The sequence below is a fragment of the Thunnus thynnus genome, chromosome 7, assembly GCF_963924715.1.
Source record: "Thunnus thynnus chromosome 7, fThuThy2.1, whole genome shotgun sequence".
Lineage (NCBI taxonomy): Eukaryota > Metazoa > Chordata > Actinopteri > Scombriformes > Scombridae > Thunnus > Thunnus thynnus.
The window spans coordinates 17,062,689-17,206,867 of NC_089523.1; the positions used below are offsets into that span (position 1 = coordinate 17,062,689).

The 144,179-nt window shown below is 39.3% G+C and overlaps 3 protein-coding genes and 1 long non-coding RNA gene across 6 annotated transcripts; 3 read left to right on the forward strand and 1 right to left on the reverse strand.

Moving 5' to 3' along the window:
- Positions 1 to 4,580: 4,580 nt before the first annotated feature.
- On the reverse strand, positions 4,581 to 66,650 carry LOC137186018 (cGMP-inhibited 3',5'-cyclic phosphodiesterase 3A-like). 3 transcript variants are annotated; one of them, XM_067594620.1, is made up of 16 exons: positions 63,158 to 66,650; positions 35,985 to 36,035; positions 27,845 to 28,090; positions 23,972 to 24,117; positions 23,781 to 23,896; positions 23,419 to 23,662; positions 23,239 to 23,315; positions 22,727 to 22,923; positions 21,593 to 21,730; positions 21,068 to 21,179; positions 19,926 to 20,033; positions 19,286 to 19,485; positions 17,926 to 18,129; positions 17,556 to 17,717; positions 13,405 to 13,666; positions 4,581 to 11,924 (listed from the first exon to the last, which is right to left on the reverse strand). In XM_067594620.1, exons 1-16 carry the CDS (start codon positions 64,061 to 64,063, stop codon positions 11,608 to 11,610), a joined length of 3,486 nt encoding a protein of 1,161 aa, XP_067450721.1. In that variant the 5' UTR covers positions 64,064 to 66,650; the 3' UTR covers positions 4,581 to 11,607. The 3 variants fall into 3 exon arrangements, with proteins under 3 accessions (XP_067450721.1, XP_067450722.1, XP_067450723.1); XM_067594621.1 differs by lacking the exon at positions 35,985 to 36,035; XM_067594622.1 differs by lacking the exons at positions 35,985 to 36,035; positions 63,158 to 66,650 and adding an exon at positions 33,788 to 34,134.
- A 9,573-nt stretch (positions 66,651 to 76,223) lies between these two features.
- On the forward strand, positions 76,224 to 86,626 carry LOC137186021 (uncharacterized). The gene is made up of 2 exons (XR_010928950.1): positions 76,224 to 78,556; positions 83,908 to 86,626. It is a non-coding gene; the product is annotated as an uncharacterized lncRNA (long non-coding RNA).
- LOC137186020 (paraneoplastic antigen Ma2 homolog) lies at positions 78,550 to 86,626 on the forward strand. The gene has a single exon (XM_067594623.1). It carries the CDS (start codon positions 79,578 to 79,580, stop codon positions 80,544 to 80,546), a length of 969 nt encoding a protein of 322 aa, XP_067450724.1. The 5' UTR covers positions 78,550 to 79,577; the 3' UTR covers positions 80,547 to 86,626.
- Positions 86,627 to 117,655: 31,029 nt separating this feature from the next.
- Positions 117,656 to 130,397, forward strand: abhd15a (abhydrolase domain containing 15a). The gene is made up of 3 exons (XM_067594625.1): positions 117,656 to 118,631; positions 126,940 to 127,292; positions 128,599 to 130,397. The coding sequence occupies exons 1-3, from the start codon at positions 118,122 to 118,124 to the stop codon at positions 129,203 to 129,205; spliced, it is 1,470 nt and encodes a 489-aa protein (XP_067450726.1). The 5' UTR covers positions 117,656 to 118,121; the 3' UTR covers positions 129,206 to 130,397.
- The last annotated feature ends 13,782 nt before the right edge of the window (positions 130,398 to 144,179 follow it).

Consider the following 144,179-nt stretch of genomic DNA (forward strand, 5'->3'; position numbering starts at 1 on the left):
GTGTGTGTGTGTGTGTAGTGTGTTTTATGGTTTGATAATATGCATGTTGGCATGAATGTTTTGAGTTCCTTATCATTCTTGAGGACATTTGTATACTTTCCCATCTATCTTTCAGGTTAACTACTTGATTTACCCTCCTTGTCAACAATGAACTTAGTACAAAATGCTTGAAATAGCTTCTCCCACTTCACAACTTCATTTTTTTCTGCTTCCACACTGAAATCCTGAGACAATAAAAAAACATTTCAGTATCTTCTTCTGGTTGGTTTCTGGTTGCTCACATGACACATTTCTTCAGAAAATGACCCAGTCCACACCACAAAGTCAGATTGGTAATTCATCCACACTGCAAGCATCTTTTGAAAAGCTCATTATTTTTGTGGTCTAACTAATGCCTGCTCATTTAAGACATAATAAGGCATATTTTCAGATTCAGCCAAGCCAGTGTAGACACGGTCTTAGTGCAACAGGTCAAAAGACTGCAGAGAGAATGTGAATGGTCTGCACCTGTCTTGTTGATCATAGAACAGATGTGACTGGTGGTGAATGGTGATCCTACCTCTTGTCCCACAAGGCTTGATTCCCATGCATGCTCATTACCCACAGAGGCCTCAAGGTTACATCTAATAAGGGTACGGATTATAAGGAAAGGGGACTGGATGAAGGGGAGGTGAAGAACTGAGATAGTCGTGGAGACAGAATGAGAGAGGAAGAGAGGGAGGGATCATGACAGAGAGCACAGTAACGTCACAGTAATGAGCAGTACCGTCAGCAAGGATAAGGAGATGGTCAGGAGAAAGGCAAGTCTCCCTACAGTGTGAGTGTGTGTATACATGTGGTCCTTGTAGAAGAATAAATGACATTCACAGATGAGAGCTTAAGTCTGCCCTCTCACCCACTTACTGTAGTTTATCTATCATCATTCATATCACTGAAGCTTATACATAATGAAGATCAAGGGCAAAATGTTGATACCAAAGTACGAATAAAGCAGTAACTTATCTTGTATTCTTTGTTCACACAGTGGTTGGAGGAAGAAGGCATCTCTTGATATTTAAAACACCCGATGGTAAATTCCAAGGTCTGAGAGAAATATTGATCAGACAAAGAGCGCTTCAGAGAGAAGGCAGCTTCAATGAAAACAAGATTGCCAAAGGGATTACTTTCAATCTATACAAGGCAAAACAGGTAGTCAATTCATCAGATCCTCTACACCCAAATTACTCACATCAAAGTACTTAAAAAAACAAACAACAAACAAACAACAAAGTTATAGTTTGATGATAATCTCATAAGTTTTGAAATATTATCAATAAAAACAAAGTGTAAAAAGAAACACTCAAATTTAAAAATCATAATTAGCTGAGAATGAAAAGCATCAAGACACAGAAAACAGTCACTACAACAATTTAAGTGCATCTTCACATCCTGTATCCTTCTGTCTGTCTTCCCTATACACAGCAGTAACTTAAAATACTTGAATAGCTACATGTACTATGCAGTACAGAATGAACAAGGAACTAAAAGAGACGTCTGCACAGGAAGGATCTCTGCACTAAACTGAACTGGACCCAGTGACTTGACAGACTGGGTTAAATATTTCATGCATTTTCAATCTAAAAAAATCCTTGAAAGTAGGCTTGGATGTCTGCTGTGTGGGCGTTGATTGACAGCTGTGATTGACAGTTTGATCGCCTGCTGCTCTCCCCAGCCCTGAGAGGCACCTGGCTGCAGCAAGATGGCGGACAATAATCACAATGGTCAACCATGGTGATCAGCTGGACACAGGAAGTCATGTAACAATGGTCAACCATATACAGGAAGTCATGTGATGATATGAGCAGAAGTAGTTCTTCTCCACGGTATTTACTAAGAACAAGAAGACAAAATGGCAGTACCAATTAACTGAATATAGTTGTTTTTTTTTATAACTGTCATTTATCTATGATAAGACATAATGTTACCAGCCAAGCCTTTCCCCTTTAGGAAGATGGCTTGTCGGTAAACTGTGTGTGTGATGTAGTCTAGTGGGCTTGTTGTGGGAAGTGAGTCTCTCTGGTGTGTGGGAGTAGTACCAGCATTTAGCCGCAGCCACGGTGAAGTTCATGCCGTTAAAGGTGGTTAAGTTACCATAGTCATCAATAAAGTGTCTATAAGCGCAGCGTTCATTATTTAGAGGCTAGTTACCAGTGAGCCAGGCTAAAGTGAAGGAAATTGACCTGGAACTTAACTAAGATTTAGATCTGCAGATCTGGAAAGGTAACGTTAATCAAAGTTCATGTTCTCATAACCTTGTAACATAAGTTAATGTAGAATGTGTCTAAACTCAATACAATACAATAATGATTTGTAACCCAATAATACATGAAAAAATGTGCAATTCAATTCTTTGTGTTTTCCAGATGACAATCAGAGTCCCGGAGGGCTGCAAAGGCTTCAGCAGGTTCTCTGCAGAAAAAGCTATGCAGTTAGGCATTAGGCTGTATTGAAATCCGTAATTAAAAAAGACTTGTTGAAATGATATCTGTGACTTTTTAAAAATGTTTGGAATGAAATGGAACACCAATTGTGAGCTGGGCTGGGCGTATCGCCCAACATCATTGGGAGCAAATCCCTGCTGCCAGGCTCCAAAATCTGATGGGGAGACTTAAACCAGAGGAGTGGAGGCTGTTATAGCAGCAGATAAATATCCATGGTACCACAATCATTTATCACTATCACATGTAGAGAAAATGTTCAGTTGTCCACATGCTTTTGGTCAGGCAGGGTATTTAGAGCTTCTGCCTGATAAACAGGAATAAAATGGAGAAGCAATACATTTTTTTAGTAGTTATACTGTAGGCCTATGTATAACAAGTTTACTTTAGGTGGTACTGTAATAAATCATCCTATTGCTTCTTTTTCCCAATAACCTGGGACAGGTAAATAGAGGATTGTCTTGGATTTATAATATTTATAAAATTCAAGACATTTCAGACTTTTTAAGACCTGCAGACACCCTGAAATCAGAGGTAATACTTAAAAACTGCAGGTCAAGGAACTTAAAGGAACAGTTTACCCAAAATACCAAAAATGACATTTTGCCACACACCCCTAGTTCAATGTGTGTGACTGGGTGAGGTTTCCAGTCTGTCTCCCTTCACCTCAACCATGGTGAAGCTGGATGGGGATTCTTTTGTGGAGCTCAAGCTGTCAAAATTTTTGCTAATGAACTGTATCTATCCACCCCAGAAGGACTGTGTGAAAGCTGTGGAAGATGCCGGGTATCCGTGTCTTTGTGTTTGAACAGAATTGTTGCTGAGTTTTCCGCATTTAATTTTTTGGTGATTGGAGCTCCACAAAGAAATACCCATCCAGTCCCATTGTATTGAGATGAAGGGAGACAGACTGGAAACATCACCAAATCACACAAAAACAATCTTGATGGACAGATTAAACTAGGGGTAAGTGGGAAAAAAAATCTTGTTGTGTATTTTTAAAAATGAAATAATTGACAGTCCATCTATAGAACACTTAAGCTACTCACTTCTGGACACAACATATTAATGACAAACTCAATCCTATCTCAAACAGGGTAATATGTAAGAGTGGTGTCCATGATAGAGGACAAGTACATCCACAATGCCTTGAAATGCTCTCCGTCCTTGAAATAAACAGGCTCTTTGAATTTGGAGTCACTTCTCTTCAACCATTTGGATGGCTCTTCACCAGTGAGGACAGCCTGTGCACAGAAAACAATGTGAGTGCACATAAATGCATTTCAAAGCATTTTGTCCTTGTAACTGTCAATTGAATAATAGTAGCGGAAACATGAGCCTTACACCTAAAATATGAATAATAATCATTATTGTTATTTCTGCTTCTTTGTTAAATGACATTTAATTGACTGAATGTAGGCCAAAGACAAAAATGTCAAAATATGTAATTAAAAAATTTGATTATAGACCATCAACATTTGCGGGGGCGGGGGATCACTGGCTCTGCAGGTTGATTTTCTCGCTTTGCCAAGAGAACCGACTTCTTGCAGTTGTAACGTGAGTAATTTATTTAAATGAAGTTTGTAGGGGCAGATCGTAGGCTTTGCCCGTGTGTGTTCATTTGACTGATGGCCTGTCTGTTTTAGCCTTTGACAGACCACAGTCTTTTGCCCTGTGCATGCTGGATCACGCCGACCCCCTTGTGACCCAGAATCTGAATAAGACAATGAATGGTCTGGTTTCTAAACAGTATGAATGAAATCTGAAAGAAAAGCCCTGCCACTGAAACTGTACTGCACTTCCATTACAGATGTGAGAAGGTTAACACATGTGGTGAGAAGGCTGATTAAAAAAATATGAGATTCAGCCAGAATCAGAAAATGCATAAACATCTAACAGCATTATTTATTACAAAGTCATACACCCAGAGCCACAGTTACTCTAAATAGGCTAAAGGTATAGATCAGTGCTTTATGTTAGAAAGTGCTTGGCTATATGTCAAGTTACCAACTTATGGCTAACAGGACTAGAAAAGATACTATAATGAAGCAAGAATCACAGTGATGTTGGAGAAATAGCTAAAGAACAAGACAGACACATACGCAGCATTTATAAATCTTATTATTCAACAATATTCACATTACAACATCAACACTGCTCTGCTAGTGACAGGTTCTAATAATCCCAATATATTGTATAGTTACTTTGTAATACATTATCAAGAGGCACTTCCAGTATGTCTGGCAATAGAGGAGCTACAGTATTGTGTCTAAATTACAAAACAGTAAAAATAAATATTTTTCTAAAAGTTTTTTGTTATAATATACTTTTGAATCTGTACAGTATATATTTTTTATACAAAGTCAAACGATATCAAGAAATAAAATGTCATATTCCACTTAAACAAATACTGGTGAATCACACAATTTCCCCATCCTGTAGGTATTGCTACATGTGTTAAGTGCAAGATACTGGAGAGAAGAAAAAGAATTGAGTCTGTGAAGCGCCTGCTATAGTTGATAAAAACTTATCAGTCTTGTTTGTCTTGCTTTAAAGGTGATGAAAAAAAAACTTTGTTTTGGTTTCCTTTGTGACAAATGAGGAAAGCTGATAAATGTAGCATTCAAACAATGTATACACACATACATACATACATACATACATACATGTGAAAATGGTATGGCACAGGAGCATAGCCCCCTTTTAAAATGGCTGAAACAACAAACAATACAAAAAGGAATGTTTTTGGTTCAAACCATCAAAAGAAACTACAAGGGCTTCGGTCTGAGAACAGGACACTCGGTCACTTCCATTGTAGTGCTACTGCTGCCTATTGACACGGCAGTGAAAAAAACAACAGGCATGCGGACCGTGAACTCAGGTCTGTTAGATGAAGGTTAACATGGTTCTTATGTTGCTTTATTCTGTCCCATCTTCACATAAGAACTGTTATATGCATATCCAGACAATATCCTCACCAGTTTCTGGATAACACTGACAGAAAAGAAGATGCAGGAGACATGCACCTTTTAGGGCTCATTTTGTGCAAATCACAAAAAACCACAGAGTTCAAAAAGTTTCTTTGGTTTGCACAAGTTCATCCAGTGTGCAGCAATCCCCTTCTTCTTGTTATTTAAAAGACACCACTGATACTGGCTTTGATAAACCAACATAGTTGTACCGACATAGTAGCTATACACCCTGCACTTTTATTGTTTTCTGGACGGAAGTCTGTATGGAAGTTTTTATATGATGATATTGTACAACAAGAGATTTATGACAAACCACTGGCCCATGTAGCCATGATGACCAAGACCAAAAATAAACAGAATAAATGAGCTCTACCTAATATATTCAGAATGAGAATAAATAATTTTGACACAAACATTTCTGTCTGTCTTTGAGAGCCAGCAGATAGTCAATACTACCACGAAACCAAAAAGAGACAAAGATAAATAAACTTTAAGAATAATTTAACACCCCCCTGAAAATCCTGTTCTTGCTGCAGTGATGCACAAGTGTACTCCAGGGTGTGTCAGTACACCATGACATCATTGTTAGGTGTGGTTTACCGGAGCAACAAAGCCAACCACACCCTTCAGTGATGGATTGGGTTTGGTCAAACACTTGGTGAAACACCTCTTTTCAGGCTGGTGTTAAGTTACTCTTTAAGGGACCAAATTAGTGGTTTCACATATTTCAACTACAAATAACTTCATATCACAAATAACCATTTGACAAAAAGTGCTGCTGTGTTTTACACATTTGGATGTATTTTGTCTACTGTTCCAGGCATCCACTGGTTTTTACACAGCATAAAAACTCTTGAAACTTGCTACAGTTATGTAATCCAGCTATCAGATACGCATAAATTATATCAGTTACTTAATTGTTGTGTTCAAGCAAAATAGACTTTTATAATCAATCTACAGTTAAATGCCCATGAAATGATGATGTAACATTGACAAATTGTAAAGTAGAATTTCACAACTCAAGAAAGTTTCAAGAGTGTGTTCATAGATTTTCATATTGAGAGAAATGAATGGAGACCAATGGCTGCCCAAAACTGTAGGAAATACAAGAAAAACAAAACAAGCTTAAAAAAAGAATATCTATGTATAGTCTATATGATTTGTAGTCAAGGAGCTAAAACTTGCAAACACACAGGTATGGTCCCTCAATGTGACTGTAACTTTGGGCGTTTTCAGACCTGCACTTTTTGGTCTGGTTGAATCAGACTCTGGTTTGTTTTCCCCCTTGGTGCTATTTGTTTGGGCAGGTCTGAACACAACAATTGTACTTGGGTGCAGACCAAGACTACCGATACCCTTTAGAGGATGTGGTTTCGATCCAGTCCCATACAAACTCTGAAGTGGCTCATTGGTGGCGGGAGTGTGATCTGACCTTGATCCAACCCAACTACTCGGCATACTCTTATGAGTTGGAGCTAAACATCTCCTGCAGCCAGGTGTGCTTTGCATACTGGGAGGCGGATGAGTGAATTTAACAGTTGCTAGCAACTAGCCGGAGAATGAATCAAGGTCAGACCTGGACGCAATGAAGTACATTACATTTTTTATATCTGGGCAGATAGGATCTTCTTCACAACCCTCTTCCTGTTTACGTTTTTGCTCCTGTCCCAGACACATCAGACCAGTGAGCGGAGTGAACGGTCTCATGTGGCTTGTAGTGATGCATTTTGGTTAGCTTGGATTTTTCTCTGCGTGAAAAGAAACCAAAGCAAGTGGAAAACACATCAAGTTTACCATCAACTGATGGTTACTCATCAACTGATTCAAACCAGAGCAGGTTTGAAAACGCCTTTAAACTGCAACCTGAATTGGGCAAACCGGACCAGTTGACTCATCCCACATGGCTCGCTCAAAACCATAACATGGCGAAACATGCTCAAATGTTTTGTATTGTTTATGACAAAAATAGCGACCCCGAATTCTATCACAGCTTTGATTAAGTCTCTTTGATTGCTGCACTATCGTGTACACAGTTTGTGAGGCAGGGCTGAGCAGGAACATCAGAGGAGGGAAACGTCTATTTTGACTAACTCAATCCCTGGTGACCTTTGAATTTTCTGATCACACAAAATTAAAGCAAAGTGAAGGGACTGTGAGAAAGTCTTTACACAATCCAAAACTTAGAGGTGGGGCATGGGATGATACAGGTGAGAGATGCAAGAAAAGATCCATTGGAATATTATGCGCATTAGATTGCAAGTGAGGCATCAGTATACTGTACGGTGAGTAGGATATTTACAGTGCACAGAGCTCTAGCTCATCCATGTGTGCTCAGATTCCTGTTGTTTACAGGAGGCAGCAGGCTTGCACAGCTTTACACAGTCTTGGTTATTTTTAGAACAACAGAAGTTTGAAAGCTATGTTGCTGTATAGAGCTTCAGAAATGCTCTTTTAAAAAGACCCCAGTCGATGCCTTACGTGACCCACAGCTGTGTAGATCAGTTGTGTATTAGCTGGTGTGTTTGTAGATCATTTTTACAGCTACAGATGGATTTCTCATGACAAGCCGATGTGAGGAGACGCTACTGGAAGACGTTTGGTCCAGGGGAGGGGACTACCTCTCGCTGCATATGCTAGAAATACACTGCTGCCATTCGTGTTGGCACGTAAGACGCACATTGTTTCAGGGGCCAGATGCCACTTTGCCTTTCCCTTTTTTCTGTTGCCAAGCAACGTTTTCTGTTTCTTTTTTTAAAGTTTTACACTTTTTTGTCCAGGGCCTCCTGTCACTGAAAGTAATTTCACTTATAATTGATGTATCATTCTAGATTCCAGTTGGTAAAACAAAACCTGGTTTAGTTTTTCAAAATGTTTTTCCTATGAATGTCTGCAATAACTACTGCATATCAAAAAAAAATCAGTCTTTCAACACCTATTAAGAGCTCTCAACTTGAACTGAAACGTGAATAATGAGCTCAGGCTTTGGTCAGCACAGACGTTCTTTTTCGTAGAAGCAAAAACAAGCTCAACCACTGCGCAGGGAATAAGCAGTCAAGGGCATTGTATTTAGCCCTCCTTTGCACAATGGGCATTTTGATAAAAGTGCAATGGATACAGCTGAGGATTTAGACAGTATTAGCATTCGCAAAACTCTAATTGAGTTAAGAAATTAGGTCACAGTAGGGCAAGTTCAGCCACTAAAAACTAAGACAGTGTCTGCAAACAAGCCTGTTTAATAGATTGGTTAGTCTGTTTTTATCCAGCATACAGTATGTGTATAATGTGTTAAGTGTGCTGGGCTGGTTGCATAAAGGAATTCAATCCTCAGAGGTTGGTTGTATTTCTGTCACATGGTCTTCTGTTGTTTTCATAGTATTGGTATTTCAATTTTAAAACTCTCCCTGGTAGTGTTTCTTTTTTATGTCATCACCTTACTGATCAGAGTGATTGGCCCTCACCCAGGAGCTCACCAAGAAGCAGTAATGACAAACAGGGCATGCAGTGAAAGTTTAAGGTTCCATGTTATGACAGGGATTTTTGCACATGCATTGTTTTAGCAAAGAGGAATTAGGAAAACCTAGTGAAAGCTGTCTGTCTACATGCTACAGAGCTAAAGTGATACCACAGATCAATGTTACTTAAATGCTCTCAACTAGGGCCACTGCCCATAAAACAACACCCCCCACTCTGCTTTACCCTGGAGTGAACATTTTCCAAGCACCTCTCCATCTTGCCTCTGGAGCCAGCTTAAGTCTTGGGCAGCTCCTCCAAAAAATGCTGTCAAAATGCAGTATTGACTTTCAATTAACTTTAAATGTGCTCTGTTTCAATTTGCACTTTTGTCACAAAACACCTGCCACAGATCAGAAAGTGAAGACACAAAGCCTCCTTAAATTTCTCCAAAGTTCCTGTTGCTTCTCCAGTGTCAGACTAAATACACCATTAAATCCGTGTATCACAGTCCGCAGACTTCGAAATGTAGATCATCACATGATTTTGAATCCAAATGAACTGGCTGATCTTCAAAGAGTCACTAGAGGAATCTGCTGAAATGTGGAAAAAAAAAAAGATCTGACACCCCTCTGACCCTTCCTAAGCAGCTACAAGTCAAGCCTAAAGGCCTCTCCCTTTCCTCTTTCCCCTTTCATTACGAAGCCTCATTACCAAGGCTGTTCTCCTTGTTCGCACTTTCCTCTATCACCATCGATCTGAATCTCTCAGGACATCAAAGGAGAGATCCGACACAACCCGTTAGGCCACACGCCACAGTATGTCATCAGTAAGGACTACAAATGAGGAAAAAAAGCCAGAGGTGTGGTAAGTCTGCTCTCTAATCATACTCTATTGCACATTTTGCCAAAATGTGTGACTTTAAAACAACCAATGAAGCATGCTGACATTGTTTTTTTTCTCTTCTTAGCACACTCTTAGCATATTGTCCTCCATATCTGTGTTGGAGAAGCAACATTTGAGACTCTGGGGTTTCACTAATGTGTTAACAATTAACCTCATTAACATTATATAATATCATATCAATTCTGACTATTTTTTTAAAGTACGAAATGTGTTGTTTTACACATTATTCTTTTTGCCTCTATAGTTGTGCAACAAAATAATGAAAGACTTTTGTGTGACTGAGTGTCCATATAGTCTTTTTTGTGGGTACACAGCACCTCCTGGATGGAAATAGGCTCCACAGAGCAGTTTTTTTTCTCACTGAAATAAATCCTCTTGGGTGATTTGGAGCTGTGAGTCAGCTCTGGCTTGGGCCACTATGGCTTACTGGATTACTTCACTTTCTGACACATTTGGCCTACATACCAGGCTATAAATTATATTGCACAGAAGAGAGAATTCTTGTCGTTAGTAAGGGCATTACTGTTATGTTTGAGCAACTAAGTTAGGAAGTGACATAAAATGTGAAAATAAATATCATTAGCTTAGAAAAACACATTACTGTATTACCTAGTTTTTTGTTTTGTAAGTTACTTTAAATGTAATAAACCCTGTGATCTGTTTTGGTGTAGTACAGGAGCCAATGGGACACACTGTGAGAGCAGGCAAAATGAAAGAGAATTGTGATATAAGCTGTAATGTAATCAATAATCTTGTTTCCCTTGCAGTTCCTTTGTGATGCACAAACTGGAACCACGTGTCTAGGGTTATCATTAAATCACTAGCATCTCAAACAGCACAGAAAGAAAATCTTGAAGCAGTGGCCAGTATAAGGACAAGGACACTACAAGTCTCTTTCTCTGCAGGTTTCTGCCTTCCTGAGTTGTGTGATCTGGAAATGTGTAGGTGTGCTGGACTGATTTTGAGAAACAAAAGACAGGGAGAAAACATGCAACTAAAGACAAACACCGTTTGACATGAACAGAACATTGTTTTGTATGTTTTTCCTTGAGCAAGAATAAAGCTTTTAGAGCAACAGGGTTCTTTGTTAAACTTCCTATTCGGTTCTGAGTATGGAATGTGCTCCTACTGTAGCATTGTGTGTGTGTGTGTGTGTGGTGTGTGTGAAGCTTGTGTGAGTGGATGTCTGTATACACAATGTACTACAACTGGCTTTTTTTTTCTGTCTTTCTCTGAAATCCACACGGCTGAGCCTCAGTGGACACAGCTTTTTCCCTGGCTTTCATCCCATTGTCTTCAAGGAGAAGGGGCTTGTTGCACATCCTCAACCAGCCGGGTGGCTCCACATGCTGACAGCATGGGAGCAACAAGATGGATGGGAGGGCTTGTGACAGTGTATTACTCACTGGTGGAGTGAATCTGTGAATCAGCGTGGTTGGCCCATACAGAAAAATGGGCAGCCTGGGTGAGGGCAGGGCACCAGATCCAGACTAAAACACTACAAGAAAAACAAATACAGTCCACGTTCATTCTCTTTTTCTCTTTCAGATTCTTCTTGTTCTACTCCTCAGTCACCTCCTTTGCTCATCTTACCTGTCTCCCCTTGTTAGATGCCCTGGGCATGCATCATCCCTGTCCTTAAACCCTGTTTTTGTTAGGCACATATTACCCAAAACATCTTCTACAGTGTTGTGTCAAAGTGATGTGCTGGCTACCATATCAAGAGTTTAGTTAGGAAAGAAACAAACATTTTTAGACAACGTTCAGATTCCTGGTTTCAGAGGAGGTCAAAGTTCATAATATCACTCTGGTTCCTCCTCTTTTTCCCCTGAAGTCTCTGATTGCGGAAGGATTTCTTCTTCCTCTATAGCCGGCACCTCTTCCCTTTCATCAAGGCTGTCGCCCGACTCCTCCTCTTTGCTTGCTTGCTCCTCCTCTTCCTCGTGGATGGCTGTGATTGGATCAGTGGGGCTGCTGATGCAGTTTGGGTCTTCTTTCTGGGCCTCCTCCTGGACTTCTGCAGCAATGACTCTTTTCCACATTTCATGGTTCTCCAGGAGATGCTGCGTGATCTGGCAGAACACTTTCCCCCTGCTTTCCTTCTTTGTCTCTTGCCTCTCTGTAAGACACCAAGAAAGAACAAAGACATAATGAACTCAACAGTTAGACAAGCCCCAATACATCTCTGACATGAGCTGGACAATCCAACAATTCAACAAGTATATTCTGTAGCTGCATTATACAACACTCTAATGGTTGCACAGTTAGCTTTAGCGGGAGAGAACTCTCAAAGAACCTGAGCAGCAATGAGGATTCTGCTGGGAGAGAAAATCCCTGTAAACAAACACATACATTAACATTAAACCAAAAACTCCACTCAAAAATATGTTTTTCTTCTTGTTCCTACAGTTGGATGTTTGACCTTCACTCTGCAGAATGATGTATATGCAGTTTGACACTGGGAGGCTGTTTTCACATTCATCCCCCTTTAAGGGGGGGCAGGCCTGTAAGCACGATTTGTGACATCACAACTAGTTTGGAAGCCAATCATGGTCCAGTATGCAACTTACACAAGGATTTTAATGGGCTAATTATACTTTTTGTGAAAAATACATATTGGACACACGTTCTTGTTCTAAGCAGAGTATTTTTATATGCCTTAATACATGTCTGGAGGAGATCTTTAAAATACCAAAAACTCCGGGGTGGTGGAGGGGGCATTGTTACAAGGGTATCAACAGAGTAACAGTTGAAGTGTCAGGTTATATTGACTGCACTGAACACTTGAATGAATATGACTGGACATTACTAAGTCAGCCGGTAGCCAAGCGGCTGATGAATGAGGCACTGATGTTGAACCACAAATGAAGAAATTGATGCTAATCAGCTAATGAAAGCATTACTTCAGTGCTCTGCCTGAACTGATCCACAGTTCCACTTGAAGCAGGTGTCTCCAGTGGTACAAATAACCTTTAAACAATACTTCTTAAATGATTAGCAACAACAATTAGTAAGTGAAATGCAGTTTATGCAATGGGAATTCTAAAATCTACCACTCACCTTCAAACTCATTTTCACTGCATTTGTGGCTTTTAAATCTGACTTGTGGATGTCAGTGATGTCTTGAACACCCCAAAGTACGTCTTCATATTAAATAATAACTCTACCCAATTAGGATAAGAATAAGACCTTATAAATATATTTTGTGGCAATCAGTGATGTCAAACAGGACACTAAAACCCCAGACAGAGATTTGTTGGTATGATTTCACATTGGCTCAATAACTTAAGCCTGTTCCACTCCAAATCAACCAAAACTCTTCAGACTAAGCTTGCTGATTAATTTTCTTTAGTGAATCCCAACCTTAAAAAAACAGCGCTGGTTTTGAATCTTAATCAGATCACTTTAGGTTCCACTAATCTACAGGACATAAATCTCACTGCTTGATTAAAGATTAGAGAATGTGTGCCGTTCTTTCCACATTATTTGGTCTCTATGTATACTCACTCAGGCAGATATCATTTTAGGTCACACATAACTCAAAATAATCAGAGATTTTTTGGGGGGGGATAATGAATGAATAATTATGGTTTACATACGGGAGTTGTCAGAGCTTGTAGATACATCCTCTTCCGCCATTTCTTCCTCTTCTGTATCTTGTCCCTCCTTTGCCTCTTCTGGCTCTACCTCTCCCTCGGGTGGGTCAACCCAACGTCCTGGCATAAGAGCAGCAGAGTCGTAGGAGGAGCACAGAGGTCCCACTATGTGAGTGATGAATGACTCCTGTAGTTTAGCGAGTTGCGGAGCTGACCGGTCCATGAATGGGCTGATGGGAAGGCCCAGGCTTGCTTCTTCGTCACCCTAGGAAGGTGCAATCATAGCAGATATGTTAAGTGCAAAAAAAAGACAAAATGTAAATATACTGGAAAATGGAACATTTATATTATATAATGATAAGATTTCAAAGAGGAACAATTTTCTCATCTGTGGCATCTTTCCACAGCTCCATGACATCAAGCTTGAAATGAATCCTTGAGTCAATTCAGTCCACTGAACATTACTTTTTCTTTGAATTCAAACTTTTCAAAATGTCTTAAAACTAGTAGAGAGTAAAGGAGAGATTATGAGGCCTCTTTTTCTGTCAAGTTCAGTCATTATCATCAACCAGACGTTTAGTTTTACCATACATGAGTTCTATGTAATTATGTTGTCTTTATTTTTACTACATATTTTTAAAAAATCTTTTCTGATGTCAAAAGCTTTTCACTCTATGGGTGGCAGAGAATCAGACTTTTTTGTTTCTTTTGTTGTCAGATTACATATTCAAACCATTTACAAAATTTCTCACTGTCAAAAAGTATAAAACAGGCTGAATCATAAATCATAAATTAGACTACTTTGCCTATTGAGTTCAACAACACAAAACTTCTTGAATATAAGAAATAATGTTTTCATGTTGTGAATGTTTTTTGCGTGTATTTCCCTTCACCTTAATTGTTCCATGTACTTTATTATTTTATATGAAGCAAATTATAACTTTATGAAGAAAATTATAGTATTATATGAATTCATACCAGTATTGTTATATCAGTACAAAAGCAAGAATGCAACATATTAAGATTTACCCAGGCTTGCACATGTAAGTAAACTCTATATGACTATATGACACACTCAGACATACTGTATGTCCTCTGTACAGCTCTACTGGAAAGCACAGAGAGTTCCAGATACAGCGCCTCTGGTTACAGTCTCCAGTAAGTAGGTCAACAAGACTACAAATAGAAAAACATCCTATTGCTGATTTGTAGGTATCAATCATACAAATAAGACTGCTGGCAGAGACTTGCCTCAGTGATGGTGACTATAATCTATGTATTTGTTGCCCGCAAGGTCATCACTGATAAAAATAGTCTGAGAAATTAGACATGGCCATGAAATATACACTTCCCACACCATATCAGATGTACTGTATGTAATCATATTTGTTGAAGGAGCCATTTGTGTGACAGCCATCTGAATGGAGGCCAGCTGAAGACAAGCCAAAGTGGAGCCATGCTGTTCCCTCCTCGGCCTTGGGATGCTTCTCAATCACACCTTTTCTATTTCTCTGTTCTCATATCTTTCTGTTCTCTATCCACAAAGACAGAGCTATGATGGAAGCATACTGTATCAGTGAGCTAAGACGGCTGAAATCTCATATTTGGATTTGTTTTTTCTGATTTTATTCCTGCTGACACTGTTCATCTTCACACAAACTGAGGATTTAAGTACTGTAATTGTCAAAATACACCTCTAGAGTAGCAATTCCAGCTAAAGACATTGTTCCCAACAGAATCAATAATGGAATAATATGAAATTATTTCTCAGCAGAAAACAAATACATATATCTCAAAAACAAACAGAGGAATCTTCTATTTTGGGATATCTATCCATCATTTTTCACCATTTCTTGATAAGTAAGGTGACTCAAAGTGGGCTTTTTTTGTTTCTCATAGTGACTGATGTGACATATGTGTATGATGCTTTCATATATTGTGACAATTATGTATTGTGTGTTTGTTTTCTGATGTCAGGGCTTTCAAAGCGATTCACTAGGAGGACAGAGGAGCAAAGGCTCCCATCACTATGGCAACCTGAAACCTGGATGGCGTCAGTGCACTGTACTAGTGGTTCATGTAGGAGGTGTGTGTATCTATACAGTATGTATAGTAAGTAATGCAGAGAGAGCGTGAGTGGAGAGAGAGAGAGTTGTTTCTCATTACTAGAAATTTCTACTGGTGCAATGCATAATATAATGTAAATGCAAGGGTGTCTATGTGTGTGTGTGTGTGTGTGTGTGTGTGTGTGCACATCTGTACTGACTCTGTTGCTAACTGAGAGCCTCAGTTCCATCCCTGTGATCTTCCTTTGTGTGACTGTGAATGAGCACTGTCAAGGATGACACATTCAGGTCATCTGTCTCCCCTCTGAAGAGAAAAACATACGCACACCCCTCTGTCTCTCAAAGGACATACATAATTCTCAAAGCTATTATGAGAAATGAACAGAAGGTTTGAGTAAAATAGCAGAATGTTAAGCATCAGACACAGATCAGAGGGAGGACATTTCCCTCGGCAATCAGCACAGCCCAGATTAGAGGTTTCTTGCTGCTACATAATGTTCTGAATGATATCCTTGGTACACAAGTCATCTTCATTAAAAAAAAACAAACTAAATAAACACAGTATATGCTGATAATAAGCTTACTGAGTGTTAAATGAACATTGTGCAACAAACTTCTTTTACAGCTTGTACATCAGTGAACAAATGGCAAGATATTTTGTTTTGAGAAGAACGAATATCATGGATACCACTGATACCATTATGCCTCTTCATTAATGCACTCCATAAAATAGCTTCAATTATGGCTTAAGAGTCTCAAATTAGTGGTATTCCACTAACAACACGTCATTGTCAGGCAAGTAATCATAGCTCTCAGGCTAATCAGATTTTATCTTTATCATTTGCTTGGTGCTACCTCAACTGACCAATCAGAGGCATTGTTGATTAAGAGCGGGATTTGTTGCCAAGGTGTCCTGCTACATTATTCTCTAATAAATTCATGAGCTAGTAGGTGTGCTTTTTTTGTCTATTCTATTTCTGTTCAAGGGGAGCATGAAACTGCACACATAAAACCTTCCTGAAGGGTCCTTGTGCAAGACACTACATTCCAATCTTCTGCAGATGTGCTGTTATGCAGTTGATTGATTTGATTGTTGCTTATTAAGTCATGAATATTTCTTGTTACAGAGAATATATACTCCTGCTGAACTGATTTTTTGGCCACTTGGGGGCAGCAGAAACAAGTTGTGAACACAACACTTATGTATATATCACCTTTAAGGTTGATTTGGTGAACTTGTTAGCAAGCAGTTGCTTATTTACACGTTCCAGCAGCTATGGAGCAACATTATCATTCTTTTGGAGTTGTGTTTCTGTCCACATGGTGAATGTTAAGTCCAACATTCACTCTCCTTTAGCTCAGTTTTTTAGCTCTACTGACTCCTGAGGGAAATATCTGTCTCTTTAGCTGTTAAATACTCCACTATGTTCACCAGCTAGCCACAACCAAGTGTGTCTGTTTGCTGGTGCTGAGCAGCAGTACCGCAGATTTTTAGAGCTTTGTCTCTGAAAACAGCTGCCTGCTGCAGCTGAAAACGACACTATGAGATCTGTGAGAGTGAACCAAAACAAAAGAAATTGAGTGGGGTGATGATTCTCTGTTAGTTTATCACTATGAGTGACACCTTAACCATTACACATTGCCATTTGATACATTGTTATTATTAAAAATATCAATTATATCTACTTTAAGACTCAAAGCTGAGGTTCAGGGGGTTTTAAATGTACATATTGTGTAAAATTTGTAATAGTAAAGTCTTCTGTTTGCAAGCTTAAGTTTATTTCCCATTGTTTTATAAAAATTTCAGGTAAATTCAGTTCAGAGAAAATTCTATTTTTCTGTACCCTTCATTTTTGCTTAGGTTTTTTTTTTACACTTATTTATTTATTTTTCACTCCTGTTAACAACAGCTTTTGAAAGTTTTTGTCACTGGGTATCATTAAGTGCTGACTGTACTCCATACAGTAAGCTCTCAGCAATATGCATGAGGTGATATCTGTTTAATTACTTTTTGAGAAATTATTGTTTTTTAAATACTGAGGCCAGATCTCAAAAAAAAAGTAGGACTGCAGAGGTTTATGACCGTACTTGTTCGTAGAACTCGTTGACGATCCCTTCAGTCCACTGCAGATGCAACTCCTTACACTTCAGCGGTCCATTGACATCAGCCATTTTGATGCACATCTGGCACACCAGCAATCGGTCGTTTTCATTAGTCCAATCAATACCGGACACTCCTTCATCACCCACCTGGGGAAATGTGCACAGGAAGGTTTGTGTGAAAAACAGAAACCCTGTTATGGATTGTGAAGAACCCCTACTGATTCATTGTCAACATATATTTAGGACAACCTGGGAGAAAATACTGCTTTTATCATAGGAACAAAAAAAAAATCAACAAGAGCTGAGAAGATATAAAAGAGACACAACATGGATGTCTTAGATAGTTTTTGTTTACCTTTGCATTAAACTCTGCTAGGAAGTCAAAGTGCTTTTTGAGGTCAGTGGCCAGGATGGCTTCAATGACTAGGAAGCGGAAGCGCTTGAACTCCACATGTTCAAGGTTAACCAGGAAGTTATACTCAGGTCGAGACATGAAGAGGTTCCACGCTGAAGCTGCATGGTGGTTTTCCAAGACCGAGCGGTCATTGTATAGAAGAGCCTACAGCAGAAGAGAGAGCAGAGAGAGAATGAGATATTAACACGTAATCTTGGCTTTCAAGGTGACAAGCATAGAAGCTTATATGGTCCATTTTCTCACCTCATAGCTTTGTTTAGATGCAGGTTAAAAAATCTAATCTAAAAAGTAATATTAATAGTGACATTTAAGGCCTAAATCAAAGTGTCTATGACCTGAATACATGCTGCTCTCCTGCAGATCTGATTGTATCATGGTTTCTGTTGGCAGCCTTTTTTCTGCTCTTAGTTATTATGCTGCCCTCTACTGTATGTGCAGTATTTTGCTTATTTCTCAATTGTCTATTGGTTGGCATGTGCATTATCATAATTTCAAGCTCTGATGAAATATAAATCATCATGTTTGAGCATTATGAATATTCACATTCACATCATTTCTTTTCTTGTTACATGACCTTTACAACTAGGATAAGCAGTCACATTTTCCATACACATTATACTTATTCAGCTGTGCATCACAAAAATATTTAAGCTCAAAACAACGGTTTTATATGAGACCTTCCTTCTCTATTCTTCATATTATAATTGCATATTATTTGCTGAGCTCCTATTTTATGTTTTTTTCTGCTGCTAGATGAGGTCGCACTCATTTCTAATCTTAAACTCATATTAATGTACTGATGGTCATCTGCTGCTGTTATCAATGCTACATAACATTTCATAAAAAGAAAACATCTCCAAGCCATGAATGTTTTTGAGAATAACGTGATCAAATTAATAATTGTCTGCTGCATTGCTGATATCTACCTTCTTAGCTTGCCAGTGCATATCAGATAAAGTGCTGGTTTTAGATTGATCCGTCTTAGTTCACTAGATAACATCTGCAGCTGTTGGAGGTGCTGTGTGTGAAATGGTCACAGCTGGTTTCCCATAACACACAGAGAAATTGAAATAGTAGCTGGTTTGGGGCTCTGTGTGCAGTTTTGGGTATTGCTATTCTCCTCCCATTTATAAGCTTGGTGTTGGCTTGTGGGAGCAACTCTACACATATTCTGTATTCACTTACATGGGTTACTTCAGTATACTGAAGTTTGATTGAACTGATAACAAGAAATTTCAATGGAAGCCACCCTTGTTTCTCTCCTCTCCAGGGCCACTGAAACAGACCTACATTTATTTACCTGTGGTGCACTGGTTGCTACTAGAAAGGCGTTGGTTCTTCCAGGGTGGTCATAGTCATGCATGGCAGCGGCTACAAACAAGGCCATGAGCTCCAGACTGGGGATAAGGCCAGACAAGGAGCCATAACCTTCCTCTGGCACAGAGTTCATCTTGGACACCAAGAAGCCTGTAGCACCAGGAGTAATGCCATTCTCTGAGTCTACAGGCAGAGAGAGAACAAAGCTCAAACCCCAGTCACTGATGGTGCTCTTAGACTGTTTTATCCTGGAAGGAAGTTTCAGCATTTTGACTCAATTCACCTGTTAGAATGAGTCATAAGTGATAAAACAATATCAAGCAACAACAGGAGAGAAAATAAATACAGAAATAAAATGTGAAGGTGAAAGTGAAATTACAAGAGCTATGTTTGCTATGACACTGAACTTTTGACATCGTACTTTATACATAAAAAAAGTAAATATAGATGGATGAAGTTGTTGAGTTCTGGTGCTGGGTCAGCAGATTAAATTCAACCTTTTATTATATACCAGCAAATACCAGAAAAATAAAACAAACAAAAAAAAAAATTAAATTCTGTCTAATTTAATGAAGAGGTGATGGGTTAAAAGTTTGGTCTTGAGTATAAAAAAAACTCCTCACCAGTGTGTATCCCGTTCTCAGTCAGCAGGGTGGGCAGGCCTGGCACAGACTGCGTGGTGAGGTACCAAACAGCATGCAGCACGTCAGTGGCATGGATCCGGTTGTGATCTGAGGAGAGTAAAATAAACTGCTGACTCACCCCCAGTGGAGGGCAGTAAGACCACTAAGATGAAATCTCAAACATGCTGCTGCTCAGCTGGAGAAGAAGCAGTTTGATGCTATTAAACTGGCAAAAAAAACAAACAGCAAAGCCCCTTCTGTAACATTGGTGAAGTAACAGTTTTTTGCCTTTTATACATTGGTCAATGTTATGGGTGGTAAGTTTCATGTTGACCCTGTTCAAACATGACAGAATGGATGGAGACAAGGCTCCTGTGTTGTTGGGTATATGACACAAGACTTCTCTATATTTGGCTTGTTTAGCTTTTTTTGTTTGTTTTATGAATCAATGTGATTATCAATTGTTATTTGTTTTATTGTTGCTCACAGTGTCTGGACCCCAGTTAGACTAGTGGCCACTATTTGCAAAATAATGGGGATCCAAATAAAGAATACATGAGATATGCTGCAAAAATAACACACTGACCAGGGCATAATTTTCCTGTTTTCAAAGGAAGTGAACATGGTGGGCTATGAAAACCTATAAAAATTATTTGCACAATGAATAAATATAATTTTACACCAGAAAACAGTGTTTATTTATAATACACAGTTACACCAGTTTAATTTCATTTAAATTTCATTTAAAAAGTAAAAACCATGTAATAAAGTACTAATAAAAAAAAGTATGTGGTCTCACTTTGGTCATTACTTACTGTCTTACATTATTTACTGTCATTTAAATTTCTTTCAAAAACACAAGACTTTCCATGCCGTCAAATGTTCTGACAACTAATGCTACCTGTCAGCGCACAGTGTCTATGCATCTTCATTCTCAACATGAATCAATTTGATATTTAGCACTAAAATATAACAAACTGGACATTATTAACTAACATTATTAACATGCCACAAACTGCTGATGCAGAGAGCAGCCCTGTTAGAGAGGCTTTATTTCACTGACAAAGCAATACATCCACCTTGTGGTAGATGAAGGTAATGTTGGACATCATTTTATTCACATAAACAATTTGTCAACTCACAAGGGATGTCTCTGTATCCATTCTCCAAAGCATGGAAGTAGTTCATAAACTCTTGTACAGGAATCCTGAAGGTCTCAAACAGACCTGTGTCCTCAAAGAGCCTGTAGGAAACCTAGGACACAACATGAGGAAAACATCATCACTACTGTGAATCAGCTCTGTGGAGGTTTAGATGTAAAGTCATGTCTGATAAGAGCAATTCAGCACATTCTTGACTGATATTAACACTGAACTTGTGGGTTTATACTGACAAATCTGCTCATAATCCTAATTAACCCTGCTCTACTGAGTTTTGCTTTAATTCAATTTAGTGTTGTTGTTGTTGCAAGCTGAAGATGCAAATTTACTCTTCCCACTGCTTAAATTGACAGCTAATGGCACTATGATGGTTTATAAAGCTGCTAATGACATACATGTGGACATTTCTGTCAATATGAGTTGCATTTAATTGAGTCACTATTGATGTGTTTTTATAAAAACAAATGTCATATGGGTTCTAACATTTCATTGCTCATTAGTGCTCACCTGGCTGAGGATACAGCCTGTCTTGCCATGTGTCTTCTCCATTAGAGTGAAAATGGGAAAGTTCCAGCTGTCAAGTTGACTCATCAGAGGCTCCAGCCCTGGCTTCACCAGAGGCTCCAGGGCCAAGACTGGCTTGTCCTGTGAGTTAAAGGCAAAGGTACAGAGGAGGTACGAAGATAAAGATGGTTTATACCTTATTTTGTAAAATCACTTTCATAATTTCAACTTTTCAGTCACCACAGTCATCAAGAGGCAAATTTAGGTCGTAAGTCACGATTCTCTCTCTCTCTCTAGATATACACTCATACTGCATCAGAGATTGGTTTCTAGCATTTGAGAAACCAGTAAATAAAGGTTAAATTGTTGTGAAAATTCAACCTAAGTATCACTTTTATCCACTCATATTGTGACAGGGTTTCTGAAGTGTTCACCAAGACTTTTTAAGGCCTTTATAATAGCACATAGAATGCAATTTAATACATTTTTCACAGTCATACTGCTCAAAGACAAAAACAGTAAAGACGACAAGGTCTACAATTATTTATTATGTACATGAATTCAGTAACATTTATATCAAAAAATTTTGTCAGTGGTACATAACAATAATTCCTATTAGAATTAATCAATTAATGTGACCTGTTCCTAGATAAGTGTCAGAAAACTGATGTCTGGAAAAATAATGAATTATTTTAAGTTAATTCAAGTATTATCTAAAACTGACACTTGCCCATTATAAGCCAATGAACTTCCTAGCTACTGTAGCTAGCAGTTGCAACAGTGTTTACTACAAGTCTGATGGTGTGATACTCTACAAAAAAGGATTAGCTTCCTGCATGCACAATCCACTGTCGCACCAGTCTCACACGTAATTCAGATGTATAACATCTCTGGACAGCCTGCAACCACACTGAAAAAAAAGTTATAACTAATATTACTGTGACCTTTGTCAATTAAACATTTAATGCCTTTTAAGGCCTTTTTTGACTGAATTCAATGCTATTAACACATTTTCAAGATATGAAAATACCTTGTTAGAAACCACTGCTCCACCTTTTTTATCTCTTACTGTCTTTGAGGGAATTTGCAACACATCTGTAGTCATTACCAAAGGGAAGCCTTTCTGTTTCTGTCTACCTCTGGTGATGGCAAGAGTGGGTGAAGAACGATGCCCTCTGCCGGATAATCCCCGCAACCTTCCCTCACTTCAGGCTGCTTCCTGCCTCCCTCTCCCTCCTCTTCATTCTGTGCAAAGTCACTGCTATCACTGTGGTTGGTCTCATAGGTGCTGTCGTAGGTGCTGTCGTAGTCTGAAGACGCTACTACACGCTCATCTGAGGGGGAAAAAAAAAAATGTTAGAAATGTGCAATTTTCTGTAACCAAATTGGTGGTTATGAAAAGTTACAATAGGGAGAAGGTCAGTATGAGTGAATCAAATAATCAGTCCAGAAAATAAGCTAAAAATGAGAGAAGACAATACTAATCAAACAGGTTACAGTAAACTCTTGAAGTTTTGGAATACCAGTGCGCTGGTGGAAATACCGTACATGACCAAATTTCTCCCAACACTTTATTTCTCTTCTCTAGCTGATGGATGGATGTGTTTAATATCGAACAGAAGCTGAGATGCTTGCAGTGCTGAGTTTACCTGGATGGGGTATTCTGTCTCCTTTGTCAACAGATTCTACCCCGTGGTTCAGTCGATTGTTGAACGGCCTGCCACAGCTGAAAGAAAGAGAGCAGAGAAACATTTCCATACAAATGGACGCATTTAGACATAGATGCTTTCAAAGCCTTATTCCACTATTTGTGAATTCCAGTATATTACCTGCTACAGAGCGATGGAGGCCGCCAGTGAGGGGTGGTGGAGCTGGGGGCGCTCTGGCTGTGAGTTAAGGCTCTGTGGTGGCTCTTGGGGGCCACAGAGCCAGGGGTTCGCTCTGTCAGGGGCCCAGCCGGCTCAGGAAGCTGCACTGAACATGTCTTGATGGTAGGGCTGGAGACAGGAGTGCCCTGGACAGGAGGTGATGGGCATGGAGAGCCCAGAGGTGATATGTTGGAGGGGGGGAAACCTGAAAAAGAAACAGACACTGTTTCTGCACTGATATGACTCTGATGATTCAGTCTTCAAAGTACTGTGTGGAACTACTCCTTCTTTCCCTTTATGCTGATTTTTACACACACCCTCACCTGGTCTTCCCAGTGGTTTGCTGTAGAGGTGGTTGGAGGTGACAGTGGCAGCACAGGAGGCGGACATGGAGCGGCTCTTTGAGATGGTCATCATCACTGAGTTGTTCCATGATTCACTGGTTTAATGTAAGGAAACAGTCAGATAAATGAATTATTGTAAGCCTAAATTGTATGTGAGTAAATTACATTACCTGTCTGTGGTGTGTTTGATGCTGGCTGAACGGTCTCTGCGTACAGGGCCTGGCTCGATGGTAGGCAGACCTGTGGCCGAGGTGGTCGTGGTCCAGGTTGATGAGATTCTCCTCAGCAATCCCGGGGGAAGGCTTCGCCTTAGACGCTGTAACGCAGATACATAAACACATGATTACACACTCACAAAACACTTTTTTCTAGACTTTAAACTAACAATGCACATACTCATTGCCTATGGAGCTATGTCAATTTGAGCAGAAACAGAGCAAATCTAAGTGCAAGCAGAGGCTATTTGAGTGCGAGGGCAGGGTTTTGAGGGACCAATTACAAAATTTGAACGTGAAATCAATAAATTATGCTCTCAAATTGATATATCATGCTCTTAAATAAAGATAGGGAAATAGCTCCATAATTGCCTGTCTACACGACTACACACCTCTATAACTATGTGAGGCCAACTGGAGCCTACGATATGAATAAAATCAGCATATTTTGCATAAACAGTTTTGGTGCTGGAAAGTCTTACTTCCTCCATGTAAGTGAACATTTCTCTCCACAAATGCCACAATGCCATGTCTCAAGATGGTTTTTGCAACATGTGTTTAATCCGTAAAGTTTCATGTAGATATGAGGCCTGATTAAGCAGCGGAGTATCTGCTCTTTGCTTGGGCAAGGGTATGCTTCAAAGATGGTTTAAAGGTAAATTAGGTCAGAGAACTGTGTGGAAAAGTTTCTAATAAAACTAGTGGTTATTTGCAAGACTTGTGGAGCGAGATAAGAAGAGTGAGATGAAACTGCCAGTCAAGCCAGTAAGGCCAGCCAATGTAGGTCAGCCTAAGCAGATACAATGTAGATATAAGACCGGATCAAGCAGCCAAGTATCTACTCCTCGGTTGGGTGACAGTAGGATTCAAAGGAAGTTTAAAGATATGTAAAGATAGGTCAGGGTTAGAAAATGGTGTCACTTGTTAGAGGGCCCAATAGATTCAACACAGTACATCATTAATAGTGCTGTTTCATAGGAAGGCTCACCCAACTTTTGGTAGATTTAACTCTGTGTATTGTTAACTATAAGAAGTGTTGTAAAGTAAAGTTTGTCAATGTGCCGACATTCTGATTTTTGTGTTTAATGTATACTACCTATTATTTACTGCTAGAATGGTCCAATTTCCCAACATTGTTTCAAAGAGTCCAGTCTCACCCCATCTTCTCATTATGTCATGCCACAGTAACTCTTACACTGTTTGGATCACACTTTACTCTATGGACATAAAAGAGTAAAAAGATACAAAGTCTGTGCTGAGACAGCTAGAGATGTAACATGGATGGATGATAAAGAGGAAAAAAACAGGTGCCTCACTTGTTCTGTGGAAATATATAGCTCTTGTCATTAGTTAAAACATGACGTATGGCATCAGGCCTATATTCTGACTAATAAATATAGCTTGTTGTGTCTCCTTTTTGCCCCCATCAAAAAAGTAAAGACATTAAACTAGAAGGATGCCATATTGGTTCTTTCAGCCTATTCCTGTTTTTTGAAAAGCATATGGGGGACAGGATGGTAAGTAGATAGGAGACATGCTTGTTCCCCCTGTGGTGTCAATCTATCCGGTTTTGTAAATGTTGTTGTAAAGCCATGAGCTAAACTCAGTTATTTGTCAGTTTGTATTTTTGGTTGTCTAAAAGGGTCTCTCTCACACACACACGCACACACACGCGCGCACACACACACACACACACACACACGCACACACACTCACAAACACACACACACACACACACACACACACACACACTCACAACCAAATCACAGAGTGAGACTGGGATATAGAGGGCAGCAGAGGTTTAAATTTCACATACTACTGAAGTAAGTCATGTCCATCCTTCTTTCTCTGTTTACTTCCACACACAAGCATCATCACTGCCATCCAAACACACAGACTCATACATTGCTCAATTGGTATATTTCTCTTCCAGAGAGAAGGAAATCTAATCAAAAGATCTCTAATAGTGTGTGAAAGAATGAGAGAAGAGGAGTGATTGAGTAATACAGAGACAGAGGGTGAGTAAGAGAGAAAGAGATATTTGGTGGTAATCAATCATCACTGCTGCTTTCAGTGTTGAGAAAGTATAAATTGTGTGGATAAGCAGTTTTAAGTGCAGATCTGAAAAGTTGGCACATATGCAACAATAATGGATCTGACAAAAACTAAAGTAGACATGATGTTCAATTGTGATGGATTGCTGTTATCCTAAAGTTTAAGTCTGTAGTGAAATGGATATAAACAAATGACCTCAAAACTCTTACTGCACCTTGGAAAATTGGCAGTATTAATGTAAAGTCTATGTGACCCGCCAGAAATTCATATAATGTAAAACATCTAAAACCACCATCACAGTCCTTTTAAAGAAGACATAGCTTCAATGGATGTAAGCAATAACCAGAACTGCTAGTGTTGAATCATGGGGAAAAAAAGAAAAAAGTGAAAGCCAAATGATGAGCGTGTTGCCAACAGCAGCAACAAGCAAAAGTCAAAAGTTGTACAAAGTGCTTTGCTGTCCAGTTAATCTGGTCAGAACCTGAGTGAGCGAGCAAATGCACCTCAGTCACCAACATTTTTGATTACCTTTATGTAACAGCTATTTCTGTCCTCAGTTCAGAGCCATACAGCAGGGCAGCACCGGTGCTGAATCACAAACTTTACCCATCACCACATGCAGACTCACAAATCCCCAATGAGCTAAAATGAGGCAACATCTCATTGAGTTCCACTGCATGGGTCAAGCATTTGAGTGCACTCAGACAGCGTTAAAGCTGCTAGTCAGTTTCCTGGTAGGCTATCCTGCATTGCATCACACACTTTATTTAGTTTCCTTGCCGCCTTAAGTGCCTGCATACATTTTGAAGCACTGGCCTTGTAAAACATTAAAAAGCCCTGTGGAAGTCTGTGCGTCATTGTTAGCTACATTAGAGCCCCACGCTACGCCAGCAGTGAGGGAGGGAGGAAATGGGGAGGATGTTTGCAGGGTGAGGTACACCTGGGCATATGTTTGTGTGTGTGTGTGTGTGTGTGTGTGTGTGTGTGTGTATTAACACACGCTGCAACATACAATGAAATTAAAACTGACTTTCCTGATTAACTAAGTCTTCTTCTACTGATTATGATGTTTGCTTCCTAATAATAAACATTCTTTAAAGGATAGGTTCACACATTTTCAAGTCTCAGTCACAGGCCTCCTTCAATGCAAAATTGTTTTCAAAAGTGTATTTGACGCTCATATGAGGCTTCAGCCATCTGAGTTAGCCAAATCATATCTTTCAAATTTACTCTCTTTTTAGGGACAAAATACCTCTTTTTATTACGATCCTTCCATTGCAGCTGAACAGGAAAACACTGGTCGTTGAGACACAAACAGAGGATTTTTTACTAAAATTACTTTAAGTGTGGAAGATATCCACTTTATTTTGACTAACTCAGACAGCTGAAGCCTCATATTATCTTCAGATAAACTTTTAAATACAATATTTGCTCAAAACAAGGACTGTCCTCCATCACTGACATTGTAAGCGCATTTGAAGGGGATCTTGCAAAACCTGTTTCATTGTTCATTTGGGCACCTGACAGAATTGAAAAATTGTGAACTTATCCCTTAAGTTGTCTTGGGAGAGAATCAAATCCTTATGAGAAAAGTGACTGACTGTTGTAAATGATGATTTTCCTAGTTCCTAATCAGCACAGTTTGAGCACAATACACTTATGATGGATCTTGGGGCTTCTGAATCATTGTGGTTGGTTTGTTGTTTGGATACTATCCCAAATGTCTGACGAAGAGCACAAGGATTAACAGAAATGAGAGAAAAACGCTCTCACCTTTGGAATGGCCAGCCTCTCTATTTTTTCGGGCCCATCCTCGGAGTCAGAGCACGTGTGTGTGTCTGCTGGGATGCGAGGCCGGTGGAGTGGCTGCAGGCAAATCTGGGTGCTGAGGAGGCTGCTGACGGCCTTCAGAGAGCTGCAGGTGTTAGGGGGCAGCGATGGGTCTGCCAGCAGGTCTGAGATCAAACCATGGGCCTCACCCATCACCGTGATGTCCACTACCACACTGGTGCCCGAAGACTAAAGATAAGACAGGAGAGAAAGATACAGAATGAGATAGTCAGTCTATGTTCATTTTTCACTGCTTCTTTATCTCTTTACCTGCAAAAAGAAAGGTGTTATGTATGTCTGCGGGCTGAAGACAGCACATGTATTGTGTGTGTTTGCATCTGTCTTTATACTAAATTAAATTGTAAACAGTGTACTGTATGGTGTATCAATATGTAATGTAAAAGTCTAAAAATGTGACTGAAAATAAAGCTAGTATGTTGGGACAACTGCTTGGGTTGAACATGTAAAGGTTAGTATGGATTGTGAAACATATCACAGCAATGAAAACACCATTACCAGACACACGATAGTATCCATATAAAGAATAGCTCTACTCCCATCTCACCTCCTCTCCCCTAAATTTAGCAGTCACTGATTCAAAATATTGACTGATAAGCCCAAAGGCTCATCTATGTCAAAGGTCAACCATGTGTGGCTTCAGTAATGAATTCCACCGTTAATGTCAACATGTGCTAATCAGCTCTTTAGCTTATAATCAATTTCCTCACACTCTGCAACACATGTGCCAATATACACACTCACACACATATACATACATATGTTTATCGTATATTTAAGTGCATCTGCGCAAGACTTTTCATTTTTAACTCGATATGTCAATCCATACAATAGAATCTGAGAGCTAAAGACAGAATTAATACATGAGGAATAAGGAGTTGATAGTGTGAATTTGTATGTAATTCACAAATCTGAGGTAACTTATATGCATAATGCACTTAATTACAGCACAAAATATGACCTGGAAAGATTGCTTAAACCTGCCAATTTCGATTTTATAAGTAAGGAATCTGTTCAAAATCAGAAGTTATGAAAGCATAGTGTTTCCAAAGGAATATGCTATTAATTAATTAATTATTTTAGTTAAAGTATTATCATTTAAAAAGACATAACATGTTTGTGTGCTGCTTATGTGCCACGTTTATTAGTAATACGTAAATTGTAAAACTTCTTAATATGCATTATGGGTCATTGACTTATCAGAAGTAGTACCTGGTTAACAAGCTATAAGATATGATTGGGAATAGATGTGAAAATGGAAACTTACAAAGACTAAACATCCTACATGTAACAACTTTATCAGCATGTATTAATTTTCTCTTGATGGTCACAAACAAGCCCAATTCATACAACTGAGTAAAGTTGGACACACTGGAAAACACTCTCAGTGACTGGTAAAGTACAATTAGATGTTTGTTGATAGTTAAACCCCACAAATCCTGTAAGAACACAAATTGTGATGTGTCAATAAACAATTTGATTTGCACATGCTGGACCTTCTGTATCAACCTAAAGATATTGATAAAAATTCTGTAAAATTGTTGATGCAGACAACAGGGACTACACTCTGTAGAGAGAGCTGAGGTGAGTGAACTTAGTAAGAATGAAATGAACTTCAGCTGAGCTGTGGCTCTCTGCTAAAACCTGGATGAACTCATGGCACACTGCTCTGTTCTTCTGTTTGCTAACCGTTTTCAGACCTTTTTTTCAAACTCTCTCTATCTCAATCTCTCTTTTTTCTCACTCTTGTGATGTCGACGTCCCCTATTCCAATTGTACATGTCAGACATGTTTAAAACATTCTAAAAAATAAAGGGAATAACTGGCAACAGGAATAGAAAGCAAACATTTGAATTCTTAAACATAACTAAAAACACCAAATAGATTTGACATAACTCAGTCTGATTTGTCTTGATGTTAAAATCAAACTATAATCAGCTTAACAATAGCACTGGTCATTGCTTGCAACTTGTCAACACTAGTGCCAAAACAATACCCGAGTTTCACTACAGATACTGCAACAATACTTTTTAGATACCTCCAAGAAATATAAACACGCAAACTACCTTATTTTATTATTAACAAAGCAGGGAAAAACTTCTCAGATGTTACATGTCATCTAAACACCAGCAGGTATCCAAGAACTTATTTGATGCTACTGCAACAGTTTTGGTTGGTACCAATAAAAAATCGAGGTTTGATACGCAGCTGTAACTAAAAATTTTGTGTTTTCTTAAGTTTCAGATGAACTTTTTTGGAGAACCATTTCTAGATTTGTTTTTTTTTAGGGGAAAGGATTATTAAATTTGGTAATCAATGAAATATGAGAAAGCTATGTGAGGCTATATTACAGTTAAACAATTAAACTGCTATTCCTAACAGCCTGTGCACCATTGTCTAGTCACAGGTCTATCAGCATTTAACGTAATGGAATCTGGGGAAATCATTGTTGCTACATGACGTACTTTATCTATTTATTTAGCATACTGGCTGTCACTACAGTATGCGGTTGCCTGTGTTGAGGCAAAATCAGCTGATAATATTGATTTTTGGTTAGGCAACGCTACCAAAACATAATGCTGTGAATATAAAACAAAACAGAATAATCATAAGAAATTCTCATCATCCATTAGTACTGAAATGGAAATAATAAGAGAGCTTATGGAATTATGGATGATTGCTAGAGTAGGTAAATCAAGACGTTCAATCTGCCCCAGATGTTTTCTACTCTTCCACTCCTGCTCTCCTCCTGCAACCTTCTCTCCCCCGTTGTACCGACACACGAAGCAAAGGAGCTCACATGATCACTCCATAAGCCTTCGCTCTCCCATCTGCCTTCCCCCCGAGGCCACTATGCTTGACGACTGGCAGAAACCTTTGCCTTTGCCACTCAGCTTGTATCTGTGCCTAACTTTTTCACTTCAGTGTTTTTTGTTTTTTTTGATATCTTGAGCCTATAAAATGTCTGTTATAGTTGTATGCTTTTTTTCTAATATTATTCTAGGGAAGCTATCACCTTTTCTCTAACTTATGTTCATATATTTGTCCGGGGTAGAGCTTCATCTTAGGTAGAAAAAGAGAAAGATGAGTGGGTGGAGTGAAGGGGGGACATAAAAGGTAACAACAGCAGAACCACCCCTCTGTATTCAAACAAACTGACAGATGATTCTCATAATTTGCTTCCTTAAACAGATTGTATTAGCTCTTCAAACATGTCAGAGCTCAGGGCTGTGATGTGATGAGTAAATGCATCGAGCACACAGGAAGACAGTTTCCTGGAAGAGCGCGTGTCTGCATGTGTGCATGTGGGAGTGTGCATGTGTCACCTCAACCTGAACAAAACCCATTAGACCACTCCAGAGCTTTATGACATCCTGCTATTGTGACATTCACCCATTACCTGGCAGTAATGGACTCTGTTCGGCTAATGTCAGGGAGAGAGTGAGATAGAGGGAGATTGAATGTGTGTGTGTGTGTGTGTGTGTGTGTGTGTGTGTGTGTATGTGTGGTGTTGGTGGGGGGGTGGGGGGTGGGGGGGGGGTGCAGCTGTTTTCATGTCCAGTAGTGGCACTTTTCTCTGTTAGAATTCTGATATTTAACTTTTGCATTCTGCCTTATAGTTAAAACTATTTATAAAACAACCTACTATATGTGAATGCATTTGCAATTGCATGCAGCGTGACATGCATGAGCATTTGAGCAGATCAAGCGCCACAGATCACTGTGCTGGTATAGAGACACAGTGGTGAGGCGAGGCGAGGGAGAAGGTTATTGATTCCTCCCAGCATAAAGGCCCACAGGAGACAGCAAGGGGAGCGACGGTCAATGAGTAAATCAACAGTGGAGACACACACACACACACACACACACACACACAGATGAGTGTATATACACACATACATAGGCGTGCATGTACCACAACTGCCCCTTGGGATCTGTCAGTACATGCCGCACACAGAAAGATGGGTCATAATCCCTCAACAAATGCAGCACACTGTAACAGAAGACAATATTAAACACTGGCCTGCGATGATGTATGCTGATAAGTAAAATAAGATCTGTGTACATTAAGCTCCTAAAAATAGAAGCACTGATTTGGATCACTAGTAAGGCTGCATAACATTGTCAACTTTAAATGGTAAAGCACTATCCGTTTAGGGTTTGGCATTCAAGCTGATACACACAGAAATACTTTTCACAAAAATTATACTTTTAATTAAATGAGAGCTGCAACGATTAGTCGATTAGTCAGTTAACAAAAAATTATCTGTAACTGTTTTGATAATCTATTAATCAATCATTTGTGAGGATTTGCTAGTTTTCTTAGTCTTAAGTGATAAATTTTTTTTTTTCACTATTTTCAGATGTTTTATAGACCAAATTATTAGTTGTTTTTTTTGGCTACCCGTGGGGACCTAGAAATGAGCTCAATCCATCACCACAGGAAACCCCCTTAATCATTACTTTTCTGTTTTAAATTACTTTGAACTTTGGTCATTTGAAAAGCAGCCTATTGAAAAAAAACTCAACAGAGGAAGTCCACACATGGACAAAAAACATTGTATGTAACCTGATTTGAAAATTATTTGAGGATAACCCTAGCATTTTTTTTTTTTTTTAAAAGGAGCTACATTATAATGTCACTCATAATGCCTGAATCACACAGACACTATGATCCCTCTGAGCACAGATGTATGCATATGTTATAATCATGTGGATGTACATCATTATCAAAATTAAGGTCAGCGCTCATTCCACAGAAATCAGGATGATACAGATACCAAAACATTGATGATTTTTCTTTCTTTCTCTCCCTTTTCCTCCCATATCTGCCATTTCCAACTATTTCAGTTTTCCCTCTCTTCGCCCATCCCCCAGCCATCTCTTGAGAGACAGTTAAGAGATATGTAGGCAGATCAGGCATAAAGGCAGATGGTGAGAGCAGAGAGGGAAATAAAGAGAAAGAGAGAGAAAGAGAGTAATAGACAGGCACAGAGAAAGAGAGGAGCTGAGTCCACAGGCAGGCCATGGCCAGTCAAGTGAAAAAGAGAACAGCTCACTCTAGCAGGCCAGCTGAGCTCCTCCACAGTCTAATCTACAACTGTACATACAACACTACGTTGGTGAGATGCCCATTGTTTCTATTCTACTGTAGCACAGAAGAGTGTATAATATGACTTTAAGAATGAATGCTGAAGCAGTAGTAGCAAACAATGCATACCAGAGACCAAGTTCATGTTCTGGATACAGGAGAATGAATGCAGTATATGCAAACAGTTGCAGGATTGCAGAACAGGAACCTCACAGTTGCAAGACTATTGATCCTTAACAAATGTATCTATTGATTTGTCAATAACGACTAGAGAAGTAAAAGCTAGCTGAGATGTGTTACGTTTTGCATTTTGCAATAAATCTACTTTTTCCTCATATGCATTGTGTCTAAAAGTGATGCTTACACAAAAATCAATAGATATTGATATTATTCTAAGTTTCAGTTGAAGATAATGAAACTATGCAAACCATTGTGTTGCCTTGTGAACACACAGATATAAGCAGAAAAACCATTCCTATAAGATATGCTGCTCAACAAATAGCACCCATTTAAAAACAATAGTGACGCTGAATCTTTCAGCAGTGGCTTCACTTATGAAGACCAGTCTCTCACATGCATAACTGACCTAAAAACTAGGCTGTATCAAGACGCTTAATTTAGACATTTCTTCAAGTTGTCCTACTTAAACCATTTCATCATTGCTGATTAAATGTCTTTCCTTTTTTCTGTGCGCACACACACAAAGCACAGGTACATGCACATGCACATACTGTCCAGATGACAGAGTACACACTCCACTAAAACCAATACTGAACCTGTTTAGGGGGACGCGCGTTGTCCTGATGGTGTCCCATGATGATACTTGCTGAGTGTCTCCTCTCCATGATTCGTGTTGGGTCTCAACACAGCCAGTCAAACCTGGTCTTAGCTATCACAATTCTTATGGATACAACAGCCTTCTGCTCTGTTTCCCTCTTTTAACTGTAGTTCAAATGCCACACAAGTAAGAGTCTCAATCCAAAGCAACTGACATTTCAATAATGTAGCCCACAAACACTTCCTCGCCCTCTCTTCTCCTCTGCTCTCCTCTCCTCTGCTGCTTCATGAACCTCCCTCTGTCCTCTCACCGCCCCTGCTTCTGCATCTGCCAATTGCAAGTGTTCACTGGTGGTTCAGGGATGAGAAGACCTACACAGCACACAGAAATCAGTTGTATTGAAAATACCTGGTTGCTAAGATACATCAGGACAAAGATCAAAGTGACTCGTCTATGGACCATAAAATTGTTGTTCGGGGCTCAGTTGGCCACAGTTATACTACGCCCACTACTTGTCAAGTGTTTCCTGTGATAGCAGGTGATGCATGACAACCGAGCAGCGAGTAATGTGTATTATCAGAACAGGGCTTTCTACATCAGGAGACTGAGGCACATATTGATCACTAAATGTCTATTAAGATGGAGGTTTGGTTGTTGGCTAAAGCTGGAGCTGCATGTCCGGTATAAAAAAATTATGGATGACTTAAAAATCAGATGAGAGGTTAAGTATAAAATAAAGGCAGTCTTCAAAAGTTCAGAATTCTTCTTGTAAAAGACAACACTGACTTCTAAACTCTGGGAGGTTTGGTCAAACCTGGGATATCTATAAGAGTGATTACTTTTGTTCCCTAAATTTACATGACTGTACTTGAAATGTCATGGTTTTTTAATCAAAATACCTTTCTTATTTAATGATCTGTATTTATTTTGCATTGCATGCTTAAGACTACTGATAAATGTTAGCAATAATAAGTAGCATCTTGCATCTTAATGCGGTATGTGTCCCTGCAACTAACAATACCTGTTAAAATTAGGGGCAAACCACAATCCCAATAAAAATAAAGCATAAGAACCACCTGGCAGCAAAAATGTTAAGAAAAAACATGAAACATGGCAGGCCCACCACCATTTTTCTCAATGTCCTATAAACCATTTTAATTAACCATAACCAATACTAGTAACAAACTGAGCCAAGTTGAATGTTATTTAATTAGAAAAGCATTACTGTACTGTTTAGCAAATGAAAAATGCTAATTAAACTTTGTCCAAACAGCTGCTGTCTTTAGACACAAAAGACACACTCCATAAGCTGCCATATTGACATTGAACATTTTTTTGATAATGGTTTTTATTGACCATTATGTACTTTAAATGTTGGTTGCTAGCATAAAGCACTCCTGTTTTTTCACACACCCATATGTCCCATTCCACATTTTCCCCCTTTTCACACAGACTTCAACCAGTAAGCATTAAGACTATTCCTAAAGGATGTCAATGATTCTGCTAGATATGAACTGTAGGTAGATTGTTGTTAGCTAACATATAACAGCTAAATGCTTATTGTTTGTTGTTGAGTTTAATACAAAGTTTTCATGAAAGTTCCATGATGAACTATAAACAGTGTTCATTTATGACCATCAATGTAATAACTAAGTGGGTGCAATTATATGCACATCACATAGGTGAAGAGCTATTAAAAAACAGTACCAATGGAAAAAGAGTAACGTACACTTAGCCGCAATTTTAATTCAAATTGACAACGTGACGATCCAAGTCAGATCTTCCTCAGGTCAAAATGCTTTTGAGCAATTTTAAAATGTAATTTGCTGTGGTTACATTGTTTAAAGTCAAAAAAGGTCTGAAATTTAAAAAAAAATAGGAGGTGAGTTGAGTTGACTTGAAGCAGAAAAATGCTTTTGGAATTGAGCGGATTTTTAAAATCCTCTATACATTCAAGATTGACATAACAGCCAACCAAATTATAAGATTTCAATCTGAACACATCAGTGGACTCACAAACTAAATAAAATCAAACTAAATAAAAATTGTTGTTTAAAAATGTTCCACATTAACAAGTCAAGTGCAGTTGTTACATCCACTGCAATAAAAGAAATCTGTAAGCTGAAAAAAACCCCAAAACAATTCCAAAAACAAGCACACATCTTTCCTTCTCTTTCCCTCTCTGCTGCACTGACCTGGGATCTGCTCAGAGCCCTCTTGTAGTCCCATTCTGGCTGGCACATAATCTGGAGATAGAAGGACACAAACAGAAGCTACTGTCAGAGACCTGTCCACTCTGTGACACTATACAGCACTAACTGAGCGCAGAAGCACTTTTCTCTTCTTCTGCTGTCCCTCCTTCCTCCTCCCTCCATCCGTCTCTCCGTCAACCTATCTAAAAATAAAAGAAGAGCAGGCGCTGCTGATGAAGAAAAGGACACATCACACTTAATGCTGGAGGGCTGATCTACATACAGCTCCCCTTCACCACCACCACCTCCTCCCTACTCTTCCCCGCCTGTCTCTCCCCCCACTGCAATGATTTTCCATTTGAAACTGTAATTCAATTTCACAGTCAGACGACAATATTCGAAGTAGCTTTCACTAAATAAGACAGCTTTGAAGTTTTTGGAGGGTACCTTTGACAGAACTAGCCATTTCCTGCTGCTTCTGGTCTTTGTGCTGAGCTGGAATAAACACAAAACATCCCAGACTTATCGCTGTACTGCAAAGCTGAAATTGATATTGATCTCCTCAACTGATAAGTCTAGCAACAAGGGCATTTCCAAAAATGTGGGAGTGTTGTTTAAAGGTGCAGTAGACAAGTGGTGGCCCCAAATGGCAGCACAAATCATGCAATGTTGCATCAATAAAGCGTGCACTCCTTTGACCTACATTGCATGTTGGTAACAGCTGGTGTAGTGGAGTTGAAGAAGAGGTTAAGCCAAAAATGGTCCAACACTCAATGAATGAAGGACTAAAAATTGCTGTGTTGGAGCAAGTGTAGCATTTTGCACTTCAGTTTTGATTCATTATTTCCTGCACAGTACATAGAGAGGGCTTCCCACTAGTAATCATATCTGACAGCAGAGGTTAATTTGGGAGCTGTGGCATCTAAGTTGAGGTCAACAGGATGTTCGTCTCTGTTGCAGCCCCACAGTTTGATTTGGGTGGGAAAAAAGGGCTTTGCATTTAAAAAAATCCAACTCGTTGCATATTCAAACCAGACTGCATAATATATATTTTTTCTTTGCTTTACAGGATGATATGAAATATATGTGAAGGTATGCTTAACACAACATTTGGCTTTAAGGTTTAATTGAGGCTTTGGATTTACTGTATCTTCCATTTAATGTTCAAAAAAAAGAAATGCAATTTTAAGTATAGATATTGTTTAATTATCAATCTGTGGGTGTGTGTTGTGTCTGTGGACTGCCCTAGCTGTCATAGTTCATAGGCTGATGTCATAAAATGAGATGACCTGACAGAGCGACTGTCATCCACTGGAGATGACTTTGCATCTTGAATGGCAGATGAGATAATCTGCCTAATACAGCGGACTCATGTTTTATACAAGCCCCTCAGGATGGGATGGTTGTTTAGAGAAAAAGAAAAAAAAACAGGAATGCTGAATCACACTTAACTCCCTGGTAATGTAAATATGTATAATTTGTTTTTTTGAATGCTATATGTCTACCTTTCTTTGCTTGTTAATGATCTTTGTTTGGGAGTCAAGCTGGGAAAAGTGGTGCAATGTTTATGTGCAGTTATAGTACAGTGTTGTATAGCAGAACTTGAGTAAACCAAATAAATCCTTTTTCTATCACAAACAACACACTCTCATCCTTCATCCGGGCCCTTAAATCCTCCTCTGTGCTCTGCTGTCTCTTGACGACCTCCATTACAGCTCAAATACACTTCTCATGTCAATGTCTGTAAGAGGCTGGGAAATCGCAGGGGCCTAATGGACTTCAGAGCCACAATATCTTTGACAGCTCCATCAATCAGTCTTAAGTAGACTGCTACTAATGCTAATATCAGCTTCATACCAATAGATACATGTGCTACAGTAAGAAACTGTCAACATCATGTGCCAGGGATCTTCTCTGACACACAGATACTCACCTGAGTGTTTTATTGCTGCTAAGACCATCACATGCACAAACACACTGCAAACTGCAGGGGGAGCTCTTTTTGTTTACATGAACATTGAGAGTGTCAGGAGTGTTTGTGGTATGCAGAACCTAAATCTAACCCTAATTTTGAAGTTATTTCTTAATATTTGCAAGAATATCATACATAACCTGAATGAATGAATAATAGATAGTAAAAGCTGACAAGATCTTTTTATATCTTCACCATATTTATAAACCCTTCCGGCTGTATCCTATCCCAGCATACACTGGGAAGACAGCAGAGAGACACTCTTCACAGTCCATCACGGTACTAACACAGACATATTCATAAATTTGGAGGATGTAATCTCAGGTTTGACTAACTTTCATGTGTTTAGAATTTTTTAAAAATGCAAGGAAGATATACAGTAGGGCTGCATCTAATAATTATTTCCATTATCAATTAATCTGTAGATTATTGTCTTGATTAATCGATAAGTCGATGGTCTTTAAAAAGGCAGAACGTGTTGAAAAATATCAGTGACTGTTTCCCAAAGCCCAAGATGCAACCTAAAATTTCATGTTTTGTCCCAACCAACAGACTATAACCCAAAGGTATTCAGTTTGGTATCATAGAGGCTAAAGAAACCAGAAAACATTCACATTTAAGAAGCTGGAACCAGAGAATTTTACACTATTTGTATTATTTTTTAAAACTGATTCAAAATGATGAAACTAATTTTCTGTCAAACAACTTATTGATTAATTGACTAATCATTGCAGCTCTAGTATAGAAACTCTCTCCAGAGAGTACAAGGGGTCCAAGCACACGAACCATTGTCTTCAGTTACAAATTAGAGCTTTGTCCTGGACTGACATTACTGAGCAGACTCACCCAATGAAACTACTGTACATGGAACACTGCAGTCTGTTATCTATATTATAGATGAGTTATGTTATAGTAATAATTGATAATACTCTTACATGAAGTCTGCTGCATGTCCTACATTAATCTCATTATCATAACAAGATATATTCCAAACCATGATAGAGCAGTTTTTCACATACTGTGACCCACTTCTTGTAAATTACCAGCTGCCTCAAAACTAAAAATAAAAAGAATGAGATTTCTTCAGTGGCCCAACAAGTTTCAAACACCCTTGTTTTGCCTCGTAAAAATTACTACTTTGATTCACCACAGGGACAACATATGGTGTAGCTGTGTGTAGAGATACATGTCAGCAACCCTCTTTTTACTACACTACATCATGGCAGGAATGATTTTTCTTTTACATACTTTACTATAAATTAAATCCACTGTGACAATATGAATCCACTAGGATTGTTGAGAGAAGTTGTAGATCGTGTTCTGAAACACAATGTGAGACTGTCCTACTGTCCTTAACCTTATTCTTTAAACGCACTGCAGTGTGTGTGCGTGTGTGCGTGTGTGTGTGCATGCGTGTGTGTGTGTGCGCATGTGTGTGCGTGTGTGTGTGTGTGTGTGTGTGTGTGTGTGTGTGTGTGTGTGTGTGTATAAGTGTGCTTGTTATGAGGTGCTGTGACAAAACCATGTAAGGTCTAAAGGGACATCTGCCTGGGTGAATGTCTGTAAGCCTATCTTTACACACATACCCACCCACACACTTACACACAGAGGCACTAGCACACACAAGCGCGTACACATGCACCAACACTCACATACACACACACACACATTCTCTGTTTGTCACGACTCAGACACTCCAGTCCTGAAGAACCCAGCAAGCCGGACCCAAACCCCTACTGGCCAGCAACTGTTCTCGCGAGATCCCAGCTGAGGCAGAAAAAGAGAGAACATGGAGAGACACAACACACACAGAGAAAGAAAGAGCCTGAGAGTGATAATCACAGATTGAGATTTAGAGAAGAACAGGAATGTACAGTAGTCGATTACAGAAATAATTCCCTCTTATATTATATTGCCTTACACAAAAGGAGGATCATGTATCTGAGCAAACATATCATCACCTCAGCTTGCCTTATCTCACCTCATTTCGTCTGGTGATATATTGGTATTTGTAGAAGTAAAAGCTAATGTGGGTTGTTGTTAAAGTGACCAGATGTCCCAAAAAAATTGGGACAGTCCCAAATTACAAGCAGTTGTCCTGAATCCCAAATCCTGTCCTGTTTGTCCTGAAAATTAGACTAAAAAAAATTAGAGTTTTGATTAGTTATAGCCTAATAAAACATCAAATACTGATCGTTGTCAAACATTCTTTTGGTGATGCCCACAGACAGGCACTGTCATTGTGCTTCTTTTTCCTACTATCAGACAGCTGACTTCATGAACAAAAATAATAAATTTCAGCATTGAGTTTTGACTTTCATGTGTTTTATTGTTCATTGACACTGAATGTAATGTCCTGGAGGCTATGCCCACCGTGGCCACCCCCAACTCCCCTGTCCCGAATTTCACCCATTCTCATCTGGTCAGCCTAGTTGTTGTTCAGAGTATGTGGCTCTTGTGTTGTGTAGCCTGCTGCTATCAGGCTCAGTGTGACCGTCTGCTCTGCCTATGATCAAACACCACCTTATCACTCTATTCAAGATTGGATTTTCCGTATCAAAATAAGGGCTCCAGCTGCATACCGCATGGCAGAATAGCATTTTATTTATTATTTTATTTTTAAAACCAGGGGCACAATCATGAAAACAAAGACTTTAAAATAGAATTTCCTCTTTTTGGTTTCTTTCTTCTCTAAAAGGAGTGATTTACAGAGCAGATATGTATGATGTAGCAGACAAAAAGGCAATTTCATTTCAGTTGGACTTTAATATGTATGTCATGATTTGGCAAATGTGTACAAAATTGCATATAAAATAATCATATAAAGGTTCCATACAATAGACTGTGGTCCACTATTATGCATTACATTAGACAAAAACTGCTTTACTGTTTTTTCACATGTAAAGCAAAAGGATTCTATTGAAATTTGCTTTGAATCATAACTTTTGGACAACAGAATTGCCATAACACGATATGATCAAATTATACTGAAAGCCAATAATAATACAATATTGAATTACTGCCCAGCCATACTTTGATAAGATATGGTCAGGTACATCTGAGGGAACATATATGGATATATCAGCTCCCTGTTGTGGCACCTGACATACTTTGTCAAGGTTTTAAAAATGGTTTATCATTGACACTAATTTGCACTGCAGTGTTTCTGCTCAATAGCCTCATTCTGTTGTACTCCTCATAGTGCAGAAGCAGATTGTTTCATTGATGGTACAGAACGTAATGTTTTCTATACAAACTGGTTCATAGTGAAGCCAAGAATCACCGTTTACCCACTCAACACAGTTAGCTTGCCAAATGGATTTGGCAAAGCTGCCTGTGTATGCATGATTTGCCAGTGTGTGTTCATGTGAGTGTGTGAGAGAGATGGGACGCCTGGGCTGGATGATGATGACTCACCCACCCCCACACTCATACACGTGAATTCAGACATGCACTCATGACCGTCATCACTCAAAACCACGTTAGCGCTGCTCACTGATGCTAATTGTTCCCAATCAGCATATCAGGGGGCCTGTCAATGCACTGTGAAACCAGACCACACCAGCGATTGCTTATTGATCTCATTACCTGCTCACGTCACTCCATCAAGCAAATGTGTGTGTATGTGTGTGAGGTGGCAACTGACACGTCCATCAGAGCTCCACACCTGAGTCCAACACTAGCCCTATCTAAAGCTAATGTCTTTATGAATTGAAAAATAAAAATGTACCTTAAGTGTATTTTTTAAAACCAATTTGCTGTAAATAGTTTTTTATTGCTCAACACATTGCATTGTTTTTAATATATTTGAGAATATCTGCCTCACAACTAGGTTTGAATATGATTCAAGACTCTTTATACTGTAGATGGTAGTTAGAATTAACAAGATGCACTCAAGCCAAGTGACAACGCAGAAATACCTTCAAGTGCAACGACACCGTTGGTTGCTAGATGCTGACACCAAAAAATCCCTGGCTCCAGTTGACTCCCATTCAAAAAGCGTCAACTTCTCTCCAGAAATACTAAAGTAAATACATTTTTTCAATTAGTCATTATGGTCCCAATCACTAAATTTGGGCCCTCTTATGATAACAGTAAATTATTGCTCCATTAATAAGATTTGTAGACTTCTAGTAGGCTTTCATGTCCACCATGTGGGCATGGATTGAGAGTTCAGATTAGCGCTGTCTCGGACTTTCGAAGCTTCTGTTTAAAGAATATACAATGATTTTTCTCCAGACCAGCAGTTCTACTGTTTGTAGTTAAGGAGTTACACTAACACGACCCCCACCAGATGCTGTCACACAATATTTTGGTAAGTTTAATGTTGATTATGATAACTGCCCTGTTAGCATGGCTCCAATGCAAACCAATGGGTGATGTCACACCACCCTATGTCCATCTTTATATACAGTCTATGCAATAAGCCTAACCACAATTTTACATCTCTACCTCTTTACCTCTGTCTCCTCATCTTTTGTGTTTTATTCTCTGATTATGCAACACAGGTCAGATGAGTAACACTTAGCACCCAGTGGATGTTACAGTTGAGATTACACAACTGTGATAGAATAAAATACAATAAGGTTAAATATTATATTATATTTAAGAATATTTAAGATTTTCATGACAAAAAAGCTGTTGTTTATCATGAATGACCAGTGCAAGATTCCCTGAATTAAAGTCAATTAAATCAAAACTAGGGAAAGACAGTTTTATAAAGCCTCTCTCAAAATATGTAGTTCATACTGTATATACATGTTCTTCTTATTATTATTATAGATTAAAAATTGAATTAAAACTGTGAATATACAGATATAATATTAGGTTTGAATTCTGGAATAGTAATAACATTATTTTCATGGTTTCATTTTTATCTCAACCCTTTTTTGCCCCCTGTGAATGGATTGTGCTGATGGCAGCCACTAACATGGCCTCAGGCAAGTATGTGTGTGCGCATGTCTGTGTGTGCGTGTCTCACAGTGGAGTTGCATGACTAAGCCTTTGCATGTACTGTCAAGTAAATGCATGCATGCATCTGTCAGCAAATTTAGATGTGTACATCTCATCTTGGCATTCTCCTTCTCATGTGGGACACATGACTTGCTGTGTGTGGTCCTGTACAGTGGTTGTATGTTATAATGTGTCCTGTAGCATAACGCCTTGTATCCACTGATGTGTTTGTTGCTTGATATAACTGTACCCTAAATAATTAGACAACATGCTGCCAAAGCACGACAATGTAAATTAATCGCACCACATCAAAAATGACGTGAAGAAATGTAAACTGGAAATGGTATGCAAGTCTTGAAGTGGTTTTGTTGAGTGTCTCCTTGAATGTATTTTCTTAAGAAGGCAATATCTGCCATCCATTAGAGATCAATAGTAGTAAAAATAATATGAGGTTCTTGTTTGACAAAAAAAGTCTAATGTTCATGACCCTTAAGTTTCAATTTTTGCTGATAAACTTCTTTTATGATAATATCACTAATACTATCTTGAATAATTGTCTTAAGATGCATTTTTTTCTTATGTGCCCTTCATTTCCAGATGTTGCATACCACAATGTAGGTCACTGTGGTAATATCAAATTACATCACGGTAATATATTTTAACCATTTCACCCAACCTTCCTGTTAAATACAAAAGAAACTCTAAAATGTCTTTATTTTTATTTGTGTTTGAGCAATAAAAGGTGATATTTCGACTTGGGTGTATTTAGTAGAATTTGGCATTACTAATGAAAATTAGTGGGAAATAACAGTTTATTGATAAACTGACTAATAAAATCAGCTGTTCAAATGACATGTCTGTATTGCAGTGAATAACTGAGTAAGTGTATGAATGAATTAGCGATAATTCATGCCAACACAACACCGGAGAGTAATAATAATACCAGCAAAACATAAAAATTTAAATCTACACCATTAAAGACAGTTTGGATAATAACAGTGTGCATCCCTGTTCTTGCAACATACTTGTCATCTTTACTTCATTGAGGAAGACACATCACACGCTAACGGGTCCTCACACATGCACAAAACTCATCTGAAATACACACACACACACACACACACACACACACACACACACACACATACACACACACACACACACTATTTCATCTTAGTCTTCCTCCTCCCTCCCCTTCTTCCCTCCAAGGCTCCATGGCTAAGTGGAGTGCTTTTCCCCTGCGTTGTTGTATCCATGTTAGGCTAATGACGCCAGCTTGTCATTCTCTACTCCTATTACTGTGAGAGAGGAGTGCGTCACAACTCCCACAACCCACTTCTCTCTGTCAGCTTTCTGCTCTTGCTGATTGACAGTGACGTTGCTGGGCGTTAGCATTTCAGGCTGAGTCTCATGGGAACAACGTGAGCTTCCAGACACTGGGCTTCCATTTGGAGCTGCGTGCATAATGACTTATATCCCATTCTGTGTCTGCGCGTCTTGAAGTTTTTGCTCTTTCATGTTTCCCTTCTAAAATCTTCCTGATGATACTTTTTAAGGAAAATAACTGATAACAGACATTTCTGCTGAAGCAACACTTTAGATTTAGACTTTAGATTTGTGGTGCAAAGATTTCAGCTTGAGATAAATAAATATGTTAATAAATATATGCAACAAGCAAATGTTTGCATCTTTGCTTAGTAAATGACTAAACTAATGACAGCTAATCGATTAATCAACTAATTGTTGCAGCTCTACTCAGAATTATGAGACATACAAAATGATCTGGAATTAGGACCCAGCAGGACTGATTATTCAAGATAAGTCAGGTCTGTGTAGAATGGATCACTGATGAATTGCTCAGTACAATGTATGAAATTATATTTTTGTATGTTTTTTAAACCATTTTACTGTGGTATCATAGTGACACGGGCTGGAATGATCTCACAGGATCAAGGTGATGACAGCATTTTTCAGAGACAGGTGACCTACTGCACAAGCTCAATGCATGGTAGGAAAGGACTGGCTTTACCTTGAGCTACATAAGTGATCTCTGTCTCATCTATCTGATCAGATATATTAGATTTTAAATGCATTGTTTAATTTTGTCAATAAATAGATTCTGACTTAAAATTTTATTTTACTTACTGTAATTTTACTGTAGGATTTGTTTGTAGAAACCTGTGACACTGCACAGCTGATTGAGCCAGAACATTTAAAATGAGGCATTTGCTTCCTTTCTGTGAACACATGTTCATTTCCATTAGAGGTGTTTGATATAAATTACCATAATAATAAGTGCCATTTATAGTCTAAAAGTACCAATATTTCTTGTTTTTTTGTGTGGATTGAATAGTAATTATGAAATTTATGAAAGATTTCATATTTTTTGCCTCTTTTTGAGCCCTCAGCACGTATTTAAACCAACATTCTTTGCAACAAAAGGCCAAATTATTTATAGTTTTTGGGCCAGCTGTGATGTGCAAAACCCACAGGAAACAACCATTTCATGGCTGTTTATCTGAAACATTTCTCCTGGGAGCCATTACCCCAGACCCCCTGGAAGAGGCTTGCAATTAGTAAGTATCCACTGTAAAAATAACATGAAGATTGTGTTGATATGTCTCATCCAGTCATGCATACACTGACCAACAAGAAAAAGAAAGAAACCGAGTAGGAGACTTGAAGGAGAACAAATCCATAGAAAGAAAGCGGCTCTTCTGAGTAGCCTTGTCTTCAGGCTAAACTAAAGACACTCATCATGTTTCACACCAGAACAGCTTCATCCAATAAAGACTTAGTCATTGAATTCCTTGTTGAATGAGATTGGACAGAGGGACGTAGAAAAGGAAGAAAGAAAGATGTTGGAGGAAATAAGCTGAATGAAAGAAGGGAACACGTTGACATTAGCACACGCTGTATCGAGCCTAAGGAACCAAACAGGCCACACATATATGTATGTGTGCGTATGTGTATATACTGTGTTTGTGTGAGTGAGTGATAGAGACAGAGAAAGAGACAGAGAGGGAAAGAGACAGAGAAAGAGGGGGAGAGAGAGAGAGAGAGAGAGTGTGTGTGTGTGTGTGTGTGTGTGTGTGTGTGTGTATACCATGCTGCACACACATCACAGCCCAAGGCCAACTCCTTCGTCTGCTCTTCAGATGAGAACCAAGCACTCACTTCGTGATGCTTTACCACAGCTCAGAGAAAGCAGGGTGCCATTTATAGAATGAATCCAATTATTTCTGAATATTGAAACGTGACCTGAAATAAACTCTCTGCTCCCTACCTGGTTAAACATACCCTGAAAGATGTTTGAGACATGATGGACGGTCGTGATGAATGAATTACAGTGTTCCATAAAGCACACGGCACTGGGAAAATGACAGATATGGTCTAAGATCTGCTAGTTTTTAATGTCTCTGGTTCAAAGTGACATATTTTTATTCAGTCAGGTAATATTAAGATCCAGTTAAAAGTCCATATTCATATCCATATTCCCTTTTCAATGTTCCCAGTCTGAACAAAGTCGTTTCACCCTCAACACTGTCATGTCAACATGTATGCAAATTTCACATTACAAAGAGTGAAATGAAGGAAAACAGAACAAGCAATTTTATGGCTTGAAAGAAAATGAAAAGTAGTGAAGTTTATTTATTTCACAACTAATCTAAAACACAGTGTAGTCAGTCAGATGCATGATTTAATTTAGCCTGATTCAATTACATTTTGGTTACTGGTTTTGCACACACGCCCACAGCAAATGAGCAATCACAATCATTCTCAGAGTGGACTACAGGTAAAAAAACAAGTATTTGTCCTTTTTTTCTTTTAATTCTTTCCATCGTGATGGCTGGAAGCCTCAGTCTTTTAAGCTACTCTTTGTCACTGTAACTGCCTCAATCTCCAGCGACCACCAATATTAAACGGCTTGCACCCTCTCTGGGTGCAAACTTCATTCACTCTTGCACCCCTCCGATAAAATATATGCAGTCTATCGATGTCTGATTTTAAAAGTTTTTGCTTTCCTTAAGCAGTACAAATTCACATTAAAGCAGCCACAAAGTTGTCCGTTTTAATAAACTATTCTGCATAGTCTAGTTTTTGAAAAGTAAGTCATAAACATCAAATTACAATATTATAGTTGCAATACATGTTGAACAAGCATCTTAAGAATCAAATTAGTATTGTACTGTGAGCTCCCTGTTGATTCATAAACAGTACTAGTCATTATATAATGTAATTTTGTTCTAGTTCTAGCTCTAGCAGTGATAACATTTATGTCGTAAATTTTCATTCATCCTTAGAGGGCAAGGCTGGTGGTTTTCTAATTTCATGTGCAGAGCCAAACCAACAATGAACTCATCCTTCTTACAAGTATTGAAAAACATAAAAGTGTTGTAAATTTCTCAAAGAACTTCTGTATAAAGTCAAGAGGTTGATGTAGCACAACAAGCTAGTGAAGCTCTGTAAATGGTGTGTTCTCACGCACGTGCAGTGGCGTCTGCCTTACAAGGAACTACTCTCTGGAGACTGAAAACAGGATCGCTGTTAGTCTTTGGGGCCGTTGTACTGGGTGAAACATGTCACCCAGTACAACAGTTTGGCTCATTGAAGTGTATTGAACAGCTTTTGGACAACAATGAAAGTTTACACCACACAGGAATAAGACATATCAGGCTTTGTAAGTAGATCAATCCATTGCTGGTTTGGCTCTGCACATTAGATTTGTTGACAATAAGAAAAATAGAGAAAATCACCAGCCTTATCCTTTAAGGGAATTGTTTTTTCATTCTCTTTCACAGAACAGAGAGCAGATACAAATCAGCACCCTAAGACTGATTTGAATCGAGCATTTTGCCAAAATGAGAACGAACTAGAACCTGGATAATTCATAAAGACATGGTTCTCACTCCAGCTGCTGCCAATTCTATATCAATTTAAAACATAACATATAGAGCATTTAACAAGAGGTCAAAGTTGAACAGCTACAGACCACACATCTGTAGAGCTGAAACAGGTCTGGCATCAGTTTGGATATGCTGGGATGATTGTGAATTCAGAGAAGGCATATCAGGACTGAAGCCAGGCAAACACACACACACACACACACAAACACATCAGCAATGTCTTACATAACACAGTGAGTGATGGCAGCTGAGGACACAATAATACTGCCTTTGGCATTTGTCCTGTGAACGTTGGACAGAGAGGAAATTGGGTGAGTGGGAGAGAAAACAGAGAGGGACGGGCAGACAAAAAAGCGACAGAAAGTGAGAGAAAGAAAGGGGAGGCAGAGAAAGAGGCTGGAAGAAGTAGAGAGATACAGGGAGAGAAAGTTTTTTTGACCACACATGCCCGTTGCCTGAGGAAAAATGCCCCGAGGGAAAATATCATCCAAATTAATGCTGCAGTCCAGTCATTTTCATGTCTTCTCTGTTTTCTATTTCATCAAGAATCGCTAAAGCCTTTCCCCTTAGACCATGTTCTGCAGCTCCAGATTATTCACTGATAATGCATCAAAGTAGTTTTTACATAACTGAATTTTACCATTATACTATTTGAATCCCTTTCTAAGCTAGAAGCAAGTTCAAACTCAAAGGTAAAATACTACAATTTCATAGTCATCTACTGTGAAATTATACTGCATTTACTTAATCAAGACACTATTCGAACAGCTGCCTGCTTTGAATTTCAATTTAAACCATATAGAGTTGCACAGATGAGACTGTAACCTTTGTGGTGAGGTGAAGGGAGGTGTGTGTCTCTTCAACAAGAGCTTTTTTCATTACAAGACATGGACGATGAATTTTTAATCAAACTTAAGACATACAAAGATAAACTGAAGAGCAAATGTAAAAATCATTTTACCCATATGAGGCATATCAGATTGTGTATAGATAGAGTTTTTGGGTTGATATCTCTTATTGGTGTGTACATCAATACATTAAGAGATGCTCACAAAATGTTCAGATAAGCACCTTCAAAGTAATAAAACATTCAGTTTAAATTAAGGTTTTTAAAGGACATGATGTCCTCTCAAAAATGTTAAAATTAGTGCCATTCATTTAAAGCTCAGAAAAGTCTCGATGCATTCAGGCGTCTACATTCTTGAGATAAGACTAGTGTGTTGGAGAATTTGAAAATTTAATGTTCAAGATCCTCATAAATCTGTGCACCATCTTTCGTCTCAGTTTTTTGTTTGAATGTCTTCACTTGCTTTTAATTTTAGGACATGAGATCAGTTGGATCCCAATTTAGACTGGAGGGACTTTTGATGTGAGCTCACCTAATAACTGCTCAGCCTTGCTCTGAATACAGGGTTGCTGCACACTTTTTGAAATCAAATTTAATGCTTTTTAAGACCTTGACAGGGAAAATTTAATACCCTTTCCAAAGATAAACACATGCCCATTAGGACTGAGCTTATGTTGCCGTCTAAACCAAGACTCCCTGGAAGAAGAGATCTTGTGTCTCAATGGGACCTTCTAGGCTAAATCAAGGATAAATAAAAATAAAGAATGTAAAATCACATAAAGTAATCAAAATAATAGCAAATGCAATGAACTGCACCCCACTGTTACGCTTTACATTAGATAAAAAACATTTTAATGTAAAAGTTTTACTTACAATTTGCTTGGAATCGTTCATTTTGATGACACTCTGTAAAACAATAAGGCTGTTCTGGTTGATCTCACATTCACGGAGTCAGCTGTAGTTAACTCTCCCCATTAGGACACATACATGTTACAGTATATCTACCTTTCATCCACTTTAACTGTCCGATAAATCTGTAAACTCCAGCTAAGTGGCCACCAAGTTAAAACTCCTCTCCCTCATGTCACATGTCGGCCACTGTGACTCTGCACTAAAAACATTATTATCCAGATTCTATCAACTATCAGAAATAACAGAGAGCTTTGTGTCTCCTCTGAATCCCCCTGGCCAACTGTCTTTAGCTGAGCATCATCTGTACTGTTTTGTGTACTTCTTTAATCCTCTTACCTTTGTGAGAGCAGGTGACCTGTGGAGAACCAATCGAAACATTACCAGAAAAAGAAAAGAAAGAGCTGGACTGGAGTGAGTCGCGACTGAAGACCAAACCATATTTAAATCAGTGAATCCTGTGGGGAGATATTTCTCATGCAACTAGGCATCACCTCAAAATTTAAGACCTATCATAATTGAAAATAAGACTATTTAAGACATCTTATGACCTTAAATTCTAAAAATCTTATTTAAGACTTTTTAAGGATCCACTGTGAATACCACGTCATGCATCCATAAAGAGGTGTGTCCCAGAAAAAGGCAGATTGATGGTTTTGTAGAGCTGGCAATTGAACACAATTTGGGATTAAAGAAGAAGAACCCAAATTCAGGTGGACCTGGAACAGGTTTTTACTGTTACACTGATTATTGCATGATAATTATCAATCATTTGATTGATATTGGATATTAATGGGAAGACTGTTGATACACTTTATGTTGATATATTGGCCATTTTAAAATGAAGACATCTTTATGGATGGAACTGTGGTGTCTGAAGTTTGTCTATAAAATTTGTCTATAAAATAGTGAAAAATGTTATGTGTGTGTTGTTATAATTTCCCAGACTCAAAGGTTATATCTTATTTTGTCCGACCAACAGTCCAATTAGTATTAATTTAATTAGTATCAAAATACTTGCCAACAAATTGGGGAATGAGGTTCCAATCTTGTGTTTTGGTGTCTTGAGGATTTGTCACTTTATTCTTGTGATGTGAGTTATTAAATAAAGTTATATAACTTTTATTACACTAACAAGCTAATTGCATTACTTTGTAAAGTTGCATCACATCTGTAATTAATGATGTATGTGATAAGATGAGCATAACTGTCCAACTGCGGTGAACTATAAAAACCTAATACATTAGTACAATGTAAAAAATGAGTCTATTGGATCAGTCGTTAGAAAAGAGGGCCCATTAATACCAAAATATTCCCAGTGAGTTATTTTAAACATCAGAAGCTAAGTAACATTGTCCTCTCTTATCCATCGTTTCACGGTCCACTTCCACATCATTATAATAACTTCAGACTCAGTTTCAAAGGAGCAGGTACTGTATGTCAGATTCTCTCTCCTGAAATAGTTCTCAGTGATGCTCTCCTCTAAAAACACAATACAGTGTGACCACGTGCGGGCTTATTGTCTCTCAATGCAGACAATTAGCTGCTGTATGGACGTCATTAATGTGTGTCTGCAGCGTGTGTGAGTGCGACGTGTATGTGTGCATTATGAGGGATAATGGAAGGGAAAAACACTCCCAGATGCATGTGATGCAATTATGCCCTTGATTATCTGATTGGGTAATCTACAGGCAGGCTGGAGGCGTCCAAGACAAACACACTGTCGGTAGACTGTTGACCGAGCATAAACCACTAGAAAGCGTACACACACACACACTCACACTCACACACATATACACACACACACACAAACACACACCTGTATTTGTGCATGTGCTCAATGATGCATTGATGTATAGTTAATGCCAAGCAAAAAGACTGCAATTGATATTTAGCAAAAAAATGCGTATTTGTGTATGTGTCTTCTATATGCAATAAAGTATATTGTGTGTGTGGTGTGTGTGTGCGTGTGTGTGTGTGTGTGTGTGTGTGTGTGTGTGTGTGTGTGTGTGTGTGTCTACATGTGTATGAGCAAGAGAAAAAGAGAGTGAGGTTTAATTTGGAAGCTGTGCAGTATAGAAGTGGAAGTGAGGCAACCAAGCTGTGGATGATGTTGCAACATTTGTGGCAAATACATATGAGGCTTGCAGCTGACAACGTGTGTGTGTGTGTGTGTGTGTGTGTGTGTGTGTGTGTGTGTGTGTGTGTGTGTGTGTGTGTGAGGGAGAGAGAGATCACTTGACTGGGTCAGTGATCTAACCCACAATGACACTTCAATTCAACTCAATCTGAATAGAGGTCCTGCTTTACGAGGACACAGCACATCTGGGAGCTTCACCAAGGCCAGGCGGTGTGTGTGTGTGTGTGTGTGTGTGTGTGTGTGTGTGTGTGTGTGTGTGTGTGTGTGTGTACAGTATTTATCCACACATGTCTTTATGCAATTCCTGTTATGCAAACATAATTAACTATGCAAAATACACACCAAAGAAGGTCTAGAAAAGGAAAGAGGTTTAACTTTGACTTTACATTTTCCCCAGTAGAGGGCGGCTTAAGTGCAATACTTACATAATAAACTATGTATACTTAGATAATACTATAAGTCTTACTGCAAAGGTGTTAAATAATCTTAAAATAGTATGTAATGTCTTGAATACACTGCTTTAACACAACTGTGTCTACAGTATGATCACATGAGACTGCTGATGAAGATGTGTTGGTAATAACGATGTTTACTACTGTAAAAAAAAAAAAAAAAAAGCTATGGATCATATCAGCTGGACTATTTTGGGTACATTTTGACAGTTTGTATTCCATACTCCAAAAATATTGTTTTCATCTTTACAGTCTTGTATATTGCCACTTGCCATGTACCCCCATTCACCTCTGGCCACTTTCCCCAGCTTTACAGTTATTGGTGTCAGGATTGCAGTACTTGAATTCAGTCTCCATCTTGAGATGTTTTATGGTGTCATCATGAACTTGATGTAGGTTTTCTGACTTACAGAGTCACAAGCTGCACTCACCGGTGGCCTAAAGCTTACTGAACTGGTGACTGAAACATCACTGGTTAAAGTGTCTAAGTCAGGTGGGAGAGCTAAAGTGTTATGAATAAATGAAGTAACAGAGGCCTACAGAAGATATAAGAGTTAATAGGCAGAACTCTAATTGGTTCTTATAAAGAAGATTCTTACAGATACCTCCTGAAATAATGTCACTGTGCAAGTTTACTAAATTAGTAATCTGTCCACCATGATCAACTAAAGTTTTTATCTTTTATTATGAGCAAATTAATGAAAAGACCAAAACCAACAGCCTGATCTGTCATAACATAGAACTATTTTGCCTTTTAAACCATATCATTTTAAACACATGATGATATATATGATGAATAACAACAATGTGTTTTTTTACCAGGAACAACTAAATAAAGTGAATTTTGATCACTGCAAAGTATGGTAGTTCTGTTTCAGGCTAATTACTGAGGTAAATGTACAATGTCTGGGTCAAACTTTAATTAGAATGATTATTGAATATGCAGCTAACAAAAGTCATGAGGAACGGGTCAGATTTTGTGGACCCATGATGCCAAATGAGGGACAACAACAAACAATGATGAGCTTTTGAAGTGTTCATCATAATGAAGGTATATATCATCCCGTGTGCTTTTAATAGTTTTTGGACGCTAATGGCTGATATTGATTGTTTGCTGGATAAAATGTAATGTTTGTTTTAGCCTTTTCATGGGATTTACTGATAATAATGATAATAAAAGGCTAAATAAAACCAGCATTATTATCTCAGTCATTAACATTTCAAGAATGTAGCACTATTGGGCAGCTTCCAGGTATGTCAGTAGGTGTTAACTAACCCTGCAAACCAAGGTCACAGCTGCATGTAAAAGAACACGTAGATAAGTAAATGCCAACCATTCCTGCATAAATCGTGTTTAAAAATCTTTTCTCTTATCCCAGACTGATTCTAGGGTTCCAAAACAGCCCATTTTCTGTGTCCACAGAGCAGAAGAACAGGTAAAGACAGTGGGTCCCTAATTGTGCAGTGTGAATTGAGCCTCACACTCAGCTTAGTTCAAACTGACAAATGTTAAGAGAGTAGTGTTTATAACATGGGAGAGAGTATTTAGAGGAAGAGGAAGGTACAGACAGAAAGAAATATGGATATAGATCTAGATTCTGCTTGTAGATGCTGCCCCCTGCCCAGGCCAACAACCCTCCCCCCTCTCACCGAGCATATTTTGGAGCTAAAACACACCATTGAGTCAAGTAACAAGGCAATCCTTGTCCAAGGCCACCAAACCTCATCTGGACAGCCAGCAGGGAAGCCACTGTATGTGTATGTGTGTGTGAATGTGTGAGCACGTGTATACAGTAGTGGCCAGGCCAGGTTAAAATTATTTGCTGCTGCTTTTCAGCAGCAAGCTGTGGAGGCTACTCTCACACACATTTTTTTCTTTTTCTTTCTTTTTTTTTTTTTTTGCTCTTGCTCTCTTTCCCCAGCCCTCTCCTCTCTCTGTGGGAGCATATGGCAAGGAGCCATATTCACATTATGTTACGAGACAAACACAAAAACACAATCTCTGCCACACAAACTATATGTGATTGACACAAGCTGTGTGTCTGTGCATGAGTCCATGTGAGAGCTCGGAGCGATGGTGTGTTTAGGTTGAACACAGTGGACCAGATAGTTGTCCTTTTACCATCAACACTTCTGCTGTGTTTGGCAGCCAACCACCTCTCACTCCCCCCTCTTTTCCCCACCCTCCCCAGCAAATCTTTCAACACTCTCCCTTTCGCCTCCTCTTGCTCCCTCCCTTCCTTCTCTCTCATGCAGTAGCTCCTGCATTAGGTCCCCTCAAGCTAGTCCCCCGCCCCCTTCTCTCTCTCTCTCTCTCTCTCTCTCTCTCTCTCTCTCTCTCACACACACACACACACACACACACACACACACACACATTCATACACACACACACCCTACAACATTTGGCTATTTGACTGCTGCTTGGGGCTGGATGAAGCCAATGCTAATGCTAGTATGTTCTTTTCTATCAATCACTTCTTTTTTTTCCTTCCCTCATCCACTATCCTCAGTATCTTTCTACCTTTCCGGGTTTTCTCAGCCTTTATTTTGAATGAATTTATCCATTCAGGAAGACTACTTCTACTACCTAGCTGCCAAATTCCTACTCTCCAACCATTTTTTGGCCTAATTTTTGCACATTTCAAACGTCATTTTCACCACTTCTGTCCCCGCCTCTCTCTGCTCACCACAACTCTTTAGGGGCTCACTTTATTTATCCCACATTTTTTTTTCTATTTTCTTCTTGAAGCAATGAACAATCAAGCCTCCCTAAGAGCAGGACAGTTGATATTTCATGTGATTATGCACTGCTATTTTTGGCCCATGATTGCATTTGCATTTATCTCTATGTATTTTTCACTGAGAAATGAATACCAGAGGTTTTATCTATAACTGATTTACATGCATTTTCGTTAAAGGAATCATACTTTTTCCTCAGTTTTAAATGTCTTTGATGTTTTCAGGGTACAAGAGACATGTTACATGTTATTTTCAATGCGTTCAGCTGCATATGTGTGCACATAAAGTATATGACTACAATAGTGATATGTAAATAAAAATGTCTCCCTATACATTTCTCTCTGTGTCTGTCTGTAACACAAAGACGTGAGCAGGCTCTTGTGTCTCTTTCATATCTTGGTTCTGTGATGGGTAGATGACGAATGTCTTTGTTTGCGCTTGCATCCAATTAGTTTTCTTTAGATCTATAGCTACGACTACTGCTGTGCGTCTGCACAGCATCAACTGGTAAAAAACTCTCTATGAACATGACGACCAAGCTCATCAGATGAAATGGTGTCAGCCGAAATTCCTATATAAACCAACCCACGTCTACATTAATTTGTTAAGATATACTGTGGGGTAAAGTGACATAAATTGAAAACATATACAAACATTACAAACCTAATACTTAATGTACAGATTTGGTCCATGGTGCAACTGATATGGCCTCACACTGGGAGGTTACAAGAACAGCACAGTTCATACCAGATGTTGCTGTTAGTATCTATCTATGAATGGAAAATGATGAAAGATTAGACCACCTTGTAAGTGCTCGGTACATTCTGACCTGAAACTCGAGACGAAGGCAAAGTAATACCTCTGATTTCTCTTTCTGCAGACACTAAATTTGACCACTTGTCATGGTGGTGCCAGCATTACTTCCATGAGTGGTGAGGCACTGACGGATCATTCTTAGTATCTAGACATCTTTATACTTTTAAAGTGGAAATAGACCATTTTTTTGCTTTAATATATCAATATGAAGTGAATGTTGATTGCACAGTATAATGGCTGACACCATCTGCTTTTAGTTTGGTTCCACATAAGCATTATTTTCATTATGTAATTATGCCACTGTGCACGATCTCCCATAAAAACAGGAAGACTCGATTTACGGCACAAAGGAAATGCGTCAACCATTGCACAAGCAAAAGAGGAAGAGGATAGCGTTAGCCATGTTGCCAACACTACCAGCCAGAAAATGATCCAGGAGCTACAAGGAAGCCAGGACCAGCCAGAAACAAACATCTATGTTGTGCATCTATGTTTGTTTCCCAAACAAACGAAACAAACATCTAACTATGTTTGTTTCTGGCTGCTAGCATTAGCAACATGTCTAATGCTAGCTAATGCTAGCAGCCAGAAACAAAATAAATGATCAATAGTCCATTTGATAATCTAAATAAAGAACACATTTCCTTGCAGTGGCCTTTCTAAAATGAGCACTGGTGAAAGTTACTATATTTCGTTATGATCAAGCAAACAGATAGTTGAATATTTATTGTTTCTAAAGTGGTGCTGTCATTTCTTTATGGAGCTAGGCTCTGAGGAAAACAGAAAACGATCTTGTCTTTGCAACAGCAGTGCAAACAGTAATACCACTTGGAAATGCTGGAGGGGGGGTTGAAAAGTTGTCTGTTTCCACTATAAGCATCGCCTTATGAAAATTTCAGAGGTTCCGTATGCAAGAAATAAAGAAATAACTAAAAAGATATGGATGTGGTAGACCCAAATCATTAAATTACTTTATGAAAAATACAAAATTGTTTGTGTTTACCCAGTGCATTTCTTACAAAATTCAACCACAACTAAAAAAAAAATGCCCTAGAGACACACAAAAGGTGTGGCTGTTGAGGTGGTGTGGTAAGACCAATGTTTGTGTCCCATTGCAGACCTGCAATTAATGGGTTTTTTTGTTTGTTTGTTTTTTTTAATATCCATGATCCCAAACCTTAACCAAGTATTATAGTTGCCTAACCTTAACCATGCCAAAGATTTGGTATGGTCTGCTGAAAAGATCAACTCAATGTGTATCTATTCATTAAATAAAAAACAATATTCTCAGTTATCCCATGAAAGAAAAAAGCCTCAATGCCACACAAAGTTATATCGCTCTGGAAACCGGAACAGGTTGTGTGTCTCTCTGGAAATGTATGTGCGTCAATGAGAGAATGTGGGCCTTCCCTCAAATAGATCTCCGAGCACATGTCTTTCCTTTAAAATCTCTCTGAAATTGTCCCTCCCTCCTCCCCCCCTCCTCTCTGACACAGATACTGTATAGGATGAGATGATGAACATACTATTGTCTTATCCAAGGCCTGACCTCCATTTCTAAAGGGCCAAACACTTCAAAACTACAAGAAAATGTATTGTTTCATCCTGCTAAAGATTTGTACTTTGATATCTTTATAATCATAACTTTCCCATGTTTAACTAGCCTTGGATGAAACAAGTGACTGAATGTTAGAATTTGTACCATTGCCACTGCAGGGAGATAAACATAACTGTATGCTAAAACAGCAAACAACAAAACACTTGGAAATATTGTTGCTTTTTTTGACAGTCTATTTCTGGCTGTTGTTATCTTGTATAGAGCAAATGTTTTTCAATTGCATGTGACCCAAAAACCACTAGCAGAGGCCTTTAGCCCCGAAATCCCCATCTCACTGAGACACTGACTATAAAATAAACAATTTCTGTCAAAGCACATGTCCTCTGTGTATTTAGTCCAGAAAGATCATAATACAATATAATCATGTCAAAACCATTGAATAATAAGACTTAGTATAAACATTGCTTCATGTTCATATAAAACTCTCATTATATTAATATAAGGTCATATATTCTACATGGTGCAACAACAGCAAAACAATAAACCCCATTCACCTTAAAAAGAGGAAAAAAATACAGAAATAAAGCCACGGAGCAGAGCCGATGCTATTTTCCAGCTTCCAGTTCAGCAGAGTGCCTGTCTTGCCTCTGGCTTGGCAGGCTGCACCAACCTTCTTCATAAATACTGCATAACCAACGCTTGATGAAAACCCCCGCTTCTCTCAGGTACAACTGCACTCTGGAGAGCTTCATTATCTACAGTATGGATAAACTGTATCTACAAACTGTGTTTGTGTCAGAGAGACTTTGAGAGAGATGGAAATAGAAGGGAAGTTAAAATTAATTTGAGTAACTGATTTGACTAATTAGTTGACTGATTCAACGGGGAACCATTTGTTCTCTAATACCTTCAATGTGTAACAATTCACAAAAAATGGACAAAGGACAGGTTTAAAATAGTTCTTGATTGAGTAGACAAAGCAAAGATAGTGTGTGAGTGTGTTGAGAGGCATTAGGAGAGGTAAAATGTATCCTCAACAACTCTAACTCAGGAGTTCCCAACCTTTTGGTCTTTTGACCCCTTGAAATGAAGAAATGTTGCATGCCCTGGTAGTCCTACTTACCTTGCGAGGCAGCTGGATTCTTGAGATCACGACATCATGCAAGAATCCATCTTGTCAGGCTTCAAGTTATGTGTCCAAACCACCAGTGTGTCAGACCAATCATCATCCTATGAGGATCAAGTGATTGCGTGATTGCATGATCTTGTGAATCCAGCTGCCAAGGTAAGATGATGATAGACGGTGATAGATAGATGGTTCATCCAAACACCTGCCACGTATTTTTTTGAAAGTGCCTGCCCTTTTCCAAACAGTTTTCGAGGACGACTTCCCAGATGGTTCTGTGTAACAAACCATCTGGCACGTCAGGTTACAGTCGTACTGCTTAGGATACCATTTTTGTATGTCTTACATAGAAAACCCACAGGAAGTAGGGCATGTTGTCCACTAATCAGAAGGTTGGTAGTTTGATCCCCGACTCCTCCTGTCCACATGTAGTGTCCCTGGGCAAGACACTGAGCCCCAAATTGCTCTCAATGGTGGTGCCAGCACCTTGCATGATAGCTTACTGCCATCAGTGTGTGAGCATGTACATGGGTGTGAATGAGTGAATGAGCAGCAGAAGCTTTGATTTATAGCTTTCTCCTGTCAAATAAAGGCAAAAAACACCAAAAATATTGCAAATATTGACGTAAAAAGTTAGTTAAGTTTTTCCAGTTTTTTTCTGCTTTTCTATGGTGTTGAACATCTTGCAACCCCACCGCGACAGCTCAAGCTAAGTCAACATTTGTGTAGGTACAGGTGTTTTAAACTGCAGGTAACCATAACAACAGTACATGTGATTACTTTGTCAGTTTGGTTAAAACCAACCACACCATTGGTTAAACTAACTAAAAATAAAGTGTAAAGCTTTAATGATTAATACTTTTATATTCACTTTTAATAAAATGACTATGTGTTATGTGAAAGGGACCGCTAACAGTAACAAGCCAACAGAGAATTATCCCCCAACTCTACAGCTCTATGTTTGAAGCCTTTTTAGCTCTTTATGTTATCTGATTGTTTTGGCATTTGAAATTTATTGTGTGATTCAGTCTGAGCATTCTCATCAACCCCCGAATATTCTTGTAAAAAATAAATATTCACAACTTCTAGACTTATTAAATCAATGATTAAGAAAATGCCATCATTTTGGAAAAAAATCATATGTACTGTATGTTATCCAAACTATTTTAAAGTACAATTCATTTGTTTGTGTTCTTCCCTCTCTGTGCAATACATCAATCTCCATGTTCCTCTCACTGGTTCAACAGATTAAACAGCCAGGACAGGCTACAAGAGGACACACTGTCCTCAGCAGCTGGTCAATCAAGGGGTTTTTTGAGTTTCAACGTTCAATTTGTCATCACTCCTGTTCCAGACACGACAGGGCAGAATGGGTAATGGAGCTGTTAACAGTACAAATAGTCCACTAAATTAGCGTTCCCTGGATACCAATTAGCAATGAACAACCAGCATCAAGAGCAGGGCAGCTGATGTAGGATCAGCTCGGCCTTCCAAATGAGGGACACTCAGAGAAGTGTCATGAGCTCTGCTGTAATAGGGCCACTGGTGGCCCACTATCACCCAAACAGACTGAGTGGCATCTCAGGTAAACTGCACTTCCAATGGAAACACTCATGTCTCGCTTCTTAATAAAAGGATAAATCTATGGGGATTTCTATAATCCACAGTGACAATTTATTGACACTGACGAGAACAGTGATTTGTGTAACACCTTAAAATTGGCTTTACACCATCTTGATTACAAACTGAACTAGAGTGACTCTATGGAGGGGGTCTTTTTGTTTTTATTTTAAAATAATCTATACATAAAAAGCAATAATACAAACATCTTATTAAAAGTGCATATACACAATATATATATATATATAAATGTGAAAAAAGTATGAATAAAAAATAGGATATAAAGTGGCTTTAACGTGCAAAGGCTAGTGTGACCCATCATCCCACTGTGAGGTGTACAGTATATATACCTCTGAGCATTCACCCTGTCAAATACAATTATGCCACAAATCAAAAGAAGAAAACCGATGAGCCATTTAATTACTCCAGTTATAAGCTTTTCTCTCTCTGTCACATTTTCTTGCCCTCTCAACTCTCAAAATCTACAAATGAGATCAGGGCCAAAGTAAAAGACCAGTGTAATCAGTTCGGATTACGCTGCTTCTCCAGCTAAGCCACACATGAGTGTGTGTGACACAAGCTCACCCATTCAGGATGAGAAAGATCACTGTGAATCCTCACTGTACATGCATGTGAATGGATCTACATCTCTGTCTCCCATTGAGCAGCAACATTACCAGCTCCACGTTTATTCTGCCCAACATCTCTTGGTTTTTTATCTCAGTTTGTCACTAGAGGGCATGAGTACAATAGGGGGCAAAGACTGCAAGAGAATAACCTTCAGAGATGGAGACATTCATGGGTGTAAAAGGATGATCAGAGGCAGACATCACTTATTTCAGATGTACATACAAAATGTATCCAAATATGATTGTGAAGTATCTTAAATGAGTGACATGAATGGTGTAAAAATGCTTCCTTACAGCTTATAACTCAATCACACTCAACCTGCTGGGCCTGGATTATTCTTATTTTTCTTCCTTTTTTGGTGTTACATAAAGCATTTGCATTCTTGAAGATCCCCTCCAGACATGTACTAAGACATTTGAAAATACTCTGCTTGGAACAGTAACTTGTGTCTCATATGTTTTTTCCACCAAAAAATGTAATTATGATGTTAAAATCTTTCCAGAATCTCTAAATATGTGAAAATATTTCATTTCAAAAGTTGAACTGCTGGACACAAGATGTCCATTATCAGTCTTTATGTACTGGAGGCTTCAAGTTTCCATGTCATTCTTGTGTAAGTTGAATATTGGAGCAGGATTGGCTTCCAAACTTGTTGTGATGTCACAAATCATGCTCATAGGCCTGCCCCTTAAAATTGGATTTTCAATGAGCACAGAGAAACTTTCCACTGTCAGCTGATGAATGTAAAAACATCCTTCTATTGTCAAACCCTGCATATACATCATTCTGTACAGTGAAGCTCAAATATCCAACTGTAGGAAAAAGAAGAAAAAGTATTATTTTTGAGTGGATGGGGACTTTAAGTTTCCCTTCACTCATGTGTGTTATCAAATAGATTATTATGGCTGCAGCTCACTTTTCATATGGAATTATGTCTCACTGTTCCTGTGATTATAAATATCATACAATAGCTGAAGCACAAAATAAAGATGTGGATGTACACTGTAGATATAATCCTGCAGTGAATACCAAGTCTGTAGAGTGCTTTAAACACTTTGTCACTTTATCTGTCAAATCAGTATGACATAAAAAAGTGCACTGAGTTTTGGGTGACAGCCACAATTGAAAAGTTAATAGCCTAACACTGAAGATTGAGCAGACAAAGCACCACAGTACAGATACAGAACTATAGAGTAGAATTAAAAGATTTTTGGTACAGTACCAGTCAAAACACACTTTCTCGTGGGAAAGTGTGTCCAAACTTTTGAAAGGTACTGTATTTTTAGGAATACACCATTCAGTTTAAAAATACATTATTTTCTCTATATGACTGTTATCTATAAAGTTTGTAGTCCTGAAAGCACAATTCTCTCCTACAACCATAAAGATAACCTAACATACACATTTTTACACCAGCAAATTAAAATCACGACATGAACCAGATGATGACATGCAGATTTATAGAAATAATCAAAACCCCTGCCCGTTCACAAGCCAGAAATAAAGGTTTATTAATAAAAACTGAACCAGCCATAATTTAAAAAAAAAAAAAATTAAAGAAGGGTTCAAAAGCTGAAATCTGTGCTATTTTGGGACATGAGTCAAGTTGGATAACAAACAGAGATGTGCTTCAAGCGCCAAGTTAGCTCACTGAACCAGCATTCAAAGGCAGAGCACATCCACCTCATTCATATTTGGGGTTTATTCGGTCACATCCAGGTAATTATCATGGGTCACATTATTAACATCTCCCTTTATCACAACCACATCCCCTCCATCCAATAACGTCCAGGGAGTTACAAAAAAAACCCTCACAACAGGGAAAGTTTCATTTTATTAAAAAAACAAAAAACACTTCTGCAATAATAAGAACATGCAACACAAGATGAGGTTCTTATAAGGACACACTTGCATCAAATTTGGCTCCATAATGTGCAAAGTTTGGGAACACGTGCACCACACTACTGGCCAGCACCCAGGATAAGCAGAGGCTTTCAAAATATTTAGATGTGACCTCACACCTATGCAAGCGCGCGCGCACACACACACGCACGCACGCACGCACACACACACACACACACAAGCACTCAGCATACTAAGTGCACCATCCATGTCCTTATCAGCAGCACAAACACAGCGCACAGCACAGTGATGAGATCAGCAGCAGTGTCAGAGCGAAGGTGGTTTGCAGGGTGTAGAGGATGTTGCAATTAAAAATCATAACACAAATGCAGGCGAAGCTAATTTAATAGATTAATACTAAAGTGGAGGTTTCGGTCATAAAATGGCCTACAACAAATCGTTTATGTCATAATAATAAAGCTTGTTATTACGATTCCTGTTCTCCGTAGTGATCCTTTGTATGCGCGTAAAGCTGTCACACATGCCATCAGAGAAAGAGAAGATGCCAAAAAGCATTACAGGCCCACAGTAGTTGGAAGGTCATAAGCAAAGCAGCATTCAGTGTGATCTGGTTCAAACGTCCAAAGTTGGACATGTCTTACCTGGTCCCGCGGAATGCAAGGCAGCGAAGTCCTGCGGTGGGACTTGCTGTTGCTCTGACTGTGAGCCATCATTTCCGAGGCCGCTATGGAGCTGGACCTCCGTCTCCTTTTGAAGACAGGGATGTCCTCCTCCTTCGCCCCGGTCACAGAGCCACAGCACCCCGTCCCGCTGGTCCCTGAGGCCGGCAGGAGCCGGTCAGCATACCTCGCAAGCAAAACCCCCAGCAGCCCCAGCAGGTAGGCCAGGTAGGGTCTCCAGCTGGCCCGGACTCTGCTCAGAGAGACGAGGGAGACGGCCCTGATGACGCTAATGAAGACGAGGATGGACACTCCCTGACCCAGCCGGACGACCAGCAGAGCCCCGCTGCCCAGGCAGCCGAGGACTACCAGGGTTGCGGGGAGGGACAGCAGCTGCTCCTCGGCGCCGCGCAGGAGGGACTGCGCTGCGGCTTCGCCCAAGTGGCACACCGCTAACAGGAAAACCGCGGTACGGATGAGTACCCCGCAGCGAATCAGATAGAGCCCGACCCAGAAGAAGGCACATACGAGTGTAAAAACTGGGGAGACGCAGTAACACGCAGTCAGAAGCAGCTCCACAGCGCAGCCCGCCGCGAAATGAAGACGAGAGTCGGACCTGCTACTATTTCCGTTGCTGCTGTCTGCATCCCAGTCGACCAATCTGAGCAGCAGAGCGAGAATAACGGAGACAGAGGCAACGCAGACCGCAGACGACACTCCTCGGCAAGTCCATGTCACGGCGAGTCTCAGCCACGACTGGCTCCCTGCGTCCTGGCACAACGGGGTGACACATGTCTTCACGTAGCCGTTGCGCTCCAACGCTGCCCGGGGATATTTTTCATGAGCGCTTCTTGATGAACCTCTGTCGCTGTCTGCCTCCAAGGCCATCGCTATCAGTCAAGCGGAATGCTGCGCTGACCGTCCGGCAAAATAATAGATTTTAGTCTCTGTGTGAATGTCTCAGTCTACATGTTCCACCAATAATTCCCATGATAATGCATGTTGTCTGTGCAGCATCTAACAGACGACCCCCAAAATAGCACTGGTCACCAATGCTTTGCCTCCAAAACACAAGTTCATTAAGTAGCTCTGCAGCTATTATTTTTAAAATGCCAGATGATGGGGCTCACAACTTTTCCTTCAGATTTGTGGTTCAGAACTTCCTCATTTCATTTGGTCCACTATTGAGTTGCCCCCTAGTAGTGAACCAAAAAAGCAACCCCTGGCGTTTCACACATCTAGGCCACTGCCTTCACTCGTCCACATAGTCTCTCTCTCTCTCTCTCTCTCTCTCTCTCTCTCTCTCTCTCTCTCTCTCTCTCTCTCTCTCTCTCTCTCTCTCTCTCTCTCCTCCCACTAGACACTCTCTCTTTTTTTGTGCCGCTCCGGTGATTCCTCCGTCACGTTTCAGCTCTCTCTTCCCCCTTGTTTCTGCTCATTCTGCGGGCTGCAGTCTGCCTCGGATGTGACTCAGTTCACAGTGGATGGATGCCATGTTTACATGAAGATTTCCTGGCTTGTTCTGTGAGATGGAGCAGCCCATTAGGAGAATTAACTATAGTAATCCTGTAATACATTTTAGAGGTACATTATATGAAAGGAGACCAGAAAGGGATGTTGTACTGGGTACCACAAATATTTCAACAGCATCATTTATCATTGTATGGTCATACAAAAGTCACCTGTCAAAACACTTTACAATATAGGAAACTTATTTAATGACTTTATTATTTGTGCAGTGTATTTCGCTTTCCTCCAGCCTTGAGATATGCAATGACAGCTCATTTCCATGGATGTGTGTTCTTCAAAATAAGCCGACAAGCCATAAGATGAAAAGCATAACCCAGCAAAACAAAGAGCAGAATTTAGCTCTGGTAATAATCTTGCTATTCGTTATTTATTTATTTTTTTCTGGATTAAAATTCTAAATCACATCATCTGCCTCTGCCTCCTGTGTGGCAGTCTGGCTGAGCACAAGTTAGCAGCCGCCTTCACCTGTGTGTCCTACATTTTATGAGAGGATTTAAAAGATGTGCTGCAATCACATAAAGCTATTTCAAGTCTGTTCATCTCTTTCTGCAGTGATATTAATTCAACTAAATCATATAAATTCCTTTTTTAGGAGGAAACGTGTGCTAGGTGCTGTGTTATGTTGCTGAAAAAGAAGTCAAAACATCTATCTGTGAAGGTTTGTGTGTATATATATATATATATATGCATCAGAAGTTTATGAGGTCTCTTCTTCTCCCCTATTAATAGTTTTGATGTAATATAGGAACAGTGTTTTATTACAGCGGTGTTACACAACATGGGTCAGTGCAATCAGTCAAGTGTAATCAGGGCATAAATCTAATGCTTTAGTCATCCTGTCACAATGGACAGTGGACATTTGCCAGTACGCACTGTCGATTCATATTCAAGCTCTCTAGAAACCTGGTTTGTATGTCAGAGGGGTCAAGAGAGGACAACTAAATACGCAAGAGGCTAAAAAGTTATAATAATTTGTTCTATTGTACTTTTTAATACTGCTTGGCTGCTTTCTCATGATTGCTAGAATTCATAGTGAAAAGTTGCTGATATTTGAGTGATGGAAGGATCTTGACAAGACATAAAGAGTTACTGATTTCAAGTTAGACACCCATATGCACTTTACAGGAAAAAAGAATCAGTCTTTGCTAACTTGACTGTACTGTGACATGGCTCACTAAATGGTGGCCCACAGGTGCGTGACAGGAGAGGACTTGGTTCGGTCCTGTGGGGTTCAGATGTGTCTGTGCTGTACATCAGCGTACTTACACGCAGTATATCACATTTTGGCAAAGGTAGCCCATGATAATAACATTCTCTGACCTTTGCCCCCGGAGATGTTGTCCAGACCCGCTGCTCCAGTTGTGCTGAGGAAGTTTTGTAACAGTGTCATCTATCATTGTGAAGTGCTTTAGGAGAAAGGGATGGGTGTTTCTTTTTTGGCTTTCATTGGGTTATCTGTGCTTGGTTGTTTATACAATCCAAGACACTTATAGCGCCTCTTGATGATATATATCCACACTGTCACGAAATGCAAACGCCCCACTTAATGTAGGCTCTGGCAGTCAGAGTGGATGACAGGACTTCTGCATAAAATGTTCTTGTATGCTTGTATAGTATATAACAGTATGTTGTATACTGTATGTTGTAGCTGTACCATCTGATGGACAATTTTCACTGACTAAAGGCTCACAGAAACAGAATTTTTTGTTTGTATGGGTTCAAGAGATTTGATTTTAAGCATAGTGTTGCTGTTTTGTGAAGTATTCATTTACACATTCTTATTAGTACATTTTAATTATGATTCTCTCTGTTGCTGATAACATAGAAGTCACACAGCCAGTATCAAGTTACACAGACCTAAAGAATACATTTTGTATCAAGACCAGGAAAAATCTGTAGCCTGAAATAATTCATGTATTTTAGTTTAGACCCACCAGTGTTTGTTTGGAATAAAGAGAAGATGAAGTGGGTAGTTAAAGAGCAATTAAACAGCAACTCAACATCTTTTTGCTGACCTCCAGCGATTTACTTTTTCTTGTTGTTGCAGTGATGTACAAGTTTACTCCAGGACGTGTCAGTACACTGTGACATCGCTGTTGGGTGTGGTTACAGGTGCAACAGACTTGCGACTTTCAACCAGAGAGCACAGAGAAACACTGTTTGTCAGCCTGTTGTTAGGATTCTGACACCTGAAACAGCTAATTTTAAGCATCATGTGCATCAACACTGCAGGGTATGGGGTAATATACAAAAATATGACTTTGAATTCTTCGATTACAAGTGATGGAGTACCAAAATCAATTCAGTCATGATCCAAAAAGTAACAATTTTCACCTTAATTAACCTTGAAATAAGCTATTTTCAAGATTAAGATCTCCTCCCTCCCAAAAATATGAAATCCAATTTTTTTCTGGACACATGGCTTCCATTTAAAATGAATAAAAAGTACACCAAGTGCAATCGCGAGCACAAATAGTATAAAGCAGCCAGAATTTTCAAAACACTGCCAGTTTCCAAATTATGGGGGTGACTCATAATGATAACAGTTTTTAATGTTGTTATGGTTGACTAATTAGCTTTGTCGTGGCTCACTTAGACCTTTGGGCTCTGCAGAGAGTGAGAGAGAAAGCGAGAGATGCAGCGTTAAACATTTTAAGAATCTAAAAATACACCTCCACACACACACACCACACAGAAGGACATCGAGAGGAATGTTACAGGATTGTGAGCCAATTCTAATCAACGACGAGGAGATGATGAAGAATGGGCTTTGATTTCACGTCTTCTCTTCTCTTCTCTTCTCTTCTCTTCTCTTCTCTTCTCTTCTCTTCTCTTCTCCCATAATGCATTGTTACACATTATTGTGTTTTATCTCGTGGCTGTGAAAATGTAAACCCAAACTGATTGCGTCACTGCCTTTGGTTTATCCCCAAGTTATACACATGTGTACAATTTACAGCCTTATCCTACTGTATATGCTATTGAATACACTGCTTTGTTGTCATAACCTTTTTGAATAATGGCATATAAAGCTATTTATCATGTTCTGACACACTGGACCGGAGAGACGTCATTGGCCAGCTGTTTGGCTGCCAGGGACAACAAACTGCCTGTGCCTGTTGAAGGAGAACGCAGGCTATGCTGCGGCTGCTGTGTGTGCGTGTGCAAAACAAGTACATGTGTGTGCCACTGACTCCATGAGTTTGAGTGCATGTGCAAATGTGAGGAGAGAGGAGGGACTGTGTCTCTGGGGGCTGTTTAGCAGTGAGATGACTGTTCTCTCTCACTTCTTCCCTCTGCCTCTCCGTGTTTTGCTAAACACCAGAAATGTTATTTGAAGGTGCTGCTCTGACCCTCTCCTGCTCTGAGGGGGAAACTCTTTACGTGAGCCCATGGTGCTCTATGGTTTTGGTGCACTGGCACACTCCAATAGTGAATGAGGAAAGCCTGTATTCCAAGGACACATGACTGTGTCACAGGAAAAGCTGAGTTTGACCATACAGTACAAGAAGCAGCTCTTACATGAGGCTTGTAATACCTTGGAGGAAAAAACACTGCGCTTAAAATGAATTTCTGTATTTGTTTTTGTATGTAGAGTGTGGGATTTTAAGATGCATGCAAGTGGGGAAAAAACATACATACTGTTTGTCTGTGGAAGTAAAATTTCTAAAGTGAAGTGCAACTTTTAGGCCACTTTCCTGAGCCATCATGTTGTAAGTCAGCAAAAACTATAATGCACATTCAAAAATATACACAAAGAACATCTGAAATGTCCTGTAGGAAAATGGAGCTACGTGGTGTGTATGTACACATAACTGCAGCTGAGGACTTCAGATAACCAAAACAAGGTGCATTTCACAATGCTTGCAAAAACAGTTAATGTAATGTACAGGCAGTGCCTTTTTGTACGCCTTTGTTGCTGCAATATTTTTTTAAAGAGACATTAGTAATTAATTGTTTTTATTCTTTATCAGTGACAAAGGGAAAAAAGGTCTTGCTCATGGTAACAGGTGACTGAAAAGGAAGGAAGTCATCGTTTCAGGATGGAGTGAATAACTGATACATCTCGGCAAGAAGTGCAGTAATATATCATGTCATCTTCCTTTTGGCTTGACACCAAAATGTATTGTGATGCCGGTCACTTGCTTGTAGCACCATCTGCCATCTCTGAGCAGCTGAAAATGCACAGGATGCAAAACTGACAGCATGAAGAAAGTTAGTCTCGTGAGCCAGAAATCTGTTGTTCTATCTTTCTCATTGTTTTGTCATATTTACTCCACTTCAGTGCTTCAGTCTGTCTACTGTAATTACAAACTTGCCAACAATGGTTAAATTACTGTTATCAGCTGGAGTGGTAAGATAACAGGGAAACCGCACTTGGAGCTTTGGAGGAAAATCTTCCTAAGGGCTTCAATTAATGTTACATGAAACATGTAGTGTTTTATGCATTAGTAGGAAACATCAACTGAATTGCAAATGATATAGGAAGCTATGGAGCGTCTCAGTGTTAGCTAATCAATACTGCCTTGCATCTGTTACAGGAAAGCAAAAGACATAAAGGCTCTGAGAGAGCATATGGCAACCACACAGACTGCAAGATGAACAGGATTCATGGTGTTATTGGAAATTTCATTGTCATTATTCAGCTAATAGGGCATTGTACACATTGGTTTCTTACATCTATTAAAACCTAATGCCTTTAGAAATGGAACTTCAATATGAGGAAATAAAGCCTTATCTCTCTGAGGAATGACATTACATTTTAACATTTCATCTATGCTTTGGCTTCCAGCCTTGGACTAAGCAGAAAAATTATTATTACATAATTAATAATAATATTAATGTTATAAATGTCCACAAGAGACATCTCCATATTTAAGATAAAGCTTAATTATTGTTATGTCCTCCCAAAGTCATGCACTGCAATCTAAAAGTTAGACATCTACAGCACTAAATATTTTACTTTTCAACCTTGTGAAACCTAAATTTAGCAGAGGTATCTGCAATAATGCGGTTGTCTCTTAAATGGCAAAATAATGTAAAATTACTTGATAGGATCACTACCAAACTGTGAAATTCAAATGATTCAATTTTATTTGGGGGGGCTGCTTTGCTAAACAAGAAAATATCAAAATTGCACGCATGCAATACCTCAGCCCACATCCCGCACTCACATATTTATATACACACACACCTTGTTCAGTCTCACTCTGGCTATGCCTAATTGTTACCATATGATAGATTAGGAGTTGTTTATGAGTTGGCGGAGCAGAAAATGTACCATATCCTGTTTGTTGCTTTCCACTAGGGATAAATCTATGACAGTGGCCTGTTCACACCAGTAATGACTTGGAACATCTAACTCAAATACGCTCGTCTTATGAGGTTTGTATGTCTGTGTGTGTGTGTGTGTGTTTCATAATCCCGATTATGAAATATGCATTTAAGTTTTGTTGTGTTTTACGAGGAAAAAACTTGTAATAAAATGTCCAGCAGAAAAGCTATAATATAGTCTACTCAACCTTTTCTTTTCAGCTGAAACAGGCACCCAATCCAGGCTCCTGCTGCTCCTTGATCTCATCAGGTCAGAGCAGGGAACAAAACCAAACCAGTAGATCCCTGCTGGTGAAACTAGAAGGACTCTTTACTGGGCAGCAGGATGGCATTACGTCAGCAGTGTGATAAGCTGTGTCTGCTAACCCTTCAGGAATCCATGGGTAAAAACCTCCTTATCAGGGCGGTGATAGCAGCCTCAGTTTGTGTGTGTGTGTCTGCGTGTGTGTATACTACAAACTCAGGTAAGAGTCAAAGGCCTGGGAACACAAAGGGGCTAGCTTGCGAGAAATTCAGAGCACTCCCATGTCATGTATATATGAGGCAGTATGTGCGTACGTGCCTGCAGTATGTAGACTATGAGTATTCAACCATTCCTTTATTTGTATGCACAGAACTCTGTGACCTCAACATATAAAAAAAGACAGAGAAAAGGAGAAATGTGTTATCAGGAGTTGGTACCTGTGTTTCAGCGCCGGTCTCAGTCCAATTTATTTGCACACGATCCCTCCGTCCTTCTATGTCTCTCTCTTTCACAACTGCCACCTCTGGCTGACCCTCTTTCACTGTGTTTGTCCAGCTAACTACCAACCACCGCAATCCACTGGGATAACACACACACACACACACACACATAAATGTACACAAAGAAGGGCTACTCTTCCCACTACACTTTACAAATCCCACTTAAACAGAACAAATATAAAGCCTAACCAGGTGTGAGCGTAGAGATGAGGAGACGTGAGGTGTGGCTGCCTACAGAAAATACCAATGAATTATATAGAAAGGTCTGACGTTATGAATATTTAAGAGTCTGTCACAGTATATGTTAGCTACAAGATCAGACTACTGATTTAGTATGAGGCCCTTACACATACACGCTATGTTTCCATGTAAATGCTGTGAATATTTTAATTAAATTTACAAAAAGAAACAAGTCGGTGCACAAGTAAGCCTTTTACAAATACTGTATTCTCAAAATGAGTAAAAATCTTTTACTCCCCTAGTACATTGCAGCATTTTGTTGCTGCTTCTGACCTAAGATAGGATTCATTCTGAAATACAGTGAAAACTGAATCTGTCTCTGGTGGAGAACCTGCAGGATTAATGAAAGTTGCTTATAGATGAAATCTAAGATTAGCAAGGAGCAAAAATGATCTTACTTATAGACATTTCCAACTATAAAAGGATGCAACTGGTGTTTAAATGTCACACTTTTCTGCCTATCGAAGCATCGTCCAAACATATTGTGCTATTTTAGCTTAAATTCAGTTAGTAAATTGCATGTAAAACACTTTAAATAAGTTTATAATTTCAGTCTTTCACAGGTCAATGTAGTCTGGTTAATGGACTACTTGGTTGTTTTTTCTTGCACTAATGTGAGCAAGCAATAAAAAATTGGGCCACATTCACATTACAGGCTTTAATGCTCAATTATGATTTTTTAGTCAGATCTGATCTTTTTGTGTTGATGGTTCACAGTCATGTCTGGCTCTGGTGTGAACACTGTTGAGGTCCTAAACTGCCACTCGTGCAGATTTAGCTAAAATGTGAGTAAAAATAAAACACATGAATTCCAATCTGACCGTTCTGATCGGATATGAATCAGATCTAGGACCACATATGCAAGTGCCCATATCTGATATGAATAATCTGTGTAACTTGGAGGCAAAATAATTTGATTTGGGCCACTTCAGCATGTAATGTGAACGGAACTGAAGAGAACCATTTTTGCAAATAGTACACAAGAAGAAAAATGTGGTATCCTTGGAATCATGTTGACTTGTTTCACTGAAGTTTGTCATCAAATGAGAAAAGATTAGCTGGTGTAGATATATGTAAGTGCTCATGTGCATGTTTGGTGTGTTTCTGTGTGCACACATGCAGACAGCTGTTTATGAGTTCACCTCCCAGTGAACAGAATGATAGAAGAGAAAGTGTTTCCTGTTCTTCCTGCGCTTCTCGTGATACAAAACATGTGTTTATGTCCATGTTCACACACATAAATCATACAAATGGCTGCACCTTAAATCATTTCTCCATCTTGCAACCCTTTTTTATTTCAGTGAATCCATACTGAGTGACTAACTGATTATATCACCAAGCCACCCAATATGATTTAAGGGCAGCAAGCAAGCAACAATACCATAAACAAATTCATTAATAAAACAAAATCTAGCATGAACAATACCCTGCAACTACTCTGCCGTTGATATGCAAATGTCAGTTTTGCATTTGTGTGGAACATGTGTCTAAGTGGCCAAACAAAAAAATATCTCAAATTTGGTTAATTTGGGCTGTGAGAGAGATGAGGCAAGAAGGAGAGAGAGAGAATGAAACAGTGTTATTCACAGGACGTGTGTGTGTGTGTGTGTGTGTGTGTGTCTGTGTGTCTGACTCCAAGGGCCTCTTGTTGTCCTCCAGACAAGTATCCCATCCACTGTGAGTTGTTCCTTGCTTTTGAACCTTATGCTAATAGTCTATTTATACCTGTTTGTGATTCACAATAATGTTTTGTTTCTTGTTTGTCCAACTGCAGAATATGTTTCTCTATATACGCAGCTGACTGAGTAATTGTCATGCGGTTTCACAATACTCATTACATCACATTATGATACAGCATCTCTCTTATTTCTTATTCTTGCTTCCCCAAAACCAATCTCTCTAAAACATGTAATCATGCCTTAAAAAACCTTTGTGTCCTGACTCAATTATCATTGGATCCATCAAAAGACAAGGCACAAAGCAGATCCACTCACTCGCCATGTTTAGGATATACAGTATATATATAAATAAATGGCTTCATTGATATGACTGTACTTGTGATGCCTCGCTTCTGATGCCTCGCCTGTTCATCTCTATGCCAGTGCAGATTCTTTGTTGGCCCATTACCAATCACTGCAATGTCAAACCATGCATTCCTGAGGTCAAAGACCTCCCAGATGATATGATTAGCATGCAGTTTTGTTGCTCCAGTTACAAGGCCGACTGCACCAACTTCATTCTTCAATCCTCCTCCCTCTCATATACACCCACCTAACACTTAACCAGGTACACCTGTGCAGTCTAATGCAAACCAGTACAACAGCTCTGCTATAAATCAAACTTAAACTTTTACAAAGCTTATATATTTTCATATTTGTTGACATTGTCAGAAAGGTGGTAATTCTACTTTATGTTTATTATTGAGGTCGTAGTGGGTGGTGGTGGTATACTGGAGTGCATTATATTAAAAAGTGTTCCTAATATTTTGTCCACCCCATTAACATACATGAGGGGGGCAAAATATTAGGAACACCTTTCAATATAAACATAAAGTAGAATTATCACCTTTCTTACAACATCAACAAAAACTTAAAATGTATTAGCTTCGTAAAAGTATAATTTATGGAGCTGTTGGATTGCATTGCACAGGTGTTCCTAATAACATGCTCGATGAGTGTATATTCTTGTAAAGTTGCCAAATTGAAAAGGCCATTTGATGTATTTTGGTTTTGCTAAATAGTTTTGACACAGTGCATAACTAAACTTGAAACTCATCAGTACAGAACTAACTTCCAGATTAACAAAGATGGAAGGAGGAAAAGGTGCCAGGGAGTCAAATAAGGAGAGAGAGCCTGTGGGGCCAGGGAAGTTAAAGTAACTGTGCCAAGCTTGATTAACATCAAACCAGCTTGGTTTCCCTGACAACCCCCTTTACATACAGCCCAAGAACTTACATACACAAACATACACGCACAAACACACTCTGGACAAACATGATTATTACCATTTTTGGTTGTCATTGATCAATTTTTGTAAGATCCAGAAATCAGAGGGTGCTTTATCATCATTACATCACTCCCAGTCTACCAGTGTCTATTCTCCACAGCAAACTGGGGCAAGTGGATGGTAATATATTCTAATTACCAATGGATGAATTGTCTAAATATAGAAAGAAACTGTTTTCCTCTCATATTTTCCCTTAACATTTTATTGTCACCCTTTAAGAATGTACCAACAAGGTACGAAAATTTCCTCCTTAAAATGTTCTATGAACAAATCTCACATAATGAAACAATGAAATCATAGCATGCAATCATTGTTTCTGCAGCATTTCCTGACAAAGCCCAAATGCTCAAATGAAGATGTATTCAAGCAGACAGGGAAAGACGCTTGTACACATGCATGCTTGATTGCACATGCTCGAACAGCAACACCAGCAAACACAAATACACAACCAAAGACATAGACATAGAAGAAAACGCACTGAGAAAAAAAAATTAAGATACAGCCTCAATACAAACAGCTCCTGCTCTAAGGTTAGCAAAAGCTAAGGGCCTTGATGCTAAACGTCTGTCTTTCCGTAACAATTATCCTGATGGAGAGTGGCGTAATGTTTCTTCCAGACAGTCTTTGTTTTTATGTGTGTCTTTTGTGGCAAGTGGGTATTTTCATTCAACATTCATCCTCACTGAGAGGGCCCAGACCTCACATCCCTGCTGATCTCACTGTAAGTGACAGAACCAGTCCATTTGGCACAATCCTCCCTTCATCTTAGCAGCAATCCCTCCCTTTTTGCTGTCCCTGGTTGAACTCTTGCCAGCACAGTCTAGTCCAGTCCAGTCCGGTGCAAGCCTTCACGTGTGTCCTTATGATGCTGGTCGTTCCCTGTCCTCATCTGTTCCCACCCACTCACATCCCACTCTCCCTATGCAGCACTTACAGCCTGTTAGCGCACATTGCTCTTGCTTCATTGACACTGCTAACACGCACACACATGCATATGCTTGTCATTATATGATACAACATGTTGGAATACAAACCAATGACTTCAAATAGCACGAGGAAAAGCAATTAATTCCCATAATCCATCCCTCTGCAAGCTTTATTACAATTGCTAATGTGACATGAGGAGCCCAGAATTGAAATTCTGCATGGCAGGTACAACACAAAGATGCAATCATGGGTGCACCTGCCTGCCTTAGTCCCTCTGTAAATAAAGAGGTGGAACAATGTGCCTCCTGGGGAAATCTATTTGCCGCTACATCAACTAGTGTTTCCTATGGTTTGCATCGATTCCAGTACACAGAGGTCAGAGTGCAGCATCCATAGAGAAAAGGAAAAGGATTTTACTGTTTTACTGTATGAATACTGATCCCTGAAAGATCAGGAAAAGTAAGTAGATTTTCTTTGCAGTCACAAAATGACTAAATGATTCTAGCTACAGTGACTATAGATATAGCTACAATATGTTGGATGGAGTGAAACAGCACTCCAATTACAATTAAAGGAATAGTTTGACATTTTGGGAAAAATATTCATATACAACTAGATTTTTTTCCCCAATTCTGTTGCATTGGCAAATGTAATGGCTGCCTTGATTATGTTCACAGGTAACTTTTTTTTCAAATGAATTAAGTGCTACATTTATATATCACTCTGAAGTCAGAAGGAGGGGTTTGGTGTGGATGGAGGGGGTACAAGATGCAAGACTCTGACACCAGAGACCAAAAATTCATATCCTCAGTCCTGCATATGATTAGGTTTAAGCAAAAAAAGTAATATTTGAGGTGTAATGTTACTCATCAAATCTAATTTCTTTTGCTTTCTAAGTGCTGCCAAAATGCTGGTTACCTACACTCAGTACTGTGCCTGAATGCATCCTGTATAGACACAGATGGAAAACTAAAGCTTCTGCTTTTGAAAATTAATTGGCAACTATTTTGATAACTGATTAATCATTTTGAGTATTTTTCAAATAATTTTTTATGCATTATTTTCTGGTTTCTGTAGTCCTCTATGATAGTAAACTCACTATCTTCGAGTTGTATGTGGACTGTTGGTTGCATCTTGGGCTGTGTAAAATGGTGATCAACACTTTTTTTTAATAGAAGATATACATTTTATAGACCAAACAACAAATCAATTAATCTTTAAAATAGTGAACAAATTAATCAATAATGAAAATAATCATTAGTTGCTGACTTAATCTACTCCTTAAATATGTCAATGTGTAACTGAAAATAGTTGAAGTTTCATCATTTATTCAGTTTGGAGGATGGTATAGCTCTTTAGAGGTAATGTAGCAGGAATTTAAGAGGTGTTACCTCACACTGTGACATAAATGAGAACAAAGTAGGTTTCTTCTTGGGCTTTTGAATATTTCATATTGTACTGCACCATATAGTAATCTGTTCAGTTCTAAGCACTTCAATCAAGGACACATGTTGAGACGATCAAAGCTTAACAGCTAGAAGAACTTGCCAAACAGATTCACTGTGGAATTAAATATGCCTGTCTCCCTTTCGCAACAAACCTCCTCCAATCACTTCATCCATATCCTTTGGCAGAAAGTGTACTTACACTGAAACTGAAACCATTCCTGGGGGACAGTGTAGTAGTTACACTTCCGCAGCATCCTCTGTTCTGGACAGCTACCAAGAACACTGCTGTGCAACCGGCCTATGGATGCTTTAAGTTAGTGGACCACAGTGGACTAGACTTTCATTAATTCTAATATGTCATTGGTTATGATAGACAATGTCACCAGCAGAAAAAAAAACAATTCTCTGGAAGCAAGTACTCATAATTTTGGTCAACACTGGCCAAATCTGTAGAGTGGATGTACTTAGGATGCAATCTGGTGGGTATGTTTGGATGATGCAGGAAACACTCGTCAGTTTCTCTCTTTTTGTGTGTATTTATCTTGCCTGCTGAATTGAATTTATTTGTCATATTTTCTTCCATTTCACCTCATAATAACTTTGAAATGCATATGTGTGGAGTACTGAATTCCATCATTCACCCAGCCCTTTATTGCAGTCATTTGTTATACTCTGACAACTTCTACTTAAAGAAAGGGAGAAGCAGAAATCTACCCTAGCTAAATGCTGAACCTCCAAATTTGAAAGGACTTTATCACCTCTATGACTATCATCTATCCCAATTGTAGAAGTTTAGAAAAGTTATTCAAGAGTGACTAGTTGTAGTATTGCCAGAAGAATGAGGTTGTGGATATAAACAGCCAAATTAAGATTTTCATTCAGGGTGGCAGTTCTGTTTATGATCTTCAGGCACTTGGCAAAGAAGCTCCCAAAGGGGCTCAATGAAGATACAGAGGGGACAACCATTTTGGAGGATATGGGACACAATGAATGGACTACTTTTCTCTGTTGGTCTGGCAATCGTCTGGTAATACGTCACGAGAAGGTGCAGAGGATTTCCAGTAAAAGGTTTGTTTGGGTTGCTGTGCTGTTTTTACCACCATGCTGGCCTGGATAAGTGACTAGAAATAGAGAAGATGAATGGATGTTATGTGTACTCAGTTCCCCTACACTCTATTAAAGAAGAGATTCAATTATACAAGTGTAACCCCTGGGTAAAGTCCCATAGTTAAAATGGGTATAGCAGTAGAACCCATAATTAGTCCCTGTCACAGTAGCATTATAATCGTTTCCTAGGTTGTTTACCTCATATAGCTCAATGTGAGGTATGACAGACTAACTTATTTATTTTTAGTGAGTGTATTTTTAGAGTGTTTTCCTGCCTCTGATTAGTCTGTAGATAGGTACATCACGTTTCTAAATTACGATTGGTTAAGGAGCGGGTCTATCACGCAGAGTAGGACGGGAGTGTGCGCTTGTTTTTCGGAAGACGGCAGTCAGTGTGTGTGCTCGGGTAATGTAGCAACTAGCTACAAAAGTCAGTTAAGTGTCAGATTAAGTGAGCGTAGTAGCAGCCTTACTCATTTATAAGGAGTTGGTTAAACGGCTAAAAGTTTCAGCCGATGGTACTGTGTCTCATCTTAACTCTGTAGACTACTCCTACTGCTTCGTCATTAGTTAGCATGTATGCTAATGTTATGCTAGCGTTTTATGTACGGACTCTTAAGCCCGCTCTCAGCATCAGACAGTGCACTGTGTGACTGTGCACCTTTGGCTTTAAAGAGGGACCTACCGTTTCTCTCCTTTTTTGTCACGGGGACTGAGTTTAAACTTTTTGTCTTCATCGCTCCTGACACACAGTTTGGACTCTTCTTCACCATCGCTGCTGTGACGCAGTTTGAACTCTTCTTCATTGCTGCTGGATCGCAGTTTGGACTCTTCATCATCATTGCTGGGACGCAGTTTGGACTCTTTATCATCGCTGCTGGGACGGAGTGAGGATTGTAGGCGGCCAGTACAGTAAGGAGACGGTTAACTGTACGGCGTGGGTGAGTAACCCAATATTGCATTGCTCAAGAGTGAAGACTTCCTTAAACTTGTTCAAAGTTGACACCCACTTCGCACCCAAGCTACATTCAGGCCTGCAACGGGGGTTGGTGTTATTTGTGTTTATTGCCGGCTGTTTTGTTTATTTTGAGCCCACAATAGTAACTTGAAGTATCGTTTCTTCACACAATCTGGGTTGTTTTTTGTGTGTTAACTGAGGTAATAGCTGTTGGATAGTTCATATCAGCTAAAAAGTACAGGTTATTTTCTGCATAATTGAAACTGCTAGATGCCATGGGTACTGCGGTGCAGAGCTGTTACAAGTTCACGTTCAGTCATATGTAAAGGGTATATTGCTCGTTGTTTCGTTTTCCTTACCTTGAGAAAAAAGGGCTAAGATATATATATTTTGTTGCCATATGTTAACTCAGCTGACACCCTAAGAGAACACCAAACGAGTTTTGTTCTATTCTCTTTAAATGGTGGTAAATAAATATCACAATTTCATATAACTTTCCCTTTGGTCGAGTCAATAAATAGGAACAGTTAGAAGCCGAGGTTTTAAAGTGGAAGGGTCAAGAGTTAAAGTTACCCAATCACCCTAGTCTACTTTCATTTCAGCTAGGATGTTTGAAAGTGTTGTTTTATTTATATGGTAACATTGAACACATTATAAAAAAGGGGGATACAAGTGATTATTATTAGGACGTGGTTTAAGTTAAAGAACCCAGGGCGCTGTATCTCATGGTAGTTAATACTGGGGAAAGCGCTACATAAATGGAGGCACCGCTGGGATGTTGCTAACTGACTAAAGAGTTCTAGCCTGTAGCACATAATTAAGAGTTGATCCCTCTTTAGATTTGTGGTTTAACCAGTCCAGATTTTCCAAACCCATTAGTTCCACACCCAGTATTTGAGCTATTAAGTGAATTAAATAATTAGGCTAGAGTGAAGTTGTGGATTTAGTAATTTGGGTACCAAGGGAAGCACTGAGACATGTCGTTACTGGGAAACTGGTGTAGAGGGGAGGGTTTAGAGTTAGCCCATGCTATTGTAGTGAAGCAGGTCCCCATAGATGCCACAGTGGAGCAAATTGAAGAGACCTTGCAAACCATTAAAGTCCTGGGATGAGTAAGAGTCAGAGGGCGGATGTTCAGTCACAGTCGCTCATGGTGCTGTGTCAGTGTAGTGAAAGAGTGGGCATGAAAACCATTCCTCTGGATGTGCCCCCAGTTGGAGGAGGTGAACTTTGGACATTGCACGGGCCAACTGAGGGAGAGGACACTACCGTAGGTGATGAAGGAGGAACCCAAAGTCATTCAACAGAGCATAGGTCCCCTCCTACCAGAGAGACAACTGAATCAGACACACTACTCTTAGACACAGCATCAGGGAACTCTGCTGAGTCTATTATACGAGCAGTGGGTGATCTTCTGGCCAAGACAATGAGGCCCACACAAGAGAGTAACATTTTCCAATGCCTGCGGGTGTATTCTGGTATAACTCCAACACCTGCGGGAGAGGAGAACTTGGACACCTGGACAGAGCAGGCACGTCTGATGGTGGATGAATGTGACTGTTCTATCCGGGAAAAACGAAAGATTATTGTTGAGAGCTTAAAGGGGCCTGCTTTAGAAATAGCTCAAGCAGTGAGAGCAAATGACCCTGAAGCTGCACCAGAGGAGTATATCGAGGCCCTTGAGAGAGCTATCGGGACCTCTGAGACAACCTTGGACCCCTACTTTTCTTTCAGAGCACTACGCCAAAGCACAGGGGAAAGACTCTCTGACTTATTGAGAAGGGTGGAGTGGTTATTAACCAAGGTAGTGCAGAGAGGAGGGCTAGCCCCTAGCCAAAGAGACAGTGCAAGAGTGGAACAGCTCCTATGGGGAGCCACTGAGTCAGACATAATGCTCCTACAGTTGCGATTGAGAGAGAGGAAGAACAAACCCCCCTCTTTCCTGACACTGTTAAATGAAATTCGTGAGGAAGAAGATCAGCAGTCAGTCGGATGGAAAGCAGCTCCCAGCTCAGCTAAACCTATAGTTAGGCAAGTGCGGCTGGAGAATGACACTAATGTGAAGTCCAAGAATTAAGAGCCCAAATAGAGATGCTGAAGTCTCAGGTGTCAGAGCTGACAATTGGACAGGTAAAAACCACACATGTGAATAAAGCCCCCAAAGTAGTTCAGACTGAGAAAGGAGCCAAAGTTAAGACTAACTGTGAGGTTCAAGCATTAAAGAAACAAGTCGAGGACCTACAGAACCAACTTGGCGTAATGACAGTGGCATACACAGACTCTTGAGTGACGCATGGGGCCACCTACTTTAAGAAATCTGAGCCTTTTGGGGATCAGTGGACCCCAGCCTGCACTGCTGCCTTTCAAAAGATAATCCACTGTCTCACTCATGCTCCTGTCCTGGCTTTTGCCGACCCGACAAAGCCTTATATACTGCACGTGGATGCCAGCTTTGATGGTTTGGGCGCAGTGCTCAATCAGGAATATCTGGAAGGATTACGCCCTGTTGCCTTTGCCAGTTGGAAGTTGAGAAACTCTGAAAGAAACTACCCTGTCCATCAACTTGAGTTTCTAGCACTGATATGGGCAGTAGTCGATAAATTCCACGACTACCTCTATGGGGCAAAGTTCACCATGAGAACTGATAACAATCCTTTGACTTATGTTCTCACGACCGCCAAACTCAATGCCACTGGCCATAGGTGGCTGGCAGCCCTATCCACGTATGACTTTGCCATACAGTATAGACTAGGCAGAGAAAACATAGATGCAGACCTGCTGTCCAGGAATGCAAGCACAGGAGATGAGGGGTGGATACCTCCATCAGGAGTAAAGGCCCTATGCAAGAGAGTGAGTGTGTCTGAGTCTCCAGACCTTTCAAGTCGGTGTGTGGACCAGCTAGGTGCATCACATTCTGCTATCCCAGACATGTATGCATACCCAGTGTGATTGAATGAAAGCCCAGTAGAACAGTTGAGTAGTGCAGATCTACAAAAGGACCAAGACTTAGATGAGGCAATAGGGAGGGTGAAACAGGAAATAGAAGCAAGAAAGTGGCCGTGCGCTATTCACAGCACCCATCCAGAGACCTCTCTCCTTCAGTGAGAAGGGGAAAAGCTACATCTGCGGAACGGACTCCTGTATGGGAAGACCCTGAAACCAAATGGCAAGGAAGTGTTTCAGTTAGTACTTCCGGAAAAACACCGGCGCCTGGTCCTTCGGTCATTGCACGATGATTTTGGGCATCTTGGGATTGAAAAAACTGTTGAGTTGGTTCGAGATAGATTCTGTTGGCCCAAAATGGCCACTGACATTGACCAGTATATCAAAACATGCGGGAGGTGTGTGGCCCAGAAGACTTTGCCTCACAAAGCTTCTCCATTGCAGCAGATCACAAGCCGTGGTCCACTGGTCTTAGTATGCATTGATTTTCTGTCGATCGAACCAGATTCCCGGAGAGTAGCTAACGTTTTGGTGGTCACCGACAACTTCACCCGGTACGCCCAGGCATTCCCCATGACCAATCAAAGAGCCTCAACAGTGGCCAGAGTATTGTTGGAGAAGTTCTTTGTCCATTATGGTCTGCAAGCTCGTATCCATTCCGACCAAGGGCGGGACTTTTAGAGTCTGTTGATAAAAGAGCTCTTGGGCATGCTGGGGATCAGGAAATCAAGAACCACTCTTTATCACCTGCAAGGAGACCCTCAACCAGAGCGGTTCAATTGTACTCTTCTGTCCATGCTGGGCACTCTCAATCCAGAACACAAACAGAGGTGGAGTCAGCATGTGTCCTTTATGGTGCATACTTATAACTGCACCCGTAATGAGGCGACAGGGTATTCGCCGTATTACCTAATGTTCGGCAGAGAGGCTCGTTTGCCTATTGATGTGTGTTTCGGCATTTCAGTGGAAGGAGAGGGTACAACAAAGCACCACCAGTATGTGGAAAAACTAAGGGAGGAGTTGCGCCACGCTTACTACTTAGCGACCTAAGCCTCCCACAAGAATCATCAGAGGAACAAGCGGGGCTACGACAATCGAGTCAGAGTCCACAACCTGCAAGGAGGAGACAGGGTACTTGTTCGAGCTTTGGGAGTTCCTGGAAAACACAAGTTAAAAGAAAAGTGGAACCTACAACCCTATATGGTCATTGGAAAGCTTCCTAACTTACCTGTTTGTCGGGTGAGGCCTGAAGGGGGAAGGGGAATAGTAAAGATGCTTCACAGAGACCATCTTCTACCCATAGGGTTCTTAGTGAGGATGCCTGAAATTCGAGAAGGGGGAGCTCCATCTCAGAGACCGTCCACCAGAGCCTCCAGTGCTCCTGCTCAGAAAAGAGCAGAACGAGAGGAGGAACAGACCGCTGGTGAACCAGGGCACAGTGTTTCAGAGACGGAGGAGGAGGATCCTCAGTATTCTTCTGGAGGAATTACAAATGGCGACTGGCCCATCTTTCCCTCTCCCTTTCAGTTGGTGCACCATGCTGATGAAAGGCCTGATGAAGTCAGTGGGGATGGGAATAGTGCCCTTGATACTTCCCCCAGTGAAGAGAGAAGGCATGACCGTGCTCCCACGGCAGAAGGAGAAACTAATTGTGGTATACTACCATCAGAGGACCCTGTGGTGGACATAGGACTGGAAGTGGGAGACGTCCCAACAACTAGTGTACCCAATGATAGGGTGGACCTTAACAGTGCCCCTGCTGCTAAACGAGCAGTTAAGCCAGTTATTCGTTTGAGTTATGATGAACCAGGAGAACCTAAGGACACGCCACTTGTGATTGTGCACAGAGGGATGAAAATATACCACACCAGTGATACAGGAGAAGTAGTTGCTGAGGCCCCCATATATTCGTATAACTTCCCTATAACTGTCCAGTGTTCCAAGTGCAGTGAAAGGGGGAACTAGCAGAAAGTACTGTCTGATAGGGACATCCAGACATTTTAAAAGGGGGGGGGTGTAAACCGTGGGTAAAGTCCCAGAGTTAAAATGGGTATAGCAGTAGAACCCATGCTGTTGCTACAATATTAGTCCCTGTCACAGTAGCATTATAATCGTTTCCTAGGTTGTTTACCTCATATATCTCAATGTGAGGTATGACAGACTAACTTATATATTTTTAGTGAGTGTATTTTTAGTGTTTTCCTGCCTCTGATTAGTCTGTAGATAAGTACATCACATTTCTAAAATTACGATTGGTTAAGGGGTGGGTCTATCACGCAGAGTAGGACAGGAGTGTGCGCTTGTTTTTGGGAAGATGGCAGTCAGTGTGTGTGCTTGGGTAATGTAGTGACTAGCTACAAAAGTCAGTTAAGTGTCAGATTAAGTGAGTGTGGTAGCAGCCTAACTCATTTATAAGGAGGGACCTACCGTTTCTCTCCTTTTTTGTCACGGGGACTGAGTTTAAACTTTTTGTCTTCATCACTGCTGACACACAGTTTGGACTCTTCTTCATCATCGTTGCTGTGACGCAGTTTGAACTTTCCTTCTTCATCGCTGCTGTGACGCCGTGTGAACTTTCCTTCTTCATCGCTGCTGGGACGCAGTTTGGACTCTTCATCATTGCTGCTGGGATGGAGTGAGGATTTCTCTTCTTCATCGCTGCTGGGACTGAGTAAGGATTGTAGGCGGCCAGTACAGTAAGGAGATGGTTGACTGTACAGCGTGGGTGAGTAACCCAATATTGCATTGCTCAAGAGTGAAGACTTCCTTAAACTTGTTCAAAGTTGACACCCACTTCGCACCCAAGCTACATTCAGGCCTGCAACGGGGGTTGGTGTTATTTGTGTTTATTACTGGCTGTTTTGTTTATTTTTGGGCCCACAATAGTAACTTGAAGTATCGTTTCTTCACACAATCTGGGTTGTGTTTTGTGTGTTAACTGAGGTAATAGCTGTTGGATAGTTCATATCAGCTAAAAAGTACAGGTCATTTTCTGCATAATTGAAACTGCTAGATGCCATGGGTATTGCGGTGCAGAGCTGTTACAAGTTCACGTTCAGTCATATGTAAAGGGTATATTGCTCGTTGTTTCATTTTCCTTACCTTGAGAAAAAAGGGCTAAGATATATATATTTTGTTGCCATATGTTAACTCAGCTGACACCCTAAGAGAACACCAAACGAGTTTTGTTCTATTCTCTTTAAATGGTGGTAAATAAATATTACAATTTCATATAACTTTCCCTCTGGTCGAGTCAATAAATAGGAACAGTTAGAAGCCGAGGTTTTAAAGTGGAAGGGTCAAGAGTTAAAGTTACCCAATCACCCTAGTCTACTTTCATTTCACCTGGGATGTTTGAAAGTGTTGTTTTATTTATATGGTAACATTGTGCAGTGTATGAATCAATGTGTCCATCAAAAAAGGACAGAAAAACAAGGGTTACAAAGTCATTGTAGATATGTTCCTTTTCTAAAATCCTTTGGAACAAGTCACACATACATTTGCACAATGACACTGGACATGCATTTATGTATACCCTATATACATGAGCACATACACACAAGCACGTTCACACACACCCATGCTGTATGTGCACATGAATAGAAACACAATGGGACAGAGGGAACAAGAGTGAGTGGATGGGGAGCATAAGGAAAAGCCTGGTCCATTTAGTCATCATCCTTATGGGCTTATTGCCCAGCAAGAGAGCCATTATTGGCCTATTGTACAAGTGTCACACTGGCTCACAGTGAGCAGGCATACCCAGAAGCACATGTAATTGTCCTTATTTGTAAAGCCATAAACCCAGCAGTGGGCATCCAGAGAGGTGAAAAGAAAGACCTTTGAAAGTCATTTTGAACAGTTTTGGGATGCTACGTGTTCTAACATGATGTAATGAAAGCAGATCACTGAGGAAGCGGAGAAAGACACATAACTGACAGCACACTGCACAGTAATATACCAAAGTGAAATCTTGAATGAGTTGTCTCTGTTGTGGCAGTCTACAAAAAGATGTGAAGTAAAACAACTTAGCTATCTTCTCAAGCTAGGGACAACATTAGCATTCATTTGGAGTCATGTTTTTGGCCATCTGATGAATTTAAGTCCAATATTCACTTTTCTTTAAGCTCTTTCCACCAACTCTGGAGAGAAATCTGGTTCTTTAGCTGCTGAATGTTACACTATGATGACCAACTAGTTGCGTCCTTTGTCTGTCTGCCGTTTGTTGCTGGGAAGGTAGCGCACAATGGGGAGGGTGAGGTTGTTGTTTATTTACTGCAAAATGCTGCTACAACAGTAAGAAAAACTATAGTGGCTAAAAGCTGAAAGATGCTAAAAAAATAGAGCTCAGGAAACTGTATAGTCGGATAATAATGTTCTGTTGATTAATCACTGTGAGCCTTATAGCAAGTAAGACGAGGAGGATATTAGAGAACATTCATGGCACAGGCTGTTTTTGATTTTTTTCTCATTTCTATCTTGGTACTTTGCTGATTTTTTGTATTTTTCCATCTTGTGTCCATGTTTCCTTTTTTTAAATAAGAGAAAAAGTTAGTGATAGTAGGTAGTAGGTAGTAAAAGGTACTTGGTAGATAGGTTGTTCCAACCATCTGGGAGAATTTGCCACAGTTCTTCTGTGGATTTAGGCTGTCTCAGTTAGTTCTGTCTCTTCATGTGATCCCAGACTTACTTGATGATGTTGAGATCAGGGCTCTGTGGGGGCCATACCATCTGTTGCAGGTTCTGTTGGATATAGTTCTTTATGACTCTGGCTGTATATTTGGGGTTGTTGTCATGCTGAAGAATACATTTAGGACTGGTCAGATGCCTCTCTGATGGTATTGCATTATGGATAATCTAAAGTGAATCAAAAGTGCCTAAAACGTTTGCACAGCACTGTATACACACACACACACACATACACTCATAGAACATGATGCTCCAGAATTTGTAGGGAATGAGGTGGAGGTAAAGAGAAGGTTACAGCACTGGGCTTGTGTCAAGAAGGTCGCTGCTTTGAATCCCCAGAACAGCAGCAAAAAGCTACAGAGGAGAAAGTACAGTATAAATGAGCAACACTCCCTGCTGTCTCACAACTAACGTCACGATGGCACTGACTAAATGGCAAAAGAATGTGGTTGTGTTGGGAAGCTTCCAAGTCATGCCTAACTGCCTGCTTTTCAACCTGGACAAATAAAAATATTACAAATATTGCAGTGATGTCATTGTCTCATACACTTCTTCCTGTTTTCATTTAATGTTTCCCATTCTCTTTCATTCCTTCTGAGTATTATAGATTTGCATACATGCCTGTGTAGTTCCACTAAACTAGGATTTGTCTCGCAAACATCTGGGAATCATAAATAGAAAGAGAATAAAACACTAGACACAGCTGTAAAGGCCCCACCACTCCACTCCCCCGCTCCCTTCCTGCCTCTCCCTGCTTTCCAGACTGTCTGTTTCTTATCGTCCTAACACCTTCCCATAGGAGCTGTGGGCTTACAGCAACAGAGAGAGGGAGGAAGGGTGAGAAAGCAAGAGAGAAAGTACATGGAAATTCAGATTAATGTACAGTAAAATCCCAGGGGTCGCCTCTATAGAGGGCTTTATTTTTCTTTCTTTCTTTTTTTGCAACAATCACATCAGCTTGTGCAAATAGTTGCCCATTGAAACTTATCATCATTATTCTACATCTTAGTCTGGACTTCATGTACCTGTACATATTTTTACTATCATGGGTGAAGACATATGGGAACAAATTACACATTGACAAACACTTTAAATGTATGTTGTGTATTAGAAAGTAATATTTCTAATATAGAGTTTATTTAGGACACAGCTACATGTTATACAACTTTAGATGGTCTCATATCTTTGCACAGTAATAGTGTATATGATAAAATGAGCAGGAAAATTAATGATGATGTATAATAACAATAATAATTAATAATAACAAAGTGGGAAAATAACTTGACATCCTATCAAGCCACCCGGCCCCGCTGATTAGCCACATCCCGACCTCACTCTGCAAGTCTGCTCACTCTTGAGAAGAACGTATGGTTCACAATGGTTTGCCATGACGTCATACGCTTCCCACAGTTCCCAAAGGCAGTTCTAAACTAAGTTTGTGAATTTCTCACATTGCTGTTTCCCGAAGTCAAACTGAACCTATAGCATGATCTTGGTCCCTTATTATAAAGCTTTGGCTTTAAAATAAGGGGCCACAAAACCATGAACATACAACAAATGACACATAACATTCCCTTTAATACTGAGAAGGAAATTTAAATCTCTTTTCCATGTTATTAATGTGAATATAGAAATTTAAATGACATGTTTTGAAAAAATTTTGTCCATTTTAGTATTTTGTTGTTGTCTAAAAGTTTGTTGCCTACAATGAAGCACCAAAACAAAGAAATTACTGCGTGAAGGCCACTTATGTCAGCAATTTTACACCATCTCTGCCACTGTGTTGCTGACAGACTGAAGATTGGAGTGCACCAGTCAGTATGGCCTGAGCATGAATTAAATCATAATCCAGCCACAAGTCTAGAATGATCAAATTTACTCATTCTGGACAACCTTTTTTCCAAAATATGTCTTTGGTGTTTAGAAAGACAGGTTTAGTATGGTTGGAAAGCCCAAACGAATAACAAAAGATGCAAATGTGTCAGCATTTGTATTGATATGGCACGGAAAGGTCATGCATCACCTTATGATGTGTGACTCTCCTCATCATGCAGTTGGTCAATCCAACTCATTTTTGTAAAGGCCAGCGGGTAATCTTTCCTGTAGGGGTCAGTCAGATCAGGATAGTGTAAGTATGTGTTTGTATTGTACGTATTGTCTCTGCACACAAAGATATACAGTAAAGCTTTGTGTTTGTGTAAGAGTGTGGTCATTTTCAGTACTCCAGGGATCAACACATTACTGCTTCCTGCATAATAGGTAGGATTTAGAAGTCATTACAGGCTGTCAGTGATTTCCATCTCCTCAAAAGTGAAGATTTTAGATCGATCATTCATGAGATGTGTGTGGATGTGAATGGCAACATGTCCTTCTATATCCCCCGTCTGAAATCAATAAAATTTTACCATCACCAGTACTGCGACTGGTGATTCATCCAGCACAGAGTACATACTATATACAAAAGCTGTGTACTCACATCCATCGATATTCATGAATGATGTATGTGCACACGTTCATGCTTGGAGATTTGCATTGCATACAGACTTGCATACATACCTGGGGCTCAGGTGTCATTAAGGGGGGCTTAACCCTCCCTACAAATATTTCCTGACCCTCCACCATAACTACAAGATTTTTAAATGCTATGTTATCATATTTTTTACATACCAAAATAGAATTATTGTAGAGCAAATCTATATATCTACATAGAATAACATCTTTTGATGGTTGCTGCTTGACTGTGGGCCTTTTTATTACACTGCAGAGTCACCACCTACAACTAATACTCTGCTGTGCTCTGTTCTTGATGACTAACATGATTGTGGGATATGGATGGCATGAGCAGCAGCAGCTTATTATGAGTGCGAATGTGTGCGTGAGAGAAAGAGATAGACACAGAAAGAGAGTTCTTTGTTGAGGAAAGAAACGTGATCTGGCTACTTGGACTCTTCCATGGTACTGTGTGTGTGTGTGCAAGTGTGTGTGTGTGTGTGTGTGTGTGTGTGTGTGCGCAAGTGTGTGTTTGTGTCTACATCACAAACATGCATTAGGTCTATGTTTGTGTGTGTCTCAAAGTCGGAGCAGAGCACTTGGCTTTAAGGTTTTGCATCGTGCCCAACAAATCATCAGATAACACTGAAGGGTTCTGATGTGAATCTGCACGACATCTGTGGCTTTGGACTGAGTGAGCTGAGTGGAATAAAGTCCGTTCTGTTAGGATGCCTTACAACAGCGGGCAAAAATTAGGTTCAACCATGGGCCAGTTTTTTCAGGATTTTTCATTGGGGATCATTAACCGGGGCAGTGGAAACTGCTTATTTAATTCATCTAAGCATAAAATAGATTTAAAACACTGTTAAGGATTGTATCTGAGTGGGAAAAAATGGCATCAACACACCATTTCAGTTCAACTGCCAACCATTTGTGTTTATGAAGAACAAATTTGTTAATGTCGCATAGGCTAAAGTTGCAGAATTAAAACAGTATTAGAATTCACACATTAAACTTTAATTTCTGGTGGGTTTATTAGACTTCATTTCAGCATCATGCACTGTTCAAATAGTGTTGTGCAAGCATAGTTTTAATGCCCCTCTTTGTGTGGAGGCAGTATTAGATGTAACAAGGTTATATTACAATATTTGTGATTTACCAGAGCCTTGTGTTTATTTTAGTAATTACGTTACTTAAATTACGTTTAAGTTTTGATGTAAAATCAAACTTTTCTTGAAGGGACCAAATTTTTTTTTTCTGCCGCTCCAGATTTGGCACACAGATGATGTATTTTATACATTAATTTCAAAATTGTACTTAAGTTGCAGAAGGAGTTTCCATCCATCTCTAATTTCCACCAGGAATAACATGTTTTTAATTGATTTGATAATAGATAAAATATAACAAAATAATTATTACATGATGAAATAATTTATACATTGCATTTATTATTTAATTAATTAACTAACCATAATTAATTCACAACCATAACGAAGTGGTTTTTGAATTACTTGACCTTTATTTGACCCCTCATTTGAATAATATAAGAATATTCAAATAAAAAAAACATTCTGCATACATAAATGACATTTATAAATCTGAGATGTTATATTCAGTGTCTGATGTTCTGCAGGAATCACTATCTGTGGATTTATTTTGAGCTACATGCATCTATGTACTGTATGTACACACAAGTGTGAATGGAAAATGATAATATTTGGCTCATGTGCAAAATGAGCCATAAATGGATTAAGGCAGAATGTGTGCAGATTGTGTTTTTGGAGTATCACTATATTCTCCCTCTGCCTGTCTACTCACTGGAAAGCTCCCTCATGCAGGCAACTCTCATCCCATGCAAGCATTGATGTCATAAGTGGCCCCATTTCTCTGCCTCCTATTGGTCCATCCAGTATGACACCGCTCTCCTCTTTGTCGTACAGTTAACAAAGTCACGTCACTGTGGTAAGTGGTCTGATCTCTCTCTCCCTCTCTGTCTCTCCAACACCTTTCATCATTTCTTTTTTTTCCTTTTCAGTCATTTGTTTTTGCCGTGCTGCCCTCCCGCTGCAGAAAAGGAAGCACCCAGTGAGCCATTTGCTGATTGGCTCAGACAAAAGCAGCCAGTGATGCATGTAGCTGTCAGAAACAGGAATAGACCTATGTGTTTGCATGTGTGTGCCTGTAAACAGTATTTATATCACAGTTGCCATCAGAAACAAGACCCCACCATGTGCACAGGTGGTAATTAGTACATAGATCATTTCTCTAAATCTGAGTGGGTATTATTATGGGTACATGTCCTCTCAGATAAGTTCTTCCTTATTAATTTTGCATCTCTGGTTCTCTATCCATAACAACCTGTTATTCCATAAAAATTGGATCTTCCTTTATACATTTCATAAAAACATGCTAAAAACATGGATGAGACATAAATCAGTGATTAGATTCAAAATGGTAAAAATTGAGAATATCCACACCCTGGATTAAAGCTCCCAAAACTCTATTGGACTGAAAAAAGGCTATTTTTTCAAGCATTCTTGAAGATTATTGACTGGCTGACACTGATTACTGAATCTGAATTTTCCTACCCCTAGCCTAGCCCAAATACCAGATGAGATGTGCACACAGTCACCTGTATTAAATTTAAAATACTAATTACATTTTCATTACCCGAATACTATCTCGTAGTGGTAAAACTCAGAGATCACCGGCAAGATTTTAAAACGTGACCACAGGAAGATTTGTTAATTCAAATAAACCCAGTAAACACATTAAACTCAATACTAATAATCACCTTTCAGGGTCAGCATCTCTTTATTGTAGTACAATGCATGTAGAGTAAACTGTCTCTGTAACACTGGTGCAAAAGTACTCTTACAGTGATACACTGATAGTGATTCACATTTACAGTAGGGTCTTTCAGTACAAGTGGACAGAACATATAGTCTAGACAGTAGGTGGTTCAGCACATTCAATTTGAAACAAAATAATGGATATATTAAAGTCTCAGCTTTAATTTTAGTAGGACTTTAGTAGGATCAAAAGTTAGTAGGATCAACATAAAAAGAAATGTGTGGGAGATATAGCCCAAAGTTTAGGGGTTCAGTGTAACTGGACAGATACATATGAAGTCAAACAAAATCATCATATTCAATAAGGAAAATTCTTTGCAGTCAGTTCTGCTGAATGATGAAATGTTGTCCAAGGAGTTTTGATGCATTTGGCTGAATCTGAGCACACAGAATGCTCCCTGCATTCATCCTGTTGCTTTCCGTCAGCAGTGAAATCAATAAATGCCAGTGTGCCAGTTCAATTGGCAGCCATACACGCCTAAGCCATTACAAAACCCCACCGCATTCTTGTAATCAGAAATGAGGTTACTGGATAGTTTTTTTAAAAAGCCAATCACCGATTCATTCATGTGCTTCTTTTACACATCTACTACAGAAGTTCAGCTGTTGTTAGGGAGTCTCCAGGGCTGGATTGTATTTCATTCAGTTCAGAAAGACGTCAGGTATAAAGACACATGTATTATTATTAAGACATAAACTGTATCTGTGTTCATTTAAAATGGGCAAGACAAAATAATTTAGTACCATTGAATGGGGCATAGTGGTAGTTGCCAGTTGTGTCAATTTGACCTCGAGAACTGCAGTTCAGTTTTCCCTCGTGTCTGAAGAAAGCCCAATCATCCAGTTGACAACCAGCTAACAGCTGGCCTGCAGGCAAAAACATATTGATCACGTCGTTCAGACTGTGTGTGACAGTGTGAGCTGTGTTTTCAAGGAACGCAGGGCCCCTTGATAAAAGTGTAGTCACGCTTGGATGCCACAGGACATCTTAAAATCATTGCCAACCAAATGCAATGCCTTATTGTCTCTCACAGTGTATCCATCTGTAAGTGTTTTTTGTTTTTTTGCCAGTAGTGTTATGCAGTGTGCATGGATGGTTCAGAAAACATTTCGGGATTTTTAAGAGTTGCATGCGATGGTTTGCACCAAGGTTATAATTTCATTGGTCCATATTATCCTGTGATGCATATTCAGATCATATGGTCTGAGTCAGTGTCCTATTTCTTTTCAGAGGGGGACGAGGAAGGCCACATTATTTTGCTCCAGTGGATTTTCACATGGTTTACCGCTGATATTGAGCAGGTGTGAGGGTGCTGGTGCATTTGCGTGTGTGAATGTTGGAACTTACATGAGAGGTGCGTTGCATGTGGGTCTGTTTTAGCAGTCATGCATATGTGAGTAAATGTTTGCATGGCACAAGATGATGACATGCATGAAGGAGCGCTAGCCCACAAATTGTAGCCTATTCATGCAAATTGGGGTTGTAATTTCCATTTTTTTCACAGATCAAGTAATCTCATAATGTTCTCAGACATATTACTAGAATGGTACAGATAGGAAGCTCTCTCTTCCAGGTTGCACCACAAAAATACACATAAATAGAAGTTACCTGGATGTAACTCCAGTTTTATGAGTACAGTATGTGAAAAGTGCTCTAACAGACTTTGCTTTTGGCCTACTGTGATGAAGCTCTGCATCAGCACCCTGACAAAGATGCCCTGTAAATGAACAGAAAGCCTGCAGCTTGGCTTCTTTTGAACTCAGTGAACCTTGAACGAGGGAGGCAGTTTGGCACGCAGTTAGAGGATTATGCATCTACTCATAGAACTGGAGTTACTGTACATCCATGTATCTTGTATTTGTTGTGAATCTGTTCTCCACCCTGGACTTTGCTGTTGGTTAAAACTGTCTGATACAGTATGATGTAGCTTCATGCCATACGTTGGTACACCACTGCACAATGGAGCTGATTAGAGTCCCTCAGGAGAAGCACCATATACTGCCTCATATGCCCTCTGAAGAGGACTGGTGACAAAACTGTTTTGCAAAGCCAAAGTGGTGGACCAGTAGATTGGACCAGTAATATCACTTTTGCTACAAACAGACCAGAGTCATAATTCCTACTTCCACTGGAGGGCTTTGTTGCTTCAATGTCAAGAGTTTGGGGCACTTACTGAAACAACTGATGTCATGAGTGGACAGTCTCAGGATTTACCAGAGAAGGAGGGTGTAATTAATGGAAATTGAAAAAGCTTGTAATAGCCACAACCACAGCCACACCAGCAGTTATAAATATTTGAGAACATAATTTCCTATAACCCTCATTTTCACTTTGTTTGTACCTTTTCAATCATTGAGGTTTACATTCAGTTACATTTCATTTTCATATAATTAAACAACCAATACAGTTTGATTTTGTATTTAAATTTATCAGCATGTTTTTAACATATGTTACTTTCTAGATAATTCATTAAATTTGATATTGTCAGCACTTAAGTTTTGATATCTTTAAGGTGCAGTAATATAATTTTTGTTGTTTTGAGTTCTTGCCGCTTCTCCTTTTATTTGTAGTTATTGTGCTTTGTCCACCCATTGTCTGTTAAATGGTTTGGTCAACGGTATATATGTTCCCCTCCTTCAGGTAGATCATGTTTGTGTTTTGTTGAGGTCAGTTAGTTAAGTCACTCAGTTTTGTTACAGTTCAGTTCTGTTTTGTTGACCTCTTCTAGGGCCCAATTTAACTGATAAGCACTTTTTAGTTAGTTTTCTCATTTTGGGGTGAATAAAAACATGAAAGTAAAATAATAAGAAAAATAAAGAGGAAGGAAGAACAGTGTGATGCACTTAATAAAAAGAATAAAGAACAAGGAGAACATAGCGTGCTATGATAAATCTTCTCCATGGAGAGGTAAGCATTCTCACATCACATTGTTCTTTGTTATCTTAATTTGTTTATTTTCAAGCTAACCTCCAGTTGCTGCCTCAGCAACAGTAATGAGCTGCCCCAAGGCTACTAACTGTTAGGAAGAAAAGAGATTATGTTTCCCCCTGATAGCAAAGCGGAAGAAAAAGCAAATATTTTCAATCTGACATAAACAATTTGACCAATGTATCAGTCATTAATAGTAGTAACGTATTGCTTACTCTGCCTTTACTCAATTCCACAAAACTCAGTGTTGGATTTTCAAAAAAAAAAAAAAGGTCTTCAAAAGTATCATTAAAGTAAGAAATCCCTTGAATATTTTTCATGTTTAGGTAATTAGGGACCATCTTCTTCTAAATCTTTCTGTTCTAAACCTTTATATCTATGATGCCGACACTCAAACAGTCACCCAGGCGTGCAGTGACATTTTCTTCGGTCAAAGTACATCTAACCTAAGAAAATGTCAGTGCATTATTCTTTCTATTCTCAAGCAGTGGTACAGTACCAGTACACATAAGGACCACTTACAGTGTTGTTTCCTTGATGGCTTGTCTCTTGACAGGAAAATATATATATAATGAGAACATATCATTTTCTACATTTATTATGTTTGTTTGATTTAATTTTTTCTATAAATCTCTTATAATGCTCATTTGAATTAAAAAATGTAATTCTCATAGTTAAACTACATGAACTTTTTGACATGAAAATTTTTGTCAAAATACATATACAGTGCGCCTGAATTTTTAATCATTTTTTTTGCATGTATACAATGAAATTTCACTCAACACTTCATTGCCATCATTTATTTTAGAGACTCTGAGCTGCTGTGACAATATTTAACCACTAGATGTTGCTACAGGACAAAATACAGTCCGTGAACTATCTGAACATCATAAGGAGGGAAATCATATAACATGCTAAATAGTATTAATTCCCATTATTCAAATGCAAGGGGTCACAAATTAGCCTTTGCTAGAAATCCTTATATGCAGCACATCTGTTTCATGTTATTTTAACCTGTTACGATGTCTTTTGCATTGTTCCTGACAAATAAACTAATAGATAAATAGAAGCTATTCTGTAATTATTGTGTTTATATGTTTGAAAATGATATCATATGTCATTTGGCAACCACAATATATCACACAAATGCTATGTACGTCTTCCAGAGCTGAATACAACATGTCTACAATACCATATCTATTACATTTAAATGCTCTTGAGGTTTCTTCACTGAATCGTACAAGAGACGGTTTGTGTGTGTAAAGTCAGTCCCTTCATGATGGACACAACAAAAACAAGCGTATGACCCAGTTCGTGATCCCAGCCAACAGTTTCAAAACAAGACATCAACAGCTCCCCATGTAACTGTCCTCTTCCTTTACTATGAGTTTTTTAGTGACAAAAATAAGTTATATGTAGTAGTTTCCTCAAAATAGTTAAAGAACAGTCAGTGTAGATGTATAATTACTGTAATGAAGTATTTATTCCTTTGGTCCTTTAGTTAAAAGATTTTAATATTGTTCATTTTCCTCTGAAACCAGTTATTTCTTAAGTTGTATCTCTATTCCTGAGTGTATTCTTGTTTTGTTACGATGAAAAATCCTTCACAGGTTATTTGCTGTAGCAATGTGTTATCTGACACAGAGTGGCATGACACTGTATGATTTCTTCAACCATAGATTTTATGTTTAACTTATCCTGCTTCAAGCTTAACACCAATATAATATTAACCTCTTCCGCAATGATATAGTAAAGAAAATTAAGTAAATGTTTATGGAGCTATTTCCCTATCTTTATTCAAGAGTGTGGTATATCAATTTTAGAGCATAATTTATTGATTTCACGTTCAAATTTTGTAATTTGTCCCTTAAAACCCTGCCCTCGCACTCAAATAGCCTCTGCTTGCGCTTAGACTTGCCCTGTTTCTGCTCAAACTGTGTGCTTGCATTCAAATATAATGTTGCTTGCACAGATTTCCTGCGCCCAGGCTTCAGCTCTCCTCCTCGCACTCAGGATACTTCTGCGCACTTGTGTAACTTCTGCTCTCAGATTTCTCCTCTGTTCTTGGATTTTTTGTGCAACAACCCTGTCAAAAATCCCCCAACCAATAGAAGGCCAGGTTTAGTGTTGACCAATGAAATGATCCCTGCCTCCTTGCGAGCTTGTTCGCTTTACTTCTTAGAGCGTCCCGTACGGGCGGTTACTCCCGTACTTGCTTTATTTATGACTTTTGGAATAAAAGGACGGTTCATTTATACACCAGCGCCTGAGATTTTTACTATAGTAGCCGCATGGCACAGTGCCCGCCTGTTGGTGTGCTGGAGGAGAAAACGATGTCACCTTCATCATAAACGTTTCTATGGTTACGTTACACCCGTGTGAGAAGGCGAGATGGTCGCTTGAACTTTATTTTTTATATGAAAAATTAAAGTGATAAGTGTTACACGGACCCACAGTTGTAGTTTCCTCAGGCTGGTTAGCTGTTCCTCCATCTGCTGCTGCTGGGGCAAAGCCACTGACACAGTTAGCTTAGCCTGTTAGCACCTGCTACTGCCGATGTTAGTGAGGAAAATATGCAAAGCAGCTTGTAAACCAATTAAATCTGTATTTACGAAGCAGTGTGAAAGTTAATCAGGGATCCTCTCTAAGAAATTGAACAAAACTAGCTGATGCATCATCGCAGACTGGCTGGAAATGAAGCTGCTAACGTTGATTAGCCTGATTCACTCAACACTCATAAAACTTTCATAAAGACTGATTTTAATCCCACTGGTTTGGTTGTTAAATTGTCACATTCACACTGATATGCATTTGAATTATGGCCACTACTCAGACCAAATCAGAACACCAGTCATCCCGTTCATTTGGATGGGGGTAAAGTTAGTGCGTTTCGGCTGCGGGCGTTTTGGCCGCTGCGGCACTGCACCGGACTACGGCCGGAAAGTTGAGCCAGAGTCAACTTTTGGAGAAATGCAACCCAACGTCACTGCGACGTTCTCTTCATTTGATAAAAGTAAAATTAGACTTCGCTGTCGACTTCCAGACTCATTTTAAAAAAGATGAGAGAGAGAACACCAGCAATAGAGAGAGAGAAGCAGTGGTCAAGCGAGAGAGTAAATGGAGAGAGGGAGCGCTGGTAGCGAAAAAGCCAGTGAATCAGATCAATAAAAAGTTATTTTCTGATTATTTCACAGCGGTTACGTTATAGAGCACAAATAACACGCCCACAACCACTCACATCTCCGCTCGACCCTGCGGCTGAACGCAGCACCGCCTGATTTGGTCTGAATACGCTATTGGCAGTAGCAGGTGCTAACAGGCTAAGCTAACTTTGTCAGTGGCTTTGCACTAGCGGCAGTCCGGATGGAGGAGCTGCTCACCAGCCTGAGAAAACTACAACTGTGGGTCCCAAAAGGAAGTAAAACTACAACTGTGATGGTGTATAAATGAACCGTCCTTTTATTTCAAAAGTCATAAATAAAGCAAGGGAAGTACATTTTATAAAGCCCTGGTGGGCTGGAGTGGATGAACCCAGTTAAAGAGTACCCGCCCGTACAGGACGCTCTAAGAATTAAAGCGAACAAGCTCAACAAATTGATATACCACGCTCGTGAATAAAGATAAAGAGGGAAATAGCTCCATAAATGTTGTCTGCAGTCTTGTGCCCTAATAGAAATTTGTGTTTTTGAGGGCTTTCTTTTAGAGGCAAGGCCTTAATCAAACTGTTGTCGTAGCAACAAATGGGGAATCGTTCCATTTCATACAGTTAACTTCCTCTGTGTTTGTGTGTGTGTGTGTGTGTGTGTGTGTGTGTGTGTGTGTGTGTGTGTGTGTGTGTTTATGTGTGTTTATGTGTTCAGTATCCAGATCAATGAGTGCCCTCCATGCCCTCACTCTCCCCCTGTTGTTCACCAGACAACAGTTTGATGTGCCACTCTAATACACATATGTAAAAAATCACACACACACACACACACACACATGCACACACTCATGAAAAGCAAACCAACAACACAAATACACTGCACACTCCTATATAGATGGGCTACATAACTGTCATAATTACACGGCAATCTTCATCCACCTTTTATTCATCACAACCGAGGCAGGTGGCAGAGACTCTGTGTCTAATTGCTTGTTTTGCTGCAGATGGGATTGTCCTCCTCCCACGAGTCCCTCAGTGCTCCCCACCTGCTCTCACTGCTGCTCAGGGACACTAATGAAGTTACGCCACCCCTCATTCAGGCTCTTAAAAGCTCCGGCAGCCAGCCTGATGGCAGGCCAAAGTGCTCCCCACTGCTTTCCCTTTGCCCTCTCTTGTCTCAGTAAACAGCTTGTCATTTCACATCAGCCAGCGGACCCAACTCTGTCCACTGTTCATGGACTAATCACTCTAGTCTCTCTATTCTTTTTCTCATAGATCTGTTATCAGTTCATCTCACTGCCCCTTCTCTTCCTTTAAATGTATTATATTCTATTGTACTCTGCTGGTTTACATGGTTTATCTGCTTAGAGTTGTGTATCTCTCTACCAGTATGGTTGCGACACTATAGCTTAGTTTTCACTGTAGGAGGGATGGTTTTTACCCCTGATGAACGTACTGTATCTTGTAGTATGGGAAAATTAATGTGTTTTCTTATTCATGGTCAGTCCAGGTATATTCATATTTGTCTTCTCTCTGCTGTATGTGTATCAGGTTTTCTTTGAAATCACATAACACACTACGACTGAGGGACTCAAATATATCCCTAAAGTTTAAAATTCTACGTCAACATTGTACATTTTAATGCAAGAGAGTACTTTCACACATGAAAGTCTGAACCCACATCCAACTGGCTTCCATACACACCACAGCCCTGGGATGTTGTTAATGCGCTGCAGGCACCTCAGACACTGTTAGATAATTATTTTACTCTCCCCATGTCCTGGTAGTCCTGAATATATTTAATATGGAAATGAGTTTCTAAAAAAGTGCTTGTCTGAATTATTACAAGGAACTAGATAAAACATTAATTTAAGCAGCAGTAGCTTGCAGCATTTTCTTTGCTGGATATCTATTCTTTGGGGAAAATGACAATATATATTTCTCACAAACATGCATGATAGACATACATGATTAACAATTTCATGCAATCTATTTTTTTTAATAGTGTTGCTACAGCATTTGGTATGGTGCACTTTTCACACTAACATCACCTCACGAAGATTAGTTTTCACAATGAGTCTTACAATAAGTAACTTGTCTCTTACATCTCTCAAAGTGTCCATCTGGTGTAGCAAAGTCTGCCAAATGAACACTTCCAGAAACCTGAGTATACATTTTCTTTTCTGTCAGGTAGACTTAACTGAATTTGCTATTTCAGTACTAATCAGAAATGCAGAATTCAGCCCAGATGTAATATTAGCATGTTTTATCAGTGCAAAAAACTCCTGGAAAATTTAAAGCATGTTATTCTGGAGTATTAAGTTCTGCCATGCTTTCTTTAAGGTTTGTTTTACTATACATGATAATTATCATAACCAAGCAGAACAAACATCCTTTGCAATATGTGTCTGTTTTAGTAGCTTCCTGGTCATTCTCGGAAGCATGAATGAGAAAAAAGCAAAGTCATCAAGCCCCCTCAGCCTCCAGGCTGTTGGCAGAACCTGCATCAACAACAGGTGTCACAACTGTGATATAGTTTGAAACAGCACTTACAGGTTAAAGGTATCACTGTGTGCTTCCAGTTTGCTCTCTGATAGGTTATCTATCAGCTAATCAGGTACTACTGATGATGAAAACAACTTATATAAAGTTATGTGAATATATACAGTATGGCATCAAACTTAATTGTTGGTTTGATAAGCCACCTAGAAAATACTAAATGTTTAAACAATGAGTATAAGGGAGGAGTGAGGGATTGTAATAACATGGTGAACTGTGTTTTAAAGGTATACTATGCAGGATTTTCTTAAAAATACAATGTATAGATTCATACAAAAATAATCCCTCTCAGTCATCACTTATGACCCACTAGAGGTATGTGGTGGTGTATTTTTCTGCAGAGACTCTGCCCTCTGCCTGTATTTTCTTATTCTCTTATTATTTTGCTGGGCGTCAACCTTTGGGCAGTGAGTATGTAGCCCCCAGCCAATAATAGCAACCAGGTTACATCGCTGTCTCCGTCTCTCTCCCCTGCTCTGCTCTGATCTGCTCTCTGTCTCTGTGTTATGGATGTATAAAGAGCTGCAGGTCAGTGTGTCTGTTTGACCAAGGGCATGTCTGAGCTACACACAGGCAGAGCGGAGAGGCCATAGTGGACAGGATGAAACTCTGCATTCCCACCAAATCCAGCAATGTGGCACCTTCCTGCAGGGTTGTGCGGAGGTGTGGGCGTGTTTATTTGTGCTTTAGAACATAACGGCTGTGAAACAATCAGAAAATAACGTTTTATTTATCTGATTCACTGCTTTGTTCTTGCCTGCGCTGCTCGCTCTCTTCATTCACTCTCTAGCTCGACCACAGCTGCTCTCTCTCTTTCTCTCTCTCTCTCTCTGTCTCTCTCTCTCTCTCCCTCTCCAAGCCAACTTTGAATGCTGTGTGTTTACAAACAGCAACCGACAAATCCTGCATACTATGCCTTTAAATTATATTATTTTGCTGCTAATTTCTTTGGAGTTTGTTCAAGCTAGTACATAACATTGCTTTAAAATTGAATTCCAACCTTTCTCAATTTTGTTACAAAGATAACAAAGTTCATAATGCATCTGGCTCCTCACAATGGTTAGACATAATAACATTATAAGGAGGGAAGTAGGTTTTTCCTATACTGCACCACTGACAGCAGTTAATGGATGTCCATTTAGTGACTCCATTAGTTTTTACAATCTATGCTCCATGCTATACCTATCTATCTTCCTAATTATGGGGCCCTTATCATGCTGTTCAGAGGCGCTGCTGGAGAGAGGATGTCTGGGCCATTGCCCATGGCGAATAGAGCTCTTAGTGAACCATAGCCCCTTTCCAGTTCATTACCTTGACCTCTGTGGCACTAAGTAACCAGAGGTTTGATTGAGCATCAACCAAGACTGAAACAGAACTGCTAGCAGAACTGAGGAAATACCTTGTTTTGTCATATTTCAGTGAATGACACAGAGAATCAATATGATTTTTTTTTTTTTAAATGTATACAGGAAATTATAAGCCTGTGTCATTCTGCTCTCCATAAATAGATGATGTATAGTCACTGTTAGTCTAATCTTTGCACAATGATTGTACTCATCTCATGTGGCAATTCATTCTCGATTAAATCTAGGTCTGCCCCACTGAACGGGTAACAGAGCATGGAATTGATAATGTTCTGCTATGTATACAGGCTTTCAAGATAACCCAATACAAAAACAATTTACTGAATCTTACAATTTGAGGCATTTTCTTTGCTGCTACAAACAGAAAAACATAGTAGATACAGATATAATACAGCAGAAATGCATTCTGTGTACTGTGCTTATTGTCTTTGTGTGTTTGCATCGATAGATATGTTTTTCTACATTGTGTTCTCATTCCATCAAGTGTGTGAAAGAAATATAATGTATAATTTTTACACATACAAAAGAAGAAGTTCTTTCGCTGAATGATTCGCTGAAAGATACTGGCAATAGCAGTGTGAGTGTGTGTGTCCTTGCATGTGAATTATATCTAAAAGCTGCTTTCTGGCAGCCATCAGAAACACTTAGCTGTTCCGTCTTTTAGGAATGAAATGTGAGAGTCTCAAATATTTTGGCAAAGTAGTGATTCTTCCATGAAACCTCTTAGAGTGTGAGAGGATTTATGTATTTACAGTATACGTGTCCGTTATACAAACACATTCAGCATTAAGATCACAAATTGTTGTTAGTTGTTTATATATGATAAACAGTTCAAGTTCAAGTATAGAAAAGGGGTAGGACTATATAAGTGTTTACTTTCTCCTACTCCTTTTCAGACATGTATTATTAATTTATGTTGTTTATTGAGAATGCATTAGCAGAGCCTGTAATTTACAACCTGCATTTGTTGGGATCTCAGTTGACAGTAGGCCAAAGTATATAAATGAACATCTGTCTTCTCTGCATTGCATCGAAGTGTTTTGGAACATAAGCCCATGAATATGAGTTGTTTTATCAGGTGTCATTGTGATGTTAATAGGTATGTTTCGGGTGAGCTGGTGAGGTTTCCAGGGTCCATGACTTTTAATTTGGGTGAGTGAATGTTCTCTCTGTCTCTCAGGGTTTCTCTTCTTCACTTTCTCCATCTCCCTCACACACACACACACACACACACACACACACACACACACACGCACTGCAGCTGACTTCATTTTCTATTTTGGGAAAGTTTATCTTGTCAGCCTGCTCTCACTGGCTCTAAGATATTAGACAGTGCATCAGTCTGATGTAGAGGTCCTTTAATATCCTGGTCCTTTAATTAAGCGAATATGTGTCATTTTAGAAAGAAGAAATAACACATTCTTCATCTTAAAAATGGAAAGCTGAATTCATACGCAATAAAACACTCTCTTGCTCAAATCATTACACCCAGTGGGTTTGCACATGATCTGGCATGACCATTAGCATATGCCGGCTAATGTCTCCTAATGTTAGAAAACTTTAGATTATTTCTGTCACTTACATTACTGAGCCAGTTTGTTGACTTCATGATTCCTCTCTAGTTGTGCTACTGTTACACTTCACAGCTACACTTTTTGCATTTACCATTACTCCGGAATTGCCACTTGTTGTTACAAAGGGTCACTTGTAAAATCAGGAATATTGCCAAAATTAAACCAATGCTCCCCAAAAACATAGATGAACAACTTATCCACACCCTCATTTCCTCTCACCTGGACTAGTGCAATTCATCATTTACTTGCCTAAATGAAGCAGCAGCTGCCCGTCTATAGTTGGTGCAGAATACACCAACAAGACAAGTTTAGCGAATAACACAGAAACAGCAACCAGTATTTCTTCTTTTAAGTTAACATTTGCTTGTCTCCTTGCACTGTCTTTATAGAAACAGGGAGCTGTCTAGTCTTGTACTCGTTACTGTTTGTCTTGCTGTGACTACTCTTCCATACTGTACATTTCAAATAGTTCTTTGAATAGAAACTTACTGTACAAGCTCACTCTGGATGTGGGTGGCAAAGTCTTTACTTTCCCAAAATGATAAGAAAATGACAACAAATACTGGGTTCCCAGTAACACAGACCAGGTGCTTCATTTTGACTGGCTTATCTTTGCCTGAAGCTGTTTTTGTTATAACGTTAAACACTGTGAAGAGTGACATTATTCTCCAAAAATATGGCATAAGGTCAACTAAAGCAAGAGTGTGACTGTGCCTGTTTTGGCTACACTCATGCATTTTGTATCAGATATGTTGAATACATGATTGCATTTGCCATGTTTTAAGGGGAATGTTTTGACAGGTGTTTATAGCCTTGTACACCTTCATTATTCATAACTTTCACTGGCTTCCCTGTATGTAAAAAAGATCAACTGCCATTTCCCTGAGTTGAACAGTGGGTGTTGCAGTTCAAATAAGGCTGCATTGTAATTCTCTTTCTCGCAGTTTCACTCATCAGATCACACCTTCCTCTTGACATCGTAAACGTGAGCAAAGGAATCACATACAGTATCTGACTCGATTTTTCCATGTCAGCATTTCACAAACTGCATCAGAATGGGCAGCAGGGTAAATCTGTGAACACGCACTATGCAGGGATGGTACTTGTTTATATAAGAAATGGAGGTAGAATCATACACACACAAACCTTTGTCTCATATCATGCTCATGTGGCAGAATTATCTTCTCAGTGTATTTAGGCACGACTGTGTTTGTGGTTCTGTTTAGATATGAGGACTGCCGTGCATGGCGCTCATACCGTATCTCTACTTCTGAGAAATCCTACAGTATTTATTGTATCCCTCTGGAGTAAAATAAACCATCTCATTATCACAACAAGCTCTTAATTCCTGCTCTGGCTCACACTGTGTGATCTGTGTGCATTTCTGTGCAGCTTACAACAGGCTTAAGTTTTAATGGGTGCTAAAAGATATCAACAACACATCCACAGACAGGATGTGAATGTGTGTGTTTGTTTGTGTGTGTGTGTGTGTGTAAGAGAAACAGAGGGAGAGACAGAATGTGCATTGTAGAGATCCCAGGAAAAATTGTTTACTAAGGCAAGATGCCATAAAGGGCGATGTCAACCCTCATGACTGTTGCACTGGAGTTAGTGTATGTTTGTACTTGTGTGTCTGTATTCACAAGTACACAATGACTTTTAGACCTTTAGTTGAATGTGAATCCATGTGAGAAAGGCAAATAGACCTTTATGACAGAATTAGCTGGCATGAATATAAAATGCAGCAAACAGAAGGCAAGCTGGTTCTCCTGTAACTGTATTATTTGTTAGAAGTGTTAAGTTGTGAATTGAGGCAAGTCCCTTTGGGAAGTTTGACGTTGGTGTGCTGTTACTTAAACTTATGCTATGCTATATAATGTTACAATGTTGGATGTTCATGTTAAAAGTGGCCAATGTGTCAGATAATGAGGTAAACATATGTAGAAGTAATCTCTGTGAGCAAAAAGCACTGGCTTCAGAGTGCTTTGACCGCTTAGTTTCCATTGTTTTTTTCGACTTTCAGCTTGAGCTGACATTGGCTCATAATGGATTTTCTTATATGGTCATCTGTTCACTGCTCTGCTCCGCTAATATTATGGCATTTTTCCATTGTTTTGGGGGTAGTCATGCCGAGCCATAACTCGAGTTGAGCTGGCATACTGTGAGTGTTTTTCCACTACACAGCAGGGCAAAGTAAAATAAGTTGTTTACCTGTTGGAGGTGTGCTGGTCGTCTGCAGCTCTTTATGAAACATCATCATCACTGGCTGTTTCTGCTTGTCCTGTTCCTCCCCGCATTATTTCTAACTGATCCACTGAACAAAGAGCTCTGTTGTTGTTTTGATTGGATTTTAGTGCCACCAATGAAGCTCTTCTAATTCGGTGAGGAACATGCTTCATTTCCTGTAAATTCTTCACAATAAAAGTCTCCTGTTATTTAGTAATTTAAGAGCTATTAATTTAAAGCAGTATAGCAGGAAATGTTGGGTTTGCATTAGCGACAACTTAACACGACTCTAATATGGCTGCCCCTCAGCAGGCTTCCTGAAAGCTGGCCAATCAGAATCAGAGTGGGTCCACTGGGAGGAGGGACTTAAATAGACAGGAGCTAAGACTGCCTGTTAAGAGACAGAGGCTGAACTCAGGGGCTGCATAAGGGGCCAGTATAAGATAAATAAGGAGTTTTTTGAACTGGGAATCATGCAAAGCTACTCTAGTGGAATCCAAAAATAAAAATATAGAGCTGAAAATGAGCATACAAGGTCCCCTTTAACCTTGTCAGTACCCTGGACCCTCTTAAGAGGTCCACTATTATGTAGACTGTTCAAATACAAAATTTGTTATTTTATATCAAAATTTATTTCCAAATTTGCAAATAAGTTGATACTACAGATGCCAAATATCGCATGTATGCACAGAACAAAGAATATAGAATATAGAAAATGCAGCAGTGTTGAGCAAGTTACTGATTACACATTACTTAATGTAAAAGTATTTACATCACTTTACTCATTACTCATTACTTGACTTTCGTTACTCAGCCATCAGCTCTGACAAAGTTAACAGCTAGTGTTAACGTATCCAACAGTATATAAAGTAGTTTAGCTAGCTTTGCCTCAACCAACTACAACTTCAGAATTCTGCTTACACATTAATGCACCAGTAATAATAATCATATGGTACAATAAGACACTCTGAAAAGGGAAATTCTGCTGCCTCATGAGCATGTTAGATACTTTAAGTACATTTTTGTGATGATAGTTACTGTAGTTCCACTAAAATTGTGAATACAGGATTTCTAGCAGGGTGTTTGTACTTCCACTACTAAGAGTATGTGATGCAGTGGGAAAGTGTTTTATCTACTATGAAACTGCTGAGACCTTTATTTCCTCATGAAAATACAGTATGTCTGTTGCAAATTGAAGAAAATTAATTCCCATGCCAGTCCTAAAGTAATGGCTAAGGGGTTAGAGGTTTTATTTCATCTTTAAAAAAAATGATGGGGAATATCAGTGACCTCATAGTCAGCTGTTATTTCACTGTTCATATGTTCTCACACTAAAATAGTGCATACAGCATTTATCCATCAGGATTATTAGGTGACATCTCAAAGGATTGTTTTTGTTTGGTATTAATTCAGCACTGCTCCAGTGAGACCTGCCCCTAAAGATAAAGTGAGACCACCAAGTGAACACGAAAGCCCTTTTAGAAGTTTCCTACAACAGAGAAAAGCGATTTGTCCTCGTTTTCCAAATCTCTGCTGTGAATCAGGTCAGCACTGAAGGTTTTTGTTTGTTCTTCCACTGGCTGCAAAGTAGCTGTGGGCTTTTATTGTTGTTTTTCTCCATCACATCATCATCGGGATGGGATGGGTTCGTGTGGCTCTATTGTTGTCTGAGACTCTGTTAAAGGCCATTTTCTATGCGCATTCATCCCTTCATGCTAGGACTTCCTTCCTGCAATTCACTGTTGATGTCATTGGTGCTATTTCAAGAGTACATCAGAAACTGTCATCATTGTGTAACTGACTGGAAGTCTGTAAATACTGTAAGACTGAAACAAATGTTTGATGTGGGCAGGGTTAAACCTCCAGGAGGGTCTTCAAGTCAGACTCAGTATGATCTGGTCTACCATAGATACAGTAGTCAAGACAATGTAAAATAAAAACATGGCACATCTTTCCAACAGCCTTTGGAACATTTTTAATCATGGATACCTTTCAGTTTGCTGTTTCAGAGCACAAATAACATATCTGACCCTCTTTGTTCACAGCTCGATACTCTGACTAATGGACAAATGTTAGATTAAGTAAAATCCCATGTCAGGTTGCTGGTAAACTACACATGCTCTTATCGTGCCCTTTATCACCTTCAGTTTCTGCCACCATGTTGTTATCTGGGCACTGTGTTTGCACAGGTACAGTAGCACAGTAGTAGTACAAATCTAAAAATAATAGCAAATCAAGTGCTCGGCTTTCATGACAGTCACAGGACACATAGTCCAGTAAAAGTTGGGGATTTTTAAGAGGGTCAGGGATTTCTATAGAAGGTCTCCAAGCCATTGACAAAAACAAGAAGCTGACAGTAAATTACTGTTAAATCTTGAAACTGGAAATACAAAAAGGTAATTCAAGCATGTTGTTGCATCAGCTCTGATTAAATTTCATGGTGGCAGGAACAGACTGAAATATATCTTTCAACAGGGGAGAAACCTAATTTTACACTTTTGGGAGAAAAAATAATGATGCCTGTAAAGCTTTGTCTCCCATGGTGTCATTACTCTTGCAGATTGCTTGAAAATATTCGAGCGGCATAGAGAGTCATTGATTATTTGAGCATTGTGCAGAGACATATAGTATAATGCCCTAACCATGAGGGAACAGAAGTGCAAATAACCACAAGTGTGACATAATGAGAGATAATGTGAGATAATCTTTAAGCATGATTTCAGGTTGCTGCTCTGAAAATGTAATTTCTCCACTTCCTCTTAGAGGTTTAGCATGAACAAAACATAAGTTGTTTTTCCTTTTTTAAAAAACTAGTGGAATATACTAATATAGAAAAGAATAAAGTGGCTTGTTGGAAGATTCAGGAAGAAAATCTTGCAGTTCAAATCATTTCAACTAGTCATCATCTGTCTCTGCTCTGCCTGTTAAGTAAACGGTTCAGTGACTGCAGTCAATGATTATGTGCAATGACTTCCCCTTTACTAGAGTCAAAAGAAGATTGTCCGCCAACCCTGATGACTGACAGATACTTAAAGATCTCGCAGGTTCATACATCTCACTGCAGGAGTAGCTAGGTGAATGTTTGTAATGATGTCATCTGTATCTCTTGCCTGGTTCCAGATCTTTGAATCCGCCCACCTAACCAAGTCAAGCTGACTGAGAAGTAACGAGCTGATCGTTCTGTCTGATACCAGGCAACTGTATCTCATGCATCAACACATTCTCATCTTACGAACCATTTAGTTGAATAACGTCCTAAAACAGTAAACAGCAATGACAGAGGTCAGCTCCCAAATAATAAAACAGCATGGAGAAATCCTGACTTGTTCTAATAAAACATTTCTACTTAAGAAACTGTTGTCATGTTGATGTGTCAGCAACCAAAAAAAGTTCATCTTTAGTTTGTTTTTCTGAGCCAACAGGCATGTGGATTGTTGGAATCAATCTCAGTCAAGATTATCAGATTAAGATTGTCAGATTGTTCATAATTCGAATACTCATCACTTTGCACTTTATTAATTAAGTTACAAAAGTAATTAATGTGTTGCAGTGTTTTATGGTATTCAGCCGTTACTGATGCTGCTGATCTGTCCTGCTCTGATGCCAGTTATGGAATGACTGAAGATATTATTATTTTGATACTCGGCTCTACTCCCAGAATATTGTCTCCAAATCCTTCATTGCAATAATTTATAAATAAGAATATGTCAGCAGTTTCAGACCTTTAACCAAGTCATTGATCTTTCATGGCCTCAGGCTTCTTTAGCCAGCAGACTCAGGCTGAGAGGTCATGTTGTGTTTACTGTACATTCAGTGTCAGCACAAAGGGCGTATATACACACACATGTATGCACAAATACAAACACGTGTAAACATCATGATGCACCCACAAAGGGAACCTTCTCAGCTATGCAGCTCAAAGTGAGACTGACCATCCGTGAAAAAGATCAACAAAGCAGCTTGGATTTACCACAAAGCCTCGGCACTAATTGGATGAGATCCAGCATAAACATATGGTATTGGCTTTCATCTTGTTAATTGCATGTGCTGCGATGACAAAAGCTACGGGACATTTATGCATTGTACTCCCCGTGTTTATTATTGTAAATGTCATCCATAGTCCACCCATAGGGTAAAGATCAGCTTTGATCTTGACCTTGACATTTTTTGAAGTTCTGAAATAAAAATTGACACCAGAGAGGTATACTGTGATGCAAGTGGGCTATGTTTAAGCTGACTTTCCAGTGTCAAGTAAGTGGATCCCTATCATCATGGTAACTTGCTTGTTGAGTTCAGCAGGTCAGTTCCAAATGTCCCCTCACCAATCAGCTCCCTGGGAAAATGGCATTCCCATGGGCTTGATTAAAATAACTTTTGATGTAAAAACAGGGCAAAAATGTACTCAAAAGAATGTGGAAGAACTGCAGAGGGTAGCTAACAGATGTCTGTAAAAGACAGCACCTGTCAAACAGAAAGTAGGTTTCATTAACTGATGGGAGTTAATATTATATGATATACTTTTACATATCTTATAATCAAGAGAAAACTTTTACATATGCATTGCACTGTTTTCTGCCCTCTGAGGCAAATTTTTGATTTGCTATATTGAGCTACACAAATAAAAATTGACTTTTCAAAGGATTTCCATCAATGATCCTTGCAATAGATTACATCTGCAAACATGACGTGTATTCTGAGAATAAAATAATTTTATACAGTCAGTGACTATGACACTATGAATATCAATAAACAGCCACTCACTGTGCCTTATGTTTGGGCAATCATGACTTTCACTTACACATTATAGTGTTTCCTCCTGCAATCCTTTTTAACCTTAGTAGCAAACTGTCACTTTGACCTGTTACTACTAAGAATAAACTTAAATAATCAAACAGATGTGTCCACTCCATTTATTGTTTAGTTTTGCATTCACCACTTTCACACAAAACCCTTGAGTAATGCTACCAATAACATACAGTAACTGCAACTTTATGTCATGGTTCAACTAATTGATCCTCTATGGAAATGCAGTAGTGTTTATTTTGACTATGGGTGAATTACGCATCATCAGCTGATGAGGCTCTCATCACATAAAGGCTCCCTGATAGAGAAACTAACAGCTGATAGAATGTCTTGATGAAGGCAATTGAAACTCAGGGGAAACTATAAAGTCCAGCCAAACTGTTAATGTTCTCGCTCACAAACAAGCAAAGGGAGCAGTGATTTTGTGGAGGTAATTCAGTACATAACATCTCAGGCAGATATAGTAATGAAAAGACTTGGAATCAAACACTGGAGAAACTTTACTTCCATTAATCAAGGCATATTTCATATTCAGTTCAAGCTATTTTTTTCCGTACTTAGTATTCTGTACTGATGGCACATGAGATCACTGTTGTGAAAACACAAAACCTGAACTGGCACTTTTCCAATTCTGAACAGAAAGCCTACAGAAGTTTAATGCAGTGGGTGACCACATCCAGGGAAATGAGGGTATAGTTATTAAAACGTGATTTGTTATTTCCTAAATGTTACATGTGAGAATTGTAACAATGCAGATACTGAAGAAATTACATAAAGGAATGAGTTATGTTGCTTTTACAGTACATCTGAATAGGAGTTATACAGCTAAAGTTACTTTAACTATTGCCACATTTATTTTTTTCCAATATAAAATCAGTAACTTCCTCTAAGAGGGCAGTGGTGAGAGATGATACCTTACATCCTCATTAGCCTCCTCCCAGTCTTTATCCAAACACCCAATTCTGTTTCCAAGAACGCAAGATATTTTGACTTGTTCTCTTTTTATGAAAATATAGCTGAGCCAAGGACCCTGCATTAGCAGACATTTGATATGTTATGAGATCATGCTGTTCCCTGCAGTGTGTTCCTGCTGCGTTTCCCCATTTGTGTTTTGAACCATAATCTCAACCAGGCAATTAAGATAAAATCTAAAAGAGCTGGAGAGACCTTTTTAGAAAAGACATCAAAATGGATTTTGACTTGATGCTGGAACACAAGAATTTCAAATGTTTTATGGTTATTTGAATGTTTTTGTCCATTTTTCTTGGTTGGAATTTCAAATATCCACACAACTCTTTAAAGCCCCTGAAAACTCAGTTTCAAATCTTCAGAAATTCTCTTGTTATGTCTTGTATTATGTTGGTTTAGTTGGTAAGTGCCTACTCATTCTATTCAGGTTCATATGTAGTGGTTAATTTGTAAAAAATCTTGATTAATTAGATTCTGAACAATACTTTAATTGACAGAAAATTCATAGTTTTCAGTGTGGAATTTGTTTGTAAAACTGCAAAGTAGCATATTAAATTCATTCTGAAAAACTCCATAATGAGGGCATTTTTCATACCAAATTACATAACCCTTAAAAATGTCAGAAGAATTAACAGTTATTGATGTAATGATGTACTACCTCATGGCCCATAATAAGAAGATGATCAAGAAAGTATGTTTTGGGGGCCTTTAAGAAAAGTATGTGAAGCCAAAAAAGATAGCAGCATCAGTTTGTGCATGTACATGTGACACTTTATAACACTGGTATGTTTTGTCACCATGTCACATGTGGCCTGGCATGCCCTCCTGGTGGCTTACTTGAGAAGAAGAGACTACAGGAATAGCAGGAGAAAGACATCCAAGACTTGCTAATCTCCCTCTAATCTATTTTCCAAAAGGCAACTCACTCTTTTCTACAGAGAGGAAGGTCAAGAAGCAAAAGGGGAAAAAAAGCAATCAGGTCACATCTGCATAATTCTGCATATTTCTCTGTCCCTTTCATTTGTGCCACCTCAACATCCTGGTAATATTTCTTATTATACATACAAATATCACTTTCTGATTCTCTCTCATCATCCCACGTCCCTGTATCTGTTTCATCCTCCTTTTTTATCTTATTTTCTACTTTGTTCACCCTCTATTCCCACTTGTATGTATTTCTTCTTGACTCTGCCAGAGTCAACACCTCACTCAGCAACCCCCTTTCTCCCATCTCTTCTTTCATTTGTTACGCCACTCTTTAAGAAGGAATATTGAACACTGCCAATATTTTAGATATAGATAGCAACTTATGATAAACATCTTGGCAAAACCTCAGTTGTAAGCAATCAAAAAATAAAGTTCAAGGTTCAAAATCCTTGCAGTTGTTTTTATAAAGGATGGCTTTCACAACATCTGATTAACTGTTTTATCTTTATGTTGGTAGCCACATTGTCTCACACACTGTTAGCCTATAAAAAGAAGTTTCACATGCACTGCAGGCTTTGCACCTCGGCTGAAATGCTAATTCATGCTAACCCCTCAAAGGAAGTTTAAATGGGGCAGGAAGGACGCTACTGAGGATGTGGTCATGTATTGACATGTGCAAGAGGGTGGTAATGCAGCATTGTGGCTTTACTGGCTGCTTTTGTCTTGACTTAACTTGACTTTGGTGGAGGATAGTGTTTATGTTCCAAATTCATGTGGAAGTTATAAATGTTATCAAAGCAAATGTATCAAAATCTGTTTGTTCACTATTCCTTGCAGATTGCAGCCCACCGAATATTCACCCAGAGGAGTGGACACATCTGTTTGATTGTGGATTTGACTCACTCAACACTAAACCTACGTCATAGTCAGGGTTCGGGGTAAGGACATGTAATGCAACACCACATAAATATATGTTGGTGTTTGAAAATGTTAATGCCAACTTAAACATGAGTCATGCATATGGTTGCAGTTAAAAAAAGTTGGGAGAGACGTGACTGTAACATTTCTCCTTTTGTAATTGCCTAGTTGGGATGTTGGAGTACTGTTTTAGAATAAATTCCCCCTTAAAGCAATCAAACATCAGTCTTGAGTGAGGCAAAACCACGTCTGAGTCAAGCTCCCCTGCCAGGCAGTTCCCCTGAATTGCAGTAATTTGTGTGAAGCCGTGACACAGTTACTGTTTGTTTTGATGTTGAAAGTTGAGGCTGTGCCATGGGGACAGGGCATGAGGGGTTGAGCCTGGAAAGGAAAGGGGGGGAGAGGCCAAGGACACAACAGAGACCAACAGAGCTGCAGAGCATTTTCCCCTCTCTTACTGACACATTATGGGATCAGACTTCAGGATCTCAATATTAAATCAACTGTCAATCCTCCCAAATGACCACAGCTGGTTTGCATCTCCATTAACGAGGCAACAAGATTTGATCTAAACATGAGTCATGAGGCTGCAGAATGTTCTCTGTCTTCTTTTTCTTGGATTAAATGTCATCCGCCTTTCACTGCTCCTTTTCCTGTTTGTTCCTGTGCACTTTTTAGTAACTTGCTTCATTGCTTTTGTCTCATTGTGTCGCTGTTACAGTCATTTTGAGGATGGACATGTTAAAATGTTATTTACTGATGTTATCCTGTTGAGCTCAGTGGGTTAGAGGTTACCAGGTAAGAGGTTGAATCCCTGCTGTTGCAACCCGTGCTACAAACAAATTGAGCTTCCACAGCTTGAGGTTGAACCCAATACAGAAGTTCCTTAAAGTGCAATGCCGCTGGCTGCTTGATGTTGGCTCTAATTGACTCCCATTCAAAAAGCGTCAACTTCTCTCTAGAAATACTAAGTCTATCATTTTTTTCAACAAGTAATCATGGTCTCAATCACTAAATTTGGGCCCTCTAATAAGTGTGGTGATGGTCATTTTGGAAATTATTGCTCTGGTAATAAGATTTTAAGATTTATAGTAGCTTTGATGTTTGCTGTGTGGGTGCTGATTGACAGCTGTGATTGACAGTTTGCTCACCTGCTGCTCTCCCCGGCTCCAGGACTCGCACCGAGTCAGAATATTGTCATAATATGTCAGTTTAATGATATCGGCCCTGTTAGCGTATTTTTTGAAATAGTAGCTAACATTAGCCCAAGTGTTACCACAGTAAGCTAGCAGTTGCTTCAGTATGAGGTAGCGGGGCTTGTATCCCCCCGCACTTAGTTGGAAGGTTCTGGTTCCAAATGGAAAAGATGGTGTCAACCACCAGCAGCAACTCTGGGCTTCAAACGTGATCCAATGCAAACCAATGGGTGATGTCACACCTCGTTACATCCATCTTAATGTACAGTCTATGAAGCAAATCCATTCATGGTGATTTGGGACATCTTTTTAAAAAGCATACACTTGAATTTGGTGGTTATTTTTATCATGGAAAATGATGCATGCTTAATTTTCAGTGGTTCAATGTCAGTGGTTCATCTGTAACACATTTCTATTGTTCTATTTGTGTCTTCATATAGAAACTGTGCCATAGTGAAGATGTATAAATTTCAGCAGCCAGGAGACTTCAGTCATTAAACATCTGAGAAAGTGCAACCTCTAGGCTACGTCTTCATTTTGGCCCAGTACTTTTCCTATTTTGTCAGCACTCCTGGGGAGAGACTCCAGATTCTGCATGTCAGAGCACAATATTTGATTGTGGATTATATGTGTGCATTTGTCATCTGGTGTCAGTGACTGCAAAGTAACCGGGTTAAGTTCTTCCCATCTTTCATGCACCAGGGGAATAGATTTGCATGTGTGTTTGTGCCTCAGCTGTCAATGAACCTAAAGGTGAGAGCCAAGGCCTTCAAACACAAGACAGCAGTGGCTGTTTGTTTTTGAGAAAACCTCTGTGACATTTTCCAGGATCCTTTCATGTTGACGGGGGTCCAGAGATACGTAATGTCCAACCAACCTTTAGTCCACTGCTTATTTCATCAGGCCACTTCTGCAATCTCATCCCAAAGTTCAAGATGAATTGTTGGTCTTTTTTCCTCCATCTGCCCTCGTCAATGCAAAACGTATTATTCTATCCTCGTGTTTCTTTATCTCCTGTGACCTTTTTGGAATCATAGACTGTGTCTGACCAGAGTGCACCTGGATGAAGTATTCTGGCATACACACCTCTTTTACCACTGCTCCCAGATTTTTTTTTTTTATTTTCAGGGGAAATGATGAAATTTGCAAGGAAAAAAACTCTCACCTTGGCTTCAGTACAAATTTTTATACAAAATAGAAATCTTTATTCAAGTGCATGCCAAACAAGTGATGCGTTGACATCTTTTTTTTTCTATCCATTACAAATTGCATCACTGGAAAAGGATATTGAACTGGGATCGATATTGGTGAGCCACACACTTCACAGTTTATTACAAAAAAAAAGTGCTTCAGAGAGATATACAGCAACCTTGCATCAACATTTACCTGTACAGCACATGATACAGAATGTGATATACAGGTGTCAAAGACAACATTTTGCTCTGAGACTAAGTGATCTCCCATTGATGTGTTCATCAGACATTGTCAAAGACATACAATGCATTGTGCATCAGCTTCATTTAGTGCTTAGTCCAAGTCCAGAATCAGAGGAGTGGCCTCCAACAATCACAACATCATTCACATTGTACTTAAAGGTTAATGTGTTATCAGTTCTTTTATGTGATTTTCAGAGAAAAATGATTTGGTTTTCTATGAATCTTCTTTAGTCAGTTTTAAACCAACATATAAAAGTATTTGACCAAATACTTCAAAGACAGTTGCTCCTCTTTCATTCATTTATCTTTAGCTTTGGCTAAAATTTGATCATGTCAAAGCCTATATGACAATTACCAGATAAGAAAATCCAGCTCCACCCGGTTCTTAGAGAACATGTAGCTTCTTTAAACATTTGACTATTACACAAGAATAACAGGAATTATCATTTAACATCCTGAACCCGAGGCTGTTTTTGCTATCTTTCCCTCTCTTTGGGAGAGTTCGTACATGTCTGAGCCAGTCAGGTAATATTTTAAGAACATTTGGCAAGTGAGTGGTACTATACATCTTCTAGGAAATGAAAAAAAAGTATTTTGATGCCATTTTTCCACAGACTTGAAGGGTATTGAAATATTGTCCCTTAAATAACATTTTTAGGAATTAAGTGTACTGATGTCTTCTTAAAGTTAATGATCAAACTGTTTTATAGACCACCGCAGAGCCTCTAAGATTACATATTGAGAGATTATCTCTCCCTAGGGCTGCAACAACTGAGATTGTTATTACACACAAATGGGAAGTGTCTCATGATCAGTTTTTGGAACTGCACACTGAGTAAATTAACATAAAACTACTTTCCCCACCTGTCTCTCCAGTGCACCAGCTGTAAGCTGCTCTGCTCTGGCATTTAAAGTGTCTCTGAGGTGAAACGGAGATCCTTCCAGCCTGTAGTTTGTCTTTATTCTCTGCTATTTGGCTTGGCATCTCCCATTTTGCCATTTGTTTTAATTTTCCACCGCCTAATCCACAGGAATGGTGTGGCATCAAATATACAATGATCTACAGTCATGTCACTTTCCGTTTGGGTTTGTTTTCTTTCACTTACGCACACAGCTTGTCCACACCGCCATCAATTTATGTTCAGCAGGCAGCAGCGCTTTGTTATTCTGCCATCAGTTAAATGCCCACAACAACATATTCCTCAAAAACAGATGGCAAAGCTACAGCTTTCCATGAAATTAATCAACCTTGCATAAGTAGCAGCAGTAAAGTGTGTTTATGACTGATAAAGATGTCAGTTGATTATACCATGGCTCTGTGGAGAGTGGACAATAACAACTGTGAGTTCAGTTTGTAGCAAGTGAGAATGTGAAGCTTTCAGTAATGTGATTAAAAATGAGGGCAAATGTTATTTAATCCTGGTGCTCAAATGCTCTGTCCTCATACAGAATAGAAAAAACTCCTTTGTAGATAATCTATGTTTGTGCCACATCTTCCAACATATTTAATTCACAGTTATAAGTTTTCGCTTTCTTTTTCTTTGCCTTGGTAATTAAAGGGCTATTTTTTTTTTAATCTATTTTAGTTTCACAGATAATGTAAAATGGAGAGGAACAGAGAGGAGGATATCTGTTATATAAATGTTATCAGCCTGACTAAAACTGTGTCTGCAGCACCCAGTCTGCATAAAAATCTGCATGTCCAAAGAATTTAAGGCTTAACAGTTTACATTAGTTTACCTACAGTCCCCACCAAAAACAACACCTTATTGCGTTTATCAAGATCTTATGTACTTTATTAATTTTTACTCTCTGTCTGTCTCTCTCTCTGAATTGCACATGTTGCTAAATTCATTCAGGATTAATTCACTCAGATCCTGGTGATGACCACGCGCACTAGGTCTCTCTCTCTCTCTCTCTCTCTCTCTCTCTCTCTCTCTCTCTCTCTCTCTCTCTCTCCGACGCACGTGTGTGTGTGTGTGTGTGTGTGGGAGAGAGAGAGAGAGAGAAAGAGAGAGAGAGTCACACTGGAAAACAGAGAATCAAAACGCGCTCAAAAAACGTAACGCTTTGTTAGGTGTACTGGAAGGGTGGAAGGCTAACAACAGCTGAGATTATCACGTGCACAGGGTACCTGCTCACTCCGAGGGGGGGTGGGGGGGCTGGGCATGGTGGGAGGCGTCTCTAGCATCAGCGGCGCGTTGCACAGAGACATTTCTTGCGCTCCCAACTGTTGGCTGGAAGCACCGGTCGAGCGCAGTCCTGCACATGGTCGCTTTCTGTACCAGTTGGCACTGGATGCATGAAACACGGATGTAATTTCCCCGCTTATTAAAAGATGCCTACAGACATGGAAACATCCATGAGCTACAATGATAGAAACGCTGCGTAACTGACAGCACGCCTACAACGACAAGGGACTGGTGCGCTCTGGCACCGGAGGAAAGCAGTCACCAAACTTCACACGAACAAAGCACCAATTTAGGACAAAACACCGGGACACTGTGAGACTGAACATGTTTCCTTGGAATAATTGTAATCTGTATTTATAGCCTAATTATCAACTTCAGCACCAGAATAAGGTGTGGAAAGCGTCCGTGTTGTGCTCATTCTGCTCCCCCCGACCGCGCCAATGTTAGGATGGCTTGTGGCTCTGTGCACTGTGATCCTGGTGGTCTTAATTTGGCCAGGCTCTGCTATGCTTCAAGGACTGGGGATTTCACGGCAGGCAGCGAAGGACAAGACCGTGAGGTGTATTTCAGACCGAGAGGGGAGCGACGGTGCGCAGACGGCCTGTGTGACCGATGAGAAAACACGCACCGTGGCACTCATCTGCAAACCGTCCGCGCTGGCCAACTATCTCCTAAAACACTGCAGGACTTTCAGCAATTACTCGCCGTGTGTCGGGTGGACGTGGCGGGCCAGCGCCTTCCTCCTGAGTGTGTATGAGGCGTGCTGGCCGTACGACAGTCCGGTCCAATTTGTGCGGGACAACCTGCAGCTGAGCGACGATGGGCTGTTGGCCTTGGACTGGGCAGTTCCGTCCTACCAGAAACGACGCAGGACTTCCAGTCACTCCACCAGCCCGGTTCTTCTCATCATCCCAAACTCTTTTGGGAAGATCACAAGAAATGTGTTGAAGGTAAACTGTGAGTTCTTTGGTTCTCCCACAGACTGCACTGTAGGCTATAAAATTCCCCTTATAGTATAGAAATGACATATTCATGTAGAACAGCAAGTTTTACAAAAGATGAGGGTCATGGGAAAGTTCATGATTACAAGTCATAAAAATAAAATAAAACAGTCCACAAACCTGATACCTATAAAATGTTGGAAATAGTAGTTTCCATATTTTCTGCAGACATTACAATACAGTTTCTGAATCTCTAAATATTTACAGAAACCTATTAGTATTCATTTCACTGAAAATCATCAGGATCCTCTCACTAGATGCACCTTTTGGGAATTTGATAAACTTTGCAGCTCCTCTGTAATTCAGCATCTGTGTTTCAGCATATATCGACATGATGAAAATTACAGCAGCTTGCATTGAAACATACTGTGCATGGCATGTTTTTCAATGTCTACCAACAGTAACTCTGCACTTTAAAATAAAGTGGAAATTAGCACAGCTCAGATACAACATAATACCCTCAAATAATAACAAATAATAACCTCAAATTCAGTAAGAAGAAACCTAAAACCTTCAAGATACATATTGAATACATGCACTGACAGATACTGTTTGCACAAAGCATTTTGAAAGAGAAACTAGTCATACATTCAGTAATTTAAAAGAGATGTGGGAAGAAGCCAGAGCAGATCAATGGCCATTTGGCAAGGCAATCACTTGAGCTTAAGGCATTGCAAGCTCAGTCAGAAGAGAAAAGCCAAGTGATAAAAAAGAGCAGATGCGGAGGCAGCACCAGTCTTTCAACTGCTCTTTCAATACACTGACTGAGGTAATTGAGTGAGGGATTACAAAGCATCGCTTGACTTGAGGGGCCCGGGGAAGTGCTGCGCTGCTCCACATGAATGCCTGTTGGCTCTCGCACCACTCTGGGCACCTGGCACTGTGCTAGCTCATTTCATTTCATACTGTTAGCTCTGTGTGCAAATCCGTCACAGGCTTACTGTCATCTCCATGTCAGAAATAACAACTCTGCAAGAACTCAATACTAAAAACAAATGTGTTTGGCATCTAGTCTAATCTAGAATTAATAACTTCTTGTGTGTGTTGATCTAAAAAAACAAAGGATGGATGATGACAGAATAGAGGAAGAGAAGTGGAAAAAACAATGGTGAGACTAAAATGGAAGGAAAAAAAGGAGATACATGATGAATTTAAGCTTTAGGAAAAAGTAACATGATGGATAAAAAATAATTGTCAGATTTTGACAGATCTGTGTCTTTTTTGAGGAAGACATCACAGTAGAGAGTATTTATGATGCTGTCAGCCAGTTATGCTTGGGAGGCTTGGAAGCTGAGGCGCCACAAGGGATATACACCAATTAATATTGCTCCTGTCACTGGTGAGATTCTCTGTGCATAACCCAGTCAGTGTGTGTGTGTGTGTGTGTGTGTGTGTGTGTGTGTGTGTGTGTGTGTGTGTGTGTGTGTGTGTGTGTGTGTGTGAGAAAGAGATAAAAAGAGCTCATGTGTGCGTGGGCACACACACACGGTTCTATATCTGTGACAGAGAAGAAACAAAGAGAGAAATGTGGATTCTTTTTAGAGTGTGTGAGCTCACAGTCTCTGTCCCCTCCTCTTTTACACAGCATGTTTCAGGAACTCATGAATTTATGAATGAGCCTCATCTTAAATCATTCAGATTTTTACACTCAGTTTGTCTAAGGCTCCTTTGTTTCATCCAGTCTGGCGTGATTCAGGATGGAGAAATGTTGATACAGTATCTAACTGTACTCTTACACAGTATTTTCAAATGGCTTTATGCTTGGTTGAAACCTAATTCAACATGTTAGTCATAAAACACACTAAACATACCACCTCAGTCAATAATTCACATTATTATCAGGATCACAATGCAAACCATGTTGCTGGGTGCTCCCATGATGAAAATATATTGAGAGTACGTCACTTTTTAGTAAAAAAGAAGTGTCACAATTCCCAAAAATACATCTCCTTGGATCTCTCTTTCTTGTTTTATCTCTCTGTGTCCATCTCAGTCCCTCGATATTTATAAGTTATTTATATTAATAAGAAGTAGTTTGACATTTTGATATTTTACACTTATTTGCTCACTTGCAGAGAGTTAGATGACAAGGAGAAGGTCAATACCACTCTCATATATGTATAGTAAATATGAAGCTACTGCCAGCAGCTGGTTAGTTGAGCTTAGCATAAAGACTGGAAACAATCCTGTTCAAATGTAACAAAATCTGCTTACCAGCACCTCTAAAGCTCATAAATAAACATGTTTTACCTTGTTTGTTTAATTCATACAAAAAATGTAATGAAAGTAAAAATGATTTCTATCTGACTATTTCTTTGGCAGGCGTAGTAACTTCCTGATGTCATGTTGTCACAGTGAGACTGCAGGAACTTTCACCACCTGGCCAATAAGAGAGTTCAGCATATACAGTAAACCAGTGTAAAACAATGTGCCGGTTTTGTGTTAAGCTAAGTGGCAGCAGACTGTATATTGCACGAACAGATATGAGAGTTGTATTGATCTTCTTATCTAACACTGAGCAAGAAAACAAATACATTTGTTTCCTAAAATGTCAAACTATTACTTTAAACCAGCCCTGCATTTATCTGAGTCTACATAGAAACCACAGAAAAACAAATTAAACCACATTATCTGTCTTAAGCTCCACCATCAACAGTTAACTTTTAACCTATTTTCACTCAGCGGTCAGCTTGATATGTTGAAGGTGTGTGGAGACATGTAGGATTGAGCCCCGTTGTTCAGCCTGTTATCAGTGTAAAGAGGCATGTTGAAAGGTGATAAATGCTCCTGGAGGCAGACATCCAGCTGTTGCAGCCGACTCCCCTCATTTGATTTACACGTGTCACACTTTCCTGACAGAGCAGATAGATTTGTGGGTAGTTTCACAATAATTTTGTGACCCAAGTTCAGAGTTTTGTTCAGTATGCTTACAGCACTCATTCATTAAATATATTTCATTCTTTATAGATAAGGAAATGTGATATAATCTGGCAATTATGTGTAATTTACCATTCAAAACTCAAATTGGTTTCCAGACTATTCCTTTTACCTTCAGATTGCTGAGAGAGCAACTTTGGAATTTTCCAAATTCCTTGTGGGATGGGATAATAGCTTCGCACTCATGCAGTGGAAGTGGGAAAGATTTACCATTAATAATCATGATTAGATCAGTGAAAAGAGTACTGTAATAGTAGCAGTAATACATCACCATTACCAGTTGGGGAAATTTCTAGCCAGCTTTCCAGCAGTGTAAGACCCAATGCAGACAGGGCATAAATGAATTAATGTCCATATATTGTTGCTCCTAAGCATTCATCAAAAACATATTGTACTCATGTTACAGTTTTCACTGGGAACAAACAGCAGTGAATAGGCCAAAGAAACAAGCAGCACGTCTGTGTTTTCTGTCCCAACATCACTTTGTGAATTTTACAGCTTGGTGTCGACACATTGTGGCCAAACAGCCCACGTATGGGCAGTGTGTAAGTATTACTGTAACACAGTGACCTCTTTTTGGTTTGCTGCCTATGTGTGCTTCAGTAAAATGATGACAATGTGGGTAAATAGTTGACCTACAATTTTGATTTAAGGGTGTTTACATTAATATTTGGCAAAGAGTGTTGACCATAAATGTCCTGATGTGAAGTGGACACAGCATCTCACATCAGTGCCTTGTTTTACCTGCAGTGTGCAATCTGCACATCAAGATTTAGCAGCACCTCTGTGTATGACTCCTGAGAGATGTTGCTCCTTAATGCTAACACATTTCTGTTGTTAGATGGCAAATTTTACCAACCAGTACAGGAGTAGAATAGAAATATGCACATACCTCCAGTGTAATGTTTCAACTTTGCAATAAGACCAGTAAAACAAACCATTTATTGTAAAAGCTATTTTTTAGAGGCTCGAAGAACACGATCTAGCTTGAAAAAATGGCTCGGTACTTCAGTTGTCAATATTTTTACTTTGTTGTTATCTTCAATAATTCATAGCTACTCTCCCGTTTGAATGTATGTCTGTGATGCTTAACGCTTTGAAATTCAGCCAAACAGATAAATTGTCTTGCACCTGCAAAACATATATTTTAAAGTCCATCATTTTGTCAGCCTGTTGTAGTTTAACGACACTCTTTATCTGAGGTTTCATTACTTTCCAACCCACCGCTGTTGCATCACACATTAGATGGAGGGGACACATTTTTCTATCTATGTCAACTGTAATTAGAAAAGAAAAACAGAAACAGCCTGTGGTTTGTTTATCTTGCTATTTTTAGGCCTCATACAATTAGTTGGTCAGCAAACTGCCAACCAACTAACTTTATAAAGATGGCAGTCATGTAATTAATTACATAACAAGTACAATTTGAATCTTTAAATTGAATTTTATCTTTTTTTTTGTTGTTGTTGTTGTTGTTTTTGTTCTTCAGCAAAGCAATGAAATGAAAGCATCCACATGTAATGTCCTGTACAGCAGCATACAGCAGTATCATGTTTCAGGATCCATTTCAAGATCAAATTATTCACGTTAAAATAATAACTCTACCCCTGCATATATTTAACTCAGAGAAGCAAAACTGTTCCTGGGACATGTATCACAAGCTTGTTGAAGAGTATTTCAGCAAACTATTGACCTGAACAGAGGGCAGAGCTTTGCGGTGAGATGCTTTGTTGCCTCTAAAAGGCTTTTAATCGAATAACAGCCTTAATTTAACTTGATTTGTGGCGACATGTCCCGATGAAGCCACTGAAGGTTGTTAGACATTAGAGAACCCTCTTGTATTTATGTTGTTGCCATTGTTTCAGTAGAGTGAGGAGAATAAATGCCACCCTGTTGTGTGTGTTCATAGTTGTGTGTATGTATATGAGGTGTGAGAGCTGGCATGTTGTCTTGTGTCTGGAGTCCCTGCTAAAGGAATTTGTCACTGACCTGACAGTTAATCAGCTCTGGCAGAAAACGACTGGAGTAGCTGCCGATCTGTTTTTACGGTTTCTACAGTGTAGCTGAGATATCTAACAATAACAGCACCTGATGCAGAGTAAACATGACATTTTAGGAAAAGTATTGCCATAAACTCTGATCAAACTGGATTAAACTACAAATTGTTTTCGCAATTCATATAAAACCTGATAACATCAAGAAAGCAGTCAGGACCCACGTTCCCTCTGAAATGCATGTACTGTGTGTGTCTTTGCAAAGTTCATGTAGTTTGTAGCATTAATTTGATAATTTATTAGATTATCCTGAAGATAAATACTTCATTTGTTATGTTAGTCGTTGCTCCACTTCTACCCACAAAAAGTAGGTTTTGAGGTTTTGGTGACAAATGATGTAACAGACAAATCGATGGATTTAGTGAATTCTTCCTCACACAGGTAACGCTGTTTACCCCAATAACAAACAAACAAAAAAAAAAATCAATTTAATTTGCCTCAAAGTTGAGGAGTTTTCACTGTGTGTCCCTGTTACTGCATCACCCACAGTGCCTGATGATAGTTTACAGCGTGTGGCTGTATTATTACCTGGCCTGGCAGGCATAAGCAGGATGAAATCATTTCACTCTCAGTTCACCTAATTTAATCTCAGTCGCAACTTTCATCACTCAGAACCCAGCTCTTATATGAAAATTAAATTGTAAAACATTTAAAATCATTTATCTTAATGTCTTTGGGAATCAAACTGATCTCAATTGATTTATATTCATTTGAAATTGCATTTTGAATCAGTTCAAATCGGTATCTATGGAATGAGTTTGAGAGCTGAGTAAGGAACAAATAAATGAATGTTCTTGCGTATTATCTGAGAGTTTTTTTCACACTACCTAGTCATGTATCTGGCCTGTAATCCCTCTTTTTATATAGACAACCAGAAAGTGGCATAAATGCTACTGCAGTCCTTCTCTGCTTGTAAATATTTAATGCAGTGATGCTGCAGCTCTTCCTGCATTCAGTGGGGATTTGTGCAGGTTTAAAGCAGAATGTAACTCATTTTAAAACCTGACAATTTATTTGCCACAGTCCCACCATTGTCTCTGATCGTACAGTAGGTCTAAGAAGTAGAGATGTGAACTGGGCTCCTCTTGTGTTGAGATGAAGCAGAGTGACACTGCAGATTTATTACTTGTGGTTCCAGACACTGTAGTGGATAATTTATTCTTAAGGTAATATTCAGAGCTTAGACTGGAAGGCTCACTCATCTTCATTCTTTCTCTGCATGGAGAGCTTTTCAATGTAATTTATATGATGTGATTCATTGTCAGTTCTGTCCTACTTAAAATCAAAATGTTCCAGTCTTTCCACAGTTAGGGGTGTTTTTCCTATCTTATGGCTCCCTTAGGTTTCATCATGTGTCCTGATTATTTTTGTTTGACTGGATATAATAGAAAAAAAAGGTCCCATTTTTGCATGAGTAAGTATGAGAATATGTGTTGTTCTACTTGAACTATTACTATTATTGTCAAAATCAAAAAACAACAGAACCATTGTTTTTAAGAGCAAGCTCCTTGAGAGCATTAAAAGCCAAAAATTAATGAAAGATGAAAGATTTGGGGGGAGCAGAAGAGAATTTTAAAGATTTGAAAGACACATATTCAGTGATACCTGCTTCATGAAATTGGCTTGTTATTGTTATTGTTTATTTAATTTGGTATTTTACATAACGCTTCAAGGAGCCACACGCTAAATTTTGCTGTTTTACAGTGTGGTTAGTTTACTTTAGCATATTCTCCTATATTTGGCACAGAATTTAAACTGACTCACAACATTTGTACATACATTTGCATACATGATTTGCATTTTTTTAAAAATGTTACACATTTGAATTCATGTTAAAGAAAAATGAAAAAGATTATATTTCACATTCAGTTGTGAAGCAGTTTCTTACATTCAGCAATGATTCCACTGCCCAAATATCCAATATTGTCACATTCATAACAAAATAAGCACAATAATAGTAATTTATTCTGCAAGAAACAGTGGATTGAGATATTTTTGCAGATTGAAAGGGAAGACTTTCTGCCAGAGACATGAGATCACAGCTTTCCATATTCAAGTCTGTGTTGTTCTCCCCTTTCCAATTTTGCTTCCAGCCCAGTTCAAGGGGAGCTGCAGAGTGCAGGTTGAGGCTGTCTGGGCTGCAGATGGACATCATCTCAGCTAATGAGATTGTGCACAATGTTGGCCTCCACCAAGGCCTCCACAGTACCTGAGAACTGTTGCACATGCCTGTACATTCTCCAGGTGAAGGCCAAGTGGCAACCTGAAGCTGTGGATGGACTTCTCATATCACATTAGTTTTCCCGGTTATGGCCTCATCATTTGTTTTTTATGTCCAAATATGGACTGTTGGATCAGCTGTTAGAGGTGGTACAACTGACCTGGAGGAAAGATGAAAACTCATTAAAATTTATTCCAGGGGGAAAGCACTTTCAAATTTTGGTTTCCCACTGGAAATTAATTAGTTGTTTCTGTAAAAATATGAGTCGGTAGACATTTTGAAAACAACAAGTTGATGTTAGCATGATGAAATCCAACATTTGAATGAATAGTTACGCAATGCTCTTAGAAGATATACATATTTTTATTGCATCTATTCACATGGAAATTCCTAGGTTGTTCATTATTTAGAGAGGGTTTTGTTGGCCACTGCTGCTTTTGCACTGAAAGCAGTATCTAAGCATGCATAAGTCTTGTGGGCTGATACATTTGTGTAAAACTATTTTATTAAATAGTTTAATATTGTGTATCTATCTCCAGAACATTTTGTTTCTTACCTTGTGATTCAGGTGATTCAGGCATGCTGTATTTTTTTGCAAATGTAAAACATTGTGTTGTACAGAAAACAGAAAACCACACACAGTTAAGTGATAACACTAGATTTTCACCACGGCCTTTCCCAATGTAGTGATGTTGCTTGTTCCTAAGAATGGTTAAACTGGACCTAGTTTTACTGTGTTTTCATTTCCCCTAATAACTGGTCATTTCTTTTTCCATACAATAAAAAGAGGAAGGCTACTGTGCATTTTCAGGTGTTACAACTGCAAAAAACATGTAGTGGAAACTGAGTTCTAAAAGGAGGCATTGTTTAATTCTGTGGTATTGCAACCAAGAGACCAACAGCACCAAAGCCACACTGATTCAACCACATGGCCTATTCAGAGGGTAGAGTTGTATATGAATCATCAACTGTTTCATGTACCTTTTCCGTAATGTTATATTAATGGACACATCCTTTTCTTTCTCTGTTCCTTCTCTCTCTGCAGTTGTGTGAAACAGCTCTTTCCCACGGCTACCTCCCAGTAGTCTTCAACCGCCGCAGCCATAACGGCACACCGCTCACCACCCTCAAACTGCAGCAGTTCGGTGACCCTGCTGACCTGCGAGAAGCTGTGCGCTACATTCGCTATCGGCAGCCTGCAGGAAGACTGTACGCAGTGAGTGAGAGCACCGGGTCAGGTCTTCTCCTGTCTTACCTTGGGGAGTGCGGATCATCGAGCTACGTGACAGCGGCCGTCTGCCTGTCACCCGTGTTCCGCTGCCAGAGCTGGTTCGAAAATGGACTCTGCTGGCCCCTGCAGTGGACTTTGGTGCTCTACCAGAAGATCTGCCTCAGCAGGTATGGAGGGAGAGGGAAGGTCTGAAGTTAGACAAATTAAAAGTGTAAACATAATATCACTGGTGAAAAAGGAAACTGAAAGATTAACTTTGCAGGTTTTTAAAGAATAATTGTAAATATTACTGCTTGGGTCATATTTTCATAGCTTTGCCCATCATTTCTACATTGCTACAATGAAGTCTAACCAAAACTACAAGCTGTCAGGTGATCAGGATGTAAACAAGGTGATAGTTTAGCGAGATTTAGCCGTATTGAAGGCAAAACCGAAAGTGATCACACCTAAAATGTTGGTATAATTCCCTCATTGTACAAGAAAACTGCGTGTGCACAACTATGGCAAGTAGGTGAGCTCAATTTTGAACCAGAAAGTTGATCTGCAGACTGCGATTGATGTTTGACTAACTTTGGATATTGTTAAAAACCTTCTGATTGTGAGCACTCAAAGCCCAAAACACAACCACTATAGATACAAACAAAAAAAAAACACTTGAAACATAAAAATACTACCAGATCTCAGCAATTACAGTAACCTCATGAGTACTTGCAGATTGGAATCATGACCAAAACTGCAAAAATAAGGTTGTATAAAACTGAAATTCTCCTTTAATGAAGGTTAGTAACCTGCAGATAGACGATATTGTGAACTTTATAGATTTCTGGATGCAGATATACAGTACAAAGTACAGCACATATCTCCTAGTTTTAGAAGATGGCACATTAGTTTAAATGAGATTTGCAGGATAGGAAGTAATAGACAGCTTCTCCTTTATTCCAGTTTTCTCTGAGGAGTATATCACACAGTGTCAAGAATATGATAAAACAGTTTCATAAAGCTGCTGCATGAAGGATGTCATATTTTTATATTATCATCTTAGATAAAAATGAAACAAAAAAAGGAGAATTGTGAATTTTCAGTCAGCCAAAAGCGAGATGCTGTTAAAAAAAAAAGGATTGTAAGAAAAACAGATGCATGTACTCACTAGCCGTTCATTGCAAAGGCACAGGCAATTAAGAAACAATCAAGTTACTGTAGCAACAGATGGTCTGCTCAGTGTCGAGACATTGATTCTGAGAGACATCGTGACCCAGGTAAAGTTTCTCAAATCAATGCCAATGGGGAAATGAGACCCATGTAGCTCCTCAAAATTGATTTACTGGTTTTCTCTTGTTTTCTGTGGTTATTTGTGTGTCTGTGTGTGTGTGTGTGTGTGTGTGTGTGTGTGTGTGTGTGTGTGTGTGTGTGTGTGTGTGTGTGTATGCGTGTGTGTGTGTGTGTGTGTGTGTGTGTGTGTGTGTGTGTGTGTAGGTACAGGACAGTGCTGGGTGAGACCATACAGACAGACACCCTGTTTTCTAGCTGTTCCTTGCGTGGCATGGAGGAGACGCTGTTCTGTCAGGCTGGCAGCAGCAGTAATACTTCAGGTTCTTGGGATGCTTACTGGGAACGTAACGAACCCTTAAGAGACGTGGACGAAGTGGCTATTCCTGTTCTGAGCGTGTGCGCTCAAGATGACCCTGTCCGTGGTGACACCCAATCCACGGTGCCCCTGGAACTCTTTGAGACCAACCCACATTTTTTTCTCCTCCTAACAAGCTGTGGCGGTCACTGCGGTTTCTCCACCCAGTCCGAGGGGAGTGCCGCTGGTGGCTCTGTGGTTGCACCGAACACTGGGATGGAGAGCTGTGGGACCAATTGGAGCCACAAAGCTCTGCTGGAATTCTTTCGGGCGACCACAGACTTCTTTGCTGCAGAGGAGAGAGCAAAGCAACTCGCTGCAAGGAGGAGGGGGCTCGGGGGAGGCTCAGGGGGGAGGGTTTTCCGCCACCGCAGCGTTAGTACATGTAAACGAATGCCAGCGTGTTCCCATAATATCCATGCCATTTACAATTGGCAGAGGTCCTATACACGATGAGGGAGCTTGATGGAAGTTGATGGACTACACTTATGCTGTTTTAATTTGGGATATGAAGGACTGTCTGTATGTGACTCTCAGCCACAAAGTGCTGTCATAACCACAACTAGAAAAGTGCTCGGGTTTGTGAGGCACTGAGGTCATGGAGAACTTTTAAGCGAGAGAGAGTGAGTGTTGTTATCACATGCTTGATGTGAGCCGTAAAACACTAAGACACACAAAAAAAAAGCTCATGACAGGCCACAAGCTTGCGTGCAGCTGTGTTCAAACTGTTCAAACTGTTGACAGTAAACTCTCAAGATGGGTGGCTTATCTATTTTTCTACAGACTGATAACAAGTCTCTTCACTGCCAGCTGTTGAAACTGAAGGATTCTGTCACAGATTTATTAACACACACACGTATTGATCCATTAATTAATCACATTTTACACAGTTTGCAACATTTGAAACCACAACTGCATCAGCATTTGGGATATTTGAAACATTGACACTTACTGTAGTATTTTATTGAAGTTTGGTATAAATTAAGAATATGTATTGGGGAGAAAATATGTTGAAAGGTTGTATAAAAGAAAGTTTACTGTGTATATTATTGGATGTTCTCTTTTTTTATTAGGGAAATGTCCTGTGATGCGTACAGTGGAAGAACTTGTATGTGACTGCTACCCAGTCAGCCACAGGAAAGTCTGTGTTATGAGGTTATGATACTTTAATGAGCTGGTTGGCTGGAGGCACTTTATGAGTTTTCCTGTCTCATCATTCAAACTCTGTGATCAGATGTTTCCCCCAGCAAGTGGTGAAGCTGTTAGGAGGCTGGTTTACTGAGATGGAGCATTCGAAACTTAGCAGTATAATGTTGTTTGAAACATTTCTTGAGTTTCTAGTAATTTTGTTATCTGGGTTCACTCTCATGCATAAGGCTAATAAAGTGTAGAATACATACTTTATTAGAAGGTAAGAAATATATTGTGTTCAAAGGGCAGCTCTACAGTTCAATAAGCAGGAAAAAAAGCCGAGATTCAGAACAGTAGAAAGCAGAACTTAGGATACAAACCTACCTACCAAGCATTATTCATCAACTTATTGTTGTATTCTGTTTCATAAAGATGCTATACACACCTCATATATGTATGATATTACATGATGGAACTATGGAAAATAAAAGTATAATAAAGGAACGATGATGACAAACTTGGTATATATGCTTTGTAGAGGCAATATGTTGTGAAAAATAACACTAAAAAGGTTGTTTTTCTGCCAGTATTTTGCATTTTACTGTAACTTGTTCTCAACTTCTAATTATTTTTGGTTATTCACTTGTTGATTTTTTTCAAGTAAGTAGATAAAGTTTATTTAATATAGCATCTTTCACAGAGCAGATCACAAAGTGCTTCGCAAGAGTAAAATTGCTAAAGAAAAGCACATCAGATTAAAATTGTAATCTGTGGTCTTGTCAAACCCCTGCTGAGTCAATGCTCACAGACACTCCCTATTATAGCACAGTCCTCACAGCCATTTCATGTTGTGAGTGTGCGTGTGTGTGTGTGTGTGTGTGTGTGTGTATGTGTGAGTGTGTGTGTGTGTGTGTGTGTGCGTGTGTGTGTGTGTGTGTGTGTGTGTCTGTGTGTGTGTGTTTGTCACATTCACTGCAGTGTTTGTCTGCCCACTGAGCCTTATCCACTCAGACAGCTGGAACACAGCAGTGTACACACAGAATGTGTGCCGGCAGACACGTTATCAACATACACCCTCACCATCTCACACACACACATACACACAAACACACACACACAGACACACACAAACACACGAATGAGCATGCAAACAAGATGTCATGCGTGCATACATGCAGGATACTCCTATACATGCTCATAATCTACAGGAAGATTCTCAGTCTCACACAAAATATAAAGTGGCTGTGACACACACACACACACACACACACACACACAGAAACTATGCCATGACATTTGCACCAGTACAGATCATGTTTCCATGACAGTAATCTGAAATGATACCAAGCTTGGCTCATTATGAACTCAGCAAAAGTATTTGAAAATAACATTTTCCAAAAAAAATGTTGATAGAAACACATTTTTAAACATTGTTTTGTTTCCCATTTAGTACAAGCTGTCACTGTCAAACAGGTGCAACCTGACAAGACATGACAAGCTGATCTACATTTCTTATAAGAATTAGAGCAGAGAGTGTCTCCAACCATGGTATGTTTTCCCATTTGTGTGATTTTCCAGGCATGGGCTTTTGTCATGGACATAATAAAAATAATTTGAAACAGGATAACAACATTTTAAGTGTTCATAATCACGCAAAAAAAGAGGGAATTTTGTACTTAAAAGGATGTATTTGGAGGATATCAACTTGATTTGATTATTTGGATGGCTTACATCTCTTATTAGTTTCAGATAAACTTTTGAATATCTGTTTACACAAAACAAAGACTGTGGATTTTGTCCCCCATCACTTACTTTGAAATCACTTTAGGAAAGGATATTTTAACAACCAGTATGAAAAGGAGGATTTGTTAAAGCAAGTAAAAACTGGTTCAATGTATATATGGGCACCTGACTATTGTTTTAAGACAGTCTTGAAAAAATGCAAACCTATCCTTTAAACTCTGAATCAGAAGCCTTCACTTAACTCTATAAATGACATGCTTTAATGGTGCTGCTACAGGACAAGTCAGGACTGACTGACATACCAATGGTTTAAATTGTAGCACTGATACCATGTATGACAGTAGACAAACACACTGTAAGTATAAACAGAGCTGCAGATGAGTCTTTGCAGAAGCAGTGCAGCACAATGCAAACAGTTTGATAAATAGCAAAAGATGCATAAATGGTCGAGGTACAAAAGATGTATTGATATCCGTCTTATTAGTACATGCACAAATTACTGTTGCATTAGTGTTTTACATCTATTGCATATTGCAGCTGTGTTTTAATGTGCTTTATAAATCATTTGTAAGCGAATGTCAATGCCTGACAAGCTTAAATATTGTCAGCAAATAAAGCCTGTGTATTCACTGCAGATAGGTCTTATCACTGGTACCATAATTTACATACTTTCTCTTAATAATGGTAGTACAAAAATGCATAAATGATGTGTAAAAGAAATGGCAATGGTCATTTATGCATGTCTAACACTAAAATGTTTAGCAGTGAATTCCTTTTTTGGCACTCCTATTTAGGAAATTAGTCTAAGACTTGATGTTGAAACTACCAGACCGAACAGTAAACCTCTGAAAGGCAGTTCTGTGGTCCCTTATTACTGGAATAAATCTGGGCAGCACATGCTGAAAAACAGCATATGTGACAGGAGAAAAAAGGGCTTTATGTAACCTGTCCTGCTTTGTTGTTGACATTAAGCCTCATAATTTATGACCAAAAGTAGATACTGTTTCCTCCCAATAAACCCTGGCTTTCATTGGCCTCTAGCAAATTAAGCCATTAAGATTGAATTGCCCTTTCCCTCTTGACTTCAATTCAGACCCAATACTCTGCCTCAGTGATCAGAGACTGATTTAATTAAAATGATTGATATTTAATTAACAAGGAACCTGACACTCCCTTCCCCTTGATTATATGAAATCATAGGTTCTCCAGCATTAAGCACATGCTGTGTTAGGTGTTTGTTAAGTGACGCAATAAGAAGCAAATCAGTTTTGTTAAAGAAATCAGTATCATAGTATCATTAAATCAGTAAATTTAAGATTGTTACTGCATTATACTCTTTATGGGAATAAAGAGATTAATGTAAAAAGTTTGAAATATACACACTAAAAATCCCTGTGTTTAAAATTTTATTCAATTTGGATAAATATAGCACCAACACAATACTGGGTTAATGTGACCCAGAAAGCCACCCAAGACAAGGGGTTGTTTTGACCCAGTTTTAGTGTTATTTTTTATTTTATTTTCGAGTTATTTCCTAAAACATAAGCTTTATAATCTACCCTATTCATTTTAAACTTACACACACACGATTTGTTATTGATTGTTAATAACTTGTGTATCTTTTCAATGTCATATGCACATCATTTTGAACAAGAAACAATATATTTGTAAGAGTTTTTAGCTAAAGCTTCTTGTGTGTAAAGTACAAAATGGTTCAATCTGCTTAAGTATGAATTAATTTAAAAAAAACATAAAAACATGCACTGTTTTTTTCTAGTGTTGTTTCTTTAATATCCGAGGCAATACTAAATGAAATATTGTATGTATGTTTTACTGCATTTTTTTCTTTGTATTGTAGATAAACTCTGGCCTTTATGTGCATAATTACATGCAGCAGAACAGACTATCTCTGAATACAAATGTCACTCCTGAGTGTTTTTTTCAGTCTGTGATGAGAACGAGCTTCATTGAGGCTCTATCCTGCTTTTAGCACTGAACTACTCTCCCCAAAATCAACATAAAGTCAGTTTAGAGTCAAGGAATAACAAAACTCTTAGATCTGGTCAGTGTAGTCAAATAATTGTAAGATACAAGAGCCATCTTCCCAAAATAGTTCCTGAATTCTCTTGAAAATGTGTTTCTTTCACTTCAAAAGAAAATCTAAAAGATGAAGCTGATATGTGGTCAAAGCTTTTACTGCTTTATTCTATATAGAATAGAAAAGATGCCTGAGAGTTTGTCACTTTAAAGACATCCTAGGTAGAAGAATTACGTTATCAGAGTCACCTCAGAGCCAAGACAACTAAATGCGATCAGAGAGAACCTAGCAACCAGCAGGGCCAACAAAATACAAAACAGATGTTAAGTGCTGGGTCACCAACACTCTAATTTCACTTGGTTTGGATGGCAATCAACATGGGAGGTATAAGAGTCTTTTGGTGTTTCTTTGTTGGCCCTGCTTCTCTGTAAGAATCCGGAAGACGTTATATACTGTACACAGACTATGTTTATAGTCGAGGACCTATTCCTGATGTTTACAACTTAAATAAAACACCAGAGGTAGTGCTGTGGACAGACAAAAGAGAAAGATAAATATTAGTCCGTTCCCACGTTTTGTTATTTTAACTTTTGCTGAGAGCTTGTTATATGACTGTCAGTCTTGTGTTTATTTTATCTCAGTTTCCGATGTCAGTGTGCCAAGAGGTGATAAAAAAGTTTAATCTACTGCGGTACATACAGTATGCTTGCTGTAAATTCAGTATGACATGCCGGCTCTTGGACTCAGAGTTTAGCACAAAAACGTCAAAGACCTTTGACATTTATGACGTAGTTGGAATGGCTTATTTATACTAAAATACATTTTACTGTTAAACCCTCACTGTATTTTATGATTCAGGGAATATTTACTCTTTGACTAAATAAAAACAGTTTTGCACCATTTTTTAAAATGATATGTATGGCTATAAACATTTTTCAATACACTTGCAGTATTTCAGATGCAGTATTCACCACTACACAGTTCACTGGGGTTATCAGGTGAGCAGGTCCCAACAACTGCTGGCCATTTCAACTCTGAAATGTTTAATTCAGCTATTCAGAATTGTATGAGAAAACACTCAGCTTTATTCATTTTAAAAATGTAACACGTATATCATTGCCATTTAAAGTAATATTCCTCTCTTTTGCGATTCATATTTTGGTTTTTAGTCAGGCAATAATGATGAATGTCCTTGGGATCTATTATCTCTTTGATATATTCCATTTTGTTCTCTTAAAGAAGTACTTTAAAGTGCTGCTATTAAAGAAAATAATGAAAACAATTTTATTTTTTATTTTTTTATATAAAAAAAGCCATAACAACATAATTGAAGGATCTCACAGAAAATAACATTGATCAGGAGCGCCATCTTGTGGACTTTGAGGGGAAAACAATGGATCAGTCAGGTCCAAACTGCACCTATTTAAGATTGCTTGAGTCTTCAAATCAATAAAATTGTACGGCCAATATTAAAAACAGATACTGCGAATCAGTTTCTGTAGTCATCCACATTTATTTAATAGTTATTAATAGTTAATGCATTAGTTTAGTTGAGTGTATGTACAATATTACATTAAATTAAAGATTATGATATGATAGGTAAACTATCACATTAATAGAACTACAATAAGATACAAAAAGGACATAAAAAATAATTTGGTTAGTTAATTATACAAAAGCAAATGTTAATAAAAATATTTAGTCAGGAAAAAGTTTGTGGAAGAAAAGACATTTTGATTGTAAAGTCATACACACAAAGTAGTTTTCGAGCAGTATAATAAGCTAAAGCAAACTAAGGTCAGCAGCAGCCTGTTGGTAATGACAGGACAAAGAACCACTGCAGAGTCCTGATCACATCATTATTCAGTGCAGCTTTACATCCATAACCCTTCAAATAGGACTGTCTGCTTCCCTGTGACCTAGTTTTGCAATGATGCCTGTATCAAGATCACTCGACCTACTTGCCCATCCAAATTATCCAACCATGTCACCTGACGTCGCCATGGAGACCTCTTTCTCCTCCTCCTCCTCCTCCTCCTCCTCTGCTGCTGTGGCGCCCAGCAGATGGCAGCATCAGCAAGGTTTCTTCCTGGAATGTTCCACACGCCAAACTTCTCCAGGGGTTGACTCTGCTCTGACAGACACAATGACGCAGCTATCTCTGCTTTTGGCTTGGAAACTGTCTGTATATTTAGCACCTCGTTTAAAATTAGAGCTCAGCACATGGGGAATAAATTTAGCTGGCAGTTTCAATAGATATCCGCAGAGTCACACAAATTGGACTCAGCACACACATGTCCATAACTACTGTGCACATGTAAAGGAGAAGTGAATCTTTCCAATATAAATGCAATTGTGATCCAGTTTTTTTTAATTTATTGCACATTCAACACTGAGCCTCAGCTGCGCTTCCGAGGAAATGTCGGATCATCTTCAGTAGAATTTCTGCATTCATGAAATGTGTTACAAAGGTTACCTCGTATCACATGACTCCACAGTGAAGTGATGTGAACAAACTGAGCTTCTCATGGCGTTTTTGCTGCTTGCATTTATACAAGCCACAAGCAGTAATCAAATTAAGGGTTAGACAGATCATACATACATGACTCCATTTTAATTCTGTCCACAGTCTGTGAAGGAATGAAGAGCAAACTTACCACAGCCAAAAACAGAACATTTCATTTTTTTCTATGATTTTCATGTTCCTCAATTTTCATTTTCAGAACTGGAGTGCTGATGAGGTGAATATAAGTCAGTACTGTCTCTGCATACTTATAGGACATGTGTTAGCCATGTGTTAGTTCAACATCAGCTCATGTGAAAAGTGTACCTTTGCTCATTTGCATGTTAGCACGCCATGTGGTTGGACTCTGTCCAAGTGCTCACCTTGGATTGTGGCCCGTTGGATAATGGCATAATATCCTGCCTAATGTTTATTTAATAGACCAACTTATTTGCAACTGAATACAATGAAATGACCCTTAAATAGCACTATGCACGTAATGATGTTTGATAATATTCACAGCTATGATCCCCATCAAACCTGAAAGAACATTAAAACAATATGTGATAGACATTACTCTTCTTCTGTCTGCTTTTGGCCCACAAATCAATAGGTAATTGATGGCCTGAATTGACAAAGAGCCACGTGCGACATGTCACTGCATGCAGGAGTTACATTGTGCAGAATTTGAAAATGCAAAACCAAGATTGGATCAATAAACTCCATGATGCAAAAATGAAAAACACGTGTCTTACTGAGTTACCATTGTTATATTGTGCACAAATAAAGCACAATATAAAACAAGTATCAATACAGGGCATAAGAGGAAAGAATGCATGTGTGGTATGCGTTATTTTGTGACGTCAGGCTAACCTACTCTGAAACTGTGGTTAATCAAAGAACAACACTGCACTCTCACTGTGAAATTACTACCATTATTTTAACAAAGATATCGGGTTTTATAACAATAGAATCCATTGTCCATTGTTTTATAACAATAGAATCAATAGAATGTGTTACGTGTTATTTTGTACTGTATGTGTGCCTGTTAAGTTGCAATAGTGTCAGATAATCAATGTCAGGCTAACCTACTCTGAAACTGTAGTTAATCAGAGAACAGTGTTGCACTCTCACTGTGAAATTACTACCATTATTTTAACAAAGATAATGGGTTTTATAACAATTACCTTCAAAAACATCTATTATGTTCCTGTACCAGCTCTCCACAGCCGCAGGTTGGTAAGCTTTCAGCTTTAGTAGATTTAGTAGATTAAATGTTAGTGTAAATCTGAGCTGATCAACTGGTTAATTCCAAGGTCATCAGAAAGTATGAGGAAACATGTTCTGCACTCACACAAAGTAAATGCACCAATTATTTTGGTAACCTGAGGAATCTGAACAAAGTGAAAATGTAATATTTATTTTGTCTGCATTTTTGTTGCTGTTTTCTCTTGACTGGTAGTATAGTGTGTGTGTGGTTATATAATTACATTTGAGCCTAAAATCACCATGTATTGGAGACCACAAATATTTGTATTTTGTAATGTCCACAAGCTTTTCTGGTCATGTGACTCAGTAGGTGAGGTGTCATACTTTTCTCAAGTAGGCAACTAGTGAGAGTGTCTTCTAAATTACTTTTTTAATTTACATTTTATTCTGGAAAATGGTTTCAACCAGTTGTCAAGTAAACATTTGCTTCCATTTGATGTCCGCTAAAGTTGGCTGCAGAAACTCTGCACTAAAAAAAGCAACAGAAACTGAGCCATATTTCCTGTACATATACAAATGAAAGCATTTATGCTTCAGTAACTTTGGCTCTAAATTTATTCAGATGGAAACCAGTCCTTACCAAGAAATCACTATCAATTTTAAAAAAGCAAACCATGAAGTCTTTAGGAGAGAATCTTAAAGTGTAATTATGCAAATATGAGTAGGAGGGTTTAGCTTTCTAAATGCCAAAGTATTTAAAAAATGCCAAACATTTATTTAAGCACCTGCAAAGGTTTTTTAAAAAGCCAACATGCTGAAAACTGTTTTCAGCAAGCCTGACACCCGCTGCACAATTTTCCTGTCATTTACACCACAAGTGACGTGTAAGTATCTCAGACTCAAGCTGTAAGTATTTGTGGCTAGCCTGCAGCAAATTCCTCAACTGTCACATTACATGGGTTATGCTGGGTGTGGCCATTTTCTGCTGGCGAGGAGCAGTTTAGCTTAGTGTATCAACAAGCTAATGTGTGCTTGTTTCATTCTTGCTGGCCCTGAAAGGGAAAAAAGACAAGACAAAAGAGGCACAAGAGAGGGAAGTGAGGGTGAGAAAGGGACGAAGATATTCATATTGGTGATTGATTCATATTGCTTGTCAGCATGTACTGCTATGACTGTGTGAGAGAGAGAGAGAGTGGGAGTACGTGTGTACTGTATCTGGATCTGCACATGTTGCATGTGTATGCATGTCTTTTCCGCTGTATGATTTGAGGTTGCTTGTAGGTAACCACCTCTCCTTCAGGCTAATTTGGAGTCAGCTAGGAAGATCTAATGCTTCATGACAGCTAGCCCGCTCTGCCCAACTATCTCTGCACAAACTCCAAATAGCCCTGGCATCTAAAACCAAAGCATATCTGTAGACAAGAGTCACCTGCAAGCTAGGTCAGCCAGGCTTTATTGTATCTCAGACTCAACAATTCAGGGAAATAAAACACAGGCTTTTGTGATCACTTGATCTCTGAAATGACTGTCATGTGCAGTCACTGATACTGTGGTAAATTCTTTCCACTTTTCCTCATACAGTGAGTATATTTACACATAAAAGTAAAAAGTGAGCTCAACTAAACTGCTATGGAAACATAGTTCAAGAACAAAACAGCTCAGTAGTGGAAGGAGGTATGGATGTAGTTGCAGAAAAGCAAAAAAAGACAGATACGAGCTCTCCAGGCAGCAGCTGCAGTTGGACCAGAGTTTAAACAGCTAAGCTCGGAGATCTACGTCAAACTTCTCCAGATTTTCTCTCATTTGTATTCTCACTCTGATTCTCTCTGCTTGTAATGCTATTTTCTTTCCCATCTTCCCCTGTCTCTTGCTCTCTCCTTGTGCAACCCGTGGAGTCTTGTGCAAGGAAGTGTGCTGTATGACAGAGCAGCAGTAGATGAGGGCCAGAGAGCAGCAGGTGGGCTGCCAGGATGCAGCAGGGCTCGTCTTTCCCCTCATCTTGCAGCACACCAGTCTTGTACAGTATGACCCTACAGTCCCTTAATCTCCTGAGGACTCTCTTTCTTTCTCTGTTTCTCTTTTCTCTCTCTCTCTCTTTCATTTTGTGTCTAATAGATGCAGGCAGACAGAAAAACACACGTCTGACAGTGCAGCAGTGAAGGGAGGGCCTTTGTCCCGCGCAGCCAGTTTGCTCTTGTTCTGTGTTTTACAGTACAGGCTTACATAAGCAAACAGGCCATGAGCAGCTGCCAGCTGCTTTCAAAATGGACTCCAAGGATGCATTTTCTTCCACATGTAGTCATACACAAACATATGTACAGTAGTAGATATTGCATCTGTCTTGTGTATGTCTGTATGTTCATCATCTTCAGACATTTTTTGCAGACTAACACTGTCATATCAGTATGTGATAGCAAGGCGTTACCGGAGGATGTTTCCTTGACCTTGGTTCCTGTCTGGACTAGACGGCTCTGACGAGGGCCCCAGCTGCAGACTGAGAGAGAGTTGGGGAAGAGAGACAGAGATGGCGAGGGAGAGAGGGAGAGGGGAATGTAGGAGACGACAAGGGAAATGAATGTGGAAAGATTGAGGAGGAAAAGCAAAGAGGAAAACATTGGAAAGCACAGACAGGAAAGAGAGTAGAGGGAATACGGGGATGGAAGGAGAAAGAGTGGGTAGGACCAAGAGGGAGAAGATGGAGACAGATGGGTTGAGATGAGAGGAGTGCGTGTTAGCAGCGTTAGAATGTGCACAGACATGCAGAGCAAGCCTCCCTGGGAAAATACCAGCCTTTTTTCTCACTTCCTTCACTCGTGTGTCTCATTACAGTACATTTGGCTGTCCTGCTGTACACCCACCCTGATGGTGATGGCACCCTGCCCTTCTCCTCTGTCCCCAGTCTTTCATTCCTCTCATTCCTTTTCTCCCTCCTGGTCTCCTCCTTTCTTTTTCAAGCTGCAGCTGCATGAGTGTAAGACAGAAGCACGGCCTCAAGATGTCACTGTTCTTAAGTTGCATTCATGTGCATCTTGGTTCAGAATGTGATTTAGTAGTGTATTTGAGAGTTGAGCAGTCTGTATCTGAGATTTACACTGAGTTAAATCTGATGATATTAAGCTTTTGAGAACTTTGAATCTATTCATTTTTATATCCAGAAAGAGAAAGCAGTGATACCTTGAACTTAACTGTTTAAACTTGTAAGACAAGGGATGAGAATTAAAAAAAAAAAAAAAAAAAAAAAAAAACTCTAGGAACAAAGGAAAGAAGTTTGGCTCTAAAAAGACTTAAAAATGAAAACCTACACAGAGATAGTTTGTTTTAGACATAGTTTGTGAATATCTTTGATCAGGCATCAGGCTGCAGTAAATGTCTACATAACCTTTTCAAACTTTACATTCATCTGTAAATATTGGATCAGAGAAGCGCAACTCATCTTTTTCAGTTTTATTAAGGAGAAACCAGCAATACACTGATATTTAGGTTTATAGAAAACAAGAATAAAAGAGATGGCTCTGTAGTCTGATTGGTACCTCGTGTTCAAGCTAGTGAATAATTGGCTATTTATAGAAGCAGGAAGCAAGCTTTTGATGAGTCACTGCTACTTCCTAAAGAACTAACTGCAGGCCCAATGCAGTTCACAATCTTCTAATTACCCACATACCGTACCGAGGCCGGCAACTGAGAGACAAAATAAATATACACTTTCTCGAGAGAATTCGGTTTACAGTATGTCTTCCTACGTCAAGTTACGGAAACCAGTCAAGAACATTTTTCCATTAAGATGAGTCATGATTAGGCAGTGAGAAGCCTTGACTTGGTTGTTTAGTTACGCTCTCTGCTCAGTATGAACAAGCTTACAGGAAAGACATTTCTCAACACTTAGCTCCTGAGAGTAAACTGATTGTCAGAAATATTCACAAGATTCAGAGGCACTTGTGTGGAGGACGTTGTAGTGAAACAAACACTTAAATAGGACACCTGTGGCAACTTAATCAGCTTACTGTAATGCGAAGTCAGACAGGTTAATGTGGCAGGAAGCCAGGATGGGGTTCACCTCACTCAAACTCAATCTCATACTGTAATACTGTCTGATTTTTCGCATTAGGAACATCACAAAGCCTTGCACAGACAATGTTGTGTGCAATCTGCTGCATCTGTATATCTGTCTGTGTATGTGTGTGTGTATGTGTGTGTGTGTGTCTGTGTATGTGTGTGTGTTTCCCAAACACACACACACAGTATCATCTCCCTTCTCTCGTGAAGGCACAACAAGGTTATGTTGTGTATGGAAACACTATTAATCACCCAAGCACAAACACCTTGAACACAACCTCAGAAAACTGGACAAATACCTGCCTCGGAGAGTATCACATTAATTGATACATTAGCAGTGTTAGGAAAGTTACTTGAAAGATATTATCAGTTACTCACTACATATTACTTACTGAAAAATCATTGCAATAGTGTGCTAATTATCTACTTTAGCTACTCAACCAAGCTCCACACCTACATCACGTCTTCTGTATTTGACACATATAGAGAAGAAAACAAGATATTGTAGTTTAATGAGCAGCCAGCCTACTGTCAGGAGGTATTTACTGACGTTTACTGCCTGGTATCACCAAATGGGGTATGAATAACACATCAATTTCTTAAGTCATTTCTTGTGTTAGGACTACGCCATTTTTTGGTTTTCGCATGTCTTTTAACATCATTTAGTTCGCCAAAATCAATCAATCATCAATATAATGTGACTTTCTTCTCTTTTATAAGATGATGTTGGCTTTTTAGAAAGTGGCAGGTTTGGTGGATGGCTAGTTAGTTAAATAGTTGCAAAAGCAGCAGGAAGGCGCAGTTCGAGACCACAACCAGACATTTTTACCGTCACATCGGAACATTTTAACCAGACATTTTTATAGTCATGTTGGACATTTTCATGCTGTTAAACCAGACATTTTTACTGTCACGTCGGGACATTTTAACTGCATTTTACGGACTATATTAACCCAAACCACGATCTTTCCCTAACCAAGTGTTTTTTGTGCCTAAACCTAACCAACGGTGTTAAATGACACACAAAAAGCTTAAAATGCATAGACATGAAACACAAAATGTCCTTAAAAGTGCTATTTATACAGCATCCTACGAGATCACGTTAGTTTAGCTCTGGTGACTTTCAGCATGTAGCGCTCCAGAGTCCCATCCTCAAGTGAAGGGTTACCAACCAAATGTAGGCAAAGCTACTGATGGCTAGCTGGCAGCTAAGAAAATGCAACATGTAAGCAAGATAACTTTTCAGTGACAGTTATAGTTATAGTTATAGTTAGAAGCTAACTGCCTCAAGCTAACATGTCCCATAACACTACGTCCACTGAACGCACAGACAAAAAACCTGAATTCCCTCTAATACAGCAAACAAGTCGACCACCAACTGTTAAAATAACGGCACATTACTGAGATAAGTAACTATAATGTAATTCCTGTCATCATTGTAGCGCATTACAAATTGAGGTTGCTCAGCAATAATTATTTGTTAGCAGTTGGATGAGAAACACACAAAAATATGTCAGCAAAGCATCAAGCCAGAGCACCATATCTATCTGGAATACCATACAAAGTCAAACATTTTCTATGACTACCCCTGTATGCTTATGTCATTTGTCCAAAAGAAAGGTCCTGCTCAGCCACCAGCTATTCCCCATGTGTGTCTTTCGTTCTGTCTGGGTGCATGTCTGGGCACGTTGCAAGAAAGCCTGACCCACCCAAGTCTGAATCTGACTGCCTACAGTATATGACTGCTTTTCTGAAGGGTGTGAAGGGGTAGAGAGGGGTTTGGGCTTATAGAGGATGTGGTAGGAAGAGGAGACGGACGGCATGAGGGGGGGAGGGATAGGAAGGGAAAATGTGGGTCAACACAGTCAAAGCCCTGTCACATGTTCCAGTCAGCTGGAATCTCGCCTCCAGTCCAAACCAGAATGTTATGTAAGAGCTTATTGATCCGTGAGAGTGCATGTCGGAAAACGGAGTGCCAGTTGGGGCTGAGGCAGCATTGCTGGTCTGTCTGCCGCATACTGTCACATGGTGTCACAGCATGGAAAGCAGACATGTCAGAGTATTGCTGCAGGTGCTAACTGACTGGCACAAACTGATCCAATGAGTGTAAGATTTGGAATTAAGATGAAGCAAGAGATTTTGATGATATTAATATTTAAGCTAGTGGTGTGAAAAAGCAGGCCCTGGCACTTTGATACAGAGAAAAAGAAAGTGCCTTAGAGTGGCCTGTCAGCTCTAATATATACCGCTTGTCACCAACATGTCTTCTCTCAAAGTCTCCCTATCGGAGTGATGTCATCACTTTCAGTGGCCACTGTTCTGCCAGCCTGTCTCCATCAATTAGCTTCAACAGCCCTTTGCTTCGTTTTCTTTTTTTCCATCTTAGTAAGAGGGAGGTGCATCAGGCCTGTAGCTCCATTGAGGACACCGAGGTCATGTCCTCAGTATTTTTTGGGGGTCTTTTTACATTTTTTAATATATATATTTCTTAAAATGTTAAATTAAAGTGATGAATTGCTAAAACTACTTAGTTGTATGGTGTGTTGTGAACAAAGGTTGGCATTGCAGAGCTGGGCAGCTCGTTACGTCATGTGACATACATGTAACAAGTTGCGCATATACAGTATGCCAAATATTTTTTCCAGGATGGTGAAGTCATGACCTGCCCTACTCTGACTCTGAAGTGAGATTGGTTAGGATTAGGGTAAGAATATCAGGGTAAGCCAATCAGAGGCAGAGTAGGGTGGGTCATG

Coding starts and splice junctions, on each gene's coding strand:
- LOC137186020 (XM_067594623.1), top strand. CDS start 79,578: ATGAGTAAGAGTCAGAGGGCGGATGTTCAGTCACAGTCGCTCATGGTG.
- LOC137186018 (XM_067594620.1), bottom strand. CDS start 64,063: ATGGCCTTGGAGGCAGACAGCGACAGAGGTTCATCAAGAAGCGCTCAT. Junction 18,130..19,285: donor TAGCAACCAGTGCACCACAG/GTAAATAAATGT, acceptor CTTCTGCTGTAG/GCTCTTCTATACAATGACCG. Junction 13,667..17,555: donor TCAACGAGTTCTACGAACAA/GTACGGTCATAA, acceptor GCACCTTCCTAG/GGTGACGAAGAAGCAAGCCT.
- abhd15a (XM_067594625.1), top strand. CDS start 118,122: ATGTTAGGATGGCTTGTGGCTCTGTGCACTGTGATCCTGGTGGTCTTA. Junction 118,632..126,939: donor TCACAAGAAATGTGTTGAAG/GTAAACTGTGAG, acceptor CTCTCTCTGCAG/TTGTGTGAAACAGCTCTTTC. Junction 127,293..128,598: donor CAGAAGATCTGCCTCAGCAG/GTATGGAGGGAG, acceptor GTGTGTGTGTAG/GTACAGGACAGTGCTGGGTG.